The sequence below is a fragment of the Lonchura striata genome, chromosome 18, assembly GCF_046129695.1.
Source record: "Lonchura striata isolate bLonStr1 chromosome 18, bLonStr1.mat, whole genome shotgun sequence".
In the NCBI taxonomy this organism is placed as follows: domain Eukaryota; kingdom Metazoa; phylum Chordata; class Aves; order Passeriformes; family Estrildidae; genus Lonchura; species Lonchura striata.
This window is the reverse complement of record NC_134620.1, coordinates 11,873,815-11,999,686: the sequence shown is the minus strand read 5'-3', so window position 1 is coordinate 11,999,686 and position 125,872 is coordinate 11,873,815. Positions and strand designations below refer to the sequence as shown.

The 125,872-nt window shown below is 51.8% G+C and overlaps 5 protein-coding genes across 6 annotated transcripts; 2 read left to right on the top strand and 3 right to left on the bottom strand.

Annotated features, from left to right (window-relative positions):
- Positions 1-1,878: 1,878 nt before the first annotated feature.
- PPP1CC (protein phosphatase 1 catalytic subunit gamma) lies at positions 1,879-15,837 on the bottom strand. Its single transcript, XM_021544633.3, has 7 exons — positions 15,673-15,837; positions 6,698-6,829; positions 5,460-5,690; positions 4,235-4,339; positions 3,054-3,277; positions 2,522-2,656; positions 1,879-2,092 (listed from the first exon to the last, which is right to left on the bottom strand). The coding sequence occupies exons 1-7, from the start codon at positions 15,725-15,727 to the stop codon at positions 2,003-2,005; spliced, it is 972 nt and encodes a 323-aa protein (XP_021400308.1). The 5' UTR covers positions 15,728-15,837; the 3' UTR covers positions 1,879-2,002.
- A 19,116-nt stretch (positions 15,838-34,953) lies between these two features.
- On the top strand, positions 34,954-41,200 carry CCDC63 (coiled-coil domain containing 63). Its single transcript, XM_031506233.2, has 10 exons — positions 34,954-34,967; positions 35,382-35,571; positions 36,651-36,770; positions 37,231-37,412; positions 37,861-38,042; positions 38,712-38,920; positions 39,296-39,370; positions 39,801-39,972; positions 40,610-40,801; positions 40,990-41,200. Exons 1-10 carry the CDS (start codon positions 34,954-34,956, stop codon positions 41,190-41,192), a joined length of 1,539 nt encoding a protein of 512 aa, XP_031362093.2. The 3' UTR covers positions 41,193-41,200.
- Positions 41,201-41,921: 721 nt separating this feature from the next.
- Positions 41,922-45,696, bottom strand: MYL2 (myosin light chain 2). The gene is given in 8 exon segments (XM_021544549.2): positions 41,922-42,020; positions 42,140-42,188; positions 42,276-42,351; positions 43,007-43,111; positions 43,935-44,010; positions 44,622-44,711; positions 45,584-45,642; positions 45,645-45,696. Coding segments are annotated over 8 exon segments (606 nt in total).
- A 9,119-nt stretch (positions 45,697-54,815) lies between these two features.
- On the top strand, positions 54,816-117,944 carry CUX2 (cut like homeobox 2). 2 transcript variants are annotated; one of them, XM_077787245.1, is made up of 20 exons: positions 54,816-54,899; positions 100,800-100,878; positions 105,324-105,461; positions 105,602-105,701; positions 106,515-106,591; positions 106,674-106,740; positions 107,481-107,529; positions 108,216-108,320; positions 108,891-109,085; positions 109,194-109,252; positions 109,390-109,438; positions 109,538-109,637; positions 109,837-110,472; positions 111,361-111,462; positions 112,124-112,899; positions 113,327-113,486; positions 113,953-114,222; positions 114,438-114,626; positions 114,722-114,995; positions 115,393-117,944. In XM_077787245.1, the coding sequence occupies exons 1-20, from the start codon at positions 54,837-54,839 to the stop codon at positions 116,054-116,056; spliced, it is 4,152 nt and encodes a 1,383-aa protein (XP_077643371.1). In that variant the 5' UTR covers positions 54,816-54,836; the 3' UTR covers positions 116,057-117,944. The 2 variants fall into 2 exon arrangements, with proteins under 2 accessions (XP_077643371.1, XP_077643370.1); XM_077787244.1 differs by lacking the exon at positions 54,816-54,899 and adding an exon at positions 55,677-55,710 and having other exon boundaries at positions 100,800-101,219; positions 109,390-109,637.
- Positions 117,945-120,225: 2,281 nt separating this feature from the next.
- PHETA1 (PH domain containing endocytic trafficking adaptor 1) lies at positions 120,226-120,993 on the bottom strand. Its single transcript, XM_021544581.3, has one exon. The coding sequence runs from the start codon at positions 120,991-120,993 to the stop codon at positions 120,226-120,228; it is 768 nt and encodes a 255-aa protein (XP_021400256.2).
- Positions 120,994-125,872: the final 4,879 nt, after the last annotated feature.

The window sequence follows — 125,872 nt, the reverse complement described above, 5'->3', positions numbered from 1 at the left end:
GAGAGCCTTACCAGGTGCTCTGCGACATCTGATCTAGCAAGCTCAGCAGAGGTAGTTAGAAGTTTTTGCTTAATCAGCTGTAGAGGGAAGGGGAAAATGTCTTCAGAGTAGGAAAATGGCTCTTTGATTCAGAGAAATACATTGAAACAATAAAGCCAATGCCTGCAGAGCGCTCAGAAAATGCATTTGTGGCAAGCAAGTGCCACTCACTGCAGAGAGAGAGGGGAATTCAGTGGGACACCACGGGACAGAGCAGGGCATTGCAGTGACAAGCTTCTTCCTCAGCAGATGCAGCAGCACTGCAGCTGCCCTACAGCAGGGACAGGGTAGGAACCAGCTGCCTCTCTGAGTGCTGAACACCCCACAGCATTTTCCACACGGCAGTGAAGGACCCTGGGCTGGCCCTGTGGAGGCCCAGAGCTGAGTGCCTGGAGCTGGCACACACCTGAGCCATCCCCACAGAGCCTCCTGTGCCAACAGCCAGCAGTGATAAAATGGACTCAGGTTCTCCATTCCACCGGAAATTTAGCTCTCTAATTAAACACCAGAGGAAATGGGTCTGGTCTCAGCTCCAGCCCTCCCAAAGCAGCACTTGCACTCAAGGCCAACCCCTCAGTGCACAGAACAATGAACAGGAGCTGAGCTGAACTTGCCCTCCTGTGCCTGTGTGCTGCTGCCCAGTCCTGAGCAGGGCTGTGGCAAACACCAGCTCAGGACCAGTGCAGCTGCACCCCCTTGGCTGGGAGAGCCTCTGCCTGAGGCTCCAGACCCAGAGTTAAACCCAACACTGCTGTTCAAAATCACCTCTTGCAGCTCAGACAAATCCAAACCAAGAATCTGTGGGTTTCCAGAACAATTTATTTCTCTACGTCAGGCCCTTGGAGAGCAGTAGTGTATATGTTGTGATAAACTGACACTGAGAAGATTTAACAATTTCTTCATTTAATAAGTGATTTTCACTACATGATATTGTACACTGTCATCTGTTCAAAAAAGATCAACAGTTTTAAAAAACAAGATTCTGTGAGAGATTTATATAAACTGGTGATCAAGATCAACACCTCTGGTTGGCTTATCAAGCGAGTTTCTAGGTTTCTTTGTAGAACAAAGTCTTTATACTGAAATGCACAAACCCCTTCCAGCAGATCCAGAGCCATTCCCATCACTCCCAAAGCCATTTGTGTCACTGCCCGGGACTGCTGTCTCAGCACTGGGATCTGCTCGACTGAACACACGGAAACTGTACAAAAATGTGTTCACTTTGAGCATGGACAAGCCTTTCTGTTTGCTATTTCCAGCCAGCACTTCCTTTTCTCTCCGAGAGGAAGGCGTGGATGGGAAGCCCGGCCAACTTGGCAGGGGGGTTGTGTACAAATGGGTTTCTAAGCGAACTTTGGCTTCAGGAAGGAGACGCAAACACTTAAAATAATGGCTTTGTCATTTGAAGTATACGGAGAGGGATGTGTGTCTGAATTAAATATACATCCTACCAGTGGTGCTGGCAAGGTTGAAGGTTATTCCTAATGTCGACAGCAATAAAACTAACGTGTACATGACAAGACATTAAATGAAAAGCAATCCCTTTAAAACAAAATTGAACATAAAAAAAGTTCACAGTGGTTTGTATAAACAGTATGTAATCGCTGACAGGAACAATCTCTACTCTCACAGCACACGAGTGCCCTCTTCAGATGCTAAAGAACAAGATTTACACTATTCATGGTATGGTCCCGCCAGCCCCGCGGTTACCTGGCTGGTGGGGAGATGCTGTGGAGTGTGCAGCTGGAACACTGACACAGGGGGACTTTCACACTCTTTTCCTGGGAGGGAGGAAAGTCTTTCATTCGCTGTTACAACCAGCAAATGCCATTCATCAAATGGAAAGGAAAACCACAAACACATTATCTATTTTGAGCAAGCTGAACAGCACACATGATAAGTTTAAAAATGGAGGTTATAGACTATGATACAAGTCCCAACAAGGCAGTGCCAAAGTGACTGACTATTTCTTGGCTTGTTTTGTGATCATGCCCCTGGGAGGTGTTACAGGTCTGCTGGAATTGGGCTTCTTCTTCTCTGCAGGTTTCAAGATCTGAAAAGAGAAGGGTCATTTAGCAAAAAGTTTTTGCTGTCTTCCAGTCAAGCAGTAATTCACTGGTAAAGGCACTGCATGGCTCTGGACAAGTCTCAATGTGCCAGGAAATCAATGTGTTTCCTGCTCTGAGCTAGGCTGGGCCGTGGGATCAGCTGCTCCAGAGCCCACAGCAGTGGGAGCAGGTGACAGCCAACTGCTTTGCCTGGGTGATTTAATTCCAGACAAAACAGTTCCCCTACTCACACCAGCACAGGGTTATCATGTTTTTGAAGATGTGAGTGCACTGCCCTGCCTACATGTGACAGCTGTAAAGATCTATTTGAAACAAGTCTTACTGTTATTTAACAGTAAAACATTGATTCAAAATAGCACAAATTTAATGTACAACCTCACTAAATAGAAGGGAGAAATCTTCAGATACTGTACCTGGAAAGAGCACATTAGTGTTTCATCCACGCTCATCATGGCACCCGCGTTATCAAATTCTCCACAGTAATTTGGGGCAGAAAAGAGAGTTACCAACTGTCTTTTTGCAAAAAATTCATATCCATCTTCAACCACCTTTAAAGACAAAAACAAAGATGTTACTCTGGGCAGCTTCCTCCTGAGAAAGTGGCAAAGCAACTTTTCCAGAGGCAGCAGCTGAAAACCTGTCTATGTTTAATGAGCATGAGTTTCAAACTTTTACACTTAAACAGGAGCATCACAAGAGCCAGTTCACCATTAACATTGAGAAAACCTTTGTTCAAGAGAGTCAGAGTTTATATGAAAATGTTCCTTAGAAGTGCTGTTAAACACTGGGATACATTCAGAGAATCTCACACATATTTACAACTTGGCTGGACAAGACCCTCAGCACCTTGGGCTGACACAGGCCTGGCCTGGCCTGGACCAGATCACCACCTCAGGTCCCCCAAACCTAAATTATTCTATGGTTTAATGTACAAAATGAAAATACCTGATGAGCTCTACATATGAGATCCAAATCATGTTTATGGAGAAACTTAGCAACCACTTCAGCACCAAAAGTGAAGGACACTCCTCTGTCATTTTCACCCCAGCCCAAGACATCCTTGTCAGGGTCAGACCACAGGAGATCACACAGGAGACCTTGATCCGGTACATCCGTGGGGCGCATGATTCGTCTGATCTGCTCCATTGACTGCAGGTCTGGTGACAAACCTGTTACAAGGAAGACACAGGCAGGCCCCAGCTTAGTCCAGCTTTGCTCTGCAGCACTGACATTCATCCAGGACAAAAATAACTTGGATTCAAAGTGATTCACCGCTGCCATTTTATGTAGCTCAATGGCAACATTCACTGACACTTTATAAATCCAGCATTTGTTCTAAAGTGTTTGGTACAGAAGTCACTTTCTAGGAGATTCATTTGAAGCAGGATAAAGCAAGGCCATTTCCACATTTTACAGGATTACAATAAACTCACTAATATTTTGCAAGTGTCTGATAAAAGAGCTGTTAAATAAAAAAGGCATGAACACCCAGAATCACAGGGAATGCTCACTGTGATGATCAGCAAGATGAAATAAAATATCAAACCAATCTTGTACAATTTTCCATTCATGAGAGTCCTTGGGCAACTCTAATGACTCAGTTTCTGGTCATAAAGTACAGATTGCACCTTAAATGTTTAAGGTGCAATCTGTACTTTATGACAGAAAAAGCTGCATAAATCAATCTCTACAAATTAAACTCATCAGATCATACAGGGCTTGGAGCAACCTGACCTAGAGACAGGAGTCCCTGCCCATGATGGGGGAATTCTACTGACTGATCCCCAAGGGTGCCTTCCAACCCAAACCACTCTGGTTCTGTGAAAACAGATGTTTTCAGGACAGACATCAGACTCCTGGTCATCTAAGTCTAAAAAACCCCTACAAGAACTCACTCCAAAGGAGAGGCTATTAAAGGTGCCTTTGGTGGAAAAGGAAGAGCAGATCATTGTGTCTGAACTGGCTCCATGATTCACAAAACTGACACTCATTGAGCCCAACCCTTCCTCGCACATGAGCCAAGGCAGAGAAAAATCCCTGTTTTGAAGCTTCAGCAATGTAAACATGAAACTGCCATGACTGAGTTTTCCAGTTCCTCAAACGTCATCTAAGGAACTGCTACTCACCCCCATGACAGCAGAATATTTTCTCATCCACAATAGCTGCAATTGGTAAACAGTTAAAACAGTCTGTGAAGGTTTTCCACAGTTTAATATTGTATCTTCGCTTACCTAGAAGAGATTGGGGAGAAAAACCCAGTCAATGTGTTTTTCTAACACAAACACAACCAACCTAACATAAATGCCTGGAACTTTACTGAGACTTGCAAAAAGTCAGCATTAGAAATATAGAATTGATATTTTCTGACTTATTTAATTGTTTAAAGACAGTGGCAAAGGCCTCTCAGTGTGGCACAGCTTCAAGGACACCATAAGTCTGTTCAACAGTTGGCAATCAGGCTCTCCAGTCTCAACTCTGCTTTGGCAAATTGTCCCTTGGAGAATTTGATCTATTGCAGAAAATCTTGCCATTTGCCATTTTTTTCAGGGGAAGACAGCAATTCTTGAAAAGCAGATTTTCTTTAAAATTCTGCCTTACCACATAAACTCACTTTCAGCAAATAAACAGGACTGAAAAATGAAACAGGACTGAAAAACAAAACTGCCACAGTTTTATGAATTTCAAAGGGACTCTCCCAGATATGAACCCTGAACATATTTGTGATATATGACTAAGCCTGTGATTAATCTCTGAGGAGACAACTCTGAAATACCACACATCTTTGTTTCCTCACAGGAGGAGAACAAGACATGGAGCGCACATCTTGTCATCATCTGCAAGCCAAGTGTGTCCCACCACACAAGTTCTGACATGCTTCAGTGCACAATTAATTTAATATCATCTCTACATTATCTGGATTAAATCACATCCTTTGAAACAGGAACATTGGCTTCTACTTCACAACAAAATTACTTGTTGTGTTTGGGTAAGGTCTACATACAGCCCTCATCACACAATCTGTACATATCATCATCAGATGAATGAAACAGAAGTTAACCTCTGTAGTGCACATCAAATCAAGTTCTCCATCTCTCATTCAATGCCCTTCTGAGTTTTACCAGTGAGAATTGTTAGTTAACACAGCAGCCAACAAATAAAATTACCCACTTGGTTGCTGCCTTGTAGCATGAGCATCAGACTCCAAGAGGGCCAGGGGAAGGACAGACTCCCCTCTCTAAAACAGGCCAAGGACCCCTCTAAAGAGCACAGAGGGCATTTCCAGTGAGGAAGGAGCCATTCAACACTGCCACTGTGCTGTCCCCAGCGGAGGCACACATGCCTGGTACTTACATTCATCATAAAACCCATAAATTCTATTGATGCTGGCACATTCGTGGTTCCCTCGGAGGAGGAAAAAATTCTCTGGGTATTTAATTTTGTAGGCCAATAGAAGACAAATTGTTTCTAAAGATTGTTTTCCTCTGTCAACGTAATCACCAAGGAACAGGTAGTTGCTCTCTGGTGGAAAACCCCCATATTCAAAGAGTCGGAGCAAGTCATAGTATTGTCCATGGATGTCACCTGCAAGGAGATTCAGACACGACACTTAAGTGAAAGTACAAATCAAAGATGTTTCAGAAAGAAAAAAAGCTTGCAGTTAGATAACATATTTAAAATAGCAGTTAAGTTATCTAAAATTATCACATTTTGACATCTATGCAATGGTAGCTACACAAAAATATTTGCATGTATAAAACAAAATCAAGATTCCAAGAAACCAACTGGATTTTCTGGAAATACCCAGTAATTCAAATTCTAGCAGGGAAACTGCATCAAAAATGAAATTGGTATTTCTGCCTTTAGTTTAAATCATGGGCTTGTTTCTGACAACCAGAACACTAAATTGTGATTTTAGACTACCAATATAATAAATACGGAATGAGCTACTTCAAATTGAAGTAAGTCATCTGTTCTCGAGTAGGATAAAAAACTATGTGCTGGAAGCTTTCAAAATTGCATTTATTGAGGCTTTTATGTTGACATTCTTCATTCTTTTAGCACAAGTAGACATATACATGTGTGCAAAATGAGTGCTGCTGTATGCAATACGGTGAAACCAAACTAGAAAGTAATTCCAAGAAACAGTACAAAAAAAAAAAAACCAAAAAAACCACCTTCCAGCTGGATTTTAAAATACTGTCAAAATACTATTCAGCTTTGCATGGCAGCACATTAAAATATTTGGGTTCCTCACTGTTTCCCCTTGTTCAGTCACAATTGGGCCAAACATCATTTATTTGATAACTTCTTTCCAAAACTTCATGTGAATCTCTCCCCCAGCCTGGTGAAACTGGACCAGTTGCTTTTTGGGTTTGAATTATTTTGGTCCCAAAATAATTCCCACATATTACCTCCCTCTCCACTCCTCTGCCCTATATATCCAGCAGGGTTTTATTTTGCCTTTTGCTATGATTATTTATTAATTTCACTGTTAGTAAGTGAAAATAGCATCTGGCACTTTTCTCTGCTTATGGTCTGCATTTACCTGACACCTCCCCCAAGATGAAACCAAAACTCACAGTACTTACCACAGATTTTCAGTGGAGCTTCAAGTTCTAGTAGAATAGGCTGACTCAGGAAGATTTCTCTGGATTTCAAGCACAGTCCTCTAATTTCATTCTCTTGAAGTTGGACGTTTTTGCCTGGTTTTGATCCTCGCACTGCCAAGAGGAGTCAGAAATCAGCTATCAAAAGCAGCAACATCCCTGGTGTTATTTTAAGTCTGACTAAATGCCAGAGCAGCACTGAATGAGAAGGTACCAGGGTAGGACTGGTGTGCTGGGGTGAAATGGCAGTGCCAGGGAAAGGGGAGTGTGTTCTGTTCCAGTCACATTTTACTTTCATTTAACAGAATTCATGCCTCAACACTTCTCCTGTTAAAAATGTCACATTTTAAATAGCATTGGTTTAGTTCTATTTAGCTACAAGCCCCATCTTGGACAATGTGACTATTTACATGTTGTTTTTTAGTGAAGCAGTTATGTGCTTGTTCTCTGGAAGCTGTCTGAACTTGAGCAAAGGCTGTCTGCTACTCAATCACCAACAAATGTGCAAGTTTCCCTAAATCAGCAAATCGCCTAGCCCAACCTAAACAAGACCACAGGATCAGTAAATATAGCATTGCCCCGTGCTACACTGCAGCTGGAAAACAGGGAAGAAAAATCCACACATGACTAGAAGGTAAGGACTAACAGTAAGGAAATAGTTTTGGAACATGATGACAAAGCAGCTGCCATCATCACTGCCTTTGAGCAGGGTAAGAGACAAGCCAGTAGGAAACCAATCTCCCAGCCCCAAAGCACTTCCCCCTCCTGACTCCCATCCTTCACACCTTCCATCACTGCTTCAATCTCCCCCACTGCAACAATTCAGGACAGTTTGTTCCTTTAGCATCCATTAAAGCTTTCCTTCCTGCTCTGGATAAGGACATCGGCCTGACCTGAACAAGCCCCACACTTGTATTTCTGTTGCCCATAAATAAAAGGATATTTCTACAGCAGCAGTGCTGTAACTACAGCCCAAATTACACGAAACAGCATTTATAAGGGTTAAGACTGGATTAAAAAAAATTTATGAGTATGCCATTACTGGAGAAGCCTATATTTTTATTTGGTGTCAAAACCAGTGACAACACAGAATAGTGTAAGACTGAAGAAAAAAAAAAAAAAAAAAAAAGAGTAAGAGCAGAATTCATCTTCCACAATGGTTCAGCTGCAGCAAAGCCAAACCACCAAGAACCTGAGTCTCAGATGGGCTGAAAACGCTCTGCCAGCACCTCCAGAAACAAAATGCCCCCACTGCTAAGGCTGCCAGGTTAGGTGACTTACTGTAAGCAACTCTATGGCATTGAGACTGAAGAATCTATGCCCTTATCCAAAAAAGTCTGGTCTTTAACTGCAAAAAAAGCTAGCAACAAGCCTGAATCCTTTCAAGCACAAAAAACTATGCAGTATTATCTTCCTGAAGTCCTGAATAACTTAGTAGCTAGCTGGCACTTCGGTGTAATTCCTTTGCTACTGTTTCACCTCTGAGTGAGAAATCTGAAAGCTCCAGATGACTCAAATCTCTGCCATCACTGTGGGCCCTGCACTCTATGGAGCCAAGTGAGAACTGCAGTGGGAAAGGCTGGGGGTGCTCGAGGCAAGTTTTAAGAACAGCAAGAACAAAAAACAGTTGTGTTCCAATTTCTCACTAGCACAGAAGCTCCTGACTTTTCCACAGGCCTCTGATCAAGCACAGAAAACACTGCTCAGTGAGTGTGCACTTGGATAAGATAATGACTGTGTAACAGCCATGAAATCCATGACGTTGGATGTGATCTCTGCCAGCACTCGCAGTGCTGCTGCCACAGCAATCCTTCCCTGCACGCTGACTGCCAGAGACCCCAGCAGGTTCTGCCCTGCAGAGCCACTGGCAGTGCCCTAAACCACACCACCTTTCCCCAAACAAAATTAAACTCCAGCTCAGATGACAATGGATGTTCACAGTGACATTACTATAGGTCAAAAGTCACACATTTAACAGTGTTCTCTTTCAGGCTCTACCTGCTCCTCTGTTCCTCACTGCCCACGTGTTATCACTCACCACTGACATTACATGCCAACACTGGAATTACCACTGCATTTCATGTCTTTCATTAAAATCTCAGGAGTAATGAAGCATGTAAATGGAAGTTAAATCTTTGTCACAGCAGTTTATCACGAATGAGGCTTTTCATCCATGCAGTAATTTTTTCATCCATACAGTAATTTTCCAAAGACTCTTGAGCAACAAGCAAGTTACTCAAAATGCCAAATATCCAGAAGCAATAGACAACAGAAATTTTTAGAATTAAGTGATAAACTGGCTGAATTGTAAATATAAAACTGATGGTCACTTAATCATAGATTTTACAATTCACTTTTTTTTTTTTTTTTTTAGATAATATGAAATACTTGTATTTAATTTTCCATGAAGCCAAAAATCTAATTTGCCATGATATGGTCTTCTTAGAAATTGCTAAAACCATACCCTGTACTTCACATCCATAAATTAAAAAGTACAAAATATTATAAAGACTATGCAATGCACTGAGTCACTAAAGCTCATGAATAAAGCATGTGCACTCATTTTTGCTCAAGATTAAATGAAGATCCGAGCACTGTTTCAGACACAGGTTTTCTAGGTTTTTCCAATACATTTTTATTGAACTGGTATAATCCTCACAGTTTTAGTCACCTGCCTGTAGAAAACCTCAACAGAATGAGATGATGCTTTGCTGCACTTCCCAAACTCCCTAGGACAGCTGCCATGGATGAAAGAACAAGAAAATTTGGTTCAGCTCTGCCTGCCAGTTACATTTTCAATGCTTTGTCCAACATGGAACCTGCACAGAGGAGACAAGTGTGTTCCATTTCTTGTGACATTAACCTGTATGTCCTGAAAAGCTGGGAAAACAAAAGCGTGTTTGGCTTCAGAAAAATCAAAAATGCAGAAGTGCATCTTGGTTTGAGGAATCTGTATTTTTAGTGCAAGGATTTTCTCATCCACAATGAAAGAGCTGGCACAGAAATGCAGGATATTCAGTCTTAATGACTTTTTAAAAGGTTTCTTTGGGTCTTCCAGTTACTTAGTCCTTCTAAGAAAGACAAAAATAGAACACTATGAAAAATATGTTGTGTTTACAGTTTGTTTCTCTGGTTTGGACCAAAACAAGGCAGCTTGTGGAGATCAGACAATATAATACTAATTGACAGTTTGGTCATGAAGTCAAAAGAGCAGCTCAATAGTACTGCACAGGCACATTTGCCCTTTCAATGCATAAAAAATAACCTCTCAGAAATGACATCCTGGAACTGACAGTGGAACAAGCTAAAGATTAATCATTTGGGGGAGAAATTCAGCCCATTTCAAATGGTATTTTATTTGTGCCTGAACACACTGCTGCAGCATTTCCAGACAGCAAAATATTCCCACCCTATTTAGGCAGAGATGCTCCTGTTCTTAGAAATGATTTCTCTAGAGCCTCAATTTCAGTGTCCAGCCTGGGCAGTCTTCTAACAGGTAAAATCTTTCTTACTGTACAAATATGAGAAGCGAAGAAATAAAGATCTCCACTTGATGGAAACAACTACAGGAAAAAATCCCTCCCTGCAGCCCAGATGATCTTTGCAAAAGCACTGCTCTGAACACGGGGTCCACTATTATCTTTGACTTCCAAGACAGGGAGAAACGGATGGAAACAAGAAGATACCAACTCTAAAATGAGTGTACTATAAACAGAGCAGTATGACAGGTGCCCAGCAGAGGGGGAAAGGAAGGAATAGAAGAAAAGCAAGAACTTGAGGTACCCACTCATTCTGGAGCAAGCAAACAGCAAGTACAAGGTGTAGCTGCAGCTGCCAGGAGTCAGAACACTGCCTGACATTGAGAATTTATTCTACATTTCCTTGGGAAGGATAAATAGGTCAGGAGCTTGGGGGATCCAGAATCTACACCAGTCTGAGACCATATGCATGCAGAGTACAACAGACTCCCACATCTCAACCCACCCCCAGCATTCTCCAATCCTTGCTTTGGTGCCACACAGTCCTTTACGTCAGTCAAGGTTAATATGAAAGGGACAGATACTTAGAGAAGTAGTCAAAAATAGCAGGAAGTTCAAAAATGCCAGAAATCGCAGTGATCCAAACATCTCATTTCCATTCAGTATTGCATTACAAGAAGCAGCTGAAATACTGTCAACTGAAGTGTGAGAATCAAGTTCTCCTACAGAAAATGTTTTAAGAAAAATAGTCTATCTACAGGTCAGTTCATTTTTTCTGGCTTATTAAACAAGTCTCTCAGTTTCACCATATTTTATGTTAAGACGTCTGCAATCATAGTGACATTTCCAAAAATACTGCAGGTTGGTTTTAATCTAGTTTTTAGCAGTTCCCAATGACAGTTTCACAGTCAGTTTTGCACCATAGGCACAAAGGGAATAAATAACTTGAAAGTGGTTGATGTAAAAAAGGTTTTACTTTACTGCAGGCACTACCAGCTTTGATCAGATCTCTTCAAATTCGAAACTGAAATGGAAAAGCATCTCCTCAGTGCACAAGGCTCTGAAAAGTTCTCATCTGCTTTCTAGTATGTCCAAAGATCACAGCAGTGTTATCAAATGGAAGGTTCTGCACGATTACAAGTTTTTCACCTTGTAACGTATTTCCACACTGCAGAAAGGTGAGGAGTAACAGCTACTCACACTGCTCACAAACAGAGGGAACAAATTCCTCCACTTCTCTGACTGGGCAACAGGCAAAGAATTTCACAGACTTATTTGAATCCATGGCATTGATAAGAATCTAATTCGTAATTCTTTAGAATTATGAGTTTCTATTTCCTATTCATAGCAACTGCTGCACCACAGCAGGAAACAATTAACATCAAGCTACACAAACTAGGGAGAATGATATGGTTTGAAATCAAAAAGTGTTGCTTGTCTATGAGAAACTTCATCACAGCATCCCAACTCATTCATGAGTAAATGTGACATTTCAGATTAACATCTCTGAGAATCACTCTTACCCCAGTATATGCAGCTAAAGGACAAGCAACCCTGAAGACCCAATTAATGCTGTACTTAGCAGAAAGGTGAAAAAAATTTATAGGACTGCATTTGTGAGAAAACATCTTCTCTGTGGTGAGCAAAATCTTATCCACTTTAATAAGTAGATGATAATCTTTCCCCATTTAAAGCAAATTAAGAGAGAATATCTCCTTGACATCTCTACAACAGGCTTTACTGGGAATAGAAATCTGTGGGTGTATAAACAGAAATGTTTAAGATTCAAGAGTATTTTTGCAGATTTTAGAGGACTAGCCAGGATTTCAGTTTTCAGAATGGCTACCACCATTGTAGCCTCATGTGGCTTTATCCAAAGTAGCCTCCATTCATTATTCAATTCTCCCTTAACAGAGCCTGCAGAGGATGCAGCACAGGAGAGATCTGCAGAAACACGTTCCAACTTGGGTGATTTAGGTATGCTGAAATTGGTATTTTACACATTATTTATTGTTACCATGGTAAGAATAATACTCTTCAACCCTGTTTTCTAAATAGGTGACTGTGAGCTCCAAAGCAGACCCTGCTTATCTGCAGAAGCTGCCAGCACACGAGATGAAGGAAATGGATAAGGGGCTCAAGTTATAGGAAGCCCATCTGACATGACACAGAAAGGAAGCCACGCTCACACTCCGGGAGTCTCAGGATTTGTCACTCATTCTTCACTGAGGCAAGCAGGAATTCTGCCATTTCCTGGAACCCTTCCCAAGACCACACAGGTGCCATTGATTTTTTTATCTTACAAGGAGTTTTTTAGCATCTTCTTGTCTGCTGGTATTTTTAATTTTTGACTCAGCACACACAGCTGCAGTTGCTGCCTTCAGTACCCCCTGCTAGAAGGGGCAAAATTTGCTCTCATATTTGACCCCTCTTAATCCTCAGGAAGGTGAATTAGTTCCATCAATATCTGAGCCTTTATCTAATATCAAGGATACTTAAAAACATTTCAATACTCAGTGCAGGATACTGTTACTTACTACACTTTCCAAGTCTTATACTTGTGAATATTACTGTTACCAGACCTGGCAAAGTCAGACAAGCTGCACTCAGGAAATTGCTCCTAGCAGGACACAACCCTCATCAGTAAAGAACGGAAAAAAATACAAATTCGGTTACAGAAAAATAAAAATAATAATAATAAAAAAACACACCAGTATTTTCAATGTTTTCCCTGAATGGCTTTCCCAGGTTGAGAACAATGCTACTGAAAAATGGTGGTGGGTTTTTTTTTTTTTTTTGGTGACATCTCAATGCCAAATGGTTCTGTACTATAAACAATTGAAGCAAGGAAGACTCTTCAAATATTTACCTTAGAATGAGAAGCTGAAGTATATATTTCCAGGCCTTTTAAAGAAAAAGATAATAATTTCACCTAAATAGCCTAATGTGGGTGGGAGAACATCCCTATTTGAGGGAAAAGTAGGAATAATGTCAGTTGAGCAGAGGAGTCAGGATAGAAAGCAACTAAAATCCTTCACAAATACATTATTAATACCCTTTATTAAGGACAAAAGCAAGAATAATTTATTATTCACCCTTCACTCTACCTCAACCATTAGACTCAATTCACTGCTTCTTCTAACAGGGCAATGCTAAGGACCATGATAAAACAAATACCTAACTGTACCTGCCCACTGATTTCCAGTATTTCATTAGTGCTGGGGTTTGTTACCCTTAGAAAGGGCTAAACCCCCTGCTCATACTCTTTAAATTTTAGTACCAAAATCACCTAAAGTTAGCTGCTATAAAAATGTGTAAGTATTTAAAGTTTAAAGAGAGCTATAATGAAATACCAAATAGCTCTAAAATTACAGCTTGCACAAGGATTTGGGCAATTCAGTTTGTGAGCTGATTATTAAAGCAGATTTTGCAGTGTTTTTATGCCTGAGTATGATTTTAATCTGTGTGTAGCCTTGTCTAAAGGGGTATTGACACAGAGCTCACGGGCACACCACACTTTGTGTAACTAACATTATGCACTTGTTCTACCAGAACTGCACTGAAAACCAATAATTTCTTTGATCTAAATCTAAAATGCAGTGTGTGCTGAAATGCAGCCATGTTTTAGGAAAAAGAAGTATAAAAATGACACTCACAAAGGTCAGTCATTACTCTCTGTCTGGCAAAGACATTTAGAACAGACATTTAATAATCAACAAATAAAGCACTAGCACAGGTTACTAACACCAGTAATTGTTTTAAATATTGAAAGACAATCATTGCCTCAAGGCATCCAAAATCCCAGCTGCTGTATTAATAAAGGGAAAAAAATTAATTTCAGTTCTGGCAGCTGATGCAACCTCAGGTAACATCTGCAATTGCACGAAGCACCTCTTAAAATATGTCAGTAAACCTTTTGAAGCCTGATTCATGAATTCTTATCTGCTCCAACCATCTAATGTTGATATAAACTGAGCAAGAGCAGAACACATTGACATAGTACGTCTTACTACCTTTTGAAACTTTAAACAGAGAAATCACTTGCATTTCTTTCTAGGAAAGGTCTAAGCCATGCTTTTAAAAATTAAAGTTCACACTTTGGAAATATTGCATTAATTACAGTAAGTGAAATCAGTAAGAACTATAACTAATGAGTGCAATTCAACTGAGCATGTATTAATATGTCACCAAACATATGACATACGAGACCTGACATTTACAAGTTGTATTACTGGATTTTCAGGAAAATCCTGGTCTAACTTTATGAAGGGAAGTCTTTAAATAATTGAAACCAGGGCGGTTTAAATTGGTAACAGGCAAAACCCAAACCGGATCAGAGGAAAAACCCCATTTACTTTTACTTATTCAGTAATCCCATAATTCATCTACAGGATTTTTTAACTCCAATTTTCTAGAGTAGAATTTCTGTTCCTCTGCCTGACCTTTTGCTATCTAAGCATTACACAAGCAAAATCCTGTAAGAAGGAAAAGTGTGCAAGAAAAGACATTTCTTCATCATTTTTCTCAGCACCATCTCAGCTGACTGTGTGCCAAATGGTAAAAAGTTAAATCCCTGACCAAGCTTTTCAAGAGTAAGTCCAGATGAGATGCTGCCCTGGCACACGTGAAGTGAGGCTGGATCAGCATAGCTTCTTTCTTTGAATAATTATGCTTTTCCTTGATGCCTGGAAGAGAATTTGTCATTGGCAGCTTCTCAGTCTTTTGCCCCAAAATCAGTCGATCCCAGCCCAGTGCTGATCCCTGCAAGCGAAGGGATGATGCTGGAGACACCCCCTGCAACTTCCAGGTTTTCCCTTGATTTACAAACTCCCAGGCAACTCTTTTCATCCCAAAGCACCAACAATAGCAGACAATAAGCCCTTTTTCAGACTGTCTGAAACACCAAACCCCAACCCTCTATTCACACCTAAAATCCCACCATATGTTACGAATTAAGAGCCAAAATCCTGTGGCAGCTTTAATGCAAGCAGCTAATCAAAGCTAAAGCCAGCATACACTGAAACCCACGGCAGTCTCCTCCCGACTTGCTGAAAAGCTGCCTCAACACTCTTTAAACAAGCCGAGTCTTATTTCCAGAGCCCCGCCACTACCCAGCCATGCACTGATCCCATGTGTATGCGTGAAAGGCAAGAGAACACCCCAGGCTTTTTCAAAGCCCTTCCTACGAAATACTACTAGATTAAGCATCCCCTCATTCCACCACAGGACTAGATTAAGCATCCCCTTAGAACCGCAAGGGACGAGAAGGGGGCAGCCGGCTGGTCCCAGCATTGCACCGGGGGATCAAAAGGCAGAAACGCCTCGGAAACCCACACGGGCTGAGGGGAAAGTTGGGGCGAGCCAGGCGGGGAGGCGGCGACCCCAGGCAGACAAAGCGCCTCTCGCCCCTCCATTTTAGTGCCCCCTCAGACCTGCCGGGCGCATCGCCCCCCCAACCGCGCCGTCCCCGACCCTCACCCTCCAGCAGCCGTTGGATGATGCTGTCGATGTTGAGCTTGTCTATATCCGCCATCGCCTCTCAGCGGCCGGGCGGAGCCCTCCCCGCCGCTCCGCTCGCGGCTTGGCCGGCCCGACTGCGCTCCTCGTTCTGTCTCGTTTTTGCCCTTTTCCTGCTCTGCGCCTCGCCTCGCTCCCTCCGCTCCCCCCCCCGCCCCCTCAGCACAGAGCCAGCGCTGAACAAAATGGCCGCCGTCCCCTCAGCGGGCTCGCCTGGCGCACGGATACGAACGAGCGCGACGCGGCCCGTCGGAAACCCTTCATAGGCCGGGCGGGAAGAGCGGGCGCGGTGATGCGGCCCGGTTCGCGGGATCCTGCCGCTCCCGGGACGGGAAGTAGTGCGGCGGTGCCGCCTCCCGGTGTCGCGACAGAATCAGTGGTGGCGGTCGCAGGGTGCCAGGATCCATTAGGATGGAAAAGAGCTGCGAGATCGTCGAGTCCAGCCTATAACCGAACAGCATTATGTCACCTAGACCATGTCACCGAGGAGTGTAACATTCAGTCCTTCCCTGAGGGACAGGGACTCTGCCACGTCCCTGTGCAGCCCGTTCCAATGTCTGATCACCTTTTTCTGTGGAGAAAGGTCTGCACCTTGTGGCGTTCTTGCAGACTGGGATCTGCAGAGGACATCAAGGAGCCACCATGGCCCTCACATCATCCCCTCACTGCCCCTCACACCCACATGTGGGGGAGATGGTGGCTTCAGGTGGGATTTTGGGGCACTTCAGGGTTGGGGGAGCACAGCCGTGATGTCCTTCACCTCACACTGAGCCACCTCCACCTCACGGGTTGAGGCAAGGTGTCCTGAGCAGCTCCTCAGCTCCTGAGCACTTTCAGACACGTGGCTCTGCACCTGCAAATCCTTCAAGAAACAAACGTACAGCACTTTCAAGTCCTTGCAGATGAAGGAATGAAGCTCCTCGTTCAAAAGCATCTCGCTGTTTATTTCACACTTTTATTATTTTATTCTATATGTAGCTACAGCTTGGTTACAAGCACTTAAATGAGGTTTAAACTGGATGGTGTTTGTCCAGGAGACAGGCTGTGCGAGCCTTCCCCACCGTTCAGTCTGTACCTCGAGTTGAATATTGTTTTATTGCTTTATTTACTCCTACTTTAATTTGCGGGGCTGGCTGTGTCGAGCTCTTTCCTCGTCCCCTCCCTTCCCTGGGTGGATTGCTCCCACTATCCTGTCGGGTTCCTCCTTGCCAGCAGTTATACAATTTTCATTGCAGCTCATTGCCGTGGTGGGGCCGGAGCAGAGTTCGGATTCGTGCGGGTGATAAAGCAAAGGACTTGCAGTCTCAGCACACCTCAGGTCTGCGGGAGGAAGGAGATAAGAGGATGCAGAGTCTACCTGAAACACAGGCTCAGGCCCCTTGCAAGAGCAGCCTCAACACTCCACTTCCCCGAGCGAACACTTATCGTATGGAGCACGCCCAAGCTGATATGCTAATCTTAGTCACGCTGGTGTAAACCCAAAGTAACCCCATGGAAAACAATAGAGTTACTTCAGATTTGCTTCAACGTGACAGCCTTTGCAGATTTACATCTATTTTTGTGCTGCACCTTCTCGGGGAAGGGCCCCTCCGGCTCTTGCACCGAATACTTTCTTTCTCTTTCAAATCCTTCCTAATTCTGCAGGGCGAGTTGTTCTCTTGGACTTAGCTGAACTATTTAACAAGGAAAATTGGTCCTGTGTTTCCAGAGGAACCTTCCTGGCCTTGTTTTCATTTCTGTAAATATCTTCATCTCATCTCACCCTTCAGCTCTTATCTCCTCTCCAGGGACAAGTTCTCTGGGGATCTGAGCACCTTTAGTGGGTGTTGAGTACTTTTCACTCCTGTTAACTCTCTGGGAAATGGGATGGAGGGGAAGAGTTTAGCAACCCAGGTCAACCCAGACAACGTACTTGGGAATTCACCTGGAAACTCCATACTTCTGAAAGGACAGAACTGGCCCTTCAAAACAAGGTCAGGGCAAAGAATCTGTCTCACTTGCTGAACCATATCAGGCAAGGTCCAGAGCACTGATAATTCTTGTAAAAAGAGGTGTAGCCAGGAGGAAAGAAGAGAAATGACAGATAAAGGTGAATCTGTAAAGGCCTCGTCATCACCTTTATAACCAACTCGCCTTGTTCCAGCTCTAAATCTCAACAGCAGCTGCCAATGCTTGGTGTCCTGTTCGGAGCAGGCTGGATTTTTGCACAGGGTCTTTCTCATTATCATAAAAAAAAAGGACCCTTCCTTATCAGTAAACTCCATGGAGAGCCAGAGTTATATTAAAATGCCACTACAAAATTATCTTTTTAATAAGGTAGCTTTTCTCTGCAGGAAATAACCAGCCTCGCCCCACACCCTGATTAGAAAAGGGACCCAACCAAGGCATTATAAGTATCATGAAGCTGTTTTGTTCTCTGGTGTTGCTCACAACAATGATTTATTTCTAGAGAAGGAACAGATTTATTTCCAGAGAGGGAACAGCCAGGGAAATCCTTTTGTCCTTAAATTTTGCACATGGGCTTGAAGCACTCCATAATTTTGAAGCTCACGCTTCATATACCAACAACTCCACCCCTTCTTTCAATTTGTCTACAATTCTTTTCCTACTTTCTTACTAGCAAAATACATGGTGATTAACAATTTGTTCAGTACAAATCATTCACAGCTCATGGCTCTGAGACCTCTGGGTCTTTTCCTCCTTTCCCCCCTTTAAATTCCACAAATCACCACTTTGGTCTCATTCCTTGGAAACCTCTGTGTAAAACACCTTTCCCCAGTGATTTGTCCTTGCCCTCTCTTGCAAGTGTTGCTTTATTATTGTATTGTTGCTCATAATCTGGTTAAGTTTAAGAATATATAAATTATACATATAATATCCACCTACATATAGAGAAAAATAAGATTTCAGTATTGTTCTGTACATATATATAAATATATACTGTGAGTACAATATAATACATATTTACACCATGTACACAAACATACATGTGTATATATGTACAAAAAATAATTACATTTCCCTGATTTATCCCTGTTTGTAGGCGGATCCTGAGAAATGTGAAGCACCCACACTTTTAGATTACATATTTGCTAAGCCCATGAAATTCAGTGTGTTTGTGTACATTTCAAACAAAGATCTACACGGGCTCTCCAAACACTGCTAAAACAAGAATGGGTGACTTGTAGGTCAGGTGTTATTTTTCCTAACTCGCTCCACAGCCAGGATTCCAATGTTTTCATAACTCCTACTGTTTGCACCCAGCTTGCCTGGCGTTACAATTGAGATAAAGCCTCATGCACACTCTTGCTTTTCATTCCTAAAATATTTTGCTAACCCCCAAATTTCAGCAGGGTTTTGAGGGTGGGTGGCGCTGATTTGTCAGACAAAAGAGAAGCAGCCGGAGCGAGCTGTGAGGCTGATCTGGAGATGGAAGGGTCTGTGTCCTGCTGCAAGGGGAGCTGATGACGCACAGGCAGGAGTTTTCTTAGTGTCGTGTTTTATTTACAAAACGCGCGGTGCCACGATCTCCCTCCAGCAACAAAACTTGTGGATCCTGCGCGTTCCTGTGCGGAACCCGGCGAGGAGCTCGGGGCTGGCAGCTGCTCCTGAGCTTCCAGCACAGCCTTGGGGCTCTCCAAGGACTCAAACCTTGTGCAGAAATGGAATGAGACCTCATTCCCAGGCAGCCAGCAGCAGGATTCCTGCTGGAGACTTCCTTACACTCTTCTCAAGGGTGTACCCTGCATAACAGAGCCAGGCCTTGATTTCCACCAAGCTGATGGTTTCCCAATCTTAACAACCGGTCTCCATCTGAAACCATCCCCCAAAAGCTGTCAACATCAATGGCAAGTCCATCTCAAGCTTGTTAAAATCCCATTTTTTGGATACCAAAGTTAAAAAAATTCAGCTCAGAAAATTTTGAGACAGGTAATTTTGACATGGGAGAAATATGACTTGCCATTCCTCTCCTCCTAGTGGGTTTTTAAAAATTTATTTATTAGAAGTTGTTGTACTTCATGGGTTTCTGGTGAAAGGTACTTTCAAATGGAAAAATATTCTATTGGTGAATTTTGGAAGGTTCATGCTCACAAAAATACTATCAATAAAATCCTTCTCATTTAAAAATATCATAAGTCCCTTTTTTTTTCCCAATATAGCAGTGACCACTATAGGATTTTTCCTGCTGCAGCACTTTGGATTAGGAAAACCCAGCATATTCCATACTCCTGATGAATTTCTCAGTTGAATCTGACTTTTAAAGCTCTGAGATGAGGCACAAGAGCCATTTTGATGTGTCCTGTCCATGGCTGAGCATCCTTGGGCAAAGCATGGCCATCATCTGCTCTGCTGCTTGGAGAAAGAGGAGAAAGAGCTCCAAAGGAGGCTTTGTCCTGCTTTAAGTGGAGAGCAGCCGTGGCGGATCAGTTGACGCCGCTTTGGCACCGAGAGGAGCCCTGTCTTCCCCTCTTCCTCAGGAATCCCTTTGCTCGGCCAAAGGGAGTTGCATAACCAGCTGGAAAGATCTTGTGGGCTTCCACAGGGGCTCAGCTGAGCTGTTCTCAGAGGGGAAAAGGAAAAAACACAGACAGCAGCCAGTGCTGAACACCCAGCAAAGGGGGTTTTTGCCCCTTTTCCGGCTAGTTTGTGGTGGGGTGAGCACAACTTCCCCTTCGCAGCGTCAGCAACTCTCAGCACAGCTCACTTGGATGTAGTGGCACAGGGGGATGTGAGCAGACCATGCAAAACAAGTAGAAGCCACTCAAAGCCCCACTTTGCTGCTCCATGTGGGACATTTCTGTGTGGCTGCAGCCTCACGTGGCTCGAAGGCAGCGCATCGTGGATGTTCCTCATTGCGCCGGCCAGAGACGCACGTTTGCAGCCTGGGACACGGCCTCTGATCTCAGCCCAGCTTCATGGCTGAGCTGCTTCTCTAATTAAGACCCATGAAAAAGCAGCACCAGGAGGGCTGTCAGGGGAGCAGGAAAGTGGAAATAGGATGAAAGTCGGGTGATTTGCTATTGGTCAAACAGCTGCTGTGCCTCTGCCAGTGGGAGACACACCGCTGAACACGAGATGCAGGAGCAAGAAAGAGACTTTCCATGCACCCCAGAGGTCCTTAATTCATTCATTCATGCCTTTTCCCATGGAAATGCAGGCGAAATAAGTGGCAAATCCCATCTGCAGGTGCCTGGAGGCTGATGCATCAAAGCCTTCCCAGGGACAGGTAACAAGTGTCCAGAGGGCAGTTGCTTTGCTGATCCAGATTTTGTTTTCCCTTACACTCCTGAAATTCCAGAACAATCCCATTGGCAGCTCTTGGACACCTGGGATTTCTGCTCATATGCAGCATTTGGAAACATGATTGATTGTAGAGGTATCTGCCAGGTATTCTTATTTCTTTGTTTCTATTCTCACCTCCTCCTTGCTGCTCTCTGCTCGCCAGCCTGGCAGATTTTCAGGAGCTGGGCTGCTCTTACGTAACACTGCGCCAAGATTGGTGTGAAAGGATTTGGAGGGCTCTGTGGCTGGAATCACCTTTGATCCCTGGATTCTCTTCTGGTATGTCCATGCATTTTGGGCACACCTCTTTGAGCTGCTGGGGCATCTCTGCCCTGGCATCCCCTTGGAACCCATCCTCTGCCACCAGCATCGCTCAGATTCTGGTGTCCAGGCCATTCTGTGAGTGCTGCCTTGGTCACAGCTGTCTTGTGGTGGCAGATGTGGTCCCATGCCAGCTCTCCTGGGCACACAGGAGCAGCTTCTCCCAGGTCTCCAAGAGAGCGTGACCAGAATTCAAGCCTGTGTAATTAGCAGTAATTAGCCAATTGAGGGAGCGTGTATAAAACAGATTAAACTCACTGAAATCCCCTGCTGAAGTTGAGCTGAGCTGTGTTCTTGGCTCAAAAACCTGCACCCCCATCCAGAGGATGCCTTAAGCATCTTGAGGAAACCCTCTTTCTCCTCTTTCTCCTGGGAGGGTCTTTCCTGCAGGCCATGGGCAGCTTCATCCAAGCAAACATCTGGAACGCCGTGGACATCGGGGCTTAGCCCAGCAGCAGAGAGGGAAAACTTGGGATGGACCCAAGGGAAAGGTGGGCAAGGCTCTTCGTGGCACCCACCACGGTGCTTTGGGTGCTGCCTTACAGCAAACACAGCCCTGGGAGCTGCAGTCCCATCTCAGGGCTGCAGCAGAGGCAGATCCAAAGGGATGAAGCCAGGCTCTCTCCCACGCCGCTCTCCAGCCTGGTGCCTTTGCTGATGAATCACAAGTGTTTTGGTCTGGATGTGGTGATAAATCCAAGTGCTGCAAATGACAGAGTGCACAATGGTGGGGTTTAGGCAATAAATCAGCTTTTTACGTCAATGCCTCCTGCACATGTAGCTGTGAGGTGGCAGGTGAGGCAGGAGAGTCGGGAACATCAATCTGGGGGAAAAGAGAGCCTTGGAAACTCGCCCCTTTTGTTCCAATCTCCGCTCTGCTGGAGCTCCACTTTCCCGTTCTTTATCTCCATGTTTTGCTCCACATGATTTTTTTGTGGTTTTGAAGCAGATTCCATGTTTGCAGGAAGAAACCCCTGTGTATTTGTGGGTGAGATTCAGGGTAGGACTGGGGTTGTCTGAGATCTCAGCATCACGTCAGCTCCAGGTCAGCCAGACAGGAACGGATGGCTGATGTTAAACTTCTGTCTTGGAGTGAATGGCTGTGGACACCAGCAGTCCATTCCTTCAATTTAGAGAGCAAAATTGAGAATAGAGGAAATGTTCACCTCACAGGCAGAACAGCTTTTTTGATTCCAGGATGCATTTAGGCTTCAAGTGTGCCATGACATCTTGTTTCTGAATTCCCATCCAAGCAGGGAAGAGACACCCCATGTAACCCTCTGAATTCCCTACAAGGATCAGGCCAATGATCCCAACACTCTCATTGATCCTACACATGCAAGGTGATGCAGGGACAGGTCCCTTCCTGTTGTGCATGAAGAGGAAAAGTGGATTTTGAGACCATGAGGCAGAATTTTAGAAGGAAAGTAGTTTATGAAATTTTGTGCCTGACCGAAGTTGTCCGATGATAACTGTCACAGAGCACTCTTCTCAACAAAACCACTTCTTCCCAGGTAGTTCAGCCTGAACCACAAGTTTCTGGAGGTGAAGAAACATCTCCAGGGATGGAGAAACCTGCTGGAGGTCAGAGAATCCCCTTTCACCTGTGCACTTCTTTCTCTGCATCCTTCACTGATGGCCAAAACCTCGTTGGTCTCCAACCCTCAGGCTCCTCTTCCAGTCCTTTTCCACCAGTTTTTGTCTTCCCTGCAGAGTTCCTGCTGTGAATTTAACTTTTCAGACAGGGGATGAGGAGGGGACGGGTGAAAGCTGCTCCTGGGTGATTCCATGCACCAATGGAGTCACACCACAAGCTCCTCAGGAGAGGGGCTTTGCCTCACTCCCACCCTCACTGGGTGACGTCCCCTCTGCCAAGCCATGCTCCCTTTGTCACTTCTCCCAACACAACCTCAAACAAGTGTTGGGTGGTTTTTTTTCTCAGTAGCATGTAGGTCACAGCAGAGCCTTAGGGACCTGACAGCTGACATTCATCCTCAGCTCTGAATCCTTGCGTCAGGCTGTCTGGAGGCTATAGAAGTGCAGTTACTGGTGAGAACGACTGCCTTTTGTGTGACTTCAATTAAATGTCTTTCTCGGCGTGGGATAGTTGCCAGAGTTCTTTTTTATTCTTTTTTTCCTCTATTTTTTTTTCTTTTATTTTTTAAAGAAATAAATGGTTTTGTTTAGATATATATATAGAGAGAGAAAGAGAAGAAGTCCCACCTGGCTTTTTGGAAGGGTTTCAATTGCAATGTATCAGATCCCATATTCTTCTATAAAAAGGTGAGCTGTATTTTTCAGCTGAACTTTTCTCCCTTTTTATAGCGTTGATTTGGCACACACGAGGCAGAAGCTGTGGCAAGGTCGCTGCCCTTCCCCAGCCAAGGAAGGGAATCCATGGCATGTGCCAGGGCCAGCGATATGGGGGCAACTGCTGAGGAAAATGTTGGGATGTGAGCTGACCCCCAAAACGTGCCCATCGTTGGGGCCTGTGCAGGAGCTCCGGGGTGGCTTGAGGACCCAGGGAGAGGCAAGTCCTGGGTGCTGTGGAACCTGCCCTAATGCTGAGATGCCTTCAGCCATGAGCTTTGCAGAGGAGCCATAGAAATGGTCCTGGCACAGCACATGACTCTTCTGCCAGCCACAGAATCCCAGAATGGTTTGAGTTGGAAGGGAACTTCAAACTCATTTCATTCCAACCCCTGCCACGGGCAGGGACAACTTCCACTATCCCAGGTTGCTCCAAGCCCTGTCCAGCCTGGCCTTGGACAGTCCCTGGGATGGGGCAGCTTCTCTGCTTGATCCTCACTGCTCTCTCCCCCTTTCCACAACAGGTTAAAACAAGGCAAGCAGCCACCATGGTCTCTGCCCTCTTTCTTCCTGCACCCTTTTAAATTTTGTTTGCTCAAATGATCTTCTCCAAGACCTGGCTGTCCTCCTCCCACACAGTGTCCCTTGTGCTGTGTTTGGGTGCTCCTGAGTGCTCTGGCCCCTGCTGCAAGCTGTGAAGGAGGAGGTGGTAAAGGGCAGCAGCTCTTTTCTGCTTGACCGCAGACATATTTTAATTAATTTAATTTTTTTTTCTCGATTACACTTATTTTTATTACGCATTTATTTACTATCAAGCGAGCATATTGCAGTGCCTCTCTTCCCAGCCCCAGCTACTGAAGGTCCTGCCCAGTCTCATCCAGACTCACTCCTTCCAGCAGCTGCAGGCGATGCCAGAATTGCTCCGGGAGCCGCAGCACCTTGGCAGAGTAACATTTGCATGAGAAAGCAGGGAGCGGAGAGGAAATAAAATCTAAAGGTGAAGAGGCGTGAGTCACTTGGTGAAACTGCGGTGCTGCTGCTGAATTCCCCGGGGCTTCAAACCAGGGCTTCAAGGAGAGATTGGAAATCCCAGGGATGCAAGAATAAGGAGAACGCGCTCCATACTCGATACTTGTGAGGTGGGAGCTCGGCCACTCTGGGAGCTCCTTCCCATTTTTATTGTGCTCTGATTAATATGGGAATTATCATTTCTGCCCAAGGAGGGAGAACACATTCCTGTGCTGCTCTGGAAGTGCCTGTGATGCTGAGGGTTGTCCCCGGCTCCGCCGGGCTGCAGCAGGAGCACAAAGCCACGTTTTAAATCCTCTGCTCACTGCTCCTGCTTCTTGCACAGCCTTTAAATGCTGTACCATCAGCTTCTTGATTAATTAATGCTCTTCTGTTTCACTTGTTTGGTGATGATGTTCAGAGATGTGACTGAAACTCCGGGGCAGGGACAGCCTCATGCACTGAAACAGGCTGGGCGTGTATTTTTAGTAAAACTGTTTTTTCAGCTCAGGATTCGAAGTTTCTGCTCATTTCCTCATCCCTTTCTGAGCCACATGCCAAGTCCTTTCTGCTGTTTATCGCAGATGTTGAGGGTTAAAAGTATTTGGGAGTCAAGTGCTCGGCTTTTGGAGGGAGAAGGAAGTGAGCAGCTGGATGAGCTCTTGCTGCTCATCAGAACCAACACCCAAGCTTATGGCCAAGCTTCCAGGGAGCTCCAGTTTATATATATATATATATATCCTTATAGACATAATGACTTGGAAAAGGCACACGGAGGATTTAAGGCCATTCCACATTATTGCTGAGCTCAGCTGAAAGAAGTGAGGAATCACTTTGTTATCCTGGCCTGGAGGTGATCACAGCAGGGCTGTCTGTCCATCCACCTGCCCACCCAGGGCTGCTGCTGCCTTGTTCTATGGCCCAGGAGCAGCAGAGGGGCCGAGGGGTGAGATGGGGTGAGCCAGAAGGTTTTGCCACTTCAGCAATTATTCCTTAACGTGTCTCCTCTCCTCTGCCTGCAGGCAAGGACTGAAGCCAGGAACGCTGTCAGTCGTGTTTGTCCTGCCAGCAGAGCTCACCTTGGAGGTGTCAGCCCTGCAACGGTGCTTTACCTGCAGTGCATCTCTGCAGCCTCCCTGGCTGCATGGATCCTAGAAAATGCTGCCCTGGCACTTCCCACCTTACAGCCCAGATTTTTCAAACATTCAATGAATGTTCAGAGCACTGAGAAGCTTCAGCACATGGATGGGGCAGGGGGCTGTGGGCTGCCAGTGCAGATGTGGTGTGGTGTTTGCCTGCTCTGCTCTGTGCCGAGGTGGGTTCCTGTCCCCTGGCAGGATCAGCTGTGCCCAGGGAGGATTCTTGCTGCCAGAGCATCAGGGATACAGAGATTGTGAGGCAGCAGAGCTTCACCACGTGGTGCTGGCTGCCTCACCCTCACTCACTCCCAAATTTCGGGACACACATTTTCACTGGAGGGATGGATGGATGGATGGATGGATGGATGGATGGATGGATGGATGGATGGATCCCACCTTCCATTGGGATTTCAGAGCTTGTTAAACCATCCTGGAACCCCAAAGAGAATTTTCCACCAGCAAGGGCTGTGTCTGCCCTCCAAGAGCAGCACATCCAGCTGCCTCCTCTCTCTCTCAGAAGAACAGAGAATTTGACAATAAAAATGGAGCTGGCAAGCACTAATTGCTTGGGAGATGGCATGGCTGGCTGGGGCCATGGGGACAGCAGACCACAGTGCTTTAAAAGCACAGATGGGTGCCCAGTGGGATATTTTGCCAGCTCAGGAGGAGATGGGCGAGGGCTCTGCACTCAGCTGGGGAACACAGCGCACAGGCGGCTTTCTAGAAGCAACACAAGTTGAGCTGGTAAATTATAAAATGCCACACTTGAGGTCTGTTACATAACGTCCCTTTGCAGAACCTGGGAGCTAAATATAAAAAGGGAGTTACATTTTGGGCTGGTGTAAAACGATGCTCCAGAACGGGTTTGTGTGGGAAGGAGGCTCTGCAGCGCGGCGAGGAGCGGAAACGCTTTTGGGACCCTGGGTCTGCTCCCAGCCCCTGTCCCTTGTTTTCTCTGCAACCTCACAAAAACCACGTGCTCCCCGGGTCTCAGTTTCCCTCTCTTTTAATCAGGGACAAAGAAACCTCCATTTCCTCGCAGCTGCGTTGTCAGGATTAATTCATGTTTTCAAAGTGACCTGAGAATCTATAGAAACCCGAATAGTATATCATTATCCCGATCTAAACTTGGCACAGAATATCAGCAGGCCAAATTCCCCTCCCACACTGGAGGAGAAGGGGTTGTGTCAGCATAGCCGAGAGGAAAATTCCAGCCGCTGTTCCCAACCAAAAAATCCAGGAGAGAAAAGACTTTTCAGGCTGAGACCATTTCATTTCCCTTGAGGAAATTCCCCCTTCATTAGCTCTGAGCAGAAGAATCAGCTCCCACACAAATGGGCTCATGCTGAAGTGCAGAGGGGCTTAATGGGAGTTTTGGGTGGCTCATGCTTCCTCTCTTAGTTGATGGTGATGTTGAGGGTGACACTGGGATCCTGCAGGACATGCTGCCACCTCACTGGCTCTTCAGCTCAAAGGTGACAAAGCCAGGAGCGTGTCCCATGGGAAATCCAAGTAGGAGTAGAGCAAAGTAGAGATGTGCAGAGATGCTGTCTGTGCCAGGATCCAGCCCTCTTGGCAGTGATTTAGGGCTGGTTGGTGTTTTTATTATTTTTTAAATTCCACTACCGCACCCAGCATGGTCCTCAGTGTTCTGCTTTGCTTGGTCTCCATCAAAAGTTGGGAACAACCTGGCCCATCTTCCTTCTCCTTCCTCTCTGCATACAAAGTGAAGAACACAGTAACTACCCAGAAGAGGTAAATGGATTTCTAGGTCAGGTTTGGCCACTGAGTTTGGGGGCTCAAGGAAGCTGAGGCATGGGATGTCAGGGGAGAGCCTGGCTGGGGGGTGATGCCACCACAGCCTTGCTCCTGAAATGATGGAGACACACAAGGAATGAGCTGGGATCAGCCTAGCCCAACTTCTGGTCAAAGTGGATGCCTGGCCCCTTCAGGTAGAACGTTTTGTTTCTCAAAACCACCTGATCATCCAAACCTGATCCTGTGCCTGCGAAAACCCATCCAAATCGCTGGAAAAAAAATGTTTTCTGACAGGATGGAGATTTGCAAGCGAGTTGCCAAGCAACTGGCGCAGCTCTGCCGCCTCCTGCTCCTCTCCTCCCTGTGAGCAGGTGATGGCTGCATCCCTGAATCCCCCTGTCCCGGCCAGCCCAGCGTTTCTGGCCTTTCCCAGCCTGCTCCCACCTGCCCGGGAAGGTACAAATGGGAAAAGCAGGGACCACTGGTGGCCGGTGGGACAGGATGCTCCTGGCTGCTGAGAACGACTTCCCTGCTCATCCAAATCTCCTTCAGCAGCAGGGTTAGAAATAGGCTCCCTTTTCCAACCCATTTCCAATCTGTGCAGCTCCCTTTTGAACTTGTCCCAGAAATGTGGGGAAACACCCAGGAGGATTCATTATAACACAGCTTTGCTTCATGTCGCCTCTGCATTTCCTTGGAAGCTGCTTCAAATTTACACTAAGAGAAACATGCAGCCCAAGCCCTTGGGATTTTCTTTGCTGAAGCTTTAATTTAAATGAACTCTTGAGTAACAACTATTACAAAAATCAGCTGATGTCTCTTGTAAAGCCTTGAACTAACCTCAAGAGCCCTGAGCAGCGGCAGGCGGGAGGGGAGGCACTGATAGCTGGGATCTTGCAAAAGATCAGTTGCTGAGTGAATGGCAATAAACAGCACACCCAGCCAGCTTGGAGGAATGGCAAATGGACCAGACTGTTCAGAACAATCTGTTCCTGCTCCAGAGCAGGGCTGTGGTGCCGGCAGCAGCCCGGGAAGGCGGCTGCTCCTGGCCTGAGCAGGTCTGCAATCCTGCTTCAGAAAACAGCGGGGCCAAGCCGGGCTAATTACAAGGAGACATGTCCTAAATCAAACAAAAAGCCTCTGAGTGCTTTTGCTGGGCTGACTCCTCTCCAGGGAGCTTTGTGCTCTGCCTCATCCCATGGACCTGCTGGCTGGACCTGGCTTTCTGCTCCAGCCGCTGGGCTAATCCTGGGCAGGGCTGCTCGGATCCACTCTGGGTGCTCTGCCTGTGCTTGGCTGAGCATTTATTGTGTGATGTCGTCACCTACTGAATCAGGCATTCACGTCACTGAGCTGCAGCAGAGCAGTTGTGCACTCACTTTCTTCCCAGCGCTGTGATTGCAGTTGGAAGGGAACGAGAGTGCCCAAACTTCCCCCTTAAAGCCAAAACTGAGGAGACAGGAAGCTCTGGAAGTGTCCATATCAACATCCCCAAAGCAGGCTGGCCCTGGGGTGCAGTTCATCCAGGAAAATTTATTTCAGTTGTGCTTCTTTTCATGGGGCTTGTGGGCTGCCCAGGATACTTTCCTCCTGTGCTTAACCCAGAGATCAAGTGGCCTTCATTTGATTTGGAAAAGAAAAGAATGAGATGCAGATGGTGCAGAACACCCATACAGCAATTTAATTAATTGCCTTTAAATGTTAATTCAGAACAGTTTCCCTGAGTGATCTTATGCAGGCAAATCCTCAGTTGCCTTAAGCCACTTGCAAAGTGTGCTCAACTAATAAGGTATTCTTAGTCCTGACCAGGAGCCTTGCACAGGACTGTAATCAGGAATGATTAATTGGAAATAGCTCTCCTCACCCCGGCTGTGCCTGCTGTGCTCTCCTGTGCTGCCCAGCTCTGCCCAGAGCTGACATGGAGCTGCTGGAGAGGCTGTGGAGAAGGGAATTCCTTCCCAACTCCCTCTCTGTGATGTGCTGCTTCCTCAGCCACAGAGCAGCCTCCCAGTGCTCCCAGTGTGGCATGGAGGGTTTCCAGCACAGTGTCTGGATTTGCCAACAGAATTCCCTGGGGAAGGATGGGGATGTGGGAGGTCACGGTGGGAATGGATTCGCTCGGCTCAGCTGTGGCCAAGTGCTCTGCCAGACTTTGAGAGTTGGTGCATTGCATATCCCAGCCTGGAGCAAACCCCTGCCTCCTGCTTGGGGCTGATGTCTCCAAAGCTGCTGAGGGATCAGCAGCACCACTGAGAGGAAATTTGTGCAGTTTTGCCTAAATCACAGCAAAATAACAAGTCATAGAATCATAGATTCCCTGAATTATTTGGGTTGGAAAGGACCTTAAACCTCATCCCATTCCACCCCCTGCCATGGGGGTGCAACCTCCCACTGTCCCAGGTTACTCCAAGCTCTGTCCAACCTGGGACACCTCCAGGGATGGGACATCCACAGCTTTTTTGGGCAGCCTGTGCCAGGCCCTCAGCACCCCACGCTGGCACAGAGAACCCTGCTCCAGGTCAGACACAGAGCCCCCTGTTCTGTGCTTCAGCTAAAACCATCCTGCAGTGGCTGTGTGCTTGTTACGTGCCAGGTTTGACCTCAGGCCAGTGAAATTTTTGGAGGTCTCTTCTTTCTGTGCTTTCAGCACATCCTCCACTATTTTCCTCCTGCATCCCACCCCTGTGGAAGCAGCCTTTGAGCAGTAATTCAGTGTACCTGCTGCAGCCAAAGGTGGCTGGGAGTTAGCACAGTGGATGAAATCCACGTTATTTGGCTCTGCTGGAGTGGTCCAGCCTGCTGTGGGAGAGTTTTACTTTCCTAAAGTCAAAGCTTGGGGAACTTGCTCCTAAAGCAAGGCTTGAAATAATACCCAGCAAAGCCACGGAGGAGACAGTTCACTGCTGGAAATTGCATTTCACTTGGTGTCAGCAATTCAGGAGAAAACCATCTGCAGGAAATTACGATGACAATTTCCTCTTGGAGTGTGGAGAAATTACAGCTGTAATCGAGGATGCAGCCAACAGCCTCCTCTCCCCTTACTTCTACCAATTACCCTGAAAACTTTTAAGTCATTTCCCTGTACAGAGATGTCTCTAGCCCACCCAGGAAGGACAGGCTGGAAGAAGTGATATTGTGCAGGGAGAGAACAGCTCAGCATCTGAGGAGCAGACAGTGCATATCTGAAATGAAACCTTTTCTCTAAGAAACATGGAGCAAAACTCAAGCCAGTTGCAAAATGCTGCAGGCCTACGACTCTCAATGTGTTTGTGATAGTTTTGGGCCAAAACTGGTCTCGCCTGTTGAAAGCTGATTCATGCACATGTGAAGATAACATTCATCAGAGGAAAGAAACAAAAACCTGGCTAGAAAATGTGCTCATGGGACACCATTCACCAGCCAGGTCTTGGTAAGGTGACACCAGGAGGCCAAGGGATACCTCCAGGACCACATGGGCAAGATGGTGATAGGACCAGGGGGAATGATATTAAACTAAGAGAGGAGAGATCAGATTGGATGTTAAGAAGAAATTATTTACTCAAAGGGTGTTAAAGCACTGCCACAGGTTGCCCAAAGAAGCTGTGGCTGCCCCATCCCTGGAAGTGTCCAAGGTCAGGTTGGATGGGGCTTGGAGCAACCTGGGATGGTGGAAAAGGTCCCTGCCCATGGCAGGGGGTGGGACTGGATGGGCTTGAAATTCCTTCCAGCCAAAGCCATTCTGCTTCTGTGATTTCAGCAAATGAATTGTAGCATGTGTCTGAATTCAGAACCTTTCCTCAGAGGTTTTAGCCATCAATTTGTTGCCTGAGAAGATCTTTCCCCACCACCAGCTGCCTTAGCAGTTGTCAGCATCTTCCTGCTTACCCCAGCACTGCTGCTGGAGCTGCTGGGAGTTTGATTGTGATTTAATCCAGGCTTTTAGAGGAGGGAAAAAAGAAAATTTTGACAGTTCCATATATAGCCCTCTGACTCACCGATTTCATGTGTCAAACACTAAAGACGGGTTAAGTAGAATTAAGTTCTGGATTTATTATAAATAGGCATTAAGTAACATGAATGTATTACATTTGCATGAAAATATGGGCCCAATTCTCCAGTTTACCCCAGAGATTTTGTTTGACATGGATGGGATGCTCCCAGGTGGGAGCTCAGCTCAGAACCAGCCCAACTCTGACCATCCCTGCATGAACTGGACCCAGCGAAACAGGAAAATCATTGCTGGAATCAGGAAAAGTTTACACTGCTTGCACAGATCAGAATTCATCCCTTAATATAGTACAATGAGTTTTAATTAGCCCCCAGATCTGCTGCTGAAGGAATAATTTCTGCATGTCAATCAGTGCTAAATGTACTTGTTAAATCAGGCAAGATTGGTTAAGTTGAAAATTGCACAGAAAGTCACTTTTCTTCTGTTTCTCCCAGAAGCTGGAGACTTTTTGGATTCAAATGTTATGAACAATCTCATCCTGCTCCAAATACCCTTCTGGTGAAAGGTCCAGACAATGAAGTCACCCTCACTGAGAGCAAGTGTGACAGTCAGGCATTGTTTGGGTGAAAAAAGTCCTCTTTAGCCAAATCAGTGTTTCTGCAATGAGGGAGACAGACACAGACTCTACCAAATCAGAGCCCTCCTAAATAGTTTAATTTACTGACTTGTTCATTGCTAGACAATTGAGAATTGCTCCATGGAGAAGAAAACAAAAAGGACAGACAATACAGGCTGTATTTTTGAGGCTGAATTAGTCCAAGCCACGGAAAAAACCCATGATTTTGAGTAGCATTGTGTCTGGAAAAATAATGTTCACCCCTGCACCTCTACTTTTCTTGGGAACTGAGGGTTTGGCCCTGTTTCTGCTGAGGGTGAAAAGAAGGGATGTGCCCTATAACACAGCCAGGGCCACTGGGACTGAGTGACAAGCTCACCCTGGAGAGGTTGTTGTTGTTATCCCACGGAGCTGTTGCTCATGAAAAGCTCTGGGAGCTTCCCCCAGCCCTGGTGGGATCCTCAGGCTCCGGTGCCTTCCCAGCAGGGCTCTGCCCTCAGTTGTGATTTTTCTTATCAAACACCACATTCCTATTTTTCTGCCACGAATATGATTTCCAATTAAATGCCTCCTCAGAGCCTGTCTGGCTGGGAATTAGGCTGGAGCTTGGTGGCTGGGCTGTTAGCTCATCAAAGTCTCCGGGATAACGGGGAGGTGCCGATGCTCCGCTCGGGGATTTTGCTCGTGGCTTTGAGCTGCCTGCAGCCCCGCAAACTGGGACAGGCTGCCCTTTGCTCACCTTCAGCTCTGCTCTGCTCCCCTTCAGCCCACAGCTGAGTAAGCATCTCCAAGGCTATAAAACACAGCCCCTGTGCTCCTGCCCTCCAGGGATCTCAGCGTTCCCGCAGCCCCTGGGAAGGAGCTGGCCACGCGCTCCAGCTTACAGGGAGAGGATTAGCATGGCTCTTATGACTCAGTCCACAGCTCCTGTGTTCTTCCCTGCATGGAAAGGAGAGGAGTGAGCATGAAGCTTCAATCTGTCCCCTAATCAGCCACCTAACAGGTCCCCATCCCCAGGGTCCGTCTCCGATTTGGCAGTTGTTGCTGCTCTGGATGCCAGCAGCGGTGGCAGTGAGGTGGTGATGGTCTCTTTATGAATAAAAAAGATAAAAACCAGGCTGGAAGGCCAGAAAATCTGGATGTGGAGCTGGGATCAAGATGGGGAGGGAGCAGCAAACCTAATCCCAAAGCACTGCTGGGGATGGTGAACCCCTGGCTGCTCCTGTTGGAGCAAAAGTCTTCGAATGCCAGCCTGTAGCTCAATTCCAAATGAGGATTTCTCCTTGCTGTGGACATGCAGCCAGGGAGGTGCTGGAGCATGTGCTGCAGGGCTGGTTTTGGGGCACAGAAACCCCTTTGGTCCATGTAATATGGGGTCCAAACAACTCCTTGCTTGATCCATCATGGAGCACCATCCTCACTCCATTGTGGTGATGCTGCCGTGGCAACCGTGGAAGCTGGGGCAGTGCAGGATGGAACTGGAACCAGTTCCCTTCTAGGTTCTCCCCTCTCCTGAGCTTCCTGCTGGAAACAGGGGTGGATCTTTGGGAATACCTGACTGCCACCGTGGTTCTGTCTCCTGGCTGGAGAGGAACTGCCTTGTGTGGGGCCAAGCAGTTTCAGGGGACACAGGGGGACCCAAGGGACTGCAGTGTGGTTGCTTGCTGGGGACTAGCTCTGGGGGTAAGGGATGCAGGGTCCACTCTAGTGCCCTCCTGGCATCAGTGGGACAAGGGGGGGCTGAATCCAGGTGTTCTACAGGCACAGGGTTGGGGGGACTGGCCTCGCTGGAATTTCTATGGAAACCCAGGTACTGAATGGGGTGGAATAGCTCAAACCATCTGTTCTTCCCCTACTTATGAAACTCGATCATTTCACGATGACATCACCAGAAATGCTCTCCTTTCCTTCCTCTCGCAGCCATCTGTGATGGTTCCCTCATGTGCCAAACACGCGAGCGGGTGCTGAGGGATGGGCAGGAGGACACAGCCACCCCATTACTCCTGTTTCATTTCTTCCCTTGGAAAGCAATCCTGTGCCTGCAGAGTTTCACTTGTTCCCTTCTCAAGGTGTCTACAGCAGAGTTAGACGGGGGAAATGAAGGTAAAATAGAAGGACAAACTGAATCTGAACTTCACAGGGAGTATGAAAGATCTGCTGTGGGGGTCTTACCCATGGGAATACAAATCCAGCAGTGGGAGCCAGGTTTGCTCCTGCCAGCAAGGTGCTGGGTAGCAGCGGGGCTGCTTCTGCTGCCCTGCTGTGCCAGGAATGAGTCCCTGGACTGAGATTTGGGTGTTGGGACAGGCAGTGTTGGGGAATTGGAGTCAGCAGAGGACACAGGGAGTGGTGGGGTGAACAGCCTTCCGTGCTTGCCTGCTGGGCAGTTTCTCAGCTTGAAGTCACCTTCTGATGGTCAGGGACAGGAGCACTCCTGCTCCACTCCTGGGTAGCCAGCTGGGCTCACCCACATCCCCAGCAGCAGCGGCTCTGCTTCTGACTCACATCCTGTTGTGCTGGGTGATAAAAGAGGTGACAACCTGCTACCACCTGTCCTCTTCACTGGTGGAGGTCTCTCCCTGTCCTGGAATTGAGGTGCTGGCTCCAGCTCAGCCAGCACTGTGTGTTTTGGGTGGTGATGGATGTCTCAGGTGCCAGGGAGGAGCTGGGGCTGCTCCGCTGCTGCCACTGCTGGCTGTGCTTGCTCGACTGACCAAACCCTCCCTTGTCTGTGGCAGAGGAGAGAAGCCTCAGCAGACCTGGAGCTCCCCGAGGATGAGAGGGAAAGAAGGGCTAAAGTGGAGATCAGGCAGCTGCAGACCCGTTTTCATCATGAATCGTACAAGAGGAAATTCTTCTATGACAATATCTGGCGGCAAATGCAGGCTCAGGAGTGAGTACAGCTCTGCTTGGCTGCCTGGAGCTTGGGAAGTTCCTCCATGCCAAAATCACAGATTTATAAAATCCCACAGGCAGGGACACCTTCCACTCTCCCAGGTTGCTCCAAGCCCTGTCCAGCTTGGACTTAGAAACCTCCAGGGATGGGACAGCCACAGCTTCTCTGGGCAACCTGTGCCTGGGCCTCAGCACCCTCTGAGTAAAGAATTTCTTCCTAACCTCTGATCTCAATTCCCTTCTTTTAGCTTAAATCCATTCCCTCTTGTCCTATCATATCTGCAGATATAAAATGTTGCTCCCTCTTTTTTATAAAGAGATCTGGGGACCACAGAGCAGAGATGGGGAGGGGTAAGGACCTGCCCTGGCAGATGGGATGTGCTAAATGTCATTTGTTGTTCCATTTTTACAGAAAAGCAATAGATGATCTGAAGCAAGAACACAGACATGTGACATTAATGCTGAGCCAGATCTATTCACCGAGCAGCGTGATACTGGAAAACAGAAATCGTATGAAGGTCCAAAGCCTTTTGCAGACCAGAATGCAGAATGATGCCCTGATCAAAGAAAGAAAAGCTCAGTTAGCTGACCTGGCCAAGCAGGTGAGAGCATCTGGATTGTTCCCTGCCTGAGCACAGCAGGGCAGAGTCACAGAGTGAGACCTGTGGCTGAAACTCCTCTATGTAAAACACATTTAATTCAGGCCTTGGAATATTCCTCCTGGCAAGTGACACATGGCAATGACAAATGGATAGAGCCAGGCTCCCATTCAAGTCAGCAGCACTGACTGGAAAAGTGAGGTTGGACTCTCAACCTTGTCCCACTGGTCCCTGCACCCCTGTGTGATGGCACACACAGCCTGGGGCCACAAACATCCCTCTCCTTCACTTTTTTATTCTCCTGAAAAAGAGGTAAAACTGGAACTGTGCTGTCTGAGGTGTGGCAAATACAGGAACAGCAGCACCTGAGGGATGTCCAATCCCTTCTCCTGAGGACATCCTGATTGGATTTGGGCAGAAATGGGGTGGGAAGCCAAAGGAAATTTCCCTTCAGCATTGTTCTCAGAGCCAGCTGTCCGAGCAGGACTCCAGGGAATGTGTTTGGATAGTTTGCCATTGCTGGAGGTGCTGCAGAGCTTTCCCAACAGGGTTAGTTTTCTGTCAGGGATGAAAACTCTGGCTTGCCTGAGTCATCCCTCCCCCACCTGGCCCGTGCTTCGCTGTTCTCCAACTGCTTCGCTCTTCCATGGATTTATTTCCTCTGGAAGCTCCCCACTTCTGGCAGAAGTTTTCCTCCACTCATTCCCAGGGAGGACTGCACAGATCCCTGCCTGGCCAGCACAAATACCTCTACCAAAGCTCCATCCTCATTCCCTCTTCCACTCTACAGAGTGCTACTGTTCCATGTTCAGCACCTGCTGGAGTTCCCCCCAAAAACAGCTGCACTTCCTTTGTGACACAAAAAAACCCTCCATTCCCAGTTACAGTTCATGTTTCTGTGTGTGCAGGATGGGATCCTGTGGGATTAAAGCTGCTCCTATAACTGCAAGATCATTAGTGATATGGTTTCTGTAGCTCAAGTCAGCAAAGGAGATTTTCTTTGGCTCTGTGTCCTGACAAAAGTCCAGAATGTAGGGGTGGAGATTATACGTCCTGGCTTTTCCCACTGTGTGTGTGTGCAGGTTGTAGAGCTGGAAAAAAAGATAGTGAAGCAAAGAGACACAAACTGGAGGATGCTGGAAGCAAAGAGCCAAAAACACCTGCAGAAGAAGATTGAATTACTGGAGATACGTCTGAGTCATGTAAGGAAATGTTTTGGAGACTTTTGGAGAACATGTGTGAGGTCACACAGGGGCCTGGGACCTTTCTGGTCAGGACAGAGCCCAGTGGTGAAGATGGATTTGGTTAACACAAGCTGCTTAAAGCACCTGGTTTGTTCCCCTGGCCTGATCATTCCCAGAATATCTCAAGGGCTCCTTCAGGCTTGGTGACCCAAATGCAGAACTTGTGCTGTGCCAAGGGGCCTGAAGGTCTGCACCTGCCTTGTGATCAAACTGGGCTGCCTGGAGCCACCTTGCCTGGACAAAGCCAGCTCCAGGTCTCTGTTGTGGTCAACCTGGTCTTCTGTTGCCCTTTCTCTCTTGGGGAGGGAGGACAGTGCAGGGCCAGCTTCAAATCTCTTGGGCTTGCCATGGTCAAGGTCTTTAAGCAGCAACCTGAGCCCCCCAGTCCCCCACCAGTCCCACGATTTGTTCTCCCCAGGTCACTGTCCGCTACAACACCATCATGACCCGAAACAGCAGGCTCCGAGAAGAGACTGCCAGCCTGAAGATCCAGAAAGCCATTTATGACAGCAACTACTGGAAGCTGGAAAAAAGTCTGGTTCAGCAGAACAAATTGCTGAACGCTGCTATCGAGCAAGCCACGGAAGACTACAAGCAGTGGTACGTGGCCTTGCCAGCCCCCTGGGCAAAACTTGGGGCTGATGGGTGATGCCAGTGATGAGTATTCAAATAGAGACACCAACAGAGGCTTCAGAGAGAGGATTCACCAATCCCATCTAGGGCTGGGTGCCTGGTCAGTGTGGGGAGACTGGTGCCTCTAGAGTGTTTTATTCCATCTATCCCAGATGTTTTTTTGGATGGCATGCACTGCCCCATGGAGGAGTCTATTTTTTCTGAGTCTCACCTGAGCTGGGTACTATACCTGAGTACAAAACCCCACTAAAAGCTGTGTTAGTGGCTGTGAATTCCCTCTGGACTAACTGCACTCCATTCAGATGAGAGCTGGGAATGTGCACAGCATCACAGGGGCTTTGGCAGGTGTTGCCCTGTTGGGAGAGGCCAGGAACACAGAGCAACACAAGGTGTGAGGGCTGCTCTCCGTGTGCAGGATGGAGGATCTGGGGCGGATCTCGGACATTCGGGACGTGCACTACAGGGAAACCATCCAGTACAACATCAGGCTGCTGGAGAGGAAGTGTGCCCTTCACCAGGAGAACAGGCTGAAAAACTTCTTCCTCAGCAAATGTGCAGATCTCTCTGCACTGAAGGAACGGGCCAAACAGAGAGAAGGTATCAGAGGAGCATTTGTGGGACTTGGGCCACAAACCCGAAGTCTGCAGGGTTGATGGGGTTGGGCTGCTCATGGTGGTTTATAGAATTGTACCCCAAAGGCAGGATGCCTGCCCTGCCCACAACCTCTCCCACCCACCCATCACCCTACAAGCAAAAAGGATGAACAGTGATAATTGAGTGAGGCTGAGTGTCTTGGGGGTGCCCCTGGGACAGGGAGCTGCTCCTGTGTGCAACCATGGCTCCTTTTACCACAGAACAGGTTGGGTTGGAAAGGAGTCTTAAAACTCATCCAGTTCCACCCCCTCCAAGGGCAGGGACACCTTTCCCTGTCCCAGGTTGCTCCAAACCCTGTCCAGCCTGGCCTTGGACACTTCCAGGGGTGGGGCAGCCACAGCTTCTCTGGGCATCCTGTGCCAGGGCCTCATCACCCTCACCAGGAAGAATTTCTTCCTAACATTTAATCTAATCTAATCATTCTATCCTCTGTGGAGGGGATCCCATAGTGTTTGCTCCATTCCCATGACATCCCGGCTCAGTTTCCTGGTGGAAGAGGCACCCTCTGCCCCTCCAGCCCTGCTCCCTCCTGCCCCAGCCCTGCACCAAACCCCACAGCACTGCAGGGAAGGTTCTGCAAAGGGTAACCACGGCTCTCTGTCTCTTTTTCAGCCTTTGAGGCAGCCGAGAGGGCCAAAAGGAGCCAAAAGGAGAGCTATGAGGTGGCCTACAAGCGTCTGCTGGAGCTGTCGGACGGAGACATCGATGATTTCTTGGAGGACTTCCTTGAAAAGGACAGGAGATTCTTCATCCTCTTTGGCTACGCCGTTAGGCTGAACGTCAGGAACGAGGGTCCCAGGCAGAGGATCCGGGAGATCCAGGTCTGTTCCTGGCTCTCCTTGTGTCCCCCTTTCCAGGCAGTGATTTTAGGTCAGGGTGGCTTTGTCCTCTCCCGAGTGTCGGGCATCACTGCCCACACCAGAGCCTGGCACCAGCCGCACGGCTTTGGGGGGGATGCAGAGAGGAGCAGCCAAACCCACGACCCCGCTGCGTTCTCGCAGCTAAACGCGTCTCAATGCTGCCACCGCGTACCCAGCAAAAATACTGCAGGGTCCCGAGGAGCCAGGAGCTTCCCCGAGCAGCGTGCGGCTGCCTCAGAGGGAACTGGGGTTGTCCTGGAGGTGTCCCTGCTCCCTGGGCTGTCCCCAGCCTCCTGGTGGGGCGGGTAGGATTCCACCGTGCTGGTGTTCCCACAGGGTGACATGAAGGTCATCAGAGCACAGCGACAACAGGCAGAGAAAACCTGGACTCACGTCCTGCAGGAGCTGGAGGTAGGGTGGCCCTGGATTCCCTCTGGAAGAGGAGCACATCCCTGTCTGTCCCAGCACATTTCCCAGGGAGTCTGGTGCTGTAAATGCTGCTCTGGCCAGTGGCTGGAGAGGTGTGGGCAGAAAAGGGCCCTGCAAAGGTTTTACAGCTCCCAGTGCATGGTGAGAGGGTGGCTGTGGGGTTCCTGCCAGCCCTGTCCAGCATGGACAGCTGGGGATATTCAAGAACTGTCTGGACACAACCCTGTGCTCTGTGCTCTGGGATGACCCAAAGTAGAGGTTGGACCAGACCACCCATTGTGGTCCCTTCCAACCTGAGCCATCCTGGGCTCCTGTGATTCTGTCTCCAGACTGAAACTGGGCAGCACTGGGGTGGTGGGGTCAGCGAGGGGCTGGTGTGACACCTTTGTGACACAAAGACCTTTGCTGGTAGGCAAAAATAACAGAGACCACCGAGGAAGCCAACAAGTATGAGGACAAATTCAAGGAGAGCAGCAAACTCCTGGGACAGATCCAATCTCACATAGAGACCCTCTTGAAGGACATGGACTGTGACACTACAATGATAGTGAAGCCTCTTGGGGAGAGCTTGGTGCCAGTTTTTGGTAGGTCAGGGCTGCCCATCTTCCTGTGCCCCATGCTCTGAGAAGTCCTGTCCACCACCTGCTTGCACTTGTGTTTAAATTGAACTTTTGTTTTCCCCTGTCCCATCGGTCATGTGTGCCCCAAGGCAAATTTGCAATGCCAAATTCCCAGCAAATTTAGGAGCTCATTTGGATGTATAAAATCCCAGTGTGTATAAACATCCCAAACCCTCATTGTGGCTCTGGGTGCTGAAGTGCAATGGGGGTCTGCCTCTCTTCTCAGGGAGACAGCAAGAAGCCAAGGGGAATTGCATGAGGGGAGGTTCAGGTTGGATACTAGGAAGAATTTCTTCACTGAAATAGTGGTCAAGCACTGGAACTGGCTTCCCAGGGAAGTGGTTGAACCACCACCCTTGAAGTGTTCCAAAAATAAAGTGGATGTGGCACTTTGGTATGCTTTAACAGGCAGGGGATATTCAGGATGAGGTTGGACTTGGTGATTTTGGAGGTCTGTTCCAACATTAACGACTCTGTGATTTTATGATTCCATGACTCAGCCTTGGCCCCCTGACCCTGGGGGAGGGAAGCCAGTGGATCCCCTGCTCTGGGCAGGGTCCTGGGGCAGGGACACTGCGGGACACTGCTCCTTCCCACCCAGGTCCCGTGGAGAACAAGATCAAGGAGTTCCTGCTGAGGGAGTCCTTGCTGTGCTACACGTCCATCGATCGTACCCAGCGCGCCCAGGCCTTCATCAGCCCCCTCCAGGGAGCCTCCAACCTCCTCTGGACCATGGACAGGGCCACGCTCTGCCCACCCCCCCCAGACCTGGAGACCACTGACCCCAAAACCGGTGAGCAGGGAGCGGGGAGAGAGGGGCCATGGGTGGGCAGCAGCCGCTCCCCAATCCCCCGCGGCTGCCTGGCCAAGACTTGCTGCCTCATGTCCTTCTCAGCCCATCCCCTCCAGCCTGTCCTGCCCCACCGAGGGGTATGAGGCCTGTAAAACTGTGTATTATGGGATGGCCATTCTCTTTGGCAGCAGAAGAGCCGCTGGGCCGGGCTCGGCTGCGTCAGCTCGTTCTCCAGAGGCAGGAGGAGGAGCTGGCCAGGCCCTCCAGCTCGGGCAGGAGGAGGAGGAGATTCACATCACAGAGTGCATCAGGGGCCAGGAGCCCGTCCGAGACCGGGAGCCCACCAGGGGCCAGGAGCCCATCAGAGACCAAGAGCCCACCAGGGAATTAAAGAAGCAGTTTCATTGCTTGAGCTTCTGCATCCTGCACATCATTCCATCTTCCTTCTCTGGAAGGAGCCCGACACCTTTCACAGGCTTCAGAGCCTCACCGGGTGATATTTTGGCATGGCTTCACCCACTGCTGACATCACCTGCAGCCGGGTGGGACTTGGGCTCTGCCACGGGGTGACATCCCTGTCACGCACCCTGTGGCACTCCCCGCAGCCAGAGATGGGGACCACGGTGCCAATCCTGCGCTGTGCCCGAGGGCAGGGCCTGGCACGTGGGGTGCAGGGGGTGAGTGTGCTCATGGGGTGTTCCCTGCTAAGCTGCCAGAAGCTGACAACTCTCTGCTGCCTAAAGGAAATCTGAGCTCAGTGCTGGCCCTCGGGGATGGGCACAGCCCAGTGTGGGACAGGCTGGGTTGGGGCTGGCAGTGGCACTGGGAGGCAGAGGGGCTCGAGGACACGTGAGGGTCACCTGCAGAAGGTCTGGGGTGCTGAGGCCAGCAGGGTCTGGAAGGATCTGAGGGCTCCCACGGGGCACAGGCACACCACACGAGCCCAAGCACTGCTCACGCCAGCAGCTGGATTTCCTCTTGCCAAAAGGCTGTTTAATGTGAATGCCATTCCCGTGCCAAATTCCCAGGCACATGCCTCTCCAGGGGAAGAGGAAAGGGAACCCCCGTGTGACCTAGGGAGAGGTGATCTTGCAGTGGCAGCCCCAGCCCTGAGCCTGGGCTAGTCCTTCTCTTCACCATGAGTAATGACATGGACCAGGTTCTTGTAGTCCAGGTTGCCAGACATGTCCGGAGGGAAGGCAGCGAACATCTGATCGATCTGCCGGGGAAAAGCAGTGACAAAAAGTGCCATGGGAGGTGTTTGGGACCAGGGCTTGGAGGAGGGATGGGGTCTGTTAGGATGGAGGGAGGCTGGCAGGGGTGGGAAGGAGATCATACCTCTTCCTGGGAAAACCTCTCCCCCTGCGTCATCAGCATTTCTTTGATGCTGCAAAGGAGAGAGCGCGGTGAGAACTGGGCAGGTCCTGATGGGGACACCCCCAGCACTCCCTGCCCCGGGTACCCCTGCACTCACTAGGCAGATTTCAGGCCTTTCCCCTCTGGATCAAACACCTTGAATGCATTCAGGATTGTCTCCTCCGGGTCCGCACCTGTGGGTGACAAAGCCGTGGCCATTCGAGATGGTAAAGTAGGAAGCCAACTGCAACCTCCTGCTTCTCCCAGCCTCGGGGGCAAAATGGGGGGCAGACTGGAAAGTGGGGGGGTGCCTGCAGGAATGCTGACCCTGCAGCTGGAGACTGGAGTCGGTGGCACGCAGAGGAGCAGCCGTAGGGCCGCGGTGTGAGCACAGAGCAGGCGGTGTCGGCATTTATCTAATCTTTGGAGCGTATTTATAGAGCTCCAGGCACAGCCCTTGGGGCCCTGCAGCCTCTTGGAGACCAGCAGGAGGCTGCATTCCTTGGCTTAAGTACGTGATTCAGGGCACAGCCAGATGGGATGGTCGGTCAAAGCCTGGCTCTAGCCAGGGAGGGCCACTCTTGGCACTCAGCAGGCTCAGAGGTGCTGCAAGAGCTGTCCCCTCTTCCTAGGGGACAGCAGCAGCAGCAGCACAACCATTTGGGTTTTGTAAGTGGCTGGGGAAACTGAGGCACGGAGACCATCTCATACCCCCCAGCAGTTTGGGGAGACATGGGATAAGAGCTGGATCTCTGCACCTAGGGATGGTTGGTATTGCAAATCAGCGGGAATTTTGGGGCATAGGAATGCCACTGACCACTCCCAGCTCCCTCCCAGGTGCCCTCTCACCCTTGAGCTTCTCCCCAAACATGGTGAGGAACACGGTGAAGTTGATGGGGCCCGGTGCCTCCTTTATCATCTCATCGATCTCCTCGTTCTTCACATTCAGGCGCCCTGGGGAGAGCAGCTATGGGTCAGTCGTGGATCCAAGTCCTGCTCTGCATGTTGAGGGATAAAAATGCACACCACAGAACCCTTCCCTGGGGGTTTTTCCCCCACTGGAGGGAAATAGCACACTCCTGGGGAGCCACCTCTGGCAAGGAATGGAGGTGGCAGGAGGGAGGTGAGAGAATCACCCCCAGCTCTGGCTTCTCAGGCTCCAGGATCACAGAAAAGAAGGATGCAAAGGACTGAGCTAGCTGTGCTGCTTCCTTCCCTCACTGCCCCATGGATCAGCCTCTTTTAGCCTTCCTTGGAATGTGTTTTGGGCCAAAACCACCAGCACTGGGTCTCTCCCTGTCCCCCAGCACCACAAGCAAACAGGATGGAATGCCTACATCCTTTTTCCCGAGGCTGGGTTGTCCTTGGAGCTCCACTGCTGATTCATGCTGACCTCTGATGGCAGAGCCAAGCTCGCAGAGTCACAGCCTCCCACAAATCCCCTAAATCCCCTAAATGCCCTCACGCCCCGGGATGCCACGGGATGGGCACGGCCAGGTGCTTCTAAGCATGGAAAAGGCAGGGAGGGTTTGGCTGTGTAATCCAGGAGCTGGCTCCAGTGCCAAGGGGATAAACCAGCTGTGGGAGCTGCTCCAGGCTACCTGTGAGGGATCTCCCGGCCTGACAGCTTTGGGTTTGGATCAGGAGGTTTTTGGCAAAATGGGAGATCGGGTGAATGGGAGGGGCTTGGTTAAATGCCCCACCCCGTCTTGATTCTCAATTAACAGGTCTGATGTTGGCAAAGCTGAGGAGGGGAGGCTGCTGAAGCCGGGCTCACCGAGGGCAGCAAAGGTGTCTCTCAGATCTGCCTTGTCGATGAAGCCGTCCCGGTTCTGATCCATGATGGTGAATGCCTGGAAGCACAGGAGCAGGGCAGGGAGCCCAGGGAAAGGGAGAATTGTCAGCTTTTGCAAAGGCTTTAGCACCTTTCTCCTCCTCCCGTCAGCTTGGATGGGATAAGGGCATTTTGAACCCTTCCAGGGTGGGCTCTGGGGGTCTCACTCACCCTAATCCCACACAGTCCTGCGCCCTAGGGCGATGGCAACCCAAACCCCAAAGCTGTGCAAACTTTCCTTGGCCAAATCTCTCTCAGCCCGGTATGCCACCAGGCAGAGAGGCCAGCCTGAGCCATCTCCTCCAACTGGGGCCAGTTATCCCAGGAACTGGGATCTGCACAGGACCACGTGCAGGGGGTGAGAGCTCCTGGCAAGGCAGGAGGGAGATGTGCTCCAGCTCCCTCGGCTGGGCCAGATCCTCTGAGGGAATCGGGCTCCTCGGAAGCTTGGAGGCGATGCCGGATTTAACGGCGTCACTGAGCTGTTATTCTCACTTTTAAAATAAAACAACCCAAAGCCAGGCCTGCTGCCTCCCGGTGTGACCCAGCTGTCACTTGAGAGCACCAAGGGAAGAGCTGAAGGTCACATCACATCAAGGACCCTCTGTCCTTCCCACCAAACCCACCTACCTCTTTGAATTCCTGGATCTGGGCCTGCTCGAACATGGAGAAAACATTGGAATTAGCACCTTCAATCCTCTTCTTGGCTTTCTTGGGTGCCTGCAGGAGTCCAGGTATGTACCATTAGCTCACTGGCTTTTTATGGGGTGAAATAAAAGCATGGAAGTGCCCTATTCTTACTTGTACTCTTCATGGGAGCTCTGGGCTGGGGCTCTCTTCCCTGGGGGCTTGGTAGTTTCTCTCTGCAGCTTTGGGATACTGAGGGGCATTGAGATTCCTGCTTAAATGTCAGCTCCTGCTGAATTTAGCCAAACAGGTCTAAGGAAAGATGAGGAGTGAAATCACTTCTCCCACTGGCAGGTAAAAGGGTCAGCTCTGGGGTGAGAGATCCCCATTGGAACCCTGGTTTTGGGAGCACTGCTGAGGTTGCACACGAGGGTTGTGGTCAGTCAGTGCTTCTTTACCCTGCTGTGCAGATATTAAAATACGGCTTAATTAAAAATCTGCCTCCCCCTGCACTGAGGCTTGAAACAACCAGAAATGGGTCAATGTGTGGTTTAAAGAGGACTGAAGAGCCCCTCGCTGTCCCACCCAGCCCATTATCCCTCATTCCAGTGCCTGCTCCCGCAGCCATTTCCTCTCATGGAGGAGGATTTTGGGGGCACAAAATGGCCCTTCCTCTCACTGCGTGAAGGAAGGGGGAAATAAAAAATGGCATTTGGGCCCTCAAACCATCTGCATTCATTCAAAAGCTCTGCTAAGCATGGGAGACACCTCTCTGCTCCCTGTGAGATGCTGCTGGCCCACCCAGCTGCTCCCCAGTTTTCTCACCCCCTTTCCAAGGCAGACAAGACCCTTGGCCCTCAACTCCTTGTAGCCTCCTTTGTATCCAGCCCATTAAAGCTATTCTGGTGAAAAAATCAAATGAATTTTATCTCTTCCTGCTGGAGCTCTGGGCTCTCTGTACTCACCATGGCTTCGCTCAGCTGCCGATGTCACTGTGAGGGATGTCCCAGAGGCACTCCCTCACTCCCCCCGGCTGGAACAATAAATACACCCCCCTCGGGGTTAAAAATAGCCCCATGCCCACTTTTGGCTGTAATAGGTAATTTGGCCACCCCCAACCCTGTTGTCTGTGCCTTTCTCTGTCCCTCTCTCTCTAATCTGGAATAGCAGCTTGTTGTTGTCACCGGCTGACGTGACATGTGAGCCCGGGAGGGTTTCAAGGTTACCGAAGTGCCGGGCGGCCCCCAGCTCCCACCCCGGGGATGCTGACCCGGGGCTGCTCGGGAACAATCCTTTGTCACCTGCCTTTGTCACTCGGGCTGGCGCCGGGCTCGTCCCCTCCGCCGGGACACGCAGGGAGGGGTTGGCCCCAGGGGACCCCCCGCTAGAATCCCCCAAACATCAGGACGTGGATGTTTCTCCTCGGTGCTTCTCTTTGGGAGCCCCACGGCAAAATTGGTGTGGCCCAGCCGGCAGCAGCTCGGCCCCGGCCCCTGCCCGTGGGTCGCCTCCCTTGGGATGCTCCGGGAGCAGGATCAACCAGCCTGTGGCCGAGAGGGGACATCCCGGGACCTGCAGCCCCATCCCGGGATCTTCAGCCCCATCCCGGGGTCTGCAGCCCCATCCCGGGGTCTGCAGCCCCATCCCGGGATCTTCAGCCCCATCCCGGGACCTGCAGCCCCATCCCGGGACCTGCAGCCCCATCCCGGGGTCTGCAGCCCCATCCCGGGACCTGCAGCCCCATCCCGGGGTCTTCAGCCCCATCCCGGGGTCTGCAGCCCCATCCCGGGACCTGCAGCCCCATCCCGGGGTCTGCAGCCCCATCCCGGGATCTTCAGCCCCATCCCGGGATTTTCAGCCCCATCCTGGGGTCTGCAGCCCCATCCCGGGATCTTCAGCCCCATCCCGGGATCTGCAGCCCCATCCCGGGATCTTCAGCCCCATCCCGGGTCCTGCAGCCCCATCCCGGGACCTGCAGCCCCATCCCGGGACCTGCAGCCCCATCCCGGGATCTTCAGCCCCATCCCGGGACCTGCAGCCCCATCCCGGGACCTGCAGCCCCATCCCGGGATCTTCAGCCCCATCCCGGGACCTGCAGCCCCATCCCGGGACCTGCAGCCCCATCCCGGGATCTTCAGCCCCATCCCGGGACCTGCAGCCCCATCCCGGGACCTGCAGCCCCATCCCGGGACCTGCAGCCCCATCCCGGGGTCTGCAGCCCCATCCCGGGGTCTGCAGCCCCATCCCGAGGTCTGCAGCCCCATCCCGGGATCTTCAGCCCCATCCCGGGGTCTGCAGCCCCATCCCGGGACCTGCAGCCCCATCCCGGAGCGCCGCGCCGGGGCTGAGTGGATGCTGAGCTGCCGCAGAGCCGGGCAGGCACCAAGATCTCTTCTCTCATGTGTCACCCCCACTGAGGCACCTGTCCCCCACTTCAGCCAAACATTTGCTCGCCCCGGTCGCGGTGGGACGCACACATTTAACTCTCCCCATTCCGGGCTCTGTCCCGGGGACACATCCTGCGGGGATGACGCTCACACTGCCCGGATCTCTGGCTCACATTCCTGCAGCAAGAGCCAAGGAACACGGGCAGCAATCCCACGAAACCTCTCCTACGTCTGTTGTGGAGCAGAACTTGTGGCTGCCGGGACCCTTTTTCTCTTCATCCTGTTCATTTTATCCCCCGCTCCCTCTCGCCTTGCCCGGGATGAGGCTGGAGGAGGATTGACGGGCATGCTGGAGTGGGAATGCCAGTCCCACGGATGCCCATCAGCCCCCCAAGCCCTGCGGTGCCTGGCATGGCCATGACCCGGTGGCCGTGCGGGCTGGTGGCATTGTCCCCTCCGCATGCCGAGGAGGGTGGTGGGCGAGCAGGGAGGGCTGGGACAAGGCTGGGAACAAAAGGGATTGTGAAACCAGATCCCTGGAACTCCGGGCTCTGCCCAGACGCTGCCCTTGTTCTCCCGGAGGTCACAAATATCGTGTTTAATCCCTGGCACTCGCCGCCCGCCTGCCAAGGCCGTGCCAGCGAGGTTGGCATTACGGCGGGGATTTCAGTCAGGAAATTTCAGTGGGGAAGTGTGTATGGAAAAGCGCCTATGGAGGAGAAAAACTCCTGATCCGGGAATGACCATCTCGTCTGGATGGAGCTGCAGCTCAGGGAAGGGATTTCAGGATGTTTTGAGGTCTGCGTGAGCAGAAAGGGCAGGAGAAAGAGCCGCGGGGGCAGAGCTGGGGCCAGGACCAGCCCCGGGCACAGCCGGGGATGAGAGGGATCAATCTCGGCACGGACGGTCCCTCATCCTGCCAAGTTCAGCTGGATTCATCGTCCAGCCGAGCCCAATTACCTTAATTTGTGGCATTAAGGAAAAATCCATAAGCATCAGGGAAGTGATGTGTGGTGCTTTCACAGGACTGGCCGCGGAGCCACCGGCGCCGCCGGGGCTCTGCCCGTGCCCGGCTCCGTGTCTGTGCTGGGGCACGGCTGACAGCACGAGAGGAAACCCTGGAGCTGTGGACATCTCCCAGAATGTTATTTTTTTTTCCCAGGAACAACCATTTTTACCCGCCCAGCCTGGAAGAAACCCGACCTGGGTCCCTCCCGGGTGTCGTGGTTGGGGTGAGATGGTGGCTGAGGGATGGTGAAGGTGCAGAGGGTGGCACAGAAATCCGGGATGGGCACGGGGTGCAGATGGCTGCCAGGGTTTCTGCTGTGATTTGTGAGACACTGCTCACTTCTTGCTGCCAGCTGAAACCCTGTGCGCTGCACGGGCCAGATCCTGCTCTCCCCTGAGGATCCTGCTCCAGCCTGCAGATGGAAGCGCCTCCAGGCACATCACATCCTTCTCCTCCTGTGGATATTGGGGGGCTTGTTGGCCCCCGGGAAAACCTGAGTGCTTTAAATATGTCTGTAAGCACAAAGCTGCCTCTGGAGCCCTGCAGTGAACAAAAGAGCTGTGGGAAGTGGCTGCAGCCTGCGAATGGATGTCAAGGAACAACACACGGATCCGCGCCACGGCAAAAATCAAGCATCGTCCCTTCTTATCTGCAAAAGAGCCTGTGTTTTACATGAAAAAGCCTTTCTAATTAATAGGCCAGCCCCTCTCGAGCTCGATAAAAAATGGAGTCAAAAGGATTTGATTAACCCCTGCTCTGCGCCGGGAGCGTGCTCTGCCTGGGCGAGGGGCGGCCGCAGCCGGGGCTGCCCGGGCCGATAGCGGCTCCGTGTCCCGGGAATCCCGGCAGCATCCCGGTACCCCCGAGCATCCCGCAGACCCCACCCGGGGGTGTCCGGCCCCAGGCACAGCCCCCTCAGAGAGCCGGGATGCTCCAGAGCCAGCTCCTGCTGCCGCTCGCTCCCTGCCTGCTCCTTATGAATATCCTTTGCTCCGGGTGGGTTTTTTTTTTTTTTCTGTGATCAGACACATTTGACTAAACTAATACATATGTATACACTCCCGGACGTTCCCATCCAAACCAATGTAAATTACCTCTGACCAATACATTTTCCCAGGAAATCAATGCATTTTAACACGGGATAATATTTATGAAATTGAATTCTTTTTTATTGAAGCTAATGCAATTCCCTTCTGTTTTATGCATTTTTATTAAACTAATGCATTTTAAATTAAACTGTTGTATATTAACTACAATGGCTGTGGGTACTTACAGTAAAGTAATATATGTTTGTTGAAATCAATACATATTCCAAACCTGGGAATTTCCAGTTAACAAGGCTATATCAAACATAACAAATGCATGTACCTGCTTAATTTGATGCTTATATACAACTGGCTGCTATATTTGTTTATTGGTAATGATTATTTTAAAGGGGGGAAGCATATTAAAGGTAGATAGATTCCTGCTGGGAGCTGCAGTTGGAAGCTGCCAGAGGTGGACACCCCATCCCTGATGCTCGAACTGGGGAGTGTGGGGGTGATCCACGGGCCCTGGCGCTGGCTGGTGCCTGAAATTCATCTCCTGTGCCACAGCTGGTGTCTGTGCCCTCCATCCCACCCCTGCACCTCATTTCCCATGGCGTGAGGTTTTGGGGACATCCTTCCCTTGCCCACCACACTCCCCACAGCTCCTTTCTGCTGGCAGAACCTCAGGAGCTTTCAGGGGGTTTTACCCCTCTCCCCTTGGTGTTCAGGAGGTTTCCACGTGTAGCAGATCATTCCAGGCAGATTTGATGCCACAGCTTTGCCTGACTTAGCTCCGTTTTCCTTTGGAAAGTTATGGATTGGTTATGGATTGGAGGGTTTGCCCAGCTCAGGAATTTGGTGAAGAGAGGATGGCTGAAGATGGGGACGAGGACAGACAATTCCTGAGCTCTGGCCTGTCCCGGGGCTGTGCCCTGCACCGAGAACAGGATGCGGCCCCGGGTGGAGGTGGCCGTCCTGGCTTCCAGAGCCGCAGCATTGACAGGAAAGCCATAAATAGCAGCGTTATCCGCCGTGAGCCCGCCGGCGGCGCCGGGGCTGAGATAATTTGGGCGAAGGAATAAAAGAGGAAAATTAATTAAAAAGCATGTGCTAATTGTAGGGGAAATGTGCGTGCAATAAGTAGCCGAAGCAGACAGGCGGCCGGTGGAGGAGCCCGGGCATCCTCCCCGCACATCCTGCGGCAACCGGGGGGCAGCGGGAGCTGAGGCCGGGCACGGCTCAGCGATGTCCCCGGGGAGCCAAGGGGTGCTGTCAACGCCCGAGGTGCCTCACCCTGAACTCCCGTGTCCCCTTGTCCCTTTGCGTCCCCTCGTGGTGTGCGGTCGTGTCCCCCCCGTGTCCCCCTCGTGTCCCCTCCGTGTCTCCCCCGTGTCCCTTCGTGTCTCCCCCGTGTCCCTCTCGTGTCCCCCCGTGTCCCCCCGTGTCCCCCGTGTCCCCCCGTGTCCCCCCGTGTCCCCCCGTGTCCCTCCGTGTCCCCCCCGTGTCCCCCCGTGTCCCCCCGTGTGCCCCGACCCGGCCCGCGGGGACGCGCTGCAGTTCCCGCAGTGGCCGCCAGGTGGCGACGTTGTAGCGGGCGCTGCCCGGTCCCGGCGGGAGGGGGAGAGGAGAGGGATGGGAAAAAGGAATGGGAAAAGGGATGGGAAAAGGGATGGGAAAAAGGGATGGGAAAAGGGATGGGAAAAAGGGATTGGGGAAAGGGATTGGGGGAAAGGGATTGGGGGAAAGGGATTGGGAAAAGGGATGGGAAAAGGGATGGGAAAAAGGGATTGGGGAAAGGGATTGGGGGAAAGGGATTGGGGGAAAGGGATTGGGAAAAGGGATTGGGGGAAAAGGGATGGGAAAAGGGATGGGAAAAAGGAATGGGAAAAGGGATTGGGGAAAAGGGATTGGGGAAAAGGATTGGGGAAAGGGATTGGGGAAAGGGATTGGGGGAAAGGGATTGGGAAAAGGGATTGGGGGAAAGGGATGGGGGAAAAGGGATTGGGGAAAAGGGATTGGGGAAAGGGATTGGGAAAAAGGGATGGGGAAAGGGATGGGGGAAAGGGATGGGGGAAAAGGGATTGGGGAAAAGGGATTGGGGAAAAGGGATTGGGGAAAAGGGATGGGGGAAAAGGGATTGGGGAAAAGGGATTGGGGAAAAGGGATGGGGGAACGGGATGGGGGGAGAGGGCAGGGAGAGCAGCAGGAGAGAAAGAAGCAGAGGGGAGAGGAGCGAAGGGAGAGGGAAGAAGGGCTGCAGGGAGAGGCGCCGTGGCCACGAAGCTCCACCACCTGTGCTAACGGGGTTCTGTGCTGTCACAGAGCCAGGGAAGGGTTTGGGTGGGAAGGGACCTCACTTGTGCCTCATTGCTGTGGAAAATCCTGCATCCCTGAGCTGGCAAAGAGCCCTGGGGTGGCCCCGGCTTTTCCCACTGGAGGAGACAAATCCCCAGCAGTGGGGGCACAGGGAGGGCAGCAGGAACCTCTGCCAGGGTTTCTGGCACCCCAGGGCCAAACGTGCTGGGGGACAGGGGCTGCACTGCCTTCCCCTGCACGGGATGGGGACAGAGCCCTGCAGCAGCGTGCCCACGAGGGATGTGCCCAGGGCTGCAGCTGCACCTGAGCTCCTGGGCAGCCCCAGGGCCTCACACATCCCTGCTTTCTCTGTGCCAATGGGCTGGCCCATGCGAGGCTCCTGGTGTCCCTCTGCCCATTCCTGGCACAAGGTGACTGAGCAAGCTCCCAGCCAGCACGGGTCACCACCAGCACGGGGTCACCACCAGCACGGGGTCACCACCAGCACGGGGTCACCACCAGCATGGGTCACCACCACAGCTCTCCCTGCCAGCGTCAGCCCTCAGCTGCCTAAAGGGGCCAGATCACTGCACAAAGGAGTTACGTGGATCACAAACAGGCAGGAAGGCAGGAATAAATTAACGCCTGGAATGGGAGTGTGCTGAAATCCTCTTTTTTTTTCTTTTTTCTTTTTTTTTTTTTTTTAAGTACACAGAAAAGCCCCTTCCATATTTTAATTAAAAGCCTTTCAGGAGAGGAGGCAAGGGGCTGCCATTTACAACGGGCTATTGTCAGGCACACAAAGCAAAGGGGGCTGGAGACAAACTGATTTATTAACCTGCGCCTCGCAGCGCTCCCCGGGGTGGGTGAGCCCTCTGTGGGGAGGGGGTGGCAGCACTGGGGTCCCCCCGCTCTCCCCGGGGTGCTCCAGGGCCATGGGGCAGCACCCAAGGGGACACAGGGGACACGGCTGGTTTGTGCCACCCCGCAGCTCTCCGTCCCTCTGGGTGGCACAGGGTGCAGCCCCTCTCCTCTCCCTTACTGCTCCCATTGATTCATTAATGATTTGGCCAAAGAGCAACATTCCTCCAAAGCCCACGATTTAATTTGCTCACCAAAGACGCCAAGTTAGTTTTGCTCCTGATTTATGAGCAGGCTGCTGTGTTCCCTGGGCAGCAGAGCAGGGTGGTGATTTATGGGGGTGAGATCAGCTTCGTGGGCACAGGGAGAAGGTCCCAGCCTGGGACCTGTCCTGGTGGTGTCCACCAGGGAGCACCTGGACCATGAACAGACTGGGCAATCCCTGCTGCTGGCGTGGAGAGGAACCAGCTTTCCCCCCAGCAAAGTCCACTCGTCCCACCTGGGATCACTGGCCCATCTATGAGCAAACCTCCCCGTGGCTCTGAGGGATGCATGGAACTAAATTCCCACCTGGAATCTCCCCTTGCACAGCCTCTGCTCCCACCCCTGGCTAATTACAGCCTCATTAAGCCAGAGGTGAAGCAGCTTCCTGGCACCACCAGCGCCCCAAATCTCGTTACAAATCTCAGTGACTCCCAGCGGTTTCCACTCCCTGATTTTTATGCTTTGGGGGATAAGGGCACTTATTTATAGTGCTTATTTATAGCACTTGGGTTGCCAGAACAAAGTTGGAGGCTTTGACCTTGTGCCTCCAAGGAGGGGCAGCACCTGGGCACTCATGATTGGGGTCTCAGAGCATCCATGGAATTTGCTGTTGATGCCACCAGGGTTGGGATTTCAGCTTGGGATTTCCATCTGGGGTTCCCTGATTCTAGGCAATGCATTTGTTGCAGGACCATAAGAAGGATTTGCCCCTTTTCCAGCCAGCTCTGAAGGTGGGGAAGATGCTGGTGCAGGGCTCACAGAAGCATCCAGGCTCTCTCTCACATAAACTGCCTCGACTCCTGCAAATCTTTCTTTGAACTTTGATTTTCTGCTCACTTGTTCTTCTGCCTGAGGCGTTTTGCAATTGTGGGATTGTGAGCGGCTCTGAGTGGAAGAGATGAGAAGAACAAGATCATTTCCTGGCTGCTCGTGCTACAGCGTGGGGCCAAGGTTACTTTGGGTGTCTGCCTCACCCTTTTGGACAATTTTCCTGGCCCAGGAGCAGACCTGTCCCTGTGAGAATCAGAAGCACCTGCAGGGCAGGGTGCAGTTTGAAGGGTGTCCCTTTTCTTCAGTGTCTTCTGAACTCAAACTCTGCTTTTTGGTGGAACCCTAAGAGCCCTGCAAAGCACAGGGAGCAGCAGCAGGGTGATACCTGGGCAGTGAGGCTTCCACCCCAGCCTCATGTAGAGAGAGGCTCCAACACTGCAAGATTTGCTGCAGCAAGGAGAGTTTTAGGGGCAGTGCAGGATGACAAGTGACCACTGCAGGAGCAGCTCCAGGTTTGCTGGGTCTGTGCTGCCCATCTCCCTCCAGCCCCTCTGAGCACAGGGATCCACAGGTAAGACAAAGGGAGCGGGATCGTGATGGATATCCTGTCCTCATAATCCTTGCAGTTTGTGGAGCAATTTGAGACTCCCTCCACGGGATGGTGGTGAGCAGTGTTTGCCCATCCTGGGGTGTGGGGCTCCCCCAGGAGCAGAGATGTGCAGGCACGAGAGCCTGGGGTGTTCCCTGCTCCTTGGCAGGGATATGAAACCTCCTCACTTGCTTGGTCTGCAAATCCCCTCCTGCAAAATGCACCCGAGGGGGCAGCTCCGTCCTTCCCTGCTCGAAACTGAGCCGTGCCCAGTGGGGCTGGGATCCTCCAGCACAAACACGGCAGGCTCTGCCGGGAGGCACCACTTCCCCAGGGGATTGGGAATTAATTCTCCAAGCCCCTTGGATGCTGGGGTGCCCAGTACAACTGGCTATGGGGCAAGGTGGTGTAGAAAACGTGACATGGTTTTTTCTTTTTGGTGGGGAAGCAGAGAGGGATTTTTTGGGACAGGTGTTGTCAGTGCCCAGACGCTTCTGGGTCTGCTGAAGTTGTTGGATTCTTCAGAGCCATTGAGAAATTTTAAAAACGCAGCCCTAAACCAGCCCGAATTTGGAGTATTTATGAATTAGGGGGGTTTCTGGCTGTGCAGCGCTGGGAGCATGTTTGCTGTAGCCATTCCCAGCAGGTCAAAGGTGCATGAAGGGTCAGATTAGGCGGAAAAAACCCAAACAAACCTGGAAAAGTTTAACCGGCGGTTTCCGGCTGTCGGCTTTTTCCAGCTAAAAACCTTAATTTGGCCGGGAGAAATCCAGCACCCGGGGCACTCCGCGCCCCTTCCCGGGACTGAGACCCTCAGGGGGTGTCCGGGACCCGCGGGGGGCGATGCTCGGGGGTGGCCCGGGCGGGGACAGGGGTGGTCCAGGAGGGTGCCCCATCCCTCCTCGCCGCGGGGCCGGCCCCGGCGGAGGCGGGCGGGCAGGAGGGCGGCCCCGCTCCCTCTCCGCTCCCTCTCCGCTCCCTCCGCGCCCCTCCGCGGCACCGGGCTCCCCCAAGATGGCCGCCGAGGTGGGATCGATGTGTCGATACCGGACACGGTTTGATGCCCGCCGGCTCCAGGTCGGTGGCGGCGGCGGCGGGCGGGAGGGGAGGGATGGGAGGGATGGGGGCGGCCGCCCGGATCACTCCCCCACCCCCCCTTATCCCCGTCCGTCCCTCCCTCCCTCTCCCCCCGCGCCCGCCCCCCTCCCTCCGCCCGCCCTTCCCCATCGATAGGTATCAGAAATTGATCCCCGCCGCCGCCGCCGCTCTTTGTTCGGCGCCGCCCGCCCGGGAGCCTGGAGCGGAGCATGGAGCAGCGCTAGCGGCGATGGAGCCGCGATGGAGCCCCGGCCCCCGCCCCGCCGCCCCCGAGGTGACAGCAGGGCCGGGGGGCGGCCGCCGCTCCGCCCCGGCGGGAGGGAGGGAGGGAGGAAGAGGAGGGAGGGAAGTTGCGCGGGATGAAGTTGCGGGGAGCGCGGCCCCCCGCGCCGCCCCGCCAAGTTTCTGGCGGTGCCCGCCCGCCGAGCGGAGCCGCAGGTGCCCGCGGGCTGCCGAGCGTGCCCGGCGCCGCCCGCAGCGGGGGCGGCTCGGTGCCCGCATCCCCCGGAGCGCTCGGGGCGGGCAGAGCCGCGCGGTCGCGGTGATGGATGCGGGGACGGCGGAGCGGGGCTGCCCGGAGCCCCGCCGCCCTCCCATTGTTATCCAGGGCCGGTGTGCGGGGCCGGTGCGGGGGCTCGGCCAGCCCTGAGCGCCGGGAGGGCGGGCGGTACCGGGCGGTGCTGCTCGGACCGGGGATGGATGCGGCGTGCGGGCGGCAGCTCCTTTGTGGCTCCGGGCAGGTCACGGCCGCCGTATCCCACCGTGGTACCCTCGGTCTGTGAAATTCCCGGTAAGTCCTTTGTTACCGTGCGCGGGGGAAGGTTGCCAGGGGCTGCTGACAGTTTGTGACCTTAAAATCCGCACCTTAAATAGGAGGTGGGTAATTAACACAATGGCTCTCCCAACATAATGGGATGAAACCCAACCTGGAGCCGCTACAACAACCGAAACGCGCATTTCCGTGGATATTAAATGGGTTTATCCCTATAGGATATTCTGGAGTTTAAAATGCAGCGTGCTTCGGAGGGGAGTAAACAAATTGAAATGCCATTTATGGGGCTCCGGTAGTGGATCAACAGTTCCAGCATTTAATACATTTTGGCTTTTAAGCAGATTACGTGCTGCATTTGCGCTACGCGACCCGAAAAGTACCGCAGGTACCGCGGCCGGTGGGTTTGCCACGACTGCTCAATTCTGGCATTGTGGCCGGGAAGGGATTACGGCTCTAAACGCTTCGGATACAAAAGCGTTCCTCGCTAAATCGCGCTAATGACTTTTCCTGGGTGCGCGCAGAACCTTTATTTAAAGATAAATATTGGCAGCTACTTTGCCGTGGGTCTGTCGGGGGCGAACTTTGCCGGAGGGAGAGGTGGGCTGGGAGGTGGCGGCTCTCCCTTCCTTCCTTCCTTCCTTCCTTCCTTCCTTCCTTCCTTCCTTCCTTCCTTCCTTCCTTCCTTCCTTCCTTCCTTCCTTCCTTCCTTCCTTCCTTCCTTCCCTCCTTCCTTCCTTCCTTCCTTCCTTCCCTCCTTCCTTCCCTCCTTCCTTCCCCGTTCCGCCTGGCCGGTGCTGTGGCTGGGCGCGGAGCTGGAGAGGAGCAGTGGGGATTGACTTCTGTCCAGGCAGCAGTTCTGCCGCCCCGCCGGGATCGCGTTGGGAAGGAAAGGTGACCTTGTGCCAGCTTGGCCTAATGCCCTCCATTAAGGAAAAAAAAAAAAAAAAAAAAGAAAACAAGAGGAAAACAAAAAAAAAAAAAAAGGAAGGCAAGCAATCCATCTATAATTCTTTTTTTTTTTTTTTCCCCCTTCGTTTTTAATGGATGTGTCTGAGCAGCTCTGGTGGCCTGGGGCTGGCCAGGAATGGCAGAGTTTGAGGCGGCCTGATGAATGGTGGGCGTATGGAAAACACAGGGATAACGTGCGGCTCGGCGGCGCTCGGATCGAAACGGCGCCGAGCCCTTTTACGGCACAGAGTCGCGGAAATGAGAAGAGATAAAATTCTATCAAAGATAATGCCAGACGTATTTCACTGGGTTATGAGATCGGTTTATTGTGTACATTACTAATGCAGTATTTTTTTACAGCTTTCTTGTGTGTGATAGTCAGAGCGGGATTCATACCTTCATGGGGTTTTTGGGGTTTAATTTGCTTGGGGTTTATTGCGTTCTGGTTGGCACCGTGTGGATTTATGGGATGCTCCATGCGCTGGATGCTGCTCTAATCCAACCCATTCCGCGTTAAAACGGCAAAAAAAAAAAAAAAATGGGCAAGAGTTTTGAGCTGCCGATTTGGGGTAATAAATACAACGGGCGAGCGAGAGCGATTAGAGCCATCTTTTATAAATGTCTTCACATCTCATTATGCAGATGAGCTCTGGCTACACGGCTCCAAGCCTTTGGTTCTCGTCAAATAAAATGTTCTTGGGTTTATTTCCCGGAATGCAAATGCTCTCTCTGCGTGCCGGAGTTGGGCAGAAACTTCGGTGGCTCTGCGGGATGGTGAAGAGCCGGGAGCCTCAGAGCCTGGTCTGGTTGATGAAATGTTTTTGCTGTTTAAAGTTTAGGGGAGAAGGAGAGGGGAGAAAAAAAAAAAAATACACAACTGTGGATGTGATTAAAATATTATAACCTTATGATATTCTGAAGTGCATAAATTTTACATATCAGCTACAGAGGGAGTTTAGACATCCATTAAATGATATGACAGCTTGACTTATCTAAATGTGCATCATTTAACAATGTGTCAAAATTCTGCTTTATATAGACGACAGCAGTAAATAAGCTATCAGTCCTCTTGGCTGGAGCTTAATTCCTGGAGCTTGGACTAATAAACTTAACTGCATTCTTGTGCAGCAGCAGGAGAAACCTGGGGGGGGAGGCTGAGGTGCTTCTGGGGCTGTGAATGGAGGAGCTTTACCTCTGCAAATGCCTCTGGTGCTCGGGGTTTTTGGGGCTCTTATGGAGAGACTGGTGGGACATTGCAGTTTCCTCCAGCATTTCCAGCACCCAACACCTTCCATCCCCATCCCTGCTGGAGGGTGGCATGGTGGCTGTGGTCACTGTGCCCAAGGGAAAGCGTGGAGAGCCCAAGGAGGCTCTGGGTGCCCACCATCTGAGGAATTTTTGTCTTTCCAAGCTGAAATCTCTGCGTTTGTGGAAGTGCAGCCTGTGCCCGGGGCTGGCTGAGAAGAAGCCTTGTGAGGTTGGCAATGCAGTTTGTGCTTTCCAGTGGCTCCAGCTGCTCCCGGTGCAGTGGGGCGTGGGGGAGCGCTGGCTGCACAATCATCTGGTTTGAACAATTAATCTGAATTTGGGCAGCGCTGGAGCCGGGCCCTCGGCAGATGTCTGTCTCATGGTTGGCTTGGCTGCTGTCTGATGGTTGTGTGCTCCTCCCGGGAGCTTCCCTTGGCCAGAACTCTTCAGGTGGGTTCTCTGCTGTCCCCGTTGGTGGGGACAAAAGTGACACTTTACCCAGGAGCTCTGTGTGCTTAGGGATCGAGGGCTGGAAGTGCAGCTGCCTCCGAGGAGGTCCAGCTGAACTGGTCACTGAAATGCAGCTGATGCCCCAGCACCAACAAGTTCAAACCTTGGTCATGGGAGGACTCAGGTGTTGTGGAATGTCGCTGTTGTTGACCACCTCATGGTGTCCCCTTCCTCTGTGCTGCCACTGCAGCTCCCTCCTTGGGACGGCCTGAGGTGACAATCCATCCCATCCCACAAATCCTTCATTAATGCCTGATATTTCTACTATTTCCAATTTATATGTGAGGAGATGGGCTGTGTTTCTGGTCCTACCTGCTCTGGGGTCAATATTGAGCATTGCCAGACTGTGAAGTTCCTGGAGTGAAATCTGATTTTTTTTTCTTTTAATTTTTTTTTTTTTCTGGCTGAATAATTGAGATGCTGCCAGACAAGAAGAGCTGCAGAAAATGAGAGTTTATCTTTAGCACCACAGTTCTCACTTTAGAAACTGGTGACCCCAATTCCAGCCTGGAGAGTGACTTCTTTCCTAATTAATAAATCCATTAATTAATTGTGTGCGTGCTGCAGCCCATTAGAGATGTACATGCTGGCCTCCTGATCCAGTTTAGTGGATTGTCTCTGTGGCCTTGGAAGCAGGGGAGGGAAAAAAGGGATCGTGACCATGAGGCAGCTAGGGGACGGGGATGGAAATACAATTTGAATTTTGGGGGACTGCAGGGATGAGCACAAGCCCTGCCATCTCCTGGTGGGTGTTCCAGCTTGGAGAGGGGCGTGGGACTGAGTGGAGGTCTCAGGGCTGCTGTGCCCACTGGAATGGGGACAGCAGTGAGGGCTGGGGGTCGGGGGGTGCCCCTTGTGTGGATGCCCTGTGGCATGGGGAGCAGGGAGCTGCCCCAGAGCTGTGGCATCACCTGGTGGGTTTGGCAGGGCTGGGCACAGCTCCTGGCCACGGGTGGGGTGGGATGTTAAAGCTTTGGGTGATCTGAATTATTATTTAGGACCAGTTAGGAAGCAGTGCACTCCCAGCCTGCCAGTCCTTCAGGGGGCACTTGCTGAGCTCGAAAACCTCAGCAGAGCCTGCAGAACCTGTGATGCATCTCCCCCACGTGTGCTGGCACAGGAGCTGCTCCCTTCAGTTAATTCTTCTCGCTGTCTGCAGAGACCTGGAATGAAAATGCAGGCAAATTGTTGTGTGTGCTGGTCCCAGGGCTCCTGTTTTCTCTGCTGAATGGGAAGCTGGCTGTTGGCAAAAGAATTGTCATCTTTAAATGCAGGAGGCTTTGCTTGCCTGTGCGTTTTAGGGGCTCCAGGGGTCCCTCTGCTCCCCTGTTTTTCACTCCTGGTTTTGCTGGCTGGAGAAAATGAGTCTATTTGTGTTCCCAGAGGTGGCTGCATGTCCCAAGGGACAGCAGTGGTGCTTGTCCCCTCCTCCCTTGAGTGCTGGCGTAATCACGGCGCCACATCCCTGGCTGCGTGAATTCCCACATCCCAAATTCCAGGGAATTATCCTGGGAGCTGCCGACACAACGCAGCAAATTGAAATGACGGGGCCATTGGTTGCAGGGAGGGAAGGTGAGCAGCAGCATCATCCTGCTCCTCAGCATGGCCTGAAGTGGGATCTCTTTAGGATTTGCAGGCCGTGGGTGTGTGCTCCCCCCACAGCACACCTCAGGACAGAGGCCACGCTGCAGCTCACGGCTGGGAAAGAAGTCTGAATCCCTCTGGCATTGGAAAAGGCACATTAGAGCCATCCATTCCCCCCCAAACGCCTGGCTGAAGTTTCTCAGAACATTTTGTACCATCCTGCTCCTATTACCGAAAGATGTAATTCCCCAACTTGGGAGATAATAAGCAGGTATTGACTTCTGCTGGGGTCATTATCAAGATTTATTCAGTCAATATGGCTCCTTGGGTCAATAAATCTTGAGGTTGATAAAGGAGGAATATATACTTGCAGACTTTATTAAAAAGTTTTCCCCTTTTGTAACACTTTTTCCTCTGTGTTGCAACAGGATCAGTGACTGAGTTTTCTTTAATTACTTTTTTTTTTTTTTTTTTTTTTGTGATGCACATTTCCTGCAGCTTTTGGCCTGTCTTTCCAAGACAGCACAATTTGGGAAGCAGGATTTGGTCCTGTGCTGGTTCTGGTTTGCTGGAGGTCCCTTTTGTGCTGTGATTTCCCCTCTCCTGGCTTGGCTCTGGGAATGGGGGCAATATTCAATATTCCCACCATAGGCGGCTTTTTTAAGCTGAATTCCCTGGTCACACCAACACCTCCTCCCGAAATGGATTTGGTGCCTTTTATTCTTCAACATGGCCTTGCTGTTTAATTATTTTTTTGTCTACTTTGGTGCAGCACTAAGTGATTTCCCAAAGCTGCCCCAGCACCCCTGAGCATCGACTTCGCTGCGGTTCAAGCGAGCGTGGGGCTGATTTAATATTTCACTCTCAGCATGTGCCTGTGCCAGCCAGTCCTCCTGCAACACGGATTCCCAAAAAAGTAAATAACCAATTTGAACCCCGGGTAAATATTCCTCTGGTGGGAGCTGTGCCGTGCGTCAGCCGCTCCGAGCACGCCGCCGTTGCCTTTGGTAACGCTCCCGTGGTTTTACACCAAAGTCAGGACCTCGAGCATCCTTTGTTTTCTTCCGTGGGGATAACATAATAAAGTATTACCTGGTGCTGGCAGCAGGGCTTGTAATGTGTGCTGTAAGCACGGAGCAGAGCCGGGGTGTTATTGCTCAGCCTGGCTGCAGAGGACATTTATTCCTTATTAATCACGCTGACGGGGAGAGCTGCCTCCGTCTGCGGCTCTGGGAGCGCTGCACAAGCATTGCTGCATCCCTGGGAGCTGGAGCATCATCAGCCCTCCTGTCCCCTCAGTTTCTTGGCTCCGTGAGGAGCTGTGGGGGCACAGTTTGGGCTAAAAGCCCCCCTGTGCTGCCTGGCTGGGATGGGGTGAGTGGACGGTGGAGGACCCTGTGCTGTAGCTGTCCTTCAGCATGGTGGGGCTAAACTCCATCCAGGGGAGGGTTAGGTTGGATATCAGGGAAAGGCTCAGCCCCCAGAGGGTGCTGGGCACTGAACCAGCTCCCCAGGGAATGGGCACGGCCTTGAGGCTGCCAGAGCTCCAGGAGCATTTGGACAACACTCCCAGGATGGAATTGTTGGAGTGTCCGTGCGGGACCAGAGGTTGGTTGGTCAATGATCCTTTTGGGTCCCTTACAACTCAGGACACTCCATGGTTCTGTGAGTCTGCGGGGGTCTCTCCCCTGGAGCGGCCGCTGATGTTGTGCCAGGAAGGGATGGAGTGGGATTCTGTGGCTGTGGCGCTCCGGTTCCCTTCCTCTGTTGATGCCAACCCATCCTCTGTTGATGCCAACCCATCCGAGCTCCTCCCAGCCCCGCTCCTGGCAGAGCTGGGGGCTGGCGGGTGCCCGGGCAGGCGGGGCTGTGCCCTGGGCACGGCTCCAGCTCCAGTCCGGGCATCCCGGGCCAGCGGCTCCGCTCGGCACACGCCGCCGAGGCAGCGTCGCGCTTTCCTTTCAAATAAAAGCAGCTAATTAACATTATTCTTTAATTATTGCCTTTATCAACAAGGGGTCTGGTTTATACCAGCAGGATAGTCGCTTTCCTTTCCGCTACCCAAGCGAATGCTTCAATTCCTGTTGCTTTTGAAATGAATTTGATGTCATCTGCCCGTTGTCACTTAATGGGGACACTTGGGTAATGATTGTGCGCTCCAGCCCTGTTAGCAGCACTGCGAGCGTGTAATTTAGCCCCTTAGGCAACGGTACTTTTGAAATCTCTGGATAGTTTTGAACTCTCTGTTCTTAATTAAATATGCAATTTTTCACGGTAACCAGGTTAATTCTTTTGTGTTGTGTTGTAATACTGTTAGGAATTTTCATAGTTCTTATTAAACATTATTCAGGCATTGTGAATTCCATAATTAAAAAAAATGAAAAGAACAAAGCTTGATTCACTTCTTTCTTTTCCCTGGTTAATTTATCAAATGAATTTTGCAAATTTTTCTTTTTCTCCCCAGACAGCGTGCCAAGTGTTTTAAAGGGGAAGGATTTAATTGCTCTGTAGGGATTGGTTGGTTATGAAGGATTTGGCTGTTTGATTAGTAAACCCTATTGGGAATGGTTTAATGCTCCATGATCTTAAAAATTGTCTGATTGTGAGGCTCTCCAAGGATGTTTTCTCTCTTCCTCGTGTACGGAAAAGGCTTTGCACAAGTGTGATTATGAGACGGGGAGGAGGGAGCCGAGGTCGGAGCTGGGTGATCTGAGCTGCCCTGGCCAGGAGGAGGAGGAGGATGGTGAGGCAAAGCAGCACTTGTTCCCATGGATCCCTGCAGATTATGGGAATGGATCAGGATGGGGCTGCTCCGGGCTGGATCCATCACTCAGTTCCTCCTCCAAGGCTCGCTGCCTGTTTTACCTTGCAATATAATGGAATTTTGTGGAATAACTGGTTTATTAAGGGGCAAACCCCTGCTGTGCTCCCTGTGCCTGAATCACTCAGGTGTCCCTGGGCACATCCCTGTAAGGATGCTGGTGTGGCTGGGAGATCCATGCACGAGGAGGGATGTGGGGATGCAGGAACCCCAAAACAGGGGGATCCCACCTGCTCTGACTGTGGAGCTTGGGGCTGTCCAGCCAGGAGTCTTTATCCAGGCAGGCTGTTAAAAAGGATAAAACCACTCAGTTCCTGCTGGTTTTCTTGTCCTCTCTGGATCCAGAATTGATGGAGGTGATGTCTGTGCGCTGATATTGGGGCTGCAGGGATGGGCTGTGACTCCAGTGTGCCAGGAAAGGCACAGTGCTCCAAAATCCCTGCTGGGTGAGAGCCTGGGCTTCCCTTCCAGAGTATCCAGGAGCATCCTTGTGAGCACCGCCAGCGCTGTTCTGTGTTGTTTCTAAAGCCCTTTTGGATTTAATATAGAGGAAAAAAAAGGTCAATATTTGGTGGTTTTTGCCATATGGTGCCAGCTGGGCTCTCCCTGATGTGGTGGGGTGAAGGATGGTGAGGCCTCACTATTAAATAACAGAAGAGCAGCGTGGTGCTGGCACCCAGTGGGATTTTGGGGGGAGCAGGAGGGGTTTTACCTCCTGCCTGGAGCATCCCTGGGAGGTGCCTCTGTCTGGGAGCTGCAGCCCAGCCAGGATCGATCGTGGCCAGTCTGAGGGGGCTCCCCAGGGCTTATTTGGGCTTTAAGGAGAGGTCAGAGAGTCATTACACTTATAAATATATTACAATTTAAGAGAAGAGCTGTCATTATCTTTGAACTTGGTTTATGTGGCGCCAGTTTTTCCTCATTCTGATTCCTGCCAGGAGGATCAGCCAAGCTGGGGCAACACCTGGACAGCTTGTGGGGGGAAATAAAGGATTCAGCAGTGCTGGGCAGGGGGGCTTTGCCTCAAAATGCTTTTGAATCTATGCTTAAAACTGCTGCTTTCCCCTTAAACTTGGAGAAAGATGTTAGTTTGAGGATTGGGGAAACCAAGTGATACTGTGGTGGTGCAGCTGGCAGCGAATTCTGGGTTGGAATCTGTCAGAGCTGGCATCATCATCATCTTTTGGATGTTTTTGGGGAGGGACAAGTCAGCAGCACACGAGTGTCCTGGTGTGACCAGGTGGGAATGTCACCAGCCCACAAAGAGAAATCTAAGATGCCACCAAGCAGTGGCACCACACCGTGGCAATGCCTCCCTAGCTGGGTTGAGCAGCGTGGGCAGGGATGCCAATGGGGCTTAAAAATGAGGATTTAAACCAAAATAAATCCCAGTTATTCCCCCAGTTTTCCTCATGGCTGAGCGAGGCACTGAACAAGCAATGCTGGGCTGTGGCTGAAGCAGGGACACAAACCATTTGCTCTGGTGGTGACACAGGCTTGGAGCAGAGGCCAGCACGACTGAGGAGTTCCACAGGGCTGTGCTGAAGGCAGAAAGTCACTTAAAAACAAAGAAAAAAAATGACAAAAAAAGAAAAAAAGAGAAAGGCTAGACATTTGCAAGGCGAAGGCGAGCAGATGCCAGTAATGTATTCCCAGGCATGACACAGAGTGGCAGCGTGTCATGAACCCTGTCCCCAGGGACCCCTGGGTCTGTGATATTGGCTTTAACCCCCACCAGCTCTGGTCGGGGTGTAAATTCATCAGGCTTATGGGTATTGCTCTTGGACTACTGAATAATTTACAGTTGCAGAGCCCAGCCAGGTTCAGGTCATCGGGGTTCATGGGTTAATAACAGGTTTGGTTTTTGTTGTCAGCATCTGCCTTGATAACATATGAAAGAATCCTATTCTGTTGATTAGATTTTGAAATGGATCAATTTTTAATCAGCAGAACATCTGACTCACTCAATAAGAGGAGCGTGGTGGAGACAGGATGAGGGGCTCGTTATTTACAGGATTGTTTGTTTTTACTAATACGCAAATCCTCGCTGGGGCTGGAGCCTCCCCCCTGCCTTCCCTGGCCCTGGCTCCCCCAAAATAAATCGCTGGGATTATCTGCAGCCTCGTGCCAGGTATTTGATCCATCCACTGATTGGGTGGGAAATCCATGCTGCTGCTCAGGGCACGCTGAAGCTTTGATTTAACTATCTTCTTATCGATGGAAAACATTTATTTACCAGCCACCAAAACATGGGTGTTTTATTCGGCCCTTCCTGAGCATCCTGCGTGGACGTCCCCTCCCCAAGGACCACCAGGGTGGGCTTGTGGGTGCTGGGAGAGCAGGGAACAAACCCTGGTGGGATGCAGAAATATCCTGGTCAAATTTCTGTCTGTGAGCAAAGTTTCTGAGGGAATAACTTTTGATTTCATCATTCAAAAGAGGTGGATCCCCATAGAAAGCTAAATACTGAATGGATGACCTGGGCAAAAGCTTTACTTATTTATTTTCTAAATTATTATTTGGTTTTGAATCTTGGACACAAAAAAAAAAAAAAAAAATCCAAAGTTGACGTATTTCATTGCATCTTGATAAACTCTACGTATTTCTTTCTGTAAAGACATTCATGAAATAGATATTATTTTTTAAATAATAAATTAGTGGGTTTTTACTGGAATCCACTGGGTCAAAATTTTGGCTTGAAGACAGTCAAGTGTTAAGAAATGCCATCACCCTGAAAATCAAATTCTGCTTTTTAACAACTGAAAAGGTAAAAGTCTCATAAATGTAACTCTGGGAAGCGTTGTCAGCGGGGTACAATGGCTCTGTGGGGACTGGCTGGGGACTCTGTCACTGGCAGATAATGATATAGATAAGAACTTGTTGGGATGATAATTTGCATGGGTTTGCCCTGGGCTCTTTGGGATTTTCCTTTTAAAACTTGTGCCTCCTGGCAGTCTCCTTAACCTAAATAAATATTCTCCCTCGGGTCAATGAAGATCATGGCTGGCGGTGAGGACTTGCTTCTGGTAGATTTTTTTTTTTTTTTTGTTTTCTTCATTTTTATTTTCCCTCAAAAGTGTGGCTGCTTCTTTAAAAATGGGTGCATTTCTGAATTTCTAGATAGAGGTTTTTCGTTGATTCGATGAGGTGGTGATTGAAGCATTGTGCTGAGGCCTCTGGCTGGTGCTGGGGATGCTGGAGGTGGGGATGTGAACATGGGGATGGATTTCCTGATCCCTTTGGGTGCCACAGCCTATCCCAGCTCCCAGCTGAGCACCCACGTGCTCTCTGTGTTATTACAACCCCATAATCCCAAAGGTTCATTCCTATAACCTGGAAATAACTCTGCAGGTAATGGGTGTTTGCTCTCAGCGGACACAGGTGATGTATCAGCCTCTCCTGAGATCATTAGCACCGTGAGCAGGTTAAATATGCAGATTTTATCACCCCTGGCAGGTTTATTTGCAGGAGAGCGATGGGTGTCACAAGTTCGGGGCTTCCAAATGAAGTTTATTTTAGTGATGGAAAATGTGCTTTTTCTCGTGAGCATCTGCTGGCTATTTTCTGACAAAAGGTGGAAGAAAAACAGATCTGCAAAGAGTAGAGGGACTCCTGGGTTGGTTTTTTATTAAATAATGGCTGCTTAGAAAGTGATGATGGGGTTTAGTGCCCGATTTGGGCAGTGGGAGTTGCTCTGGGGACTTGCCCAGTTCTTGGCTCCTCTGGTAACTTATTAACTCCAAAAATTGTCCTTGTGTTTAGCAGCTTGAGTAAACTTATTGCTGATGGGTGCCTGGGTTTTAATGTCATTGCTCCAGGTGGGATTGACCCAAAACAGCTCCAGAGTTGGTTCTGCTGCCCCGTGGGAGCTGGGTCTGGCACGGTGGGAGCAAACAGCACAGGAGGGGCTGGAAATGGTGCTTGGCTGCTTCCTTTGCACCTTGAGGCCGTGCAAGGGGGTTGCTCCTTTGCAGCTCAGGGATTTTTTTAGGGTTCCCATCCCTGGAATTTTTCAAGACCAGATTATACAGGGCTTGGAGAAACTTGGGATAATGGAAGGTCTCTGTTCTTACGGCAGGAGGGGGAAAGAGATGATGCTCAAGGTCCCTTCCAACCCAAAGCATTTTTTATTCTGTGGTTCATTTTGGGTGTATGAATTTGTACCCATGCCAGTCCCAGGTACAACCCTCTGTGTCACTCCAAAGCTGCATGGATTTGATCCAGAGCTACCAAGCCCTGCAAACCATCCTCTCCTCTTTCCTCCTTGATTTTTTTGAGCCATTTAGCCAAGTATGATGCTGCAATAATTTTGGGCACCACAGGGTAGTTGGGTTCATTAGGTCTCTCTGTGGGGGCCATACAAATTTACCTTTTGACAGCAGTGGTTTTCTCTTCCCATCCCTTCCCTTTTGGAAGAATCCCCTTCCCACCAGGATGCATAACCTAAGCCCGGAAGGGTTTCTAATTTTCGGGCTTTTTTTTAGGCTAATAATTAAACCATAATGACAGAGCCCAGCATCTCTTTGTTTAAAGAGCAGATGGAGTGTTCTGGGTGTTAGCATGGCCCTGGCTCCCACAGTGCCAGCACCCCCTGGAGCTCAGGGTTGTGTTATTGGGTGGGCAGCAGGTGGGACGCCAAAATTCCAACGGCATCGTTAGGTAGCGATGAGCTGAGATGCTTTTCCCTTCCCTCTTTCCCATGCCACGGCTGAATCCCCAGGAAGCTGCTTCCAAAAAGCACCTTTGGACTGCTGAGCTGGCACACCTGGCACGTCACGGGCTGAGCTCTGCCTCCATCCCTCCCCCTGAGGTGCCACGGCTGCTGCGGGTACAGCCGGAGCGGGGCTGTTTTGGTGACACACATTTTATGGATAATCCCAGCCTGCCACTTCCAAAAGCTATAAAAGAACAGAGCACAGGCTTTGGCTGCTGAGCTGGCCCAGAGCTCATTGCTCCCTCCTCACCACTGTGATGTGGAGCTGCAGTGATGATTTTGGAGCTGCCAATGCCATCCTGGAGGGTCCAGATCCGTCCCCAGCAAATCCCTGTCTTTCCCCATTTTGGTTTCCACCCAGCATCACCATCTAGCCACGGTGCTGTGTACCACCCACCTGGATTTCTCATTGAAACACGTTATTTTTTTTTTTTTTCTAAGCAGCCACAATTGATAATTTAGCTCTGGATAAAGCAACCTTCCAGCTTTTTCTTTCTTAGAGGCCAAAACATTGATGTTGTGTGAAATGGGAGCTTTGAGGAGGCTTTGTATGGAACTTAGCTTCCTGAAAAATTTATTTACTGCGACTGTGATCCGCAGGAGTGAATTGATGTTTATCTATAGTAGTTCTTGCCAGAAAAAAAAATGCATAACTGCACTTTCTTGGGAAGCCTTGAAAGGCCTTTTAAATAAGTGTCTAATAGTAGGCTTTCAATAGCAAACAGCCAGCTTGATAGACAGTGTACAGTATATTATTAACTATAAGCAGGCTTAATCTTTTCCTCATGTTTTAGAGAATGCTTTATAACCTTGTGGCCAAAGAATTCACGATCGCCAGGTATTTGAAGCTAAGCAAAAATGATACCAGCTGTAAGTGCTGGGAGATCGATCGTGCCAGGAAAGGCAGGAGGCAGCGAGCTCCTGCTGCAGCCCTGTCCTGGAGCTGCTGTTCCCAGCCACTCCTGGTGTCTGCGTGGGGTTTAGGTGGGATATGTGTCACCTGGAAGATTCCCTGGGGAGGGATGCTCGTGGGGAATCGTGGTAAATCGTGGTAAAATTCCTTCCTGGCATCGCTCTGCTGGCGTTAGGCTGGACCATGCCTGGATTTGGCCCAAGTTTGTTTATTCTCCTCATAATTGTCATGTGGAATTGGGGTCCAGGTCCCAGCTCAGTGATGGAATTGAGTCGTGGGATCATTAAAGTTGGGAAAAATCTCCAAGGTCATCGTGTCCAACCATTCACCCATGAACAGTGTCACGTTCAGCACTAAGCTGCCCCCAGGTGCCACAACTTTTGAATGGTTCCAAGGGTGGCGATTCCACCCCTGCCCTGGGAAGTCTGTTCCAAAATCTGACCACCCTTTCAGTGAAAGAATTTTCCTGGATTTCCAATCTAAACCTCCCCTGGTACAGCTTGAGGCTGTTCCCTCTTGTTCTTTGTTCCCTGGGAGCAGAGCCTGACTGCCCCCACCCTGTACCCTCCTGTCAGGGAGTTTTGGAGAGCCAAAAGTTCCCCCCTGCGCCTCCTTTTTTGGCCCCATGTTGTGGTGTCCCTCAGCTCCTCCTGCCCCTGCTGCTGGATCCTGGGAGCTCTGGCCAGGAGTCAGGGAATCAATAGATGGTTAAGGTGATAAGTGGCTTTGCTAAAAACCAATTTTGCAAGAGGAGTTTGCAAAGAGGTCAGCGGAGAGGATCTGCATCTGCACTTGCTCCAGCCCAGAGCTTGACCTGAATTCACCTGGGAAATACCCTCAGTGTGGGATGGCCGATGTCCTCCTGCTTCTGTGAATCCGTGTGGATCCTACGGGAGGGTGAGCCTGAGGAATGTCTCCTTCCTCCAGGCAGAGCATTTGGGTGAGGTGAGCGTGCCTGAAGGCAACACAGAATTAAACAAGCAGAGTTTGCTCAGAGAATTCTGGTGGCAATATTTACATATGGATGAAGTGCTCCTGTGTAGCTCCTCCGATGTGGCTGGTCTAAACAGGCTTTTCTCCAATCCCCATCGTGGCTGGATGCTGCTTCCAGCTCTATTTTCCCTTGAACCAACTCATTAATTGCACCCACTGTTAAGGAGATCCTGTTTTCAGGCTGCTCACTGCTTTTGGCACAGCTCGGTGACACTGCTGGGGCTGGGCCACCTCCTGCCACCACGCACGAGTGTCTGGGTGTCACCATGTGGACCCCAACTCTGTGTCACTCTAAGAGATGGATTAGGGAGGAATGAGCAGAAATGGGGAGGAACAGATTTTTGGGATGTTTCATCAAAGTGTTTCCAGCCACCAACAGCTCCCATGTGGATTTTCTGCGGGCAGAGTATTGGGTTGTTTTTAGACTTTCTGACATTTCCTTGACTTGACTCATCTTTTCCCACCTGTAAGACCAGGAATACTCCCCAAACTCCATCCTCAAATGTTGGACACTGGGGCTGATGGCAGAATGAGCCAACACCAGCATCCCCTCTCCCCTTGGGCAACAATTTTTTATTTTCTCTGCTTTTTTTTCCCCATTTATCAGTGCAATTCCCCCTTGGCTGGTGACCCCAGAAAGAGCATAGTGGGATGCTCGTGCCTTGCAGTTGAGCTTTTTTCAGCCCATTATTTATTACTCCATCTCTCCCCTGCACAGCCGCCGTTCGGATGCTGTGGCTGAAACCACCTTGTTATTTTATTTTTTTTAATCATCATGGGGAGGCTGTTTCTGGATGCTGATTGACAGAAACATCTTATCTCCTCTAGTCAAAGTGTCTCCTCTTTTCGTGGTAATGAAAGAGTTTGACACTTTGACACGAGTGTCAAACACTTTCCCGAAGATGCAAACAGTGCAGGCTTTGATCTAGGTGCAAACTGGTTTTATTACAACAAACAGATCCCCCCTTTCATCCAGAAAGGGAGATAAGGGGTTTCAATTGGTGCTAAGTAGCAGCTGCTCTTAAGGGTTTTAAAAATAAAAATAAGGAAAAAAAATAATGGAATAGTGGAGCTGTTATGTCATGTTATAAACTTGTGCTGGTGCTGTGCACTGAAGTAAGGTGGGTGTAAAGCCAATAGTGGGAATGATAAATGGGAGAGAATCCTCCTAAAATAAAACCACAGAAATTTCCTCTTTTGGGAGATGTTTGGATTTGTTTTTCTCCAGTATTTCCATCTTCAGAAATGCCTTTTCTGGAGAAAATTTGTTCTGCTTTTCATAAAATCGGTGGGGTTTTGTGAAAAAGAACCACTTCTGCTACTAGTTTGGAGTTTTTTTAATGAAGAGGGAGGCAGACAGCCCTTTTGAGTTCTCTGGGGTTTGGTATCTCCACTGGGATGCTGGGTCCTGTCCCATGGTCTCACCCAGGACAGCTCCAGGGGGACAGTGGTGGGATCTGCAGCGTTTCCCCACTTTCCCATCCATCTTTTCTCTGAGATGGAATGGGGCTTTGCCTTCTTTCCCCTCCAAATGTCACCTGTAATTCATTAAAGGTTGATATTTATTATATTATCCCCTAGCCAAGCCTGGAGGTATTTTAAGCTGTGGTGGGAAGCCTGGAGGGAGAGATCCCAAACACACCCTCAAGCTGACAAAATTCTCAGTCATGAGCTTTTCTTTTTAAGTAGATAACTTGAATTAGAAATGGGTAAAATTCCTTCCTGGCATCACTCTGCTGGCGTTAGGCTGGACCATGCCTGGATTTGGCCCAAGTTTGTCTAATTAAATGCAGCAGCACCTTCTCTCTATTTTGAGCCTTGAGCTTGGGCACAAATGCCCTGTGAGCAGCTGAAGAGAATTGATGTGATGTATGGAAATTGTTAAATTACAGCAAATCCTGAGGTTTGAGAGTGGATTTTCCCTTCCCTCTCTCCTGTATGGACACGAGCGTGGTCAGACTGGGAACTGCCTTCAGCCTTCTGGATCTGGGAGTTTTCCTTTTTTTTCCAGTGCCCTTGGCATTCATCCCACCCCATCCCTGGCTTGATTCTATCCTGTCTCCATGGACTGTCACTGTGGAATTCCCTCCATGGGCTGATTCCTGTTGGGATACCTGGCACTGGTGACCCCAGTGAGGAGCTGTCCCTGGCTGCCTTTGGGCATTGCCCCCTGCGATGTCTCAGCCCAAATCCAGGGGGGTGAGGAAACATTTGGGTGATCATGTAGGGGAAGAAGTGCTTAATTTAGTGCCCACTTAATTAGACCAGCAATTCCTGCTCCTTGCCCTCCTCCCTGGCTGCTCCATGCCAGGGAGGCTGGAGCACAGGAGATGCTGGATTGGGAAGTGACAGAGGATTTTGGGGCTTAATTTTAGCCAGAATATTTGGCTCATTTTTAGATGCTTCTCAGATCAAGTTGTGGTGGTTTTGTTGTAGTCGAGGAAAGGACAAAAAAAAACAAAACACCAAAACTGGAAAGTCAGCTCGGTTTAGATGGAATCTCTCTGCAGCCAGAGTTGGGGAATTTAATAGGAAGGAGCTATTCCACATTGCCTGGCCTGCGCCAGAGATTAAAACTCACATTTCATTTTTATACACTGTGGTTAATCCAATAATGATTCCGTGTTCCAAACGGCAATAATATCTTTCAGCATAGTTAATCAGAAGAGACTTAATGCTGTCACTATTTATTAACCTTTGTTGAAAAGCAAGAAGTTTTCCTACTAATCTGTGATTGTTGCTCTTGTCAGGCTCTGTCAAGTGCAAACCAGATTTGGCATTTGTTCCGGCGGGGAGGATGCTGCTGCCTTCCCTGCTGGCTGCTGCATCCAACCCCCGTGCAGGGTCCTGGTTCCCTGTGCTGCTTGGGGATGCTCTGGGTGCTGGAAGCTTTGGATCCAGCCAGCTTCCAGAGAGTTGCCAGCCTCCAGCCACCCAGATCCTGGTGTTTGGGGTGAAGAGGCAGCTTCTCCCCTGCTTGGAGTTATGATTTGTCTGCCTGGGACATAGCTTGGGGGTGTTTGGGTCTAAAAGGCAGCTGTATCCTGCCTCGTGTTTATATTTTGTCTGCCTGAGCTGTGTTTTTACATTGACACCAGGACACCCTATCCCAGGGCTGTGTGTGGGGAGATGTTCTCCTGGCCAGGTGACACTGGAGCAGAGCTGAGGCAGTGGAGGTGGCTTGTCCCTCCCATCCAAAAAGCCATCCCTGGGTGATCCCAGTCCCTGCAGAGGCATCCCAGGGATGCTGCCCTTGGAACCAGAGCCCTGGGCTGGCATTTCCCAGGATGGTGGTTCTGCAGCACCAGGAGGGGATGTGGATTTGGGAAGTGTGTGCTCTTTGGAGCTCCGTGCTGATAAAAGGTCAGTGCATGAAGGAATCTCAGCCTTCGGTGTTGTCCCGTTTGGCTCCTGTTGCAGGGAGGCCAGTGCTGGAATTGGCTTGTAGGAGCACCTGGGATTAATGAGGCAGCTTGGTGCCACGCAGGAATCAATGCTTCCTGCATTAATTGCGCTGTGTTCGAGCTGCAGCTTTTTATTCTGAGTTATGGAGTTACAGGGAGAGATGTCTCTCTTCAGCACAGCCCTGGATCCCACGGGAAAGGGTCCTTTTCCCAGCACCCATCCTGCCACAGTGCGGGTGGCACATCCTTGCTGTGGGAGGAGGGTGCCCAGCTCTGGCTGGGGAGGGAAAACCAAAAACCAGGACAAAAATAAACCCCAATTCTCTGCTTCCCACCCTTCAGCCAAATGAAGAGATGGATGGTGGTGGTCAGGCTGGAGTGCAAAAGCCACCAGCAGCCACCTGTGGGTCCAGCTCTGGTCTGCACTGGGAGATGGGTGGAGGTATGGATGGGCAGGAGAGGTCAGGTCTCCAAAAAAGGCTGGTGTCTCCTTGCAAGTGGGTTTGCAGCAGCTTTCACATTTATTTACGCATTAATTGCCATTTAATTGCAGATTATTTTTGTTTACTTGCAATTATTTCTGACTTCTGTAACTGAGCATTCATGTGGATAGAGAGCAAAGTCTCCCAGCCCCTTGGGGCTTTGGGAACTGTTCTGGAAGAGCAGTTGTTGCTGGTATTTCTTATTTTTAGGCTGGACTAACATCGAGCACTATTCTGATCCTCTTGATCATTCCAACAGGTGCAGTTATTTTACATACAGCCCCAAACAATCCCACTTTGATAATATCACTGAAGCCTAAACATGGTATTTGTATTTTTAGCAAATAGTTCATTCTGGTATTGATTTACGTGTAATGTGGTCCTTGCATGAATAACTACCATAAATCTGGAAGCATTTATTAACCCAAATAGCTGCAAACTCAGTCAAATCCTGTGTGTGTTGGACACAATTACAGAGCTGAGACTGCAAAGTAAAAGAGCAAAACATAAACCTTATTTTTCTGTGACTAACCCAGGATTTCTGCCAGCTGGTCCATTGATCTGCGATAAGAGACAAGGGTTAAGATAATTTGGCAAAATGAAAAAGTAGGGAATAAATAACAATAAACGGGATTTCTGATTTCTGACCTGTCAATATTTGGGATGGTGCCTGGCTCTGTCTTCCTTGCCTAGCTGGAGAAATTAACTTTTGAACTCAGTGGCTCCAACCTTTTTCTCCTGACTCCATCCCTTGTGCTGATGGGCAGCAGGGACAGGCACTTGTTTGTTGTCCAATTGATACTGAGCCCAGCAAAGCTGGGCTTTGTGGAGCCAGGGCTTACAGAAACAGTGTAAATCTTGTTTGGTATTTGTGAAACAGGGATCATATTAAAAATCCTCCGAGCCCTCGCTGGTGCCGTGTGCCAGACGTGGAGGGCTGGAGTTCGGAGGGCTGGAGGGTTTCTGGTTCTAAATTTAGCCATTTAAAAGAAGATTATGGACTATGCACTTGGGACTTTTAAAAAGGCTTTCACAATAACTCTTGAAAGCCTGATGCCTTTAATCCTAAACTTTAATTTAAAATAAAGAAATCTTTTCAACTCGCCTCTCTCCCCTCCTCCATCCCGCTCTTCCAAGCTGAGGTTCTTCCCAGCTTGCTTACGGAGCAAAGATGTGCTCAGCTCTTTTAATTTCTTATGAAGATATTTATTTTTTAATAGAAAGAAAATCAAGTCAACACTCGAGAGTATACACAGCAGTTTACCACGATAGGAGGAATTAATCAGTCTATAAAGTTCAAAATGTACAAAGAGGGAAGAAAAAAAAAAACACCCCGGCTGATCAAACACAAGGCTCTTCTCTGAGATGTGGAGATAAAAGCCTTTTCCTCCACCAGCTCCTCCACTATTGGCAGCCAGTGGGATCAAGATTTTTTTTTTTTTTTTTTTGTTATGGAAAGCTCGAGATAATTAATGTTGTTGAAAGAGGACCGTTGGGTTGGCGTCTCGCAGGCTGGCCCCCAGTCTGGCATCTCGGGAAGCAGCAGCGAGTCGGGGGAAGGGGGGAAACGTCCCCCACCGAGGGAGCTGCCAGTTTAACAGAGCAATAAATAATATTGAGAGATTCAAAAAGAACATTTTAAAGGGGCTGCGGTGCTGCTGTCGAGCCTGCAAGGGCGGTGTGCGATCCGGAGCATCCTCGTGGCGTAGCTCCTCTGGATGCTCTTCCAGGGCCACATCCCTGTGGGCAGCTGGGAGCTCTGGAGCTGCTCCTGGATCCCTCCCGTCCCCTGGATCCCTCCCGTCTCCTGGATCCCTCCTGTCTCCTGGATCCCTCCCGTCCCCTGGATCCCTCCCTGCTCCTGGATCCCTCCTGTCTCCTGCATCCCCCCCTGCTCCTGCATCCCTCCCATCTCCTGAATCCCTCCCTGCTCCTGGATCCCTCCTGTCTCCTGCATCCCTCCCTGCTCCTGCATCCCTCCTGTCTCCTGCATCCCTCCCGTCCCCTGGATCCCTCCCTGCTCCTGGATCCCTCCCGTCTCCTGGATCCCTCCCTGCTCCTGGATCCCTCCCTGCTCCTGGATCCCTCCCGTCCCCTGGATCCCTCCCTGCTCCTGGATCCCTCCCTGCTCCTGGATCCCTCCCGTCCCCTGGATCCCTCCCTGCTCCTGGATCCCTCCCTGCTCCTGGATCCCTCCTGTCTCCTGCATCCCTCCCGTCCCCTGGATCCCTCCTGTCTCCTGGATCCCTCCCTGCTCCTGGATCCCTCCCTGCTCCTGCATCCCTCCCGTCCCCTGGATCCCTCCCTGCTCCTGGATCCCTCCCTGCTCCTGCATCCCTCCTGTCTCCTGGATCCCTCCCTGCTCCTGCATCCCTCCCTGCTCCTGCATCCCTCCTGTCTCCTGGATCCCTCCCTGCTCCTGCATCCCTCCCTGCTCCTGGATCCCTCCCTGCTCCTGCATCCCTCCCTGCTCCTGGATCCCTCCCGTCTCCTGGATCCCTCCTGTCTCCTGGATCCCTCCCGTCTCCTGGATCTCTCCCGTCTCCTGCATCCCTCCCTGCTCCTGGATCCCTCCCTGCTCCTGGATCCCTCCTGTCTCCTGGATCCCTCCCTGCTCCTGGATCCCTCCCTGCTCCTGCATCCCTCCCGTCTCCTGGATCCCTCCCTGCTCCTGCATCCCTCCCTGCTCCTGCATCCCTCCCGTCTCCTGGATCCCTCCTGTCTCCTGCATCCCTCCCTGCTCCTGGATCCCTCCTGTCTCCTGGATCCCTCCTGTCTCCTGGATCCCTCCCTGCTCCTGGATCCCTCCCTGCTCCTGGATCCCTCCCTGCTCCTGGATCCCTCCCGTCCCCTGGATCCCTCCCTGCTCCTGGATCCCTCCCTGCTCCTGGATCCCTCCCTGCTCCTGGATCCCTCCCTGCTCCTGGATCCCTCCCGTCTCCCGCAGCTCGTTTGGCCGCGTGCTGGTGTTAAATGTGCTGCCCGGGGATCAATGGATGGATGGTCACCCAGGCTGCTCCTGCAGCTCCTCCGTCACAGCCCTGACAGCGCCAGATCAAGACGCGAGCGGGCAGCTCGTCCATCGAGCGCTCTTTAGAAAGCGGGATGAATTAATTACCGCCGTTAATGACCGGGGAGAGACTTTAGAAAGCTTCAGCTGATGGTTCGGAGGATTGAGCCGGGGGAGAAGCTGAGTAGGTGGCACCTTATGGTGCTTCAGGGTTGGTGTTTCTGTTCTAAGGCCAGGGTGATGTGGTCCATGGTCTCCATCCACATGAGACCAGCCCAGATTTGGAGGGTTGGATGAGTCCCTGCAGATGTGGCAGAGGAAATTCCACCCTAGCCATGAAGGCATTTAGAGATCTTTTCCCTGATCCTTCATTCCTGCTTTCCCAAACCTCCCTCCAACACCCCTGACTGAGTATCCTCATGGGATGGTGCACCCATGGGCCGGGCTGGGCTGGTCATGTTCCCCATCTTCACGAGACCAACCCAAATCTGTAGGATGTGAAGGGTCCCTGCAGATCTGCCAGGAACAGATCCGGGGAAAAGATACCTAAATGCCCTCATTCCTAATGAATGGAATCCCTGGATCCCCACATCAGCACTCTTGCCTCCAACACCCCTAGCCAAGTGTCCTCATGGAATGATGCATGATCCATGGATCATGGGATGATCCCCAAATATCCCAAGTGCACCGGGGCTGCATCAACATCATTACAACTCTGCGGTCACAGCTGGATTTGCCCCATCCAGGTGTTTGCTCAAGACTGTGGTAATTATGATGATTTTTAAATTGCTTTGAGGGTCTTTTTTGCTCCTTCCCAGCCCCCTTTGAAGGAGCTGAGATGGCACAGCTGATCATCCCATCCTCCTCCACCTTTCCTACCCCAGTTATTTATTATGCAGCATCACCAGGATTGCTCTCAGACAAGACTTGTCAGCTATAAAAGACACCGGCAAATTTTATTAGTTGACAGAAGGGTGGTGGTTTTATTTTTTTCCTCCTGAAAATATTAAAAAGTCATTTTAGTTTAGAAACCTAATTTTAATTTAGTTAGGTTTTAATTTAATTTAGTTTTTAAATTCATTTTCCGGCAGAACTCAATTTTTCAAGCGTAATTTGATGCCGTCAGTGGCCATAATGTTTAATGTCCTCCCTATAAATTGCAAGGATGGCTTTGAGATGATTTACAGGATTCAGGGGGATAAAGCCTGGCCCTGCATGTGGGAGAGGCTGGAGAGAAAATGCTTTTATTGTGGCAGCTGCAGCAGCCAGGGTGTTACCTACAGAAAAATGGGTAAAACCTCCGTTTTTCCTCTCTTCTCAGCACCTCTTGGGGATGGATAAGAAGAGAGATGACCCTGTGCTGGGTGGGGATGCTCCAGGGATATTCTTGGATCTGTGCTGAGATGAGGGGGAATCCCCACGAGGGTGAAGAGTTTGGGATGGTGACATCACCCCCCCAAATCCATCTGCTTTCCCCAAAGGGAGCTGAACCATTTCTAGGCATGGATGGAGGGAACTGAGAGGTTGAAATCAGGGCAGATCCTTGGAAAACACAGCGTAATTGAGTGAAATTCCCTCCCAATTTCATCCCTCGAAGCGTTGCATTTAATTACTGGATTAGAGAAGTCTTCAGACCATGTATTGAACATTATAAATGGGGATGAGATGATTCTGGGAATGGCTTAATGAAGCAGGGGAGATGGGTGAGGATGTCTGCGTGCGCCTTTGGGTCAGAACCACATCAGTTTGGCAGAGGAGGAGAAACCCTTCTTTGGGGAGCATGGCCATGGGGAAGGTTTGATTTTTCCTCCTGATTTTGGCTCCTGTGTGGCAGCAGTTCACTCTGAGGGATGTGCTGGCTTCTGGGAATTTGTATTGGCCTAGTGGAATTTGTATTCATTTTTTGGTGATGAAGTGGCCGAGCTGAGTGTTCAGAGATGTTGGGGGGAGCATTGAGGAATCTCCTGGTGTGGATTTGGGAAGCCAGGGATGTCTGTCTGCTGAGGGGTAGGTGGTTTTGGCCAGGGCATGGTGCTGCTGTATCTTGTCTCAGCCCTGTCCCCCTGTGCCTGGCTCCCTGCAGGGCTGAGGCTTGTGCTTCATGTCCATTGGATGGATCCAACTTTGGATTCCTTTGGTTAATTTTAACTCAGCTGCTGGTGATATGTTTTAAGAGATGCTCCAAAACCTTCAATGGAAATGGGCCAGAGAAAAGCACCTTAAACGATTGTCCTTGACAGGGAGAGGGGATGTGAACACAGTCTTCAAATGAGACGCTGAACAACCCCCACGGGATCTGTTTGCCGTGTCCTGGGCTGTGCCACCATCCTCCTGTGCCACCATCTGTCCATGCCACCACCCACTACATCTTCCCCCAGTGCTCCCGCGCTGCCTTTGGGCTCCTGGTCCCGGCTCCCCTCATGGAGGGGAGGGATCCTGCCCTGCGAACACCTCCCCCATGTGCCATCCCAAGGCTGCTGTGCCAGCACCAAAGACGAAATCCCAGTGCCCTGTGAGGTGCCCGCCTCTCCCAGTCCCTCCCAGCGAGATGCCATCGCTGCCCAGCGTCGCCCGGGTTGTCATGGCTACTGACGCATGGGACCCCAGAGACCCGGCTGGGAATTAATGGCAGCCCGGGATAAAGGATTCCTGTCTGGGCCGAGTTGATGGATTGCATTGATGTGCCATTTGTCATAGCGTAATTGTTCTGGCAAATGTAATACCCACTCGTATAAACATTGTGCTGCTTTGCTAATAAAACTGAAAATAGGAAGAGAAAGGATGATGCAGTGTTATGGTCAGGCAAGGAGACACCGCCTCCACTCTGTGCTTTTGCTGGACACCTGCCCCAGCCAGGAAAACAGGCAAAGTGACCCTGACATCCTCTGGGATGGGGGTGTGGTGTTGTTTTGCCCCTCACTGCTTTTGTTTGGGGGGGGTCAGACACGTTCTTCACCCCCAAATGGGCAGCGGGCAGCACCCCGAGGGTGCTGAGCCCACTCCTCCCCAGGTGAGAGGTAAATGAAGCTGTGGCACTTTTGGCATCCGAGGGGCTGCTTTCACCTTAAGGGGGTTTATAAATGGAGGGTTTATGGCATGGTGGGCACCTGTCCCCAGGTGCCACCCCCTGCCCTTGCCTTGGGAGCACCAGGGTCTGACACTGCCGGAGCAGCTGGTGCCCAAATCCCCAGGTAGTTTTGCTTTCTGATTAATCAGCCTCTGGATTAGGAGCCCAGCAGGGCTATCAGCTGGAAATGAATTGCTCATCCTCCTGCGAGCAGTTCCCGGTGCTGGAGTCAACGGAGAGGGGTTGGAAAGTCCCTTCGGCCACCCCTGCTCCTCACCCAGGACCCTGGGTCACTGTGAGGATCATCATCCCTGCACGCACAGCTTGGCTGGCAGTCAGGTCGTGACACTGTGCCATGTTTCAGGGTTCAGGACCATCTCACCCATCTTCTCCCATTTTTCTGCTGTGAAAAGCGATGAGGATGAGGAGGAAGAAAAACCCCCTTTGTTGCAACTTCACAACCCCCTCCTAAATCCTGAGGTAGTTCAGCAGCATTGTGCCTTACACACTCATCTCTCCAAATGTTTTGGAAGTTTCTGGTTGACCTGATTCATAGGAAAAAAAAAAAGGAAAAGATAAACACTCTTTCTGTGTTTGCAGTCATATGTAATTTTTATCTCTTGACCTTTAAACGTAAGCAGCAGTAAAATGAAGAACTATGGCAGTCATTTAACACCCTGCCTGTACTAACTGGTTTCTGCCTGTGAGCCGTGGTTTTAAATTGGCTAATGCAGAATACTTGCAGAGCTAATAATAATTCAGATTACTTCTGTCAGCTATTCCGGTTTCATGGATAATTTAGTAGTTGAATAAATTTTTAAAAAAATTCATTCGTTCCCATGCACTGTTATGAATCAGTAGATGGTTTACCATTGGCAGCAGTAACTGTAAGAAGATTTAAATTGCTACTGAAAAGGATTTGAGTGAAGGTAATGTTTTATAATGTTCTAAGCCATATGCACTACTTTCAGGCCTCATCAGTTTTACATTGATTCCTAGTGAAGTGTTTAATTGCATCATGAATGCAATATAATTCAGTTCTTTTTGCTAATATGGTATATATCTCAAAGTGATATACAGCACTGACAGTGAAGACTCAGGGTTTTCTTAGGATTTTAGAAGATGCCTCTGTGTGTGTTTGCACTCATGTGTGCACATCTGTGCATGGCCGGGAGCATTTTCCTTGGAAACCTCGGGGCTCTTGGTTGGGTGCTCAGTGCCAAGAGCTGCCAGCTCTCCAGGCACGTCTGTGTGGGCATCAGCAGGTAGGGGTTTCTATACTTAAATATATTTACCTCGTATAAAAATAAATTTTAAAGTATGGCAGATGCATCCTGGAAGTTCAGGTGGTACAACCTGACTGCTCTGATGTTGGCCGCTGCTCGTTGGGCAGCTCAGCTCCATCCCTGGCACTGGTTTGGTTCTTCCCAGCACTGCTGGTGCCTGTGGTGGGAGATGGAATCCTGGCCAGAGGCACAGGTGTGCTGCTGTCAGAGCCTTGTGGGCAGTCGATTAAAAACCCCCACGATGTCACGGTGATGTGAGGACAATTTGAATCCGTCCAGGAGCTCTTGGGCAGGTGGCCAGCCGGCCACAGGGAGCTGTGTGCTCGTGCTGCAGCTCTGGGAGCCCTCACCCCGACACAAAGCCCATTCCTGTCCTGCTGCCAGGCTCCTGGAGCTGTGCGGGATGAACTCCGTGCCCCTCGGTGGCCCTGTGCTGCCCTTCCCTCCCTCTGACCTGTCTCCCCTCTGTCCACCCAGCTCCCTCCTGTTGCTTCTGCTCATTACAATTTCATCAGTTAATTAAGGATTGGGCCCTGCTGTCATCCTGCTGGAAAAACTGAGGCAAGGCTCAGTGCTGGCTGGGATTTTCCCATGGGAGAATGCCAGCTCTTGGCTCCAGCAGAGCGAGCATCCCCCATCCCTGCTGTAAACCCCGATCTACCTGCCTGCATCCTGCTGTTGGCTCTAATTCCTGAATTTCCATGGCTTTGGGAGGTGATGAACACCCAGGGACGTGTCCCTAGGGATGGCTGCTGTTGGCTGCTGCTCTGCAGCTGCTGCTTTCACCTTTGGGAATCTTGAATTTGAGCTAGAGTTACTGGTTTGGGATGCAGCATCCTTTAGTTTGGTTTGCCATCACGAGCAGGGAAATCCTGATCTCAGCTTGGTCCCATGGAGCTGGGGGAGGTTGGGGAGAGCAGGATCCAGCCCCACATTTGGAGTATTCCCACAGAAGGCTCCTCCTTGGCCGTGGTGCTCCCCACCAGCGCTGCGGGGGCCAGGATGCGTTCCTGCTTTGCAGCCTAATGCGATATCAAAGTCACTAACATGATTATGCTTATATATCATATTAGGGAAAATGAATACTAATTCAATACAAACTACTAATTCAGTAGAACAGAAAATTGCTGAGAGAATAGAAAATTGCTGAGCATGCCAAAGCTGGGCATGGCTGGGAGGAGAGGCGCTGCCTCGCTCCGTGCTGGAGAGCTTCTCCTCAGCGGCTGTGGCACGGCTGGCCAGGGTGACATGGGGCATCCCAGGAGGTGTCAGTGCCAGAGCTGAGCAGCCAGAGAGTGGCTCTGGAGGTGGCTTTGCCGTGGAGCTGGGGGGAGAAATCCCCCTTTGCTTTCGATCCGGAAACTTGTGACCAGGGATTGGGAAATGGTAACTGGGACCTGTGTGAGAGCTGAAGCAGGAGAGCAGGAAAATGGTTCCAGGTGCTGGTGGGAAAGGGGGGAGTAAAGCTGGTGTGGGAGAGTGAACTCCTGATGGAGCTGGTGTTTTAAGCTGTTTGCTTTTCCTAATGCATGGATCATGTCTCATTCCTGGCCTGGTGCTGAGCGTGCACTCCCCAAAGTCCAGGGGAGCACCCCTGTCTTGGGGATACTGACTGGGGCTTCCCATGGTCCAGATTTTCCCCTCAGCATCGGCTTCATATTCCCACATCCTCCTCATGACATTTCTGGCCCACAATATTCCCCCTTGGTGTCTCAGATGTGCTCCTCATTCCAATTCCTGCTGCAAACTGGCCATGGAGTCTCCTGCTCCTCGGGACAGCTCCCAGCACCGTGGGACAGTTCCTCCCACTGGCACTGCCATGAGCTGGGGGCTCAATGAGAGGACAGCTGCAGGAACTACACGTCAGGCTCTTGGTTTAATTGGCTTCTCCTTCAAATTATTAGTGCTTGTGTAAGTTTTCAGCCTACAATGTTTCCCGGAGCTTTGCGGCATTCCCAGGTTGTGCTGGCTGCCTTGGATCTCCATCCCTGGCCAGGACACTCAGTCCCGTGCAGAGGGCACCCAAATGCCTCTGATTTACTTCTAAATCAGGAATCTCATTGCAATTTAATGCATCTGCTGTGGGTCCTCTGCACCGTGGGGACAGAGCAGGGTCCTCCGTGCCCAACTCTCCACATCCTCCCATCCCACATGGGCACCTTTGGACAAGAGCGTGGCTGGTTCTGGGAATATCAGATATTTACCCAGTTCAGACAGAGCTGTAAGTGGGACACACAATGTCTCTGTACTAATATGGTAGGAGAGTCTTATTGTATTAGCAATTTCCCATCAGATCATGTCATATTAGTATTGTATTGTATTAGTATTTGTTTTCACTAATGTGATGTGAAAGTTGCTAATATGATAAGACTCCTGCATTGTATAGTGAAAACAAATATTAATATGATAGGATGGAAAATAGCTAATAAGAAACTAAGTTGCTAATCTGACGTGATGGATCTCCTAAAGGAATTGGTTGTAGCTTTCCTGTACTTTTCCAGGATCACCTTCAACCCCGCTCGGGGTGGGGGACGGGAAGTCAGCGGCGCTGCTGTGTGGCACTGGTGGGTTTTAAAGGCACGAATCCACCTGGAAAGCAAGAATATCTCCTTTGGGCTTAAATCCAGGCTTTCATTAGGCAGAAATAAAAAATAATCACCTGTTTGTGGGGAAAGCCCTTGTCTGCTGGAAACCCAGAGATCCTGGGGCAAGTTGGTTCCTGGGAAACACAGCAAATATGAATTTAAGGAGCACAGAGTCTCTGACAACCCAGGAGGCTGCCCCGAGCTGCAGTTACACCACAGTCTAACTATGACAAAACATAACCACCAGTTTCCTAATTTTATTTTATTTTTTCCCCAGTCACCAGAGCAAAACATCAATTTCTGACACAGAGAGCCCAGGGTAGGTGAACCAGAGCTAAATAAAAATAAACATTAAACAATTATTGGAATTTAGCTTTATTTAAAAAATCAGCAGGGTTGAGGAAACGAGCCACCTATTAGCAGGGAGAAAAAAAAAAAGCTATTGGGCTTTTTAACAACATGCTGTTTCTTGGCGGAGGCTGGGATTTGGGCTGTGCACAATCATGTTATTGATTAAAGATGATGTAGCAGCAGCACAATTATATCACAGTTTGTGCTCGCCGCGGTGGTACCGTTGGCCTCTCATTTGTCTGTCGGAGATTGGTTTGCTCACCTCGCCCTTCCCGGGTGTTGCTCCTCACTCTGATGGGTGCCCTGGCACCAGCAGAGGAGGCTCGGGGTGCTCAGGGACTTGGTGTTGTCTCTGTGGTAAAAATGGCTTTAATTGTTTAATTGTTTAATTGTTTCTTTCCCCCCGTTCTGCGTTTAACGGTAATTCCGGTTTCTGCGCTGTCAAGCATGGTGACGCAAAAATGGGGGAATGTTGGGCTTTTGCAGGAATTGAACGGCCTGGGATGGATCAAGAAGAGCAATTTGGTCTAGTGGAAGGTGTCCCTGCTTGTGGCACCGGGGTCAGAGCAAGATGATCTTTAAGGTTTCTTCCAAGCCAAACCATTCCATGGTTCTGTGACCCGTGGTGGCTCTCACCCTGCACCTCAGGGTCTGGCGTTTCCCTGAAATCAGAAAACCAGGCCAGATCCAGCCCAGCTGATGCTTGGGGTGCCATAGCAGGCAAAGCCACGGGGAAAGGCCATTTTAAAACATTTCCAGGAAATTCTCTGCTGGAATTATAAGCCGACATGAGAGGATGGAAAGGGGCTGCGTGGAGCGAGCGGGTGGCTGGCAGGAACGTGCGCCTTCCAATGGGTCTATAATGCAATCAATTCTGTATATCCCCAGTGAAACAGCAACATTTATTTAACGTCTTTTATAGAGCAGCTGAGTTTTATCACAAATCACATTCCATTTCTATTCTTCGGGGACCCCTTGAAGGCTAAAACGCACTTACTTTCCTCCAAGGAAGTTTACCAATTCTTCAATAAAGCCCCATTTGCGTCCATATGTAAAATTGACACATTTATTGAATATTAAACATTTGCCTGTTGCCTGTGCACTTCCTTCGACTTTATCTGGTGCCCTTAAAAGTCGTTAAGGGAAGGATATATCAAAGTCATAATAAAGGCGTATTTATGGATGGGAAGAGGATGCTGGAATCTGCTGGAGGGGTTGGTGTGTCCTGTTCAGGGTCTCCATCCTTGGAGCAGCCCTTTTTTCTCCACTGTCTCCTGGCAGTAACCACTTGGCTGTGTGTGCTCTGATTCTCCTAAAGGAATTTCTTCTGCTCAAAAGCTGTTTGGTGTTAGGTGCTGGCTGGGGTCGTGCCAGGTTGCAGGAATACACTTTTCCAACCCAGAGTCAGTCCAGCTAATTAGCAGGAGGTCCAATAAAACAAGTTTTTCTTTTATCACTGTTACTAAGTGCTGTTGTAAATCAATTAAAATGTATTCTAGTAATTCTATTTTTCCTTGGTGACCCTGTTTAAAGAAATACTGAGCCATTAACAGCATTTTCCATGTGTTTGTTTGTGTGTTTATGGGAGAATATTGAGCTGTTGCTGTTGAGTTTGGTGCTCAGTGATGAGCTCAGGATCCTGTCCTGTCCCACGCTCTTCCCTCAGGCCATGCAAGGTCTCTGCATCCATTTATTTGGAGATAGGTGCACGTTTTTTTAAAGGTAGTAAAGATGGAATTTTCTTTTCCTTGAAGCCAATTCATGCCAATCGTTTTTCTAATTATTAATTGGTGAAGACGCAGCTGCGTCCTTTGGGCACATTCCCTGAAGTTGTTTTTTGGGAAGTATTAACTCAGAAAGATGTGGTAGCAGTGTGTGGTGATCCTGCCTAAACAGACCTCTCGGTCAAATCCCAAAAAATGTGGCAGCCTTTTTGCAATGGGAAAAACCTGGGTGCCAGGAGGAGAAGATCTGCCAGAAGCAAAAAATCCCTGCCATGGGGGATTAACTCTGCAGCTCCATGTTTTGGCAGCTTTTAGGAGAATCGTCCCCAACCCGTGTTTATTGTTGTCTATCAGTTGTGCTTATCAAGAATGATAAGTATTAATAAATTAATACTTTGCTGAGCACCAGGATGGGACCAAACTATCAGGCTTTTGGGGTTTTTTTGGAGGGGCTGAACTTACCGGAAGGAATAAGAAGCATTGAGTCGGAGTTTTAGGAGTTACTCAGTTGTTTTGAAGGATTTCATTTTGTTCCCCTTTGGAGCAAGGTGACTCTTGGAATGCACTTGGCTGCAGGATGGGATTTGGCTCCAGTTTTGCAGTGGTTACAGCTCCATCCTTGGATGCTGAATTATAGCACTGGGTTAGAAAATTAATTTCTTAGGGCTGAGACACCCCAAATTATCCAAAATGGAGGAGCAAATGGCTGTGCAGCAAACCTTCAGAGGAGCCAGCCCATCCTTGCCGTGAAGGTAGATTTTTGGGGCACTTGTCCATATTCATTTATAAAAGAAATAAATAATGAATGTCACCTGAGTGGAGCTCCAGTAAAGGCAGCTCATCTGGAGTGTAGAATAAAAATAATATACAGCTGCCTCTCAGCAGCTCCCGACTCACTGCTGGATGGGAGGAGAAGCCCCTTGCCAGGATCCTGCTGCTAGCATGACCCGAATCCCACTCAGAAATCCCCCAAAGCAGCTCCCGGCACAAATAACCTTCCCAGTGCACCGAGAGGCTCTTCTTTATGGGTGAGGGAAAGTGCTTAAAATGCTTAGAGGGAATAAACAGCTTTTAATGAAGTTACATTGCCACATAATGGGTATCATAAAATTGCCTTCATAGTACAGGGTCCCAGGATGGCTTTTATTATCGACTGAGCAGGAATCCTGTCTGTAAAGCTCCAGCAGCTGCAGAGAGGAGAATGCAAAGTCTTCTTAAATTACCTGATTGAAATAACCGGCAAACATTCTGCTTTGCTGCTTTGTGGAAGGCAAAGCTGCCTTTGGGGTGGTCTGTCAGAGCCGGTTTGCAGCTTCTGAAGAACACAGGAGTTCCATTGCAGCAAAACAGATGTTCATCTTGTTTCTCTATCGGCTGTTTGATGAGAGATTTATTGCTCTTCTGCTGGGCTGGAGCTCCTCTGCTGTGGAGTCTATTAGGCAGCCCAGGAGCTGGCGGGGAGCCAGGGCAGCGGCGTTTTGATGAAACCCATGAAAAAGCCTCGGCTTGGAAGGCGCCAGTAATAATGCATCGGCTAGACTTGGATCGGGCGATTGATTGCCGTGATTTGATTTATTGATCAATACCCTCAAGTTTGGCGTCTGAGAAGCTGAACTAATCTTTAACTGCTGTGAACATCTCTGCCTGCTGGAGAATTAGAGCTGATAAGGAATGTATGAAAGGAATCTGAGCTTATCTTAATCACACAGTGCCCCGGCGCAGGCAGCGCCGAGCGGGAGGGGATGTGTGCAGAACACAATCACCAGGCAGAACAGAGCAGATCTATAAATTGATGGAATTCAAAGCCTCCAGCATCGATTACCATTATAACAAACAGTGGTGCACTGAATGTCTGATTATTTTTAGACAAAGATTCTGTGCTCTCAGCAGCAATTTTGCTGATGCTGTCACTGTGTCAGATGTCTGTTGTTGATTGCAATTAGATGCGATACAAAAAAAAGAGAAAAATTTAAAACTATCTCTGCCTATAGTTTTATTTCCACTTATTAAATCTCCTCCTTTGTTTGCCTCCTCCTAATGTCTGCAGCTGGATGAAATATTGCATTACCAGAAGAGATCTCGTATATTCAGTTGGGTATAATCACTTTACAGATCATTGGATTATATCTGATATGGTTCAGATAATCCTGGGGAAATGTGGGACATTTACTCTGCCTTGGTTAAATAAATGTGCCCTGGTTTAGGGTTTTCAGTGTGAATCTGCATAACATTTGGGTTTCTGAAACAGGGTCTGCAGCCCTCCCAATGATCCAATTCTATTAAAGCACTAATCAATTCCCTGTGACGTCAGTCTGCTTTCCTGCCTGTCCAACGTGGATTTATCCTGTCCTTTTTAAATGGCTTTTGGAGCTGCCACAGCACAGGCTTTAATGGTTTGAGGAATGGTGCAGTGGTGATGGGGAGTGGGCAGTGGGCAGCAGGGCACGTCAGGTGCCACAGTTTGGTGTTCCAGCGTTCTGTGTGCCGGGATCCCAGGAGCATCCATTGGTTTGGTGCTTTCTAGTTTCCTTCCAGCCCTGGTGTGTGGCTGGGTGGCCACATTTGGGACTAATCAATATCGTGGCAATGTCTCTACAGGGAAATGTGGCTGGGAAAGGGCAGTTTCCAAATGGCTCTTCCCGATGGGGAAAGCTCTTGGGGAGCCCTTGTGAACCACAAATGGGGGCTGTGAGTCCATACAGGCATCAGGAGTTCCTGGAGAGCCCCGTTGGACCAGGCTGGATTTGTCCTGTTGGGTGCTGGGCACTCTCCCTGCACCCCACGCTTGATGCTGCTGCAAAATAATTGGGGAATCTCACATTTTAACTTCAACCCCAGGCAGGGGCCGTGGGCTTTGGCACGTGGCTGCGCAGTGGCCGTGGCCGTGGCTCTGACCTGGTGGCCAGAGGAGCAGAAGGTCTCCTCTTGAACCTGACCTCATCTTGAGCAGCCACGCGCGGCTCCGGGGCTTGATGGAAAAATGCAGCGTGGCGGCGGAGGAGTTACGTGCTGCTGGCAGCTGGTGTTTTCTTTCTTTGGGAAATCTAATATATTGATTAGCTTTCTTCAGAACAGCATCAATAAAGCATATAATGGCATGGCTGGTGCCTGCGGCGTCTCCTCCCCTGGTCTGAGCCCCGCTGGAGCCGGGAAGGACCTTGGCTGCTCCGTGCCAGGCTCTGCGTCCTGTCGGCTGCTCCTCCCTTTCCTGGCATCCACGGGCCCTGCTCTGCCTGGAGAACATGCTTGGCTGGACACCCTGATCCTCTGCAGGGAGCTTATCCTGGGCAGCCTTCCTCCACCTCCTCCTCCTCCCATCCTGCGTCTCCGTGTTGCCTCTACCTCCGGGAGCCTTGGCTCAATCAGCTCCAGCACGGAGGCACTTGGCCAAACCCTGGCGGATATCTCCAGGGTCTGGATACACCATGGGGGATGGTTGGGATGTGCCTGTCCTGGCCATCCCCAGGCAGTGAACGTCACCGGTGGAGCCACCAGCACCCAAGGAGGGTTGTGTGACTGGTGCTTCTGGGGAATCCTGGGTGTCAGGGGAGCTCACTGCCTCCAGGAGCACACGGATGCTCTGCCTGTATCCTCTTCCCAGCTGTATCCTGGCCCATGGATGGTGGCTCCAGCCCTGTGGTCACGACTGGGGAAGATGGAAGGACCCATTAAAGTGCCTGAGAGAGTTTAGAGGTTGGTTTATTGTTGTTTATGTGGTTGTTTTTCTTTAAGCTGATTGATTGCAATAATGAATGGGGCCCAGAAATCAGCCGGAGCGGCGGCTCGAGGCCACCGCTGGATTTAAGGTCCTGGTTGGCTCCAAACCCTCTCCACTATTTTAGCTTTCATTGGTGAAATACACAGAAAACCAGCAGGATCTTATTTAAGGCTCTCCCAAGCCCAGATCCACCCTGGGATGCCAGTGCTGGAAGGAGCTGGTGCTTGCCAAGAGCTGTTTTATGAACTGTTGGCTTATTTATCGTTCCACGGCTCGCTGGAGAGCGAATCTATCTGGAGCCACGGCCCATTCCACCTTGGCATCACGAGCCAGGTAAAGGCAGCACCTTCATCCAGTATTGATCCCACTTATGGATGCTTTTATTTTATTTTCAAGTCTGATCCACTTGAGAAGGGATGGAGGAACATCCCGGTCCCCCAGTGCCCCGGGGAGGAGGTGTCCAGGCTGCATCCCACCAGCCAGGAGCTTGGAAGGGTTTTCTCTGCTTCCCAAGCATCTTGCAATGAGCTCATTTCAAAGAGAGATTTTCAGAGCAAATTGACAGCTGATGACTATGGGAAGATGTTTTCCAAAGGAGAAACAATTTACGATAATTAGAAATTTATAAAATGTCTTTAAACATGGTGGTAATGGGGATAAGAAAACACTTGCTGCAGTGTAATCAGTTATTAGCAGCTGATCATTTATCTCGATGGATAGTTGCTGCTGGTACAGGAGACACGTGATAAAAGGACTCTTGATTAACTAATTTGAATATCTTTTGAGAACAAATTCTGAGTTCTCTTTTTTCTCCATTGTAACGGATCCGTACATCTGCGAGATAAACACGGAATGAATATGGAAATGAATATTATTGTGAGAGTGTAGCCCTCGAATGCCGCTGCCACCATCCCAGCCCTGGCCCTGGGAAGCTGCCTGGGGTGGATCTAATAGGGAAGGGGCCTTAAAGAAACTGGCTGGGAGGAGCTGAGGCTGTGGGATGCTGGAGAAGCCTTGTGGGGGATTTACCAGGATGTGGGGTCTGGAGGGACAGGACCAGGCTGGGCCCTTCCATCAGCCCCTCTTTGGCCTCTGGAAGGAGCAGGATGGCCAAAACTCTGGAGCTGCCTGTGGGCACCAGCAGGACACCAGAGCATGTGATAGCATCCCTTGATAAATGGGTTTTTTAAACACACAGCCTGTTCCTGCCTCCCCCGGAATGGGAATGTGATGCAGGTCTCAAATCTCTGCCCTCTGCGAGATCCCATTACAGCTCCTCTGATAATGCTCTGTAAACCCCGATTCCATTTTAGATGCTGAAACCTCACTCTCAGCATCTGTGCCCTGGACCACTGGTGGCCCTGGGATGGGCTCTGGGGTGACCAGTGGCACAGCGGGGACCGATCCCTGCTCCCTCTGCTGCTGTGCCATGTGCTGTGTGCCCACGGGTGCCAGGGGTTAAAGATGTGGCTGGAGCAGTCGGGGAAGCACAACAACCTTGTATTCCTCTTTTCTGGCACAGCAGGCAAAGGGAGGAGCTGGCTGCTGGTGGGGGTTCAGGGGGATCTGGTCCCAATCCCTCTCGGTTTCCCTGGCAGCTCCCAGCCCTCCGTGCCCTCGCCGCGTTCTGGAGCTGCTCCTGCTGCCTGTGAGTTATTCATCGTCCTCAGCCACTAATGGACTTCATTCAACTGCTTCTCCCTCGTCCCCCCCCAGTGTGATTCATGTAGTGGCTGGAAGCAGATTCCTTTTGGCAGTGAGAGTCCCAGATATTTTATATTTACGCATCATTTTCTTCCCGGGATCTCAATTTTTCCTTTCTCTCGTCTCCCCCTTTCTCCTTTCAGCTCCATCCATGCCCAGATGGGGTGGTGGCTCTGGCTCCATCACCCACCATCCCCACATGCTGCTGAGGGTGGGGGGTGCTGGGGGGTGCATCCCCTCCTGCTGGAATGGGAAGGGATGTTTGGAGGTGTTGGCACTGCTCCTTCTCAGCTGTATTTACTGCAGCGAGGAGCAAAGTCCGCGTAGCTGTGGATGCAGTTTACAGGTAATTAAACTCAGCTTGGTGGGGATTTAAACATTAATATTGATGCTAAAGTTTTTAATAAAATATAGGGAAAGAGAGAAAGAGGTATCGATTCCTATAGGCTTTTTGTTTTTTCTTTCTTCTGGCTTCATTGTATCAGGGAATGTGTTGGTGAGCATGAAATTAGGGTGTCCTGTGGTGGCACGGGGTCTGCAGATGGGGACAGATGTGATTCCAGAAGGACAAACTGGGAAAGACTTAGGAAAATGCATTTGGGATTGATCCATATGGTGAGGCTGTTCCTACCCCAACCTTCTTGGGCATCCTCTGTGGTAGGCACAGGCTTGGGGACAACATCCATTTCTTGGGAACGGCGCTGAGCCTTCAAGGTTTCCGTGCTTGCTTCTGCATCCCGTGTGTTGCTCTCTGTCATGGCTGGCTCAGGGCACAACCCCTTTGACCACCCCACTGTCTGTGTGCCTGGGCTCATTCCAGCACCATTCCCATTCCCACTGTAGCCTTGGGGGTCCCTGAGATCCCCCAGCCCCGTGGTGCCACCGTGGTCATCCAACCCCTCCGCAGCCGTTCCTGCGCCGCACCAGAGGCCGTTAAAAAGATGCTGACGGCCGTTTTTCACTCCCTGCTTCTCTGTATACACACAGGACCCAGCTTTATCTGCTTTCTCGCCAATATTTTTTTATATAACAGTGAAATATTTATATTGTCCAATAAAAGGCAGTAACTTGCAATCTCGCACAAATTCATCGGAGACCGGGAGCTTCGTTGTCTGAATTTTCCACCCGGCAGTGACCCCTGGTAATTGGCTCCATACATCTCTGGCATCAGGGATTTACATACGGGGAAGGGGGTGACGGATGGCCGGGGTCACCCCCCTGCCCTGTGGCCTGGCTGGCAGAGCTGCTGGCCCCCTGTGCCAGGTGTCCTGCCCCACATCCCGTCACGGCCCAGCCAGGTGGATTTTGGTGATGCCAGCACGGCAAGAGCCAAATCCCTCACGATTCAGGCAGCCACAGCTTAAATCCCCACGGTGCTGGGGTGCAAGGCTGGTTTCATGGGAGTTTTGAGGTTTTACTGGGACATGAAAATGGAGCAAACTGCGGGCCAGGACCAGCTGCTGATCCTGGGGGAGGCAGCTCCTTCCATCGCAAGCAAAATTTGCCCCAAAATTGCCCATTTTGGGAGCAGGAAGGGATTGAATCCCCAGCAGGCAGAGCCTGGGGCACAGCTGAGCCTCAGGGGGGCACCCCCTGACCTCGGCCAGCAGCACCTCAGCCCCCAATTTATCAAAAAGCAATTAATGGCCACTCCCCTGCCCAGGTTTTATGGTGTCTGTCTCTTCCCCCCTGACTGCAGGGCAGTAATTAGAGTTTGTCTAATGAGGTTTTCGTAGCGGGAATACATCCTCTTGCTGTATCTCCCCACCAGACAAAGCCTTTGCCACAGTTTATGGTGCCAACCTCAATTTTTCCCCTGGTACAAGCTGGATAAGGACCAGGACACCCCCTGGGCTGTGGAATTTACCAGGCAGCACCCAAGAGCTCTCTTCCCACCCAGCATCCACCCCGTCATTCTGATCCGATTTTATTTTTTTCCTACATTCCACCAAAATTAAAAAGCCATCTAGATCTTAAAAACCTTATTTATGAACACTTAAGTGTAAGTAAGTCATCGTTGGACGGCTTCCCTCCCTGCTGATGGATGGAATCTGGCACCGAGGTGGGCCGGGAGGGAAATCTGGCAATACAATATGCTGTGCTTGACTATTTTGACACTCGGAGTGCGATGTTTTTTTTACAGTTACTGATGAGCTTATGGCACTGCTCCTTTTGGAGAAGCGAGGAGGAGGCTGGGGCTGAGAATATTGATTAGCAAGCTCCTGATTATCTCAACAGCCCTCTCGGCTTGCCTTTTCTTTTGCGGGGAATACAGAATCCCTTCAATTATTCATGTGAACCCCCTTGTCGATGCTGCCAGCGCGACACCGAGCAAAACTGGTCCAGGGGAATTGTATTCCTCAAATTCAACCTCCAGCCTTCCTAAACCCCCTTTATTTTATTCCCTCTCTATTTTTCTTGTTGTTTTTGTCCACCTTTTGCTTTTGTTTTGTTCCAGAAGGAGATCCATGTCCTTGCTTGGGCGCTGGCAGGGTGGTGGGGGGAAAGCGCAGAGTCTCATAAACATTTAATTGAACTCCGTTGGGGATTTAGGAAAAAATGTACCTGAGGTTCAGGAGATTTGCTGTTAGGGAATTATCTCTGCAGGACAGCGGATTTCCCTCCCCAGCAATGAGATTTTTGGGATCTGTAGATGCGAGTGACTAACAACATGGAAGTTAATTGGCCACAAAGGCAAATTTTAGCCCCTAACCTTGAGGTTTGGGGATTTTTGGCTCTCACCACCTCTGGAGCTCTGTTGGGTGGGCAGAGCTGTAGGACAGGGGCTTCTTGGGGGGCTGCAGCATCCTGATGGATGCAGGATCCACCTGGATGCGTCCCAGCAGCGCGGGAGGGAATTTTGGGTTTCGAGGCGTTTATAAAAAGCAAACGTTGAGCGTTTGGCGCGGAGCTGCTGGCACCCAGCTCGCAGCCCAGATGGGGGGAGATGGGTTGTTTGTTAGAAAAAATGAATTAAAAAAAGATGAGAAAGGGTGGGGGGGGGTGGGGAAAGAAAAAAAAGAGCAACTCTAAAATAGCTTTTCTTGGAGGCTGTGTGGGGAGGGGTGTTTCTACCAGCCTGGCTGGGTGGGAGGGAAAGCTGGCAGCGTTGTAGGGAATGCTCAAAGGAGAGCTGGGCAACAGGGGCAGGACCTGCCCTCGCCACCCACGGTCCTGGGGATGATCCCAGGCCTTTCCCACCCTGTTGGAAATGGGGAGAGCCCTGGGAGGGACAGACTGGACAGAGCTTCCAGGCAGGGCAGGAAGCTCCCAGGGCTGCGAGGTGCCAGAAGGAGCCAAGATGTGTCTGGGAGGTGCCAGGGCGTGGCCAGGAGGTGCCAAGGTGTGGTCTGGAGTTGTCCAAAGCATGACCAGGAATAACAGTGGCGTGGCCAGGAGGTGCCACGGCCAGGAAACGCCTCGATGTCACCGCGACGTGCTGTGGTGTGGCCAGGAGGGGCCGTGGCACATCCAAGGATCCCAGGATGAGCTTGCAGCAGGGGAATCTGAGGAGGAGCTGAGCCACTGGGGTGGCACGACACGGTCCCAGCCCACCATGCTGCCAGGGAAGTCTTCTCCATCCTGCCACAGCTGCTCCACAGCCATGTGAGCCTTGGCTTTGGTCCCCGATGCTGGTGAGAGTCTCATGGCACTTCAGGACACCTCTTTTCTCCTTTGCAATTCAGTGTTTCCTGCAGGGGCTGCTTCCCCTGCTCCTCTAATGTGCTTGGATGGAAACCCCTGGAGAGCTGCTGGTGTTCCGAGCTCGCCAGCAGCGACAAATTAGGATCTGTCATCTGCTGAGCATTACCTGGTTTTAAATCTGTCTCTTTGGAGCTGCGGAACTGCATAGGAAAATATTAAAGTAAACAATAAGTGGATTTACACAAATGCGGCTGATTTCCATATTTTTCATCACTTCATTTTATTACTGGGTTTACCGATATGCTCATTTATTTATAGAGCAATCCAGTATCGATTCATTCCGATGCACCGTGCATAAACACATAAAAGAGAGTGATAACAACAGGAATACATTTTCAGTCTTTTAAATACTGCCTTTTTTTTTCCAATAGTCTTCATTAGATCCGCTCCGGGAACATGAGCAATGTCCTTTGGGCAGCCCAGTGGCTCCGGATTGATGGGGGTGTCAGGGAAAACAGGATGTAATTCCCAGCTCAGCAGCAGCTGCTTCCCCAGCTCTGCCACCTTTCCTCCCGCCAGGCAGTTTTTCCATAGGAAGTTTTTGGGGGTTTTATCCCAAAAGTGGATTCTGCTGCCTTGAGGTTGGGTTTCTGGGCTGCTTTAGTGCCAGGGTGGATGCCAGGGAGGTGCTGCTGCTCCTGGAGCCAGGCTAAAGGGGGATCAGGACCCTGATTTTCCCCTTTTTCCCCTTTCCTCCCTCTTTTCCCTTCCCTTTTTTCCTTCCCCTTTTCCACTTCCTTTTTTCCCTTTCATTTTCCCCCTTACCTTTAATCCTTCTCTATTTTCCTTCTCTTTTCAAATATTTTTCCTCCTTTTCATCCTCCCTCTTTTCCCTTCCCTTTTTTCCTTCCCCTTTTTCCACTTCCTTTTTTCCCTTTCATTTTTCCCCTTACCTTTAATCCTTCTCTATTTTCCTTCTCTTTTCAAATATTTTTCCTCCTTTTCATCTTTTTCTCATCTTCTCTCTTTTCTCTCTTCCTTCCTTTTCCTCTTTTCCATTTCTTCTCTCTTCTTCTTTTCCCCCTCTTTTCCCCTCTTTGTCCCTTGTTTCCTCTCTTTTCCCTTTTCCCCCTTTTACCTTTATCCCCCTTTTCCCCCTCTTTTTTTGCCCGTTTCCCCTCTTTTTTTTATCTTTTTTTGTCTTTTTTACTATTTTTCAAATTTCTGAAAACCTGCACCGCTCCCAACCCATATATTTCCCCCTCAAACCCCACTTTTCCTCTCTCCCCATAAATATTAAGCAGGGAGAGCTGAGTGCTCCACCACCTGCATCACGGGAAGGAGCCCAGAAACTCGAGGTGATGGATGGCAAAAATTCCCCCTCTGCTCCTTCCTCTAAATGGGAAGGAAAAAAGAAAAAAAGGGAAAAAAAAGATAATTTTTAAATATCAACCTGGAGGGGTGTGGATGGGCTTGTTGGGCCCTTTCTCTCTCCTATTCCTGAATACATCTCCTAAATATTTAGGCTCTTAGATATTTTTTTTTTTTTTCCTCGAGGAAGAAATAGCAGGACCAGAAGAAGAAATTGTAACACAGAGGATAAACCCAGCTTTTATTTTTTCCCCCCTCTTCAACTAAAGGGCAGTTCCTTTCTCTCCCCAAAAGCAGTTTAATGGCAACAGCTTGAGAGGGACAAAGTTTGAATATCCTTGTGCCGGAGAAAAGAGCAGAGCGAAAGCCCTGCTAATTACAAAAGTTGCTTTATGAAAGATAATTCAAAGCAATAATTTAGCAAACATAATCAAGTAGCGCAGATGGGGATTTTGATGAATAGTTTGCAACATGCAATTAGCAGCTCTTGCAGTTACATATCATTAACCCTCAGAGCACAAAAATTATTTTCTCATTATTAGATGAAAAGGTAAAATTAAGCTGACTAGACAGTAAAGGAACAAACTACAATTAATTACCTTCATTTATTACAGTCATTATTTTAAACTTTTTTTTTTTTTTACTCTGATAGATATAGATGAAAACATCTAAATTAAAAGTTTTGTTCTGCTAAGTGGGAGGTGAAACTTTGCAATCCTCGGGGTGTGGGGCCAGCCTGGCTCCATCCCAAATTTGGGGATCAATGGGAACCCCCTCATCACCCCCCATCATCCGTGCCAGGGATGCAGAGCCTGAGCATCCATCCCTGCCTGTATCCCTCACCAACCTGGACCATGCTGTCAGCCCCACAGGGGATTTTGCCTATTTTTGCAGGAAAATATTTTTCCACGAGCATAACTTCCCAGGAAAATATTTTTCCTGGGAAAAATAATTGGGGGCTTGCAGGAAATCCAGCCTTGCTGGGAATTAACCTGCCCAGGTGGCACCTTCTCCTGGTGGTGGTCAGAAATCAGCCTGTTCCGTGTTGGGTTGGATGCTGAAAACTTTGATTTTGAGATTTGCGTTGGTGGCAGATGGTTTGGAGCTGCCAACTGTCAGCAAATGCATTAAAAAAATAAATTCAGGGAAAAAGAATGGAGGGAAAAAAAAAAAAAAAAAAAAAAAGAAGGAAAGAACCAGCTCAGTCAGTGTAAAAACATGGATTAAGTTATGGTGGGGAGGGTGTGGATAAACTTGAAATATTTTCCCTGTGCTCAGCCCAAGAAATCCTGTGGTGCACAGGAAGGAAAGAGCTTGGGCACCTTCTCCCTGAGGCAGCAGGGTCAGGATGATGTGGGAAAAAAAGAGGGGAAAAATAACCTAATGAACTCAGTATTCTCTATCTCTGCTCTCAAGAACTTTGCCAAAACATCACTGAACTTGTCAGGGAATATTACAACAAAATTAAGAACCAGCAGCAATTTTCTCTCATTCAGGATCCCGCACTTTAGAAAGTAAATTATTAATGCATTTTTTTCCCCTCTGTTAAGCAGTTATTTGCAGCAGTCTTGGTGTATTGCTCATTAGAAATAACATCATCTAAAGAACTTATATTGATTCTTCTTTTCCCCCCCCTTTTTTTATTTTAATCTCCAAATCATGGACGTGAACAACATATTTCTGTGATGTTCCCTTTAACTAGAATTCTCAGGCTTTATTTTTATATTATTGATCTTTTTGACGTGAATTGCTTTTTGGCCTGGTGAAAATCTTGGGAGCTGCTCCTGCCTTTGGAGGAATGGGGGGTGGGCTGTGGGATTTGGGTGGGGGTGATGGGTTTGGGTGGGGGTGATGGGTTCGGGTGGGTGTGCAGTGGGTTTATGGGTGGGTGTGATGGATTTGGGTGGGTGTGATGGGTCTGGGTGGGTGTGATGGATTTGGGTGGGTGTGATGGGTTTGGGTGGGTGTGCAGTGGGTTTATGGGTGGGCGTGATGGATTTGGGTGGGTGTGATGGGTCTGGGTGGGTGTGATGGATTTGGGTGGGTGTGATGGATTTGGGTGGGTGTGATGGGTCTGGGTGGGTGTGATGGGTTTGGGTGGGTGTGCAGTGGGTTTATGGGTGGGTGTGATGGGTCTGGGTGGGTGTGATGGATTTGGGTGGGTGTGATGGATTTGGGTGGGTGTGATGGGTCTGGGTGGGTGTGATGGGTCTGGGTGGGTGTGATGGGTTCGGGTGGGTGTGCAGTGGGTTTATGGGGGGTGTGATGGGTCTGGGTGGGTGTGATGGGTTTGTGGATGTGTGTGAGGGGTTTGTGTGTGTCTGTGATGGATCTCAGGGGCTTTGTGAGGAATCTGTGGGTGCACAATGGCTCTGTGCACACTTGTGGTGCATTTAAGGAGTTGTTTGGACACAGAGGCACCAAAGGACCCCAACACGTGCCTGATTCCTCATGGTGGCCCAGCCCCATCACCCAGAGCTCTCCTAGGACAGTGGCTCCTTCCCAATCTCCCCCTCCTTGCCACCCTCTCTCTCTCCCCAACTTCTTTACACATCAGCAAAAAAAAAAAAACACCCGAGGAAAACAGCGAAGCCTTGAATTAATTTTTTTTTCATCACTTTTCTTCAACATTTGGGGTCTCTGTTGCCGCTTTCTCCCCCTGACAGCTGTTCCTCCACGCTGAAAAAGAGCTCATTTGTGGTTTACTGCCACCAGCATTTAGATGGAAATAACCCACTACTTATCCTGCACTTGATCTGGTGGATGTAAGAATAAACTCCGCGCCGGTGCGATGCAAATCCCGCGCCTCTGGAGCGGGGATGCTCCGACGCTCCGAGCTCGCCGCCGCGCCGGGAGGAGTTTTACCATTTTGTCACTCAATTATAATAATATTTCTGCTTCCAAATGTTTAAAAAGTTGGCTTCGGAAGGTATAATCATGGCACAGAGGCCAGCCTGACAATAGTAATTAATTAGGCTATTACGCATTCTGCAGTGATAATTGCTTTGCTGGAAAGTCACCAGCCATGAAAAGGACCCGGCGCGTAAATGTAATTTATCAGACGGCGGCGATCCCGTGCCACGCCTCACCTTGAGCCCACGGGTGCTGCGGAGGGGGATGGAGGGGGGAAAATGGGAATTAGGGGTACCTGGATGTTTAATGCACAGGCAGAGCTCGCCCGGAGCAGGCACTGAGGGCTCTGCAGGTGGGCAGTGGGTTTGTGTCGTGGTGATGGGGAGAACGGGAGCGATGCCACCCTCATCCCTCTGAACACCAGGGTTGCTTCCAGGACACTCAGCTCCCCCCCTTTTTAGCCATTTCCTCCCTTTTTTAGCGTGTTTTCAGTTGTTGCCTTCTTGGATGTGGATGCAGGGTTTGGTTCTGCCTCAAGAAAGTGAGAATTTAGGTGTTTTATTATAAGACCTTGATTTTAGGGCTGATGTGGGTTTTCCCCAGGTGTTTATCAGCTCTGTGTGAGGAATTACAGCAGTTTCAGTGTCGGGTGAGCGTCCCTGTGCGGGACTCAGAGCTGCTCCAGCAGGAATCTCCCCTGGCATTTGAGTAAATTATCCCCCATCTGGAAAAGATCACTGAAAATGTTAAATATCTTTTTTCTATTGACATTTCCTAGAATTTTAGTGAGACTCTGGAAGAGTTCAGTGGGTGCCTGGCTCACCATGTGCCAGTTGCCCGTGCTGGTGGTGCCCTGGCACTGACATGGGCTGGAATGTGCTGGAGCCCAGCGCAGGGGATGCTGCAGGCAGGCAGATTCAGCAGGCATGGCTCTGTCCTGCTCCAGCACACGGGCAGTGCCAGCTCCTGCCTGCCTCCTCCCTCCTTTCCCCTCTTCACTATTATTATTTTAAAGCACCCTGAAGCCAAGCATTTTTGCAGAACGCTGAAGAAAAGCCCCCAAATTCCTCCTCTGCTGGAACCGCGGTGCTGAGAAAGTAGGTTTGTGTACGAGCTGCTATAAAAAGCCTGGCTTATACAATTTTAACAATAGAAAAATGATCTTTGTGCTCCAGTGCCTGCGAGCTCCGGAGGAGAAGGCGGCTTGCTCAGGTGGCTGCTGGATTACAAATGAGCCGTTTGCTTTGGGTTGGAATGACAAGCGATGGCAATCCGGGCTGGCAGGGTGAGCCAGGAGCTCTGCTGGCACAGAGGAGGCAAAAATGCTTCAGTGTGGGAGCTGCCACCAGACCGAGGCCCAAAGTTCAGGCTTTGTTTCATAATTAGCCCATTGGTGGCTTAAGAGCAATTTAATGGATTCTTTCCCTGTCATAACTGTGTGTCTGCTGGGTGGGCACCTCTTCCTCCATCACTGGCTGGTGTGAGTGCCCAGTTTGGCTCCAGCTGGACATTTTCCAGATGGGAATGGGTCACTTCCATCCCTGATGCCTGCGCCCTCGTGTCCCTCTGCTGCCCCATCCCATCCACTTCAGGTGGGGCTGGATGTGAGGGGTAACCAAGGGGACCTGATGGGCAGCAGCCCCTGCCCCGAGGTGTCATTGTGCCTTGAAAAATTAAAGGGAGTAAATGATTCATGCTCATAAATGTTGGATGGGAGCACGCAGCAGATTAATGTTGTTGAGTTATTGGGATGCAGCTGGTGTGAGTGTCACCAGCACCCCGGTACCCAACAGCTGAAGGGGACAGGGACAGGAGGACTGTCCCAGTCCCAGTGTGAGCATCACTTCCACCCCCAGCACCACCCCGGGAGGGCGGCTGGGCAAGGATCTGGCCCGGCAGGCACAACAACGGGCGGGCTTCTTTATTTCTTATTTAAGCGCCGACATTAAATTATAATTTTCATTTACTCAGAGCACATCAATGATTTAGGGCGACGTGACATGGCAGCAGCACGAGGAGTTTAGCCACAGGCAGCGAGCGGCTGCGCGGGGCACGGGGCGGGCGCGGAGCCGTGCCGGGGGGACCCGTGTGCCGGCCGCGGTGGCACCGGTCCCGCTGGCTCGGCCGGTTCCTTCCTCCAAGCCCATCCCTGACCCCTTGATCCCTCTCCCCGCAGGTGATTGCACTTAGTAAGAGAAGCAAGGAGGCTGAGACGGCTTTCCTGAGCGCTTACAAGCAATTGCTCGACGCTCCAGGTAAGCAGCGCGGTGGCGACCTGGCTGCCTAACGAGTCGCGTGCCGGTGCCCGGAGGAGCCAGCGAGGACCGCGGCACCGTCCCTGGCACGGCTGGCACCGTCCCCAGCACGGCTGGCACCATCCCCAGCACGGCTGGCACCGTCCCCGGCACGGCTGGCGTCGCCGACCGCGGCCGGCGCATGGTGCTCTGGAGATCCCAGCCGAAGAGAGGAGAGGAAGCAGCTTTTGCCATCGCTGTGTTTCAGCCCCTGAGCCAAATGCATCTTGACATTAGGAAAGGAATACATTTGCTCAGCCCGTGTAGTAACACTGCGGCTATTCCCACTTGTCTGTTTGACGGTAAGTTGACCGAAACGGCCGAGCGCCGGCTCGCAGCACGAGCCACGGGGACATCCTTCCTCTGTCACCTTGTGGCCGGGGTGCCACGCTGTCCTGGGAGGGGGAAACAGAGGCACGGGGCAGCCCCTGAGGTTTGTGTTGGCAGAGCTGGTCCTAGGGAAAGGTGAGGGGCTGGGAGCCCCCTCCTGCTGCTCCCCACTTTGGGGGATTTCATGTGCGCCAGGCACAGAGCGTCCCCCGACACTGAGAGCTGCAAACGGCTGAAAATGCGTGGAAAGGCTCCTGCAGGGCCACTAATTCATTTTCCAGACATTTAGGAATAACAAAATGTTTTAATGATTTCTTAGGGGAATTAGGGAGACATATTTTTGTCCTCATTAAATTTTCTCCTGTGCTACGAGAACCAAATGTCAGCTCGGTTTCCAGAACCCAGTTATCTTCTCTCCCCACCTCCCCGCGCTCACCCGCCGGCTCCTCCCGCCCGCACACGCCTGCACACGGATGCACACGCATGCACGCCCCAAAACTGCTTCCCTGTGCTCTCTGCACTCCTCCTTCTCCTCTCTCTGCTTTCCACAGCATCATCTCTTGCTCCCCTCCTGCTCCCCAAATCCTCCCTCCCACGGTTCATCCCCGTCTGTTCCATGTCCACATGTCTCTCGACAGGCAAACTCTTTGTGGAATACTTTCCAAGCGCCACATAAGTCCTGATTCGACATTTTTTGCTTTGAATGGCTGCTGTCAACACAAATCTCTGGCAGAGACTGTAACGGAGCCTGATTGCTCAGCAAGTATTTTGATAAGTGAGCTGGCTGTGTGTCTGTAATTACGGGAGAAAACCGTAAATCTTTTGGATATTGTTCACACAGATGTGGCGTGAAGGGAAGGGGGGGAAGCAGTAAAATGTGTTAAAAGCATAATTAATGTCATTGTTGTTGGGGATGATTTGATTTAAGGCTGACTTTGACTCGTGGAGGGATTCGTAGGGCACTGGTGGATGTGTTTGAGCAGGTTGGGATGGGGTGGCAGAGGAGAGGCCATCGTGGTGGAGAGGTGACAACACTATGGAGGTACTGTGGGTGTCCCATGGGTGACCTGTGCTCCTCCTGGAGCCAGGCAGCAGCACATGGAATGTGGGCTGGGTAGAAGGGCCCTGGCACTGGGATTAGCTGGTGATCCCCAGGGATACAGGTGCTCCCTGCAGCTGTGTCTGTGTGAAGGTGAGGAGCGCTCAGAACTGCCCCCATCCCTGTTGGTGGGCAGCCAAATGGGGGCCCTGGAGATGGTGAAGGGTCTGGAGGAGGAGCCATGTGAGGAGCACCGAGGGGAACTTGCTTTGTTCAGCCCGGAGAAGAGGAGACAGGGGAGCCCTCATCCCAACCCACAGCATCCTCACAAGGGGCAGTGCAGGGGCAGCTCCCATCCCTGATCTCTGTGAGCAGGGACAGCACCCAGGGAATGGCTGGAGCTGTGTCAGGGAAGTTTAGGTTGGATATCAAGGAAAAGTTCTCCCCCAGAGGGTGCTGGGCACTGCCCAGGCTCCCCAGGGAACGGGCACAGCCCTGAGGCAGCCAGAGCTCTGGGAGCACCTGGACAACACTCTCAGGAATGCCCAGGGTGGGATTTTTGGGGTGTCTGTGTGGGACCAAGGGTTGAATCCCTGGATCCTTGTGATTCCTTCCAGCTCAGGATATTTTGTGATTCTGTGATCCTGCTGCAGCGCTGCCCTTGCCACTAAAGGATGGCCAATGACGCCAGCTAGTGGTGGCACTTATATTTGTATCTAATTAATTAATTCATTGATTAATATCTATGAACTGAGGGGGATGGAGTGATGGATCAGCGTGCCAGGGCAGGGACACACTGTTTCCCAGGCTGTGCCACTGGTGGGTGACCCTGCACCATGGCCCCAGAGTGTGCAGTGCCACGTGTCCCTCGTGTCACCCGTCACCCATCTGTGCCGCTGGCCAGTGTCAGCTCCAACCTGTCCCAGTGGAAGATGTGATCCATGGAGGAAGGGACCACACCCCAACATCTCACATATGGGGGCAGAGCCAGCCCCACAGCCAAGGATGGCATTTCCCAGTGGATGGGCAGTGCGGCATTAGCTCAGTGTAGTTATTCCAGCCAGGAATTTGGAGTCTGCACTGCCCTAGCTGTTGCAAAGGTTTGCTCTTCCCTTCCCAAAGCTCTGCTCCCAGCATTTCATCCCAGGCTGGCAGCTCCAAACAGGGAACAGCACACAGAGGCATCACCCCAGCTGTATGTCACCAGCAGGGCTGCAGCTCATGGGAAGGAAAATGCTGACCTGAGGAAAATCCCTGGTGCTTTATTGCTCAGACCCATTTTTCCCATATTATTTCTCATCTTGGAAGCAGGAGGAGTTGCTGGTGTGGATCGAACGGGGCCTGTCCCAGTGTTTATCTCCATGGAGGCAGCTCACAGGCTGGCACGGAGCCTCCAGGGCTGGGAGCGCAGGGGGGACCCCGGCAGCCCCCGGAGCGCAGGGTTTAATTATCCATATCCTTATCTCCACTCATGTAGTTATGGGAGTTATTAATGGCTGTGGGAGCATCCAGGCTGGCTGGGGCTGTGCTGCATCGCTGCCATCCCACACCCTGGTGTGGGGAGCCAGCCTGTGGGATGCTGAGCTGAGACACGCCGGGAGCTGAAGGATGCCATGAGCATCCCAGGAGGGTCCCAGCTGGAGCCACGTCCCCGTTTCAGTGTTACAGCTGACAGCGTTCAGCATCTGCCCCTGGATCCTCATGGCCAAACCTCTTATTCCACGCATTCGTGGGGCCTTTGTGATGTCCAGCAGAAAGAAGGGATAACATTCTCTGTGGAGGGTGCTCCAGGGGCTTTTAATCTGGCAGTCACTAATCCTGGGGGGACGCTGTGGGGTGCGATGCTGTGGGATGGCAGGGCAGCAGTGGGGCAGACAGACCCCAAATCCCATCTGGAGGATCACGTGCCTTGGCATTTCTTGTTTGTAAGGAGCATCTATGTGGGCATGGACCAAATCTTGCATCTTCAGGGCAGGTTCACCCCAAAGTCGTCTGGTGCTGCGTTTGACCCCCAAATCCCATGACGTGGCTTCCTTCATCCCAGTTCCATCTCAGCCAGGGACTTGCCAAGCAGCAGAGCTGCTCTGTGTCCTGTTCTGAGTGGAGGCAGCCAGTTGTTGGAATTTTTTTCAATCACCATTATTATCTTTTACCCTTGGATGCCTGCCACGTGTCCATGCTGTACGGTAGTGTGCCCAACTCCATCCCACTTCCCTGTTTGCCTAACTTTTTGACCCTGGAGAATTCAAATCTATTTTCTTTCCTCTTCTTTTCTATGAAAAAAAAAAAAAAAAAAAAAAGAGAGAAAAACCCCCCAAACTTACATTAACCTGGCTCAATAGGAGGCATTTTCTTGAACTTATTAAAAAATCCAGACTTGTAAATTAATTTGTTCATGTTGTACAATGGCAGTGCAGATGGACTCATTAGCATGCACACAACAAATAATTATAGATGAATTTTTAGCTGGCCTGCTTAATGGGCTTGCTGGGTTAATTATGTCAATGTATAATTACATCAGCCCTGGGAGACATAATGGCACACCCCGCTGAGCAGACACTAGCTAATGATGGTGTAATGCTGACAGAGGGAAGACGGACGGCTCCGGATGCACCTGCTTACCTCGGCACAAACCTCCATTGTCTGCGCCCCAACCGGCCCTGCCGGAGCCACCGGTGCCCTGGGAGGTGATGCCCCCGTTCCCCCTGCCCGTCCCTCCGTGCCTCGGGGCTGGCAGTGCAAGGCAGGACGCCAGGGGCATTCCCGTGGCACCTGCAATGTCCCCGTGGCTGCTGGCAGAGCAGGACTCGGCGCTGTCCCCGTGGCACCTGGGGTGGCAGAGCTCTCAGCATATCCCCCAGGGCTCGTGGCAAGGCAGGACCTGGCGCGTCCCCAAGGCTTTGGGAAAGGCAGGACCTGGCGCGTCCCCAAGGCTTTGGGAAAGGCAGGACCTGGCGCGTCCCCCTGGCACGGGGAGGTGGGAGAGGGCCTGCCGAGGGCCGTGCCTGCTGCTCACCGCCCACCGCCCACCCCGCAGACCCCGCTCCTGTGCTGGAGGCTGCCCGGAGCCTGGAGGATCGGCTGCAGCAGCTCCAGCGCCTGGAGCCCGAGCCGCCGCCCCTGAAGGATCTCAGCCGGCCCTGGAAGAAGCAGCCGGAGCTCGGCAGCACCAAAGGTACCTCCCCGCCGGGGAACGGGGGCAGCCTGCGGTGCCCTGAGCATCCCTGGAATGCCGGGTGGGTGCCAGGGCCGGGAGCTGCCCCCTGGCCACCGCTGCTGTCCCCTCCGCAGCCGTGTGACTGTGTCCCCCCGCAGAGCGCAGGGAGGGCAAGTCGCCGGCAGCCGAGCCCCCGCTCCCCGGCCAAGCGCCCGGCCCAGGGACCCCGCTGCCGAGAAATGAGGCAGACAGGCAGAAGTACGTGAGTGCCGGGAGTGGGGGGCTCGTTTTGGGGCGCTGTGAGGACACGCGGCTCTGTCTGTCCCCGCGGCTCTGTCCCCGCTCCTTCACGGGGTGGGGGGCGTCTATCCATCCCCATTCTCCTTCCCTTTGCTGTCTCAGGCTCTCCCAGTGTCCGTCTGTCTGTCCATCCCCAGTCCCAGGGGGTTTTGGGGGAGCAGCAGGCACCGGCACAGCCGGGACAGGTCCCTCCTGTTGTGCCCTCGTGCGGTATCCCTGGCACACGGCTTTGCTCGGATCAGTGGGGTTGAATCCAGGTCGGTCTATGAACCTCATTAGATGACCTTTTAATTCGGAGGCTCTGGTGCCTTCATTGTTATTCCTTAACACGCTGCACCGGGAAACAAATGAAGAATCTTTAAACCCTAAATTGCAGATCTCTGCGAGTAAGTTCCTGGCAAGCGCAGGCTATAAATAATGCAGAATAACTTTCCCCTGATTGCTTCCCCCTCCTCCAGTTAATTACGGGGGGGGGGTGGGCTGCCATCCCCCCCTCAGAGGGGTTTCAGCCTCAGGGATCAGGGACTGTTTTCAATCCAAAGTGAATTTTTTTACACTTGGGGCAATAAACATTAAAAATGTTACCCCTTAACATTGAGGGGTAACACGGCTTGGACACATCGTGGTATCCACTTGTGGATTTTCCTGGCTTCAGTGAGTGCTGGGGTAGAGGAAGGGACTCGGTGAGGGGTCTCTCTATGATTTTGGGGGGCTGTGGGGTTGGCACGGCAGCGGTGCCCCCGGTCCATCCCTGGTGCCCGTCTCTCGCAGGGGCCTGCAGGAAGCTCAGGTCACCTTGGCCGCTCGGCTGGGGGAGGCAGAGGAGAAGATCAAAGTGCTCCACGCAGGTAGTGGGGCCGGGACAGGGGCTGCTGACCATGGAGGGCCAAGCCCCCACCCCACAGCTCACCCTCCTCTTCCTCTCGCCAGCGCTGAAGGCCACCCAGACGGAGCTGCTGGAGCTGCGCTGTAAATACGACGAGGAAGCGGCATCCAAGTAAGTTCCCAGCAGGGCTGGGTTGTGCTCAAAGCTCAGCCAAGACCCTTCTGGCAGCACTGGGACATCTCCGTGGTGCTACTTGAGGAGCTGAGATACTTGAAGCCACTGCAGGAACATCCTGAGTCGTGGTGTTACCGAAACTGCGGGAAAAACAGAAACTCTCCAACATTTTTTAAGTGTTGAAGAACCAAGGCATTACTTTATTCTGACCGGGATGTGCAACAGAAATTGTTTCATCCACACATGCCTGGGCTGTGCAGTGAAAATCATTCAATCACACCTGGTTTTGTACCAGACCTTTCATGTATTTGTACATAAAAAACCCACAGAAATTCACATTCGTTGGTCTCAAAGACACAATTCTCAGTATTCCATCTCCTATTGGTTATTTATCCCTTCACCTTGACGGGGCCTCATCCTTGGGTTCTCTTATCCATCTTTTCCCAGACCAGGTGTCTCCGACCCACCAGGGGGGAAATGTTTGTTAATGTTCGCTTATCTCTTGTTTATCTCCTGGCTACTCCCACTTCTTCCCCTGTGAACAGGAGTCTTTTGAAGAGAAACTTCAATTCCCTCCCCCTGGGCAAAGGCAAACAAGCCCCTGACTAAAGTTACAAAAAAAATTTTGAAAGTTTTATCATTTCCAGCAGCGAGGCCTTTATCCCGCAGCCTTAGCCCGTGTTCTGGGCTGTGTCTGTGCCTCCACGCCCGCTGACACCTCTTGTTTTCTGTCACAGGGCAGATGAAGTCGCCATGATCATGACCAACCTTGAAAAAGCCAACCAGGTGAGCCAGGAGCTGACTTTGCAGGAGCTGGTGAGCCCGGGGTGCTGCACACCCCCTGAACATCTGTGTGGCCTGGACATCTGTCCCCAAAACTGATAAAGGGTTGACAGACACCAGGATTGGGAATCCCTACAAAGGAAAGCTCAGGTTTCCTCCCTCTGGTGGGACCCCCTGCCCCATGTGTGGGGTCAAGGGTATGTTTGGGTTTCTGCCAGGCTCCATTTGGCTGCTGGAGCTGGCACTTGTCACCTCCAGCCTCTCACGGGTGTTCTAAGGCACAACCCACACTGTTCTTATGTTAGATTCCATTGTAATCTCTCTTGGTCCTGTCCATTCCTCTTAACTTGTTTTATTTTGTTCTGAAAATGTAGGTACAAATAAAGGCATGTGGATAATAAAAAAGGTCTAAAGAACAATTTGTGTAAATAAAACCATCTTTTGGTTGGAAAAAAAATGGTGTCCTGGAGATGGTCTGCAGCCAGTGCCGAAGGGTTGGGATCAGGAACTGTGTTAGGACATGGGGACCTTAAATACAGGGGGGGAGTTTAAATATCTGGGCTGGGCTTATGATGCTGGAGATGGGAGCAGGGTGCTCAGAGGGGCACAGACTGGGGCAGATCCTGGACCCTGTGTGGGGTGGGATGAGCTGCAGTGCCTGGTGTGATTCCTGCTCTGTTCTCTTGCAGCGGGCGGAGGCGGCGCAGAGGGAAGTGGAGAGCTTGAGGGAGCAGCTGGCGGCCGTCAACAGCTCCCTGCGCCTGGCCTGCTGCTCCCCGACAGGCACCACGGGGGTGAGAGCATCCCGGGGCCAGGAGCACCCCTTGGGGCCAGGAACAGGCCAGGGCCAGGAGCATCCCTGGGGCCAGGAGCATCCCTGGGGCCAGGAGCATCCCCAGGGCCAGGAGCATCCCCAGGGCCAGGAGCATCCCCGGGGCCAGGATCGTCCCTCAGGGCCAGGAGCATCCCTGGGGCCAGCAGCATCCCACTGCAGCTGGCAGCATCTGTCACAGCCAGGAGCATCCCATAGCACTTGAGAGCACCCCACTGATGCAGGAGCACCTTTTTGTGTTTGGGAGCCCAAAATGCCTGAGGAGTGTTTTCACCCTGAAGCAGTGGCACTTGGCTGTGCCCTTCGTCCCACGGGGAAAGGGACATGCACCTCCACAGCACTGAAGTGCATCTGGGAGAACTTTAAGGGCAAAAGAAAGGTCTGTCCCTCTCCAGGGCCGTGTCACCAGGGTCCCCAGTGCACCAGGCTGAGCCCTGGGCTCACCTGCTTCCTATGGGGTCGTGTCCAATGGGGAGGGTGGCCCTTGTCCCCACCTTGGGTGGCCGGGAGCTGACAGTGTCCCCTCTCCCAGCAGGACAAAGTGAACTATTCCATGTGCTCAGGGTCGAGGCTGGAGGCAGCTCTGGCTGCCAAGGACCGGGAGATCCTGCGGCTCCTGAAGGACGTCCAGCACCTCCAGAGCTCGCTGCAGGAGCTGGAGGAGTCCTCTGCCACGCAGATCGCCGAGCTGGAGGGGCAGCTGACCGCCAAGAACGAGGCCATCGAGGTGCGCCCGCGGGGGCTTGGGGCGTGCCGGGGGTGGGGGACGTGGGTCCGGCCGTGCTGTTTGGCCACCAGGAGCCGGCTGCAAGGAGTCCCCTCCTCTGCTCCACAGAAGCTGGAGGAGAAGCTGCAGGCACAGGCTGATTACGAGGAGATCAAAACTGAGCTGAGGTACGGCTTGACCGGTGCCCACGGCTGCCTCGCCGGTGTCTGCGGCGCTCCCACCGCCGTGACGTGGCCACGGCCGCCTTGTCCCCCTCTCAGCACCCCCTTGTCCCCCTCTCAGCACCCCCTTGTCTCCCTCCCAGCATCCTGAAGGCGATGAAGGTGGCCTCTGCCGGCTGCAGCCTGCCCCAGGCAAGTGCCGTGGCACGTCCCGAGGCGCTGGCCGGGCTGTGCCAGCCCTGCCGATGGTGCCTCTGCCGCCTGTCCCCATCTCGGCTTGGCTCCTTGCAGAGCATCTCGAAGGCAGAGGAGGCCCTGCTGCTGGGGAAGGAGGCTTTCTACCCCTCCCAGAAGTACCTGCTGGAGAAGCCCAGCCTGCTGGCCACCACTGGTAGGGACCCTAAATTCTGTGGCATCCCGCTGGGAATATCCATGGGAACGTGGGTGGCAGGGACAGATCCTGGTCTGACTGTGGTGGGGTGAGATGTCACTTGGGGAAACTGAGGCAGGAGCTGTTTGGTTACAGGGCTGTGCCTGAGCTGTGGTCAGGGGGACTCTAGTGTATCTCCCTCTCTCTCCTTCATCTCTAGAGGAGGATCACTCCGAAGACGAGTCAGGGAAGGATCCACTGGGCATGGAGCAGCCGTACCCATCCCCTCACCACGCCCCGGCCGATGACCCCACATCCCCCACTCCCCTCCCAACGCTGCCTGGCCCTGGCATGGCCCCCGATGGTCCCCGGACTTTCTCGCTGTCCCCCTTCCCGGGGGGCGAGCGGCTTTCGGGGGACGCCAAGGCTCCCCACCTCCCGCTGCCCAGCTACAAGAGCGAGAGCAGCACTGGGGCACCGCCCTTCCCCTCATCCTTCTTCGGGGCCAAAAGCAGCTCCGTGCACCCTGTCCCCGTGCCAGCCACCAGTGCCACCAGCCCGCCCGGCGAGCCGCCCGAGGGCAGCGCCGGCAGCTCCAGCGAGGAGGAGCAGCTGGACACGGCCGAAATCGCCTTCCAGGTGAAGGAGCAGCTGCTGAAGCACAACATCGGGCAGAGGGTCTTCGGGCACTACGTGCTGGGGCTGTCGCAGGGCTCCGTCAGCGAGATCCTGGCACGGCCCAAGCCCTGGCACAAGCTGACGGTGAAGGGCAAGGAGCCGTTCATCAAGATGAAGCAGTTCCTGTCCGACGAGCAGAACGTGCTGGCCCTGAGGACTATCCAGGTGCGCCAGAGAGGTGAGTGGTTGGGGTGGCCCCGGCCAACGGGTCTGTCCCGGGATGCTCAAGCGATGCTTTGGCATCCCATCCCAGTGCACCCCAGTTCACCCTGGCAGCACCCTGGGGTGCCCCATGCCCCATGATGTGCTGGGATGCTGGTCCCACCAGTGGCACCCCGGGATTTTCCCTCCTGGGATAGGATGAGCCCTGGCAAACGGCAGCAATTAACAACAACCCATGGCCTGGAAGCTGCATCCCCAGACGTGCTTTACTCATTTATTCTGACAAGTGCCGTTTAATTATTCATTAGGCTGTTCCGTGCCATATGAATCAATGTGCTCGGGAATATTTCATTAAAATAATGAAGTTCTAGTGCTATGGAACCTTGGCGTGGCGTTGGCACCGCCATGGAATGGTGACTCCCATCTCCGGGGACAGTGGCTGCCGGTGACATCTCAGCAGTGGCAGCTGGTCACTCGAGTCCCTGTGGTGGCACCAGGACTAGCCAATGCACGCCCATGGTCCATGCACCTGCTGGTTTCAGGCTGGAGGGCTCTGATTTATCCCCTGGATCTGATCCATCATTAACACTCGTCTTGCACAGTGCCAGGGATGGGGACATGGTCTCTGTGCCCGTGTCTCTGCTCCTGGGGAGAGGGTGAGAGGGTGCCCTTGGTTGGGATGAGCAAGGTGGTGGGAGATGCCATGCCAGAGGCAGGAGCTGGCAGCCAGGGCTACCAAGGCTCCCCGTGCTCCGGTAGCAACTAATCGGGAGTGACATTTGTCTTCAAACCAGCATCCCTAAAAATAACCGAACATGAGGAGTGGTAAATACCTCCTGACATACAAGTGGAGCTTGTAAAACCAGTGCTGGTGACAAAGCTGTTCTCCTGCCTCTTTGATCAGGTAGCATCACGCCACGGATCAGGACACCTGAGACCGGCTCCGACGACGCCATCAAAAGCATCCTGGAGCAGGCAAAAAAGGAGATCGAGTCGCAGAAGGGAGGTAGGTGCTGCCATGGGGGTGGCTCCAAGTCCCTGCTCTGCCCTGTGGCAGCAGCACCCAAAGGAGTGCCAGTGGGTGCTCTGTGGCTGTGGGTCCCGTCCCAAAAATAAGCTTTTTTGGGGGTGTTTCGCCCATTGACATCCATGGAGAATTTCAGGACATGTTGGAAGGAAATGCCACGTGGGGTGGAAGAGTCCCTATGCAGCAGAGTTCAGATCTGGGCTTTCAGAAAGTTTGGACGCACTCTTTTCCCCCCTCCTGCCCCAAAGCAGATGATTAAATGAGTATTCAGGATCCATCTGGCACGAGGAATCATTAAAGCAGCTGCTCTCACAGTCAATTACAAGAAATGAAATACATTAAAACAGGTAGTCTGCTGAGAAAGCAGAATCCCGGAGAATTAAATTAAACGGGAACGGTGGAAAAACAGGCAGGGAAAACAAACATGTTTGTCTATCGCATTGTTGGTAATGGGATTTATTTCGCAATCATCAAAAAAGAAGTCGGCTTTGAGTTGGGCTGCTGAAACTGTTGCTTTGTGGATGCTGCTGGTCCAAACCGCATCAGGATAAACCACTTTTCTCCCAGACTTTGAGCTGTGGCCTCACAGTAAATGAGGTGTGCTGCTCCTCGGGGCTGCCCTCACCCCTTTCCTCTGCAGGGGAGCCCAAAACACCGTCAGCATCGCAGGCAGTGGCCAACGGGGCGGGCGGCAGCGGCTCAGAGGACGCCATCAAGAGCATCCTGGAGCAGGCGCGGCGGGAGATGCAGGCGCAGCAGCAGGCGCTGCTGGACATGGAGTCGGGGGCCAGCGGGCGCGGGGGGGACGCGGCGCCCGCCGAGCGCTCCACGCTGGCCACCGTCAGCCAGAACGTCGCCCCCGCCTTCGTCAAGCAGGAGGAGGGCAGCGGGGCCAGCCCCGGCCCGCCGCAGACGCCGCTGGCCGTGCTGTCCCCCGCCGCCTTTGTCCAGAGCATCATCCGGAAGGTGAAGTCGGAGATCGGCGACGCCGGCTCCTACTTCGACCAGCACTGGGCGTCGGAGCGGAGCCTGCTCAGCCGGCCCTACACCTCGGTGTCGCCTTCGCTGTCCTCCTCCTCCTCGAGCTACTCCAGCATGGCCAACGGCCGGGGCTGGCCACGGGGCGAGCACGGCGAGGGAGGCACCAACGAGGACGAGCTGCAGCCGGCGGACGAGGAGCCGCACCGGCTGTCGGAGATGAAGGCGGAGGGAGCCGGCGCGGAGCCGGCGGCCGGCGGGCGTCTGTCCTACTACCCCACGTACGTGCCACGGACCCTGAAACCAACGGTGCCGCCGCTGACGCCAGAGCAGTACGAGATGTACATGTACAGGGAGGTGGACACGCTGGAGCTGACCCGGCAGGTCAAGGAGAAGTTGGCCAAGAACGGCATCTGCCAGAGGATCTTCGGAGAGAAGGTACCAGCCTGGAGAAAGGGGGTCTGGTGTCCTCTCTGCTCCGTGACCCAGAGCCTGGGGCTCATTGATGGCCTTCACCAGCTCCTTCCAGAGTCTTCCTTTTCTCTGGTCTGTTTCCCCTTGGAGGACTCTGAGTCCTCGGGTCTGACCCAACCCCAGTCTCCCGGTGGCCACCACTGGCACTTCCCCCAAGAATGCCCTAAACAGCCCTTTGGGGACCAGCCTCCCACCGCCTGGGTATCCCAGGGGGACCCACCATCAGCACCCGTGGCAGGGGACAGAGGGTCCAGACATGCTGTGGGGCAGCGGGTGGCAGTGGGTGGCATCCTGCTCCCCCTCCCCTGACAGAGGGGTGGAGGGCAAGCAGCTTCCCAGCATGGGGGGAGTGCACCTCACCTTCTGCGGGTGACACCTGCGTGGTGCCCAGGTGCTGGGACTGTCCCAGGGCAGCGTGAGTGACATGCTGTCGCGGCCCAAGCCATGGAGCAAGCTGACACAGAAGGGTCGGGAGCCCTTCATCCGCATGCAGCTCTGGCTGACAGACCAGCTGGGCCAGGGGATCAGCCAGCAGCCCACACCCTCTCAGGGTAAGTGACATCACTGTCCCCGTGGTCCCCATGTGCCATCAGCGTCCCCGCCACTTCTGTGTCCATCCCCTGCATCCCAGTGAGTTTGTCCTGCTCCCACCCCAGCACTGGGAAAAGCTGTCCCTGCCAACTCCAGTACTAACACCCAGATCCTGGGAAGCCCCTTTCGTCCCCAACCCCCTTCATTTAAAACAAAAATAAATGGAAAGCCACATCAAAAATCTTGGGCTTTGGGCCTGACATAAAACAGTAACTGGATTTTTTTGTGCTGTATTGGTGGCATTTTCTCTCTTTAATTATTCCACCACCACCACCTCCTGCTTTGCTGTAGCCACTGGAGAAGCTTGGCTGGTATCCCTCTTCTCTAGAGGGCAAAGCCACAGGGATCCCTCAAATGCCCTTCCTGCTGCTGCTGGGTCCCTGCACTGTCCCCTCCCACTGACCCCTCTGCCCTGGTGTCACACAGCCAGCCCGGTGGAACCCCAGCCGTCCCCCTCGCCGCCCCCCAGCCCCACTGAGCACGAGAAGGGCTGCCAGGAGCCCCTCGCCCTGGCCTTGGAGAGCAGCAAGGAAAACCAGCAGCCCGAGAGCCGCTCGACGCCTGCGCTGGGCGGGAAGACGTATCCCAACAGCCAGGGGCCCATGGGAATCCAGGAGATCGTCGCCATGTCCCCCGAGCTGGACACCTACTCCATCACCAAGAAGGTCAAGGAGGTCTTGACGGACAACAATTTAGGTGCGGACCCTCTCTCTGCCCAGGTTTTTGGGAGGTGCTGGTGAGACTGCATGGATCCAGCACCCCAATCCCCTCCAGGATGTTTTCCTGTGGGTGCTGATGGGAATTGCAGGAGGATGCTGGCTGGGAAATGGGGTTCACCTGCTCTGCAGGGGGACTGCAGCGCCCGTCCCGCTGCTCCGCCCCGCTAATCACCTCTGCTTCTCCTCCGCCAGGCCAGCGGCTGTTTGGGGAGAGCATCCTGGGCCTGACGCAGGGCTCGGTGTCCGATCTCCTCTCCAGGCCCAAGCCGTGGCACAAGCTGAGCCTGAAGGGGAGGGAGCCCTTCGTCCGGATGCAGCTCTGGCTCAACGACCCCCACAACGTGGAGAAGCTGCGCGACATGAAGAAGCTGGAGAAGAAGGGTGAGGGATGGGGTGGCACAACCTCGCTGGGTGTGGGGTGCTGGCCGAGGTGGGGGTCCTGGGCTGGGGTGCCAGCTGGGTGTCCTCTCCCGCAGCCTACCTGAAGCGCCGGTACGGGCTGATGAGCGCCGGCTCGGACAGCGAATCCCCCAGCGCGCGCTCCGAGTGCGCCAGCCCCAGCGCGCCGCCGCAGGACCTCAGCCTGCTCCAGATCAAGAAGCCGCGGGTGGTGTTGGCGCCAGAGGAGAAGGAAGCCCTAAAGAAAGCCTACCAGCTGGAGCCATATCCCTCCCAGCAGACCATCGAGCTGCTCTCCTTCCAGCTCAACCTCAAGACCAACACCGTCATCAACTGGTTCCATAACTACAGGTACGGGCGCTCCCGGGCTTTGGGGGTCTGATGGTGCTGTGCCACGCAGGGGGTGTCACTGCTTCCCTTCCAGCCTTCCCCATCACCCTTCCCTAGATGGGTGGTGCACTGGAGGCCCCCAGGTTGCTGGGTGGTGTTGGCTACCTTGCCCAAGTCACGTTGAGCATCTGAAGTGGTTTCTGTGCTCACATCCACCTGCTCACGCCAGAGCGGGATCTCTGCGAAGGGGGAGGAAACTCCGTATGGAGGCTACAGGTGCATGGGATCCGTCCCCACAGCAGCCCAGCCCAGGTTTCATCCCTAGGTGATATTGCGGCGGACAATTTGTCCGCTGGCTGGAGATGTGGCATGGGGCAGCGGGCGGTCGTTGCCACCCCTCCGTGGTTGTGTCCCGCAGGTCACGGATGCGCCGAGAGATGCTGGTGGAGGGCGCGCAGGACAACGACACGGACCCGGAGCAGAGCGGTGGGACGGCCATCCCCGGGCGCCGTGCCCCCCGCAGCCCCGATTCGGACACCGAGGATCACAAACCCGTGTTCGTGGGGGGCGAGCCCCCCTGTGCCGCCGTGCCCGTGAAGGTGAAGGAGGAGCAGGGGGACGCGGGCGGCTGGAGCCGCCGGCGGGACTCGCGCAGCCCGGCCGGAGCGGCCGAAGGGACCGGACCTCCCCAGGAGGAGCGGGGGGCAGCCCCCCACGCCGCCGCCCCCAGCGCCGGCAGCCTCCCACGGCGGGGAGGCCGCGCCGGCGCCACGGCCGGGGCACCTCTACCGCCGCCGCCGCCACATCCCGACAGCTCCCAGTCCTCCGCGGGGTCGTCCCGTTGCAGCTTGGTGGTGTCCCCAACGTCGCCCTCGGCAGCTTCCTCGCCCGGCCTCACCGGCTCAGCCTCACCAGGACCTTCCTCTGCCGGGCCGGTCTCGCCGGCGCTTCCGCCGGCTCCCGGCCCCCGGCTAAGCACCAGCGTCCAGCGGCGCCACGAGAAGATGGCCAACCTCAACAACATCATCCACCGCCTGGAGCGGGCTGCCAACCGCGAGGAGGCCCTCGAGTGGGAGTTCTGAGCCCCCCGCCACCCTAAATATATATATACACCCCCACACATATATATATATTTTGATAAATGCAGTGTGCACCGAGAGGTGACGAGTGGCCGGCGCCACGGAAGAGAAGCGCCCGTGAAAAAGAGGGGACCCCCCCCACCCCCCTGTGAATCTGCCCCACCCCTCTGGCTTTGTTTTAAATGTGAAAAACTGGGAACAATTTTAGAAAAGAAAAACAAAAAATCAAAAAATATTTATAGACCTCTTTTAGATATTTTAATAAAAGGATACTTTGGAATTTATTAACAGCTTAAGCTGCTTTGATATTAAAGATAGCTATAAAATCAAGATGATGTAGCAGTCGTGTCATTAAATGTACACTGAAGTCTTGTAGTTTGCCACTGGATGAGATTAAAAACAAATAAACAAAAAAAAAAAAAAGAAAACCAACCCACAGAAAAGACTTTTTGAGCAAAGCCATCAAGAAGCACTATGAGACTGACCAAATTTAAGAAACTTTTGCAGTTTCCACTCCTGTCTGTAAGACACTGCATCGCTTCTGCCCCAGCCAGAGACTGCATCCTAGTCCCTGAAGACTCTAAAGCCCCCGACGCCATCAAGTATGTATTTAGTTCTGGTGGTTTATGTTTTTGGAAGCCTTTGTAACACAGAATGTCCCGTGCGGTTGTATATGTTGTAGAAATGTCTGCAATAGCCTTCTGGAACAAGATGTAGCATGGTCCCAACGCTGTCCCTCGCGCTTCCTCCAGCCAGTGGCCGGTGGCAGCTCCCATCTGGCGTGGTGTGGCTCGTGCCAGCTCCCAAAGGAAGAGAGAAAATGAGGCAAAAGCAAAGAAAGCAACCTGAGTGAGCTTGGGATTTTGGGAGCAGGATGGGAAAATGTCCCTGGGTGTGATGCTTAAGGATGGCACCAGCTGGCTGGGGATGGACATCCATGGCATCCCGGTTCCCTGTCCATTCAGGAAAGAGAAAGATGGAGCCTCCGAGCTTTGGCCCTGGAGCAGCAGTGCTTGAGGTGAGCGCCCAAAAATTGTGAGCCACCCACTCGGAGGCTGAGCCCTGCTCGGGGCTGCTCCAGCATCACAGCCCAGAACTTTTTCAGGGAGAGCGCCTGGGCAGGAAGAGCATCCCCTTCCCACAGCCATGCCCCAGGTAGTGGATGTCAGTGATGCCAGGATGGGCTCTGGGATGTCACATCAGGCTCCTGCCTAAACTGGGCGAGCTCAGCCCTGAGCTGGGCAAAGCATCGCTGAGCTTTGGCTTGCCAGGGCTGATCCTGTGCAGACACAGGAGCTCGGTGGTGGCACCATCCCGGTGTGCTCCCTGTCACCTCCCTGACCCCACCTCCTCCGGCTGGCCTCTGCGAATGAAATGCCTTTAAACGATGTGGAGTGTCCCACGCTGGGCTGCTCTGCCCTGTCCCCTTGCCCACCAAGGCCCTGCCAGGCTCCCAGGCGCTGCATTGACTGATTTTCCACTGTAGATGTTTTTATCAGAATAGAAGGTATTTTTGTACTCAGGTGGTAGTGGATGAGCAATGCTGGGCGAGGGCACAGCTCTCCTTGCCTGCCTCTCCTGCCCTGATGAGCCCCAGGGTGCCCATGGCTGCTCTGCCACCGTGCTGTGGAAGGTGGAGGTGTGACCACTGCCTGCCCTCTCTGCTGTGTGCTAGAGGGAGCTTCGGTGGAATGGGATTTGAGGAAGCACTTGGGATAGTCCTGAGCACGGCAATCCTGTTGTATGAAAGCCAGCGGGACACACCGGTCACGTTTTTGTTAGGCTCATGTTCTGTACTTCAAAAGTTTCTATGAGATCGATGAACTTTGTTTAACAATTTTGGAAAGAACAAGTTCTGTAAAGAGCCACTAAATACAGAAGTTGGATACAATTCTGGCCTTGGGGTGTGTTTTGTCCAGAGGTGATGGAATGGGAACTCCTCTCACACTTACCCAGTGTTGACACCCTCAGAAGGCACAGCTTTGCTTTGGGATTGTGGCAAAAGCTCTCATTATCCCAGTGACTGGGGGTTAAAAAAAAAAAGAGGGTTTTAAATGGGGTTAGCCCAGCTCAGGGTGTGATCCTGCCCCGTGAAACTCCTGTGCTCATCCCTGCTGCAGGTTTGCTCCTGCCCCTGGGGTAGCTCAGCATCCTCCAGCATGAGTTTCAGCTTGGTTTATCATAAAACCATGGTTTCTGGGAATGGTTTGGGTTAGAAGAGACCTTAAGGATCATCTTACTTGCCATGGGCAAGGACACCTTCCACCTGACCAGGTTGCCCAAAGCCCTGTCCAACCTGGCACTGCCGACGGCACCGTGCCCCAGCACGGCTCTCGCTCGGAGCCAACCGTGGCTGGGCAAGTCGGCAGCTCCTGGCACGAGGCAGGGCTGTTTGATGAATTAATAAACCCATATGTTGCATATCTGTTTGAGCTTGTTTGTCAGCTAACATGTTGAGAAGGACTTCTTTCTGATGGATATCTGAACGTCTGGAGAAGCCGTGCCAGCCGCCGTGGAAGCCAGAATCTTCCCCTGCGGCGAAGGACGGAGCCACGGGAACCATCTGGGTGCTCCGGGTGCAGCTGCACCCCGGCTGCCCTTGGCACTGCTCCAAGTGCCAAATTCCATAGCGGGGTGCCCTGCCTGGCCAGGAGCAGGCTCCACGCTCTGCAGGGCTCTCGGTGAGCAGGTGACCCTGGCTGGCTTTGTGCCTCAGTTTCCCCAAGAAGTGATTGTGTTAAAGAGAAACTGGAGACATTCATGCAGGTGGGATGTGTGGGCAGGGACATGGGGACGTGCTGGGCGCTTTCACAAGGGCAGAGTCCTTGATCCCTGTGTAGCATCAACAAGGGGACAGATATTTTGTCCTGGTTAAAAGATGCTCTGCCATGGGACCACCCTGGCACTGGGTGTCCTGATGTTCCCAGGGTGACCCCATCCCATCTCACCCCATCCCTGCAGGCAGATATGGGGCTCCAGGGCCCTGCAAGAACCCAGCATTGGCCATGTCCCCTTCAGGTGACACAGTCCATGACCATCCCCACAGATATGGTGGGGACAGAAGGAGGACTAAAATAAAGCATTAATTCCCACCTGAACCCCCCTCCCCAGGGGCATAGAGGCACAAACAAGGACCATGGATGGGAGGGAAGTTCTGAAATAACTTTTATTGTAGAAAAATGTTATGCTTTTCCCAAGGGAGCAAAGGGAGCCAGAGCCACCCAGCCCTAAGCCAGGGCACCCTGGCTGCTCCCCCATGCTCCAGGGTGGGTCACCCCACCTCTGGGCCAGCAACTTGAGTTTCTGATGTGGAAATAAGATAGAAACACAGGCATGAGACACCAGTTTGCTCTGGTTTGGCACATGAATCATTCCTCACGCTCTGCTGCTGACACACACGTTCCCATTTGCCACCACAAGCGATGCTTCCCCTTAGTGTGCTGGCACAGGGATGATGTGCTGTCCCAAAATATCCACCAGCAAAGCAGTGCCCACAGCTGCTGAACTCCCCCAGGGTCTGACCCCCACCCATATTCACCATCCAGGCTGCAAGAAGCAATTGCTCCCTGTGTAATGCCTGGGGCTGGGTGTCACCAGCTCCCCGGAGCGTGCCGAGCTGCTGCTGCCATTAAGGAAGGGCTGCACTCACTGATATTTTCATTTCAAACCACATCCTGCTGGAGCAGAGGGATCTGGCAGAGCTCAGCCGACCTCAGCCTTGTGCTGGGCCAGGAGGGGAAGTCAGTAGCAGGCTCTCCATTGTGGAACCCACACGGGAACTCAGGCGAGCGAGATCCCATCAAAATCCTCCTCCAGAAGTTGCCAAGGCGTGATCCCACTGCAAGAGCATCAAGAGGCCCCAGCAGAGCCAGAGCAGCGCTCAGTTCCCAGGAAGCCTCAGCCAGTGAGTGGCTTGTAGTTCGCTTGTGCTGAGTGGAGCACCCCAAACCCACATGGGGGCATGGCTGGAGGGCACCCCTGCGGTGCCCATTTCACCATCACAGCGCGGCACTGGCATCCCTTGGTGCCGAGCCCTCGCTGGCAGCCCCAGCAGGCGTCCATCACCACCACAGCCAGGTCTGCACATCACCAGGTGAGGAGGGGACGGGGGCCAGCACCAAGGATGGGGACCTGCCCCGGTTCCTGGTGGGTTCCCAGGGCTCAGCCGCCGCTCAGGGCTGGGGGCCACGCCGCCTCTGCTGCCAGTCCTGCCGCAGCCGGGCCACCTCCCGGCTGTACTGCTCGTGGAGGCGGCAGAAGCTGGACGGGCTCCCTGCCACGGCCGCCCCGGCGCCGCTCCACACCCGCCTGCGCGGCGGCAGCGGCGGCGGCCGCGGGCTCTCCTCCTCATCGTGCCCACCGCAGCCGGAGGTGTCGGGGGGCCGCTCCGCCGCCGGCACGTTGTTCCACACCGCGCAGCCGTTCTCCTTCGGCAGGATGGCGGGCAGAGCCGGCAGCCGTTCCCGGGGCTGCTCCAGCCCCGACGGCTTCGGCTTCCAAAGGTCGGGAGGTTCCTGGGAGCCCCCGCATCCTCCGGCCAGCCCCCGGCTCATCTCCTGCAGCTGCTTCTCCAGCTCCCGCACCACCAGGCGCATGTAGTCAAAGCTGGCTCGGGACAGCGACTTCACCCACGACTCCATGGCCGCCTGGCTCTCCGCCGCCAGCACGTAGGTGCGGGACTTGCCGCCGCCAAAGCGGATGGCGAAGGCAAAGCTCTCGGCTGAATCGCAGAGCTCCACGTTGCAGCCCTCCAGCACGATGACGCCCACGGGCTCCCGGCTGTCCCGCTCCTCGAAGTAGAAGAGCATGTTGCCCTTGAGCACGAACCAGCGGCGGTGATAGGCCGTGTGCCGCTCGCCGCGCTTGTAGAGGAACCCGGCGTTGTCGGCCGGCGAGTCGCAGGTGGCGTAGAAGGCCAAGCTCCGCTCGTTCAGCTTCATGGCTCCGCGCCCTGCGGGGACAGAGGGTGCTCAGCGCTGCGCCTTAACTGCACGGAAACGAACCATCGGCTTTTTGTTCTTGCTGGCAGCAGCCCTGGCGCCCAGGAAATGGAGCTACTGAATAAACAACCCCGCGATAGTTGGGATGAGCCCGCTCCCAGACAAGGTGCTGAGTCCGGAGGATGCCGGGTGGGCTCTGGCTCCCCAAGGTTTATTGGGGATGAGGTTCACCCCCCCACCACCACCGCAGTGGAGTGTTTTCCCACGGAGGATCCCCAGGCAGGGCCTGTCCCCGTGTCTCACGTCACCTGGCACAGGTGACCTTCCCGCCGCCGCTGTGTTTTCCGTGCCCCGCCGCTCCTCCCTGCGGCGCGCAGGGAAGGTTTTGCCCGGCACCGTGGATGTGGCTGCCGCTCCAGAGAACCGTGGCCATGAACCCAGTCACCCGGGCAAGGCCACCGCTCTTCTTGTCCCCTAATCTCTGGTGGCCTCACGGTGCCAGACTTTGCGCTTACCTGGACTCTACCTCCGGTCTCCGGCGGTCACCAGCATCAACGACACGCGCGTGGCCGTGGTGGCAGCGAGAGCGCTGGATCCGGGCTCGGATGGTGCGAGGGGGCTTTGGGGCACCGCTCCCGCACGGTCACCTTTGTCCTCGGCTCCCACCGCCCCGGCCCGCCCCGGCCCCGCAGGCGGAGCGCTGCTCCCGCCCGCCTCCGCCACCGCCCATCCCCGTGGCCGCGGCCGGGAGGGAGGAGCTGGAAAAGCGCTCCGGGCTCGGATCCGGGGCTGGCAGCTCCTAGTTCGGTCCAAAACCCGCGGCAGGTCACGGCTCTGGGCACCGGCACTGAGGGCCAGGCAGCACCGGGGAGAGCGAGGGGGGAATGGGGGAGAGATGGGGGCACGCATTGGAGGGTGCAGGGGATATGCACACCCCGGGGTGAATGTATGGGTTTACTCAAGGATGTGCACATGTGTGGGAAACCCAGGAGTTTAGTCCTGAAGGTGGCTGCACGACGTTGAATTTTGGATCAAATTTTGGAGGGAAAGAATTGGTATTCTGGGAGCATCTGGCAGGGAATGGGCAGTGGCTGGTGCATGAGGTGGACGACACGAGCCCCACAAGGAGGGTTGGTGGCAGGACGTGGACTGGTCCTGTGTGGGTGGGGGATGCTGCAGGGGACCAGGCTGCAGGTCCTGCCTGCTCTCCTGACCATCCAGCCACACCCACACAGCCAAATGTGGGGTGGTCTCAGTGCAGAGGGACAGAAGAAGCTCAGTGGGGACAAGTCTCCACCTGACTTCTGCTCTTGGTTGGCCTTCCAGGCTCACAGGACCACCTTGGCAGCATTGCTGTCCATGTCCCAGTAAATACCAGCACCAAGGATTTGTGCTCCTTATCACTGTCCCTTTCCTCCAGTTTCCTCATCCCCCTGCTCTGCTCCACAGCCATGTGTGCGTTTTGGCAATCAAGGCAGTGGCAACAATTTTACAGGTCCCCATCCCGGAAATCCTGCTGTCCCTGACCTCTGCCAGGGGTTGTGGTTCACTCCCCACCCATAGGTGCCCTCATTTCCCTGCACAGCTGCTCAGGACTTTGCAATTTTCTGCTTGTGTCAGAGGTTTTCAGTTCATCGAGGGTTTTCCTTGTCACCTGCAGACTTTCACTTTCAGGCTATAAAAAGGGATTCAAACCAGTACTAAAACCATCTGGGCTTTATCTTCCCTCCTGAGCAGAGCAGCTCTGTTCAAGGTCACTGGTGGGAAGTCTCAGGGCTCTGCAGCAGTTATCTCCCTGCCTTGCTGAGAGATGCCTTTTCCCAAGGCAAGATTAGAACGGGAAGGGCTGTGGGGAGAAGCAATATCTTTATTAGAGCAGCTAGGATAATTGGAAAAAGGCAGCAGAGCTTCCAACTCTCCTTTCCTGGGACTCCCAAGCCACGTTTTCATCTTGTACAGGTTGTTCCTCCTCCACAGCTGCTCTGGAAAATCATCCCAATTCCTCAAAAACATCAACAAAATTCCCCTGTGGATTTTTGCTTCCCATTGGGTCTCTCTTGGGACAGCCACGTGTTGCTGCACAAGCTCTAGGACTTCCCTGAGTGGCTCCATATTTTCCTTGTAGTCACAGGGAAAATAGCATCACCCCAGCAAGGGGCCCAGACCCTCTTCCTCAGTTTCCTCATCAAGTTTTGATGGGAAAAATGGAAAAATGAACTCCCATGTTGAGCTTGCCCGACAGCAGGGGAAAGGCAGAAGAAAAGGGTCTGAAAGGAGGTGAGGGGATGCCAAGAGCATTTCTGGAATTGGGATGCACTTAGCCTCTGCTTCCTGCTGCTCCCATGACCGGTGACTTGGTGTGATCACACAGCAGCGAGGTGAGCGGGAGCTCTGAGCCAGCCCCAGTGCCGGGAATCCGGGGGCTCTGCGATACCCAGCTCTGTGCGGGACCCCGGCAGAGAATCATCCCCCCAGAAACCCAAATGGATCCCAAGCCGTGCCTCGGCGCTCCAGGCGAACAAGGCTGTCACAGCAACGCGGGCGGGCGCGACGCTCCCCGGCGCCTCTCGGGGTGCGGGACCTGCCCCGCTCCGTTCCCTCGCCGGTTTCCCCGTCCCACGCCGCCCCCAGCCCGGGCATCGGGGCTCCGCTTCGGGCAGGCGGAGCCGGGCGGGGAAGAGCCGGCGGCGGCGGCTGCAGCGCGGAGAAGAGCCGGGAGAGGGCGGCGGGAGCCCGGCCACGGCGGCCGGAGAGCGGCGGGGACGCGGGGACAGCCAGCCCCGCCACTGCCTCCATCCCGCTCCATCACCACCCTGCCCGTCAGCACCCCCTCCACAACCAGCCAAGCATCCCTAAATCTCCATTTGCGTCACCATCCCCCCCCTACCCAACCCTCGGAAAGAGCAAGTAAAAGCCAGGCTGAGATTTTGGGGGGCATTTTCCAGCTCGGCACAGACGCTCACAGCCAAGCATTTCCAGGTGTCGTCACCCCCAGGCCCCCTCCGGGCAGTTTGGGGCGGACAATGCCTCCGAGTGGGATGAAAGAGGTCACCTGAAACACATCACATCCCACCTCGAGATGTGCAAATGAGCCACTTCCAAACCACCCCACCCGTCCTGAAAACAAAATGGGCCAGAGCAGCGCAATTAAGGAGGGAAGTGGGAAGGACGGCTGGAAGCCAGTAAAGGGTTTTTTGCACAGCAGAAGAAAGCAGCATTGGTTAAAAGCTGAGGGCAGTGCAGAGCGGAAGGGAAGCAGCAGCGCCTGAACGAGTGTGTGTGTGTGTGTGTGTGTGTGTGTGTGTGTGTGTGTGTGTGTGTGTGTGTGTGTGTAAGAGCATCTGCGCAGCTCCACATACACAAACAAAAAAAAACCCCAAAAAAACCCAAAAAGCAGAAGTCGGGAGTAGTGAATTAGCAGTTGGGGATTGAGAAAATCCATACAGGAAGCAAAGTAAAAGAGAAATCTCAGGCCACTGGGGCTGAGGAGGCTGAGAGGGCGCTTCTGACATAGATGAAGTTGATAAAGAAAACTGCGATCGCTGGGAGCTGGGACAGCCGCCCGCGGGAAGGGGGGCAGGCACCCGGATCCGCCAGACGCTCCTCCGCTCTCAGGAAAAGAGCCAGAAGGTGCAATTATGCATAAAGCAACGGCAGGAGGAATTAAAAAGCAGATTTCAAGGTAAGATTTTATCATGTCAGCTGCTCCCAGCCACTTCCTTGTGGGGTTTGGAAAGGACGGATTGGACGCAGAGTCACCTGGATCCCCGGCAATGCCCGAAGGGGCTGTGGGGTTATGGCTCAAATCTGATCCGGGGGGGTTTGCTGAGGCTGGAGAAGGGCAGCGCGGCTGTGTCCAAACCGGCTGTGGTCCAGGGGTGGCACAGCTCCAGCAGGGAGTTTGCGTTTCATGGATTGGGAATGGATGGGGTGAAGGACTGAGGTGTATTTAAAGCACCACTGAGGATGGATCCCACGGGGGGGTGACACACAGGTGTTCACAAATAGCTCCGTGTGTCCCAGCCCACTCTCCAAGGGCAAATTCCTGCAGCCTCCACCTTCGCAACACCCACAAATCCATTGTGTGGTGTCTGTGAAATCCCGGCTGCCACATCCCTGCGCTTCCTTGGCTTGGCATGCTGGGTGGGCACCAGACCCTGGGCACCACCGCGGCTGCTCTGCCGTGACTTTTGCCTGCCCAGCGTGAGTGGTCTCTGCGTGGGGACCTGTCCCTCTGTCCCTGGCACTGCTGCTGTGCCAGACAAGGCTTCGTAGGAGACGAGTGGGGGATGCCAATGGGCCAGACGTGACGGTGCCGACCACAGTCCAGCCCTTTACTGGAAAAAGGTGCGGTGGAAGTTTATTTTCCCTCCATTTCCCGCGGCAGAGTGGGCGGCTGCAGCTCTGCCGCGGGGCCCCTGCTCCCCTGGGACGAGATGGCACCAGGATGACTGAGCCTGACCCGTGTCCACCCACACCAGTCCCCAGTCCTGCCTGGGACCAAGGGACACCTGTGGCCGCTCTGTCACGCCTGAAGCCCTCGCCCACGGTGTGGAACAACTGTGGGTGCTGTGTCCTGATCTGCTCTGGCTGGACGTGGGCAGCAGCCTGTGCTGCCTTTCGCCACAAGATAATTTGGAAAATCGTGACAAATGGGGTTTGAGACGGCATCTGGCCCATTGCTGCCACCGCAGAGGTCCCTTGGGTCCCAGCCCGCGGAGCTGGGGAAAGATGTGAACAGCAAAGGGGGCATTTTCTTCCCGAGCCTCCAAAAGCCTCACGCTCGGGCTCCCTCCCGACTCCCGGGGCACTGGGGCAGACACGCCCAAATCCACGGAGAAAACATTCGAAAAGTCATAAAAACTAAATATATATATAT

What these genes read in the sequence shown, in the direction of transcription:
- PPP1CC (XM_021544633.3), bottom strand. Translation starts at nt 15,727, where the DNA reads ATGGCGGATATAGACAAGCTCAACATCGACAGCATCATCCAACGGCTG. An exon ending in AGCTCCACTGAAAATCTGTG is followed by an intron (nt 5,691 to 6,697) that starts GTAAGTACTGTG and finishes ATCTCCTTGCAG; the next exon opens with GTGACATCCATGGACAATAC. An exon ending in TTATGGGTTTTATGATGAAT is followed by an intron (nt 4,340 to 5,459) that starts GTAAGTACCAGG and finishes AATCTCTTCTAG; the next exon opens with GTAAGCGAAGATACAATATT.
- PHETA1 (XM_021544581.3), bottom strand. Translation starts at nt 120,993, where the DNA reads ATGAAGCTGAACGAGCGGAGCTTGGCCTTCTACGCCACCTGCGACTCG.
- CUX2 (XM_077787244.1), top strand. Translation starts at nt 101,060, where the DNA reads ATGGTGCTCTGGAGATCCCAGCCGAAGAGAGGAGAGGAAGCAGCTTTT. An exon ending in CCCCGACAGGCACCACGGGG is followed by an intron (nt 108,321 to 108,890) that starts GTGAGAGCATCC and finishes CCCCTCTCCCAG; the next exon opens with CAGGACAAAGTGAACTATTC. An exon ending in GAAGAAGCTGGAGAAGAAGG is followed by an intron (nt 114,627 to 114,721) that starts GTGAGGGATGGG and finishes CCTCTCCCGCAG; the next exon opens with CCTACCTGAAGCGCCGGTAC.
- CCDC63 (XM_031506233.2), top strand. An exon ending in ACGGAAGACTACAAGCAGTG is followed by an intron (nt 37,413 to 37,860) that starts GTACGTGGCCTT and finishes CTCCGTGTGCAG; the next exon opens with GATGGAGGATCTGGGGCGGA. An exon ending in GAGCTTGGTGCCAGTTTTTG is followed by an intron (nt 39,973 to 40,609) that starts GTAGGTCAGGGC and finishes CTTCCCACCCAG; the next exon opens with GTCCCGTGGAGAACAAGATC.